Source organism: Taudactylus pleione, unplaced genomic scaffold, assembly GCF_031769625.1.
Source record: "Taudactylus pleione unplaced genomic scaffold, aTauple2 ptg000021l, whole genome shotgun sequence".
In the NCBI taxonomy this organism is placed as follows: domain Eukaryota; kingdom Metazoa; phylum Chordata; class Amphibia; order Anura; family Myobatrachidae; genus Taudactylus; species Taudactylus pleione.
This window is the reverse complement of record NW_028284423.1, coordinates 6,195,613-6,339,791: the sequence shown is the minus strand read 5'-3', so window position 1 is coordinate 6,339,791 and position 144,179 is coordinate 6,195,613. Positions and strand designations below refer to the sequence as shown.

Genomic DNA, 144,179 nt, shown 5'->3' with positions numbered 1-144,179 from the left:
CCCACCACCTTCACCATGTGAAGCGCCGGCTCACGGGGAAACAGGAAGTCGCACCTCAGCGACGTGACAAATTAAAGATTAGCGTTTCTTCAACAGGTGGGGAGTTTGACCGGGGCGGTACACCTGTCAAACCGTAACGCAGGTGTCCTAAGGCGAGCTCAGGGAGGACAGAAACCTCCCGTGGAGCAGAAGGGCTGCTTTTATTCGCCAGAGCCGCCTTAATCGCAGACCGATGTAAGGTCAATAAAAGCAGCGACCAACCAGTTGCTAGACATTTTCTGGCTGTTGGTCATGGTCTGGCAACTTTGAAATGTATTTTGATTGACCATGTCCCTGAAACTCTGCGTAGGGTTGATCGTGCAGCGAGATTATTACGGTGCGAAACCCACTGGATCCATAGATTAGGAACCTTGTCTCCTCGTGGCCTTAATGAAAGTATGGGTCTCCATTGTTTTACTTAGGCAGTCTCTGTGTGTTTTTATGTTTATTTTTTATGTGCTACAATAAGAATGTATTGCATTTATATTGGGGAGTCCGTCAGCAGTATTGGTCAGCTTAAGGAAGAGTTCTGGCTGCTACAATTATGTGGCATGCCAGTCAGTGTTTTTGTATAATTCTGTCTAGGGTTTGTGTCACTGACTATGTATTGTCCGATTGTGATGACCGTTTACTTTGATCATTTATCTATTGTACTGCATTGTGCTGTTAGTTATGTTTTGTACACACATTTTTTGTTATGCATACACAGAGCGGTTGCCAGGGCGACGGGTGATGACAAATGACGTCACTGAGGTGCGACTTCCTGTTTCCCCGTGAGCCGGCGCTGCACATGGTGAAGGTAGTGGGTATTTAAGGTGAGCCGTTTATATATATCTGTTTATCCTGATGACGAGGGAATAAAGTACCCTCGAAATGTTGAACATTACTGCCGTGTGGAGCCATTTTTCTTTTGCATATATACAGTCAACTGGCATGATTTATTTTATCCAAAAGATCATATATCCATAATGTGCATAATCACATAAAAGCACTCGAAAGCTAGCATAAGCATTGAGAGGAGATAAGCACCCCGTTTTTTATTGTAGCAGTACTGGTTAGAACTGGGTTTTTTGGTCGCAGTCACGTTATTGGTATTTGTATTGATTCAATCAAAGTTTGACAGCCTATCGGGGACCTGTGTAGGCGGGCTCTGTTTAGAGATACTAGGGCACTGGGAGGAGTCAGTTTCCTCTTTACCAGTTGTGATCGTCTGGATAAGTACCTCAGTGTCACACTGAAAACACCTATTTGTCTTCCTATTATATAGCTTCCTGCTTTCCTGCTTATTCAGAGTATATCCTTTTACTCTCTGTCTTTTTCACCCTTTACTCATATCTTTAGTAATTCTCCCCCTTCCTTTCTCCATTTACATTTCTTTGCTTCCCCCCCTGCTCTTTTATCCTCCCCCCTCCTCTCTTCCCACTGTTCCCTTTCTTGCTCAGCTCTGTTTTATTCACCCCCCCCCTCCATTTCAGTTCTCCCCACTGTGCGCTCTAAAAACAGCTGCCATGCCCCGTCCCCGCCAATATACTCCCCCTCCCCGTCGCTTGCTGGAGGCGGCCCCGCCACTATCCTTAGTGGCCGCCTTTCCTTACTGCACCCGCGCATGTGTCCTCCGGGCCGGCAGCACCCACCGCGCCCAGAGCATTTGTTTGTGCACCCGCTCCTTCACCATCCAGCCTACAGGCATGGCTGGCTCGAGCAGGTGCTACATCAGGCTCCCCCCGCCCATCAGCTGCTTCCATAAGGCCGGGCAGCGCGGTGTCCTCAGGCACTGCGCTAAGCCCCGCCCCCCAAGTAGCGGGCGCTATTTTAGGTGGCCTGAGCCCCCATAGCCCGCAATTATTGCCCTCCACTGCTCCAGGAGCAGGGAAGGCTTTGCTGCTGACCCCTGCTAATGTGCAGCCCCTTTCCAGGGGCCAGCTACTTGCCAGCCCGGCTGGGCTAAATTCTTCACCAATGCATTGTGGCTGCGGACAACCATCATAGTGCCCCAGCCCGTGACACCCCTTTCATTCAGCAGTTTTCATACCCAGGTTTAGCCCCATTACCACCTGTCACCAGCATTCCCATCAGCGGTTTGGCCCAACATAATTTTTCAATAGGTGCCACGCCGCCCGCTGCGCATTGGTCCCCATATTTTGGCCAGGGTTTTAGCCAGCAGACACTTCCGCCTGCACTTCCTGTCTTTTCCCAGCAATTTATTAACCCTCAGTTGCCCCAGGCTCTGGGCCATTATGTACCGCAGGCGTTGCACCCTTCTTTTGGTCAGCAGTTTCATTGCACCTCGGCCTTATATAACCCTTATCCGCAGTTTATCCAGCAGGTGCCCAGGGACAATTCACAGCCGAATCCCACACTACAACCCCCCTTGCCTCTGGTCCCACCACCTGCCAGACCTCCCACCCCGCCGCACCCCACACAAATTCAGCCCCAGGCCCCCTTGCCTGCTCGAACCACAACTCCTACCCCTGTTGCAGTTTCAGCTTCAGCATTGTCCATTAATAACATTGATGTCCCTAGTTCGCAGAACATCATGTCACAAGCGACTTTGGCTCCTGCTGCTGCTGTCACGGAGGACGTTCCGGCTTTGTCGATTCAAGACGTAGTGGGCGCATCTCACAGCACGGGACAGGAATCGGTTTCCACGGTCGGGGCAGCTATCCCATCGACGTCTGGAGCAGGTGAGATCATTTTGCCGCATAACAGTGCCACATCATCGCACTCTGAAGGCTCATCCGACTCATCTGGCTCAAGCGCAAAACCGTGCAAGCTCATGCGTTATTTTGTTCAGAAGTTAAAAGGGAAGCGTAAGAGCCCAAATAGATCCCGTAGTTCAGCGGGCAGCTTGGTTCCGGATGCAACGGGCGATGCGGTTCATTGCTCTAATACTGCTATTTTGCGGGGGGTTAGATCTAAAATTAAAGAGTGTATTAGAAAAGGCAAATATGGATATGTTTGCTATTACTCATGATGATAAAAAAGCCTTAGACCTGGCCAAATCGGGGGGAGTGGCTGCCAAGGAAGCTTGGCGCAGCTACCATAAAATGTCTTTCGGGTATGTACATATTTGCGGCATGTTATACAGAAACTAGGCATGCCAAATTTTTGAATATTCTTAAATATTTGCATCTTGTGCATAGCATGCAACTGTCTGCTGGGCATAACGTGTGGCGTCAGTACGATGAAGTCTTTCGTCAGAAGCGGGATGGCCATAAGATCTTCAGCTTCGGGTACGAAGATGTGGAAGTTTGGCTAGAGGTCACCCATCAGAATAAACCCACCACCGTTACTCCCATTGGGCGTAAACAGCCCTTTGTTGCCCTCCCAGGATTTAACACAGCAGGAAAGGGTAAATGCTTTGCTTTTACTAACGGGCAATGTAGCAGAGGAACAAGCTGCCGTTTTAAACACGTCTGCCTGTCGTGCGGGGGTGCTCATGCAGCCAAAGATTGTAAGCGTGCAAGTGGACAGTCGGCTGGACAAGGCGAGCAGCGTAGCACTGAGTAGAGCCTTTTCCCCAATTAAAATAGAAGTTCTAGAGTCTTGGCTGGGTCGCTATCCTCTTAAGGAGGAAGCGGCCTTTTTGTTATGAGGTTTTATTGAGGGTTTTCGTTTGCCCGTTGTTCGTCCAGTTATTGTTTTGGCCAAAAGGAACCTTAAATCAGCCAGGGATTACCCTATTATTGTGAGGGAGAAGAGAGCGGTGGAGGTGGATGCAGGCCGCATGGCTGGCCCTTTTCCATCTTAGTCGATATGTGCGTTTGCCCTTTGGCAGTTGTTCCTAAAAAGGAGGCTGGTAAATTCCGGTTGATCAAACACCTGTCATATCCGGAAGGGGGATCCGTGAACGACGCTCTAGATCCAGAGGATTGCAGCGTCGTATATCAATCTTTTGAGGATGCCCTCCGGTTGGTACAGGAATTCAGTTCGGGAGCCCTATTGGCGAAGATGGAAATAGAGTCCGCTTTTAGGCTTCTTCCTTTGCATCCTGATTCTTTCAAATACATGGGTTTCAAGTTTGATGCGTCATATTTTGTGGCTAAGTGTTTGCCAATGGGATGCTCCAATTCCTGTTCCTTTTTCGAATGTTTCAGCTCTTTCCTACAGTGGTGCTTTCAGGCAGGTTCAGGGCAGTCAGGTGTAGCCCATTATTTAGATTACTTCTGATTGGTTGGGCCTGCTGATAGTGCCATTTGTAGCAAACTACTTTTTTCGGTGCAGGCTCTTTTTCGCATTATGGGTGTGCTCATTGCTGCGATAAAGATGGAAGGGCCAACCACAGTGTCGTCCTTTTTGGGTATCGAAATCGATACCGGGATGGGGTTATGTCGGTTGCCCAGCGATAACGTTACTAAGATGCGTGAGCATCTAGGACTTTGCCTTTCCGCTAAAAAGATTTCATTAAAGCAGTTGCAATCATTACTCGGCCTACTTAATTTCTCTTGCCTAGTTATTCCCATGGGCATGGTGTTTTGTCGTAGGTTAGAGAGGACCACAGCAGGCGTAAAAAAGGCGCACCATTTGATTCGTTTGAATAGTGAACTCAAGGAGGACATGCGCTTATGGTACGTGTTTTTGCAAGATTTCAATGGGGTTCGGATTTGGTTACCCAAGCCAGTGGCCAACTCTGAACTCCAGCTTTATACAAATGCGTCTGGGGCTTTGGGTTTTGGGGCATTTTTCGAAGGTCAATGGTGCGCGGAAGCTTGGCCACAGGATTGGAGGGCTGCAGGTTTTACAGGCAATATGCTCCTCCTCGAATTGTTCCCAATTGTGGTAGTCATAGAGATTTGGGCTGCGCAGCCTAGTAATCATAGCATAAATTTCTGGTGCGACAACCTGGGGGTGGTTCAGGCAATTAACAACCAGAGGACCGTTTGTCCCCAGGCTCTCAGTTTGCTTAGGCATTTAACATTATTATGTCTGGTTAGGAACATTGATTTAAAGGCTAGGCACGTCCCGGGACTTGAAAACGAGATAGCGGATTCTTTATCTCGTTTCCAATGGTCCAGGTTTAGAGTATTGGCACCCACAGCCAACAATCATGGTTTACCTTGTCCTGCTCATGTCTGGCAGATCATCAGGCCGGCATCGGTGGACTCTCGCTGAAAGCATTGGCTCCGGGCATGCTAAGGTCCTATACAGCAGCGTGGAACTCCTGGCTGTCCTTCATTGCCAAACTAGATCAGGGTAAGAGTGTTGAAGATACCATGTTCCAGTTCGTTTGGCTTTGGCATGAACAGGGTCGGTCAAAGGCGGCAATGTCCGGTGCTTTGGCAGGCATTTCATATTTTTCGCGATTTCGTGGCTTGGTAGACCCAACTAAGTCGTTTATTCTCTCCAAAGCTCTGAGGGGTTGGGCGGAGGAGCAGGCGCGTTTAGGCGATTCTCGTATGTCGGTGGATACCAATTTGGTAAAGAATCTCGTCGTGGCAGTGGCAGGTGTTGTCCTCGGTGATTATCAGGCGGTGTTGTTCAAGTTGGCATTCGTTTTGGCATTTTTCGGGGCACTGCGAGTAGGTGAACTGACGGCTGCTAGCAAGAAGTCAGTGCAAACAGGGATTTTGATGGATAACGTTATTATAAAATCGGACTCGATTCTGCTGAAAATTCAGAGATCAAAGACCGACCAATTAGGTAGGGGACATTGGTTGTCAATTCCTGAGCATCCAGACCCGAGCATTTGCCCCGTAGCCATAGCTAAATATTACAATCAGCAGCGTCCGCGAGGGGGGTCGCAATGGCTAGTGCATGAGGACCTTTCACCGATCTCTTGCCTTTTCAGTTCACAGCGATTTTTAAGCGTTTTTGATAGCCCTTGATATGCCGGTGGAACACTATGGCACGCACTCATTCAGAATTGGTGCGGCCACTTGCGCAGCAGCAGCGGGTTCTTCCAGTGACGCAATCAAACGATTGGGCCAGTGGAAGTCTTCCTCATATAAAAGTTATATTAGAGGTGACAAGCTGCCTAAATAGATAGCGCTTCATGCAAGTTAGTTTTTTGGGAAACCCAGTGCCTTATGCTACCCACTGCTAGGATGGATTGGAGTTCTTTTCACTATTGCCCTCAAAGAGGTTTTGTGTTGTTCACCTCCATCTGGGTTACTCAAACAACTCAGTTTTCCTCTCCCTGGTTGTTGTTTAAATTACTATGGTGTATAAACACTAATGTTCCTTTATAAACTTTTTCCATACAGGTCGTGATGGGTTATTGGATAGGGTGTGGATTGTGAGGCATTAATATGTGTATTGGGCTGGCAGGCACCCCCTTGCTAGAGAGACCCCCTTTAATGTTCGCTGGATAGGGGTGCGTGGTTTCAGATGGAATGGCCTTTTGAATCTCCTCTGGCAGTCGGAGGAAAAATGGGGTGCCCCGAACTGCTTTGTCATCCATTTGGGAGGCAATGATTTGGGCACGTGGAAAGGTGTAGAGATCATCATTGCTATGAAGAGAGACTTACAAATAATTGCTCAGCATTGGCCACAGGTTCAGTTAGTTTGGTCTGAAGTCATTCCCCGTAGATTTTGGAGAGGGGAACAAGGAGGTGCAGCTTTAGAAAACTGAATGCTGCTGTGTTTCGTTACGTAGAGAGTGTTGGCAGGCTTGTTATCAAACACCCCCATCTCCGCTATGAAGAGGTTGACTTCTATAGATCAGATGGAGTGCATTTGGCTGGAGAAGGTTTGGTCTTGTTTGTCTCAGCAATTTTGTCTGGTATCGGAGGCAGTTAGCGGTCCTAGATAGCTGGTGGCGGTACGTCATCAGTGGATCCCGTATTTGGCGGAAAGCAGTGCTCCTCGGCGGCTCAATTTAGTGCAGCTGAACTTGGCTAGCATCTCCCCTTTGAGAGAGGCGAGTTGGTCGCTGCCTTAGGAGAGGACCAGGTCTCCATCTTATGGAGGGATCAGCACTTTGCTAGATTAAGGGGAGATTGTACTGCTCGAGATAGCTCGCACTTGGGGGTGGAATCTCCCCCCCCCCCAGTCTTAGTAATACATTCTGCTTATGGGCTGTAGCCGAGTTAGCACTGCTTTTTCCACGCTCGATGCAATTACAGATCAATTACAATCCAATTAAATAAATTTGGCTGCAACATCTTTCTTGCAAATCTATTCAGTTGTCAGTGTCGTTATTTTAGATGGTTAAGTTTAAGTTAAATATGGTGAAAATAATAAAACTATGGGTGACTTAAGTGCATATCAGCAGAAAGAAAGGGAGTCTTTGAACATCATAATGATAGGAGCAACATTCAATCGAATGTAGGAATTAGAAAACTCATCATGTCCATATCATACCACATGCCATCCCTGTAATAGCCAGCCCAATGGCCGTTTCGGTATTCAATAACCACCTTCGTCAGGAGCAAAGCTATCAATGGGACAAGGACACTTATATACCATCCACCCCAAACAATAATAAGGCTCACCTAAATGTAAATAATCAGCCCGAAGAGGAAAATAGACTCATGCACTCAATAAATATACAGAACTTTACTCAGCTTGATATTTTTATCACAATAAAATGCCCGAATAAATGTGTATCTATCAAACTTATATTGGATGTTTTCTTTTAAATTATTTTTCAATTTTGCACCAAAATGATTTGTGTATTATAAGTTCTGTGTTGTAGCCTACTTAAAAACCTTGCAGAGGACGAATCCCTCTAGTCATCCGTGTTAGAAGGAAGTGCACTCTTGTGCTGTCCCCTCTTCTCTGTAGCAGCGACCTTGGCAGAATCAGTGGCAAACACAGGATTTCCAGAGGGGAGTTTCCAAATGCTTAATTTTAGAGCGAGTGTGGCCTGTCAATGAAGAGGGCAGAATTAGTACTTAACCAGCTTTAATAAGCATCATACAAAGTATATTGTGCGTATTAATTCCAGCATATACAGGACCAGTGATCACAGTAAGCCATTAGATGCACCAATAGGCCATCCTGCCTGATCTGAACGTATTTATTTTAGATGTGGGCATCATTCCAGAGCATGGGAGCAAGTCCAGGAGCCTGGAGGAGCAGCAGAAGAACCTACCACTGCCCTGGACATATATGTATATATTGGGCTCTATAGCAGTGCATCTCTAACAGTGCATGTTTTCCAGATCTTCTAGTTGGTGCACAGGTTATTTATTACTAGCTGATACATGTTAAAAGATCCACAGGTGGTGCTAAGTATTTCATTTGTGATACTGAGAAGAACATGCAGCACTAGTAACAATCTATTATATTACTATTTCTATTGTGGTCATGGTGTGGGCTGGGGAGGAGGGTTTCCAGGCAGACGGAAACCCCCCCTGCATTTGCCTATGAGAATGATGTCACTGTTGCATGCATGACCTGGCGCACAGCACTGTGTTAGAGCTCCATTGTACTGCACACATGTGAAGTCGCTGTACTCCTGTATTACTGCTGTGTGTTACAACTGTTACCAATAAACCTGCAAGCCTGGTTAAGGACCTTCTGTGTGGACCAACCATCATTTTACACCCGCTGACACCTAGGTACCACCAGTAGGTCATATTACTAATCTGCATATACAGTAAAACTGCGGACGATGAGTGGGACTAGCCGTCTGCTCTGAGATGGGATATCGGGCCTGATTCAGAGCCGGTCGCTATTTGCGCTCGCTCGTCCAGAAAATAGGGGTGGCTATTCAAATGAACCATTCGCTGTTTGCGGTCTGTTCACGCCTCTAGGTCTGAACGAGCGAACAAAACTTGCGGTCGTTTTTTTGGAAACTACGCCCCCTGGCCGCTCGCATCCTACGTCATGTCCGCTATTTATTAGATTAATCGAGTACATCGAACAGGGTATGAGCTGCTCGCTATTCTTGTGGTTGGTTTTTGCTACCACATTTTTGCGAGCAGTTCTGGCTAAAAAATAACCCAGTGACGTGGTCAATGACGCTGCTGTATTAATTATGCACACCCTTAAAACGCCCGTTTTGACCTTTAAGCACGCCTGCGTTCGGATCTCCACTCCCCGTTTTCAAGCACCTTCCCCTGTTACCACCCACATACGCCTCATTCTGTCACTCAAAATAGCAGGATTTCGCTATTTTGCGAGCACACGATTTTCGGCAACACTGACTGGTTCGCGCATGCGTATTACGATCCGTACGCATGCGCAGTTGGGCAAACATCGCTCGGAGCGAACGAGCAGCCACTTGCGTCCGGCTCTGAATCAGGCCTATTATGTCTACACATAGGACCTCATTCAGAGCCGCTCGCTATTTGCGGTCGTTCGTTAAAAAAAAAGGGGTGGCTATTCAAATGAACCGTTCGCTCTTTGCGGTCTGTTCACGCCTCTATGTCTGAACGAGCGAGCAAAACTTGCGGTCGAAATTTAGAAAAATATGCCACCTTGCCGCTCGCACCATACGTCATGTCCGCTATTTATTTGATTAATCGGGTACATCGAACAGCGTAAGAACTGCTCGCTATTCTTGTGGTTGGTTTTTCCTACCACTATATTGCGAGCAGTTCTGACTATAAAACCACCAGGTGACGTGGTCGATGACGCTGCTGTATTAATTATGCACAGCCTTAAAACGCCCGTTTTGACCTTTAAGCATGCCTGCGTTCTGAATTCCACTCCCCATTTTTAAACACCTTCCCCTGTTACCACCCACATACGCCTTTTCCTGTCACTCAAAATAGCAGACATTCGCTATTTAGCGAACTAACGATTTTCGGCCGCACTGACTGGTTCGCGCATGCGTATTACAAACCGTACGCAAGCGCAGATGTGCGAACATCGCTCGGAACGAACGAGCGGCCGCTTACGAGCGGCTCTGAATCAGGCCCATAGTTAGCATAGTAAAATTATGATGGTGAAAATTTTCACAAAAACATTTCTAAATTTTTAGCAAAATTACACTTAAAAAGTTATGACAGCAATTTTAGTTAAATTTTATTAAAAATTTACAATGAACAAAATAGTAATAGTACTTTGGAAAATACAAAGTTTTCTGTATAAAAAAAAAACAGCGATATCGATGTTGAAATGTGCCGAGCACAAACGTCGGAATATGCCCTCAGCGCAGATGATAGAAAACTTGCAGCAGCGAATGGGTTAAATGCTTATTCATCACATTAAAAAAAAAAATCACCTTATAACTTATGTTTATTTCAGTGTTGTTTTTTCTGCAATGATTCATTCAGAATACAAATTTACATCACTTTAATAGTACTGAAAACAAGAGCTTTACATTCCTTTTTTCCATTCTTTTTAGAATTCCAAATGTTTTTCATTTAGACAATAAAGTACTGCAGTCTTTAAGGGTATAAAATGGGCCAGAAATTATATTTCCATTGACCTTCATTGTGTCTAGCATTATGTGTGCAGCTAATTAGTAAATTACATCCAGATGTTTTTGTGCTTAGAAACTGTATTTTCAATATTTGTGCAACCGGAGTTAGCCTACGGATATAAGAGGCCCAGTGTAGGCTTTTATAAAGGACCTACAAACCTCGATGGAAAGTTTACCTACAAAGTACTGGCTTATGCTGGGTACACACGGGATGATCTGTTCAGCGAACAATATCGATGAACAATCTCCCTTGAAATTCCCGAGGTGCTGGATGAATAATATCATTCATCCACACACCAAAGATATAACGAACGACCAACGATCATTCTTCCATATGGAAAATTAACTATATCGTCCAGGTTGGCCTGCATGTATCGGCGATGGACGATATCTTTATCGTCCAGCGGGAGCGCGCATCGTTGGTCGTTCATTGCATACACACAGAACGATATGAACGATATATATATATTTGAACGATATTATTAGCATTCATATAATTGAAATATATCATTCTGTGTGTACGCACCTTTAGTTGTGGTCTGAGAGGTCTCTTGGAATGACACCTGCCACATATGGCAATTTAGAGAGATTGTCTTCAAATTATTATTACTTCATAATTATACCTGTAATATAGTCCCAGAACCGAACTTATTTTGTCCCCTGGGAGTAAACTTTGCAAATGGACTTAGGGCCTGATTCAGACCCACTCGCAAGCGGCTGTCCGCTCGCAAGTGGGTCGATGGTGTGCACTGAGCATGCGCACGACGGAGGGAGCTCCGTCGTGCGCATGCGCCAGACGCGACGAGCGAAGGAAAGTCCTTCGCTCGTTGTGTCTGATCAAAGGGGGCGTGCTGTCGATGTTGATTGACAGCACGCCCCCTTTGGTAGGCGTGCCGGGGGCGTGCCTCCCTGACGGGGGCGTTCCCACGGGAACGCCTCCCGTCAGAAGCCGGCCCACTGACATCACTAGTGATGTCAGTGGGAGTGATTTTGGCTCTGATAGAGCCAAAATCACTCCGGAGCTTGCGGTTGAAAACCTCAACCGCAGGCTCCGGCTCGCAGTTTCGATGGTCGCGATGGTCAAGACCATCGCGGCCATCAAACTGCACGCTCGTATAGCCTGTGGGTGGTGACCCACAGCTATACGAGCGTCCAGGAGGACGCTCCATTTTCATGGAGGGCGGCCCTCATTCAGAGTGTGCGCTCTGCTCAGAGCGTACGGCTTTGAATGAGGACCTTAATGTAGATTCCACCATTTTGCATTCAATGAAATTCAGGAGGTAAATTATAGGAGTAGCTTAGCACCTCTTTCCCAAATGGTGGATGGTGCCAGGAGGTACAGTACCACAGCTTCTGTTCCAATTGCGTAATTCATGAAAATGGAATCACACTGCAGCTTCATCTTACATTTAAATAGTATTATTAATAGCATTTACACACTACTGCAAAGTGTAGGTACATACAGTAGAAGTACGAAATATTACTAATATTATAATGATAGACATAGCAAGGTTTTATGTCACAGAGGAAATGCTATATCTTTGCACCCCCTTTAGAAAAAGGAGAAAGCTAAGCTCTCCCATGCGGTATCCAAGCCTCTGAAGTGCCCTCTCTTACCCAATAAGACTTTTACCAGGCCTCCTAGCCTTCCAATGTGCCTTAAAGACTCATCTCTTTATTCAAACATAGCACCCTCTCGCTAACTCCCCAACTTCTGCATTCTGTACACATAACACAATGTGTGCACCCAGCACGATACGATGGACGACATGATATGTCCTTCACCAGCTGCATCCAAATGTATGGAATCATTCCTTACATTTACATATTGAGCAGCATGTAGGCTCGATCTGTCTATGCGATGAATAACCCCGCAGGAGTGCACATGGTCCGACATTTACAAGTGCATACACACTTACTGACATGGACGTATCGTCTAATGTGTACCCACCTTTTTCCTATTGTATGATCTACATAATTCTGTAACTTTCACATTGTGCAACATACTAGAGAAAGAGACTTTCAGGTTGTATTCATGTAATTATATATGTACATTTGTAAACTTTTAAGTAAATGTCTAATGTACTTATGTTAATTTCCTGTGTGCTATATAACTTTCTACAGTGCTAAGGAACCCTTGTGGCACCATACAAATAAAATAATAATAATAATAATAATAATAATAATAATAATAAAAAATATTAAAGTATACCTAAACTGCTTATTGCCCCAAGGGGCACCGAGAGAGCGGGAGCGCGGGTACTAATGGAGGGGCCCGGTGGGGTCCTGGGTCTGCCCCCTCCTCCTCACTTACCTGTCAGCAGCAGCAGCCTGTGTCTCCCCAGCACAGCACATGTTGCTGTGTGCTGGGCTGCGGTGGGACTAAGTAAGCTGCTGCCACTAGTCAGCAGCAGCAGTCTCCTCTGGCCTTGCCGGGGTGGCGCAGCCACAATGATCGCGTCCCCACCTGTATTTGTCCCTAGATGAGGAGCAATTGCTGTTTAAAAAATTAAAATTAAGGAGGCGTGGCCATGCCTACTTACATTAGGTCACACACCCCGAAATTACCAGGGCCCAGCAAGGCTCTCTACAGCTCTGACCGCCCCTATTGGATCCTCATGTAACTGCACACTGAACCAGTTTTTCACAAGCTCTTCTTAGATCTAGAGTAATGAGAGACAGCAATCCAAAATATCTCCAGAAATTATTATTACGGTAAGGACAGCACGAAGGCAGGGTGGTCCAGCGGTTAGCTTTGCAGCCCCACAGTGCTGAGGCCATGGACTCCATTCTAAGTACTTGTTATTATAAATATAAGTATTTGAAAGTCTTTAAATCGTGTTTGAGAATATTTAGAAACACTAATTTTAATGCGAGCAGCAAACATGAACCAAGGACAGCAAACCTTGAAAAGAATGAACTTAATGCATGAATAGAAAATACAATGTCGAACGTGAGCTTTATACAGCTAGCATGTTTGTGATAATCGAACTAACGAAAAACAACCACATTTCAAACCATTAGAAATTAGCAAACATCTCAGCCCTACATATTACCTCTTTAGAATAACCTCATTTATTAAATTGAACCTTTTGATCTGTGTTCTAAATAGAGTTCTTTGAAGTTTACTTTCTTCACTGATCATCCATGAGAGTAAGGTGTATTAATGATCATGTGTGACCTTTGTGTGTGGCAATATTTTAAGCGATCTCTAACAGATAGCAGAAGGGTCAGAGATGGGGAAGGGGTCAGAGAAGCACATGAGGATAGGTGGTCACAGGTACACCAGAAAGGGTGACAGAGGCACACATGAGGAGGAGGAGGGGTCAGAGGCACACATGAGGAGGAGGGGTCAGAGGCACACATGAGGAGGAGGAGGGGCCAGAGGCACACATGAGGAGGAGGGGCCAGAGGCACACATGAGGAGGAGGGGTCAGAGGCACACATGAGGAGGACGAGGGGTCAGAGGCACACATGAGGAGGAGGGGCCAGAGTCACACATGAGGAGGAGGGGTCAGAGGCACACATGAGGAGGAGGAGGGGCCAGAGGCACACATGAGGAGGAGGGGCCAGAGGCACACATGAGGAGGAGGGGTCAGAGGCACACATGAGGAGGAGGGGTCAGAGGCACACATGAGGAGGAGGGGTCAGAGGCACACATGAGGAGGAGGGGTCAGAGGCACACATGAGGAGGAGGGGCCAGAGGCACACATGAGGAGGAGGGGCCAGAGGCACACATGAGGAGGAGGGGTCAGAGGCACACATGAGGAGGACGAGGGGTCAGAGGCACACATGAGGAGGAGGGGCCAGAGTCACACATGAGGAGGAGGGGTCAGAGGCACACATGAGGAGGAGGAGGGGCCAGAGGCACACATGAGGAGGAGGGGCCAGAGGCACACATGAGGAGGAGGGGTCAGAGGCACACATGAGGAGGAGGGGCCAGAGGCACACATGAGGAGGAGGAGGGGTCAGAGGCACACATGAGGAGGAGGAGGGGCCAGAGGCACACATGATTAGGAGGGGTCAGAGGCACACATGAGGAGGAGGAGGGGCCAGAGGCACACATGAGGAGGAGGGGCAAGAGGCACACATGAGGGGGAGGAGGGGCCAGAGGCACACATGAGGAGGAGGGGCCAGAGGCACACATGATTAGGAGGGGTCAGAGGCACACTTGGGAAGGGGGATCAAGGCACACTTGGGAAGGGAAGGGACAGAGGCATATTTCAGGAAGGGGACAGAGGCGCACTTGGGCAAGGATTTGGGTGATAGGCACACTTAGGACTGGGGGGGTCAGGGTCACACTTGGGGAGTAATATGACAGAGGTACACATAGGAAACCACTGTGTGCCTCTATTTACTCTGGAAGCAATGAGCAGGGCCGTAACTAGAAAACCGGTCCCGGTTGGTGGGATTACCGTAAACGGTTAAAGGAGCAGCACTGGCACATTTTGTTAGGCAGACTTTGCTCTCCCTATTAGGCATTGAAGATGTTTGTCGTGACTTAGTCTTCATTGTCTAGGCCCTCAACCTGCCACATCCCCCTCTCGCTCACGTGTGACACTTTTTAAATGCCTTAGTTATTTGCATATGTCTGCCATTTGGTCCGCGTCTCGCAAGGTGCGGAATCTTATCTGGGCAGAACATAAAATATTCATTTTCCAGGAATTTACGCTGTCGAATTGTCAAGGGCACGCAAAGCCTTCTCCAATATATGTGCTCAATTGGTGAAGAGTAAACGCAAATATTCCATGATGTATCCGGCAACACTACAGCTCTATGTGGGATCATCCGCAATACTCCAGCTGACGTTGCAGGTTATCTTCATGAAGAATCTCAGTCACAGGTAACAGATATTACAGATCCGTGACCTGTTCCTTTTTCGTGATGTTTGTCTCTTATTCATCACTCATTTGGCAACTTTGATAAATATACAATTATCTCCTTCTCTCATGCTATGTACTTCCTGTATTATACTAGATGTCCCATACTTGGCCGATAATGTTGTGTTCTTTATTTGATATCCGTCAATTCACCCTATTATTAGCTCATTAATCTCTTTCCTCTTATGATTACTGACTATTGCATTAATGTTATCTGTTCTTATACACAATTGAATAGTATGATTACTGTATGCTAGGTCATGCACATCTATACTTACTTTTGTAAGAAATTATTGTTCATATACCAATTTGTACATGGTTGTATAGGCAGGATGTTACTATATGCAAATCAGGGCCAGATTAACAATGGGGAGGATGGAACTACAGCTCCAGGCCTTCACATAAAAATAGGCCCATCATCATGACAGCATGATGTTGACTGTCCATCTGCTGTCCACAAGGTCAGCTATAAATCATAAGTAGTAAAAAAAAATTCTAGTTCCCTCACAAAATGAAGCTTTTTTTTTTTTTTTTCTTTTACATATTTGGGGAAACATTGGGGCTGATAGTGTAGGGTGTGTACAGACCCACATGGCGCTGGCCACACCCACACAGTAATAGGCCCTTGATAATTTTAAGCTCCAGGCCCATGTGACCCTCAATCCGGCCCTGATGCAAATATGTACCTAAGTTTCATTATGCCTCATAATACTCTATTTAAATTGGACAGGGCAAAATAATGGTCTGAGCTCCTATTGTCTCCTAAGTAAGCCGAATATGCTACACGCTACAATTCTCAGGAAAAAGACACTGATTGTCTTTACTGAATATTCATTTCCATGGGGGTTATTTTATTACTACTGTATGGTTGCTTTTTCTGATCTAGGTTCATGCATTTATTTTCTTTGTTTTCTTTTTTTCTTTTATGTGGATGACTCTGTCACACAACTCACAAATTGCGGTAATTATGATTATTTTTTTTATCCCCAATTTTCCCTTGTCTGTCTTCCTAAGGCTTGTCGTTACCCTTCCGTACATACCCCCCTCCCCTTTTCCTCCATACTTCCTTTACTGAGTACATAATGCTGATAGTGGAGATTGCAGTCATAGTTCCTGTTTTAATAAGTACCTGTAATAAGGTAAGACAGATATTAAATTTGGCTTGCTTAATATTAAAAGATGTAAGGTTCTTCTCTACTTAAAGCAAAAATTAGACTTGGTGTTTTTACAAGAGACACATTTAATTGCAGCGGAAGTCCCCAAACTTCAGATGTTGAATTGGTCTGTGGTGGCAGCTTCTACATATAATTCTAAGTCGAGAGGAGTGGTAAATCTGGCACAGAAACAGTTAAGAGTTGATGTCCAATCGGTCTTGCCCGATCCAGAAGGGCGATATGTTATAGCAATGGTCTCTATCCAAGGTATTAAGGCCCTCATTCAGAGCCGTACGCTCTGAGCAGAGCGCACGCTCTGAATGAGGGCCGGGCTCCATTTTCATGGAGCGTCCTCCTGGACGCTCGTATAGCTGTGGGTCACCACCCACAGGCTATACGAGCGTGCTTTGTGATGGCCGCGATGGTCGAGACCATCGCGACCATCGAAATTGCGAGCCGGAGCCTGCGGTTGAGGTTTTCAACCGCAAGCTCCGGAGTGATTTTGGCTCTATCAGAGCCAAAGTCACTCCCACTGACATCACTAGTGATGTCAGTGGGCCGGCTTCTGACGGGAGGCGTTCCCGTGGGAACGCCCCCGTCAGGGAGGCATGCCCCCAGCACGCCCACCAAAGGGGGCGTGCTGTCAATCAACATTGACAGCACGCCCCCTTTGATCGGACACAACGAGCGAAGGACTTTCCTTCGCTCGTCGCGTCTGGCGCATGCGCACGACGGAGCTCCCTCCGTCGTGCGCATGCTCAGTGCATAACATCGACCCACTTGCGAGCGGACAGCCGCTCGCGAGTGGGTCTGAATCAGGCCCTAAGTTTGTATTATGTAATGAGTATGCTCCGAATATCTATTCTAAGTTCTTTTTCCAACATCTCATTGCTAAATTAAGCATGCATGGTAATGAATCGCTCATAGTGTGCAGAGATTTTAATTTGATTTCATCCCAAGTTATAGATAGATCCTCGTCCCCATCCTCCCCCTCACCTTTACCTAAGCTGGGTGTCCCCTACTTAAGCAAGAACTTTGCAAATGGTAGATGTTTGGCGAGCCTTGAACCCCATGGAGAGGGACTACACATGCCTTTCAGCAGCCCATTATCAAGGATTAATTACTGACTTACCTCAGCTAGTTTACTCCCTAATGTCTCTAAAGTTCATATCGAACCTATCTCAGTCTCGGATGATGCATTGATTTGGTTGTCCCTTCACTTACAGGTAGAGAGGAGTGGACCTAGGCAGAGATTTCCGTCACATCTCGCTCACTTTTTAAAATTTAGGAATAGGATGGAGTCTGCTTGGGAAGAATTCAAAAATGACAATATTACTCATGTAGAAAACGAACCAGCCGTATTTTGGCAAATAGCCAGGGCGGTACTGAGGGGAGTCATCCTGTCATATGTCTCTCAAAATAAAAAAATGTCCAATTCTTACATAGACATACAATCCTCTTTAACTGAAGCATTCCAAAAATACAAGGAATCCCCTAACCTCAGTAATAAACAGGATTATTTATTTAAAAAAAAACACATTTTGATGAATTTCTTCAAAGTATAGGAGACAGATATTTCTTTAATGTAAACTTCCGTTTCCACAAGTTTGGAAATAAGACAGGACGGTTGCTGACAAATCTGCTTAATGGCACTCGCAGTCCTATGTTTGTTCACCCTTTCACACAAGATGGCTCCCTTACTACCTCTAATACCCAAATTGCTGTGATTATGAGCAAGTTCTATAAGAAGCTTTACACTCAACCAGACTCCAATCCTTTCCCCACCATGCCTGGTATTTCCTCTCCTTCTGCTCCGTGCTCCCAGATCTCAGATGACCAGCATTCTTCTCCTACCTCTCATTATGTTGCCTGGGACTCTCTTCTCTTCCCAACCTTATCTTCTGACATGTTTTCTGTTTCACATGCCCCTATAACCTTGCAAGAAGTTTGACAGGTCATAAAACATCTAACAACTGGTAAAGCCCCTGGTCCAAATAGTCTGAGTGGAGTTTTCTACAAAATCCTTCAGAATTGATTAGGAGAAACAATATTATTGCCACTAATACCAACCCCCAAGGTCCTACCAAAACCGGGAAGAGATCTTTCTAACCCGGGGTCTTATCGACCTATCTCTGTCATGACCAGGGCTGTGAGGGGTAGGGGTCAGTGGCACTTACCTGTCCAGATGCTCTGGTGGGGTCCTTCTGGCGGGGGTGCAGGCACATGGAGGTCCGCGCTGCATGCTACAGAGGTCTGGAGGCATAGTGTCCTGGCTGCTTGTGTGAGTATTGCACACCTTGGCAGCACTGCAGCACGACATGGGCACCGCCATCTTGGATGTGGTCAGGTGATTCCTTTTGGCCAATCCAGTCAGAACATTCCTGGGAGTCCCTAGCAACCAATCCTGCACTTCCTCCGGGAATTTAAGGGCTGATCTGCAGTCCGTTCATTGCCAGTGCAACGTTGTTCCCAGCCTAGCTGGGTGTTAGTTCTCTGAGCTGCTTGCTATTCCTTGTTCCTGCTGAGTCTCACATATATATTGCTCCAGGTTCCAGCCTCCCAGACACTCTGCATACTAGCGCTGCTACTTCCTACTACCACTCCCAGAGGGAGCCCTGCTTTAGCTATCCTGACTGTCTGTGACCCACCCGGACGTCCCAGTTACCTGTTGTGTGTATCCACAGTCTGCTCTGGGTGTATCTCGTCACCAGTACCTTTTCCTCATCAGTGGGCCATCGATGAGCAACACACATCTCAGACCAGCGTCCTTTCAATATCAGAAGTCTGCTTCTATAAACTCTCCTGAATCCACCCCGGGTTCATCTCCAATCTCCACAAGAACTCAATCCTCATGTGACAGTTTGCACTGGCCAAATGGATTCGGCCGGTGGTCAGGACGCTAGGACAGACCTTCTCCAAGGCATTGACAACCGCCTGGAGGGATTGGAAGTGACGCAGCAACAACTGGCCCAGTTTATTCAGGAGATGTCTCAACGCCAGGATAACCTTCAGGCTTCTCTGGTCACGGTGAATTTACGAATGCTCCTAATCCACAGCCCGTACCAGTCGTCCCCGCTCCTACTGCTCCATCCAAGCTGCATCTGCCGACATCTAATAAGTTCGACGGGAACCCCAAGTCATGTCGGTGTTTTCTCAACCTGTGTGATGTACATTTCACACTTCAGGCAGCAAACTTTCCCTCTCCCAAAGCTAAAGTGGCTTACATCGTGTCCCTCCTTTCTGGATCCGCCCTGTACTGGGTGTCACCACTGTGGGAAAGATATGATCCTCTGCTGGATAATTATCCTGACTTTCTGGCCTCCTTTAGGAGAATCTTTGATGAGCCAGGAAGAACGACGTCAGCTGCCACTGAGATTCTGCGACTACGCCAAGGCAACTGCCTCATGAGTCAGTATGTAGTCCAGTTCCAGACGTTGGCTTCAGAGCTGAAGGGGAATGAGGAAGCCTTGATCACTGCTTTCTGGAGTGGCCTTTCTGACCAAGTAAAGGATGATCTTGCCACTTTGGATCTTCCTTCCTCACTGAATAAGGTAATCACACTTTGCAACAAAGTGGACCTTAGACACCGGGAACGCCAAGCTGAGAAGACTAAGGGAGACCGTTATCGGTTCCACCCGGCCACCCTTCCTAATACTCCAGTTCCTGAGCCATCCAATGAGGAGCCGATGCAGATCAATAGAGCTCGCTTATCCACTGAAGAATGGAAAAGATGCTGCCGAGACAATCTCTACCTTTACTGCGGAGGGTCTGGCCACCTGGTGGCATCCTGCCCTATTCGTCAGGGAAACTCCCGCTCCTAACTGGCATCGAGGACACCAGGTTAGGAGTTATGTGTCAGTCTCTGTCTAAAAAAGTGTCTACTGTACCTTGTCGCTCTCTCTGGAATTTGAGCAAAATTGATTCAGGAGCAGAAGAGAGCTTTATCACCACCGAACTTGTCCAGGAGCTCTCAATTCCCGTCACTACACTTGTACGCAACATCACCTTATCCACAGTGGATGGCAGCCGTATCCTTAACAGGACTGTGGCCTCATTGACTCAACCAGTATGAGTCCGGATAGGGGCTCTACATACTGAGCTTATTCATTTTCTGGTTCTTCCCAAGGCCTCTCACGGGGTTATCCTAGGCTATCCTTGGTTGAGTAAACACAATCCCAAGATCGACTGGAACATTATGAAAATTCTGTCCAGGGGGGAGGCGTGTCATAAGACCTATCTACCATGTATCAGACCTGTCAAAAAGATTCAATTGTCAGAATATTCACAACTTATCATTCTTTCTGTGACGTATTTAGTAAAGCTGGTGCAAATGCTTTATCGCCGTACCGACACTGGGACTGCCCATCGAGTTGTTACCAGGGAAAACCCCACCACATGGCCGCACATACCCTTTGTCCCTGCCAGAGACCAAGGCCATGTCTGAGTACATTCAGGAGAACCTGCAAAAGGGCTTCATCAGACCTTCTACCTCCCCAGCCGGTGCAGGCTTCTTCTTCGTATCCAAGCCTCCATCCTTGTATCGACTATCGCGAATTGAACGATATTACAGTGAAAAATCATTACCCTTTACCTCTCATCACTGAGTTATTTGATAGAGTCAAGGGATCTACAGTTTTTTCAAAATTAGACCTACGAGGAGCATACAACCTCATTCAAATATGACCTGGTGATGAGTGGAAAACCGCTTTTAATACTCGGGATGGACATTTAGAGTATTTAGCAATGCCTTTCGGTGTATGCAATGCTCCAACGGTTTTTCAAAGCTTCATAAATGAGATTTTCAGAGATTTGCTCTATTCCTCAGTGATAGTGTACCTCGATGACATCCTGGTTTTCTCTCCCTCATTAGAGGAGCATCGGAAACACATGAAAGAAGTCCTGTCCCATCTCAGAAGAAACCGTTTTGAAAAATTGAGAAATGTGTTTTTGAGGTTCTTTCCATTTCCTTTTTGGGATAGATAATATCCGGATCTGGGCCGGAAATGGATCCTAAGAAGGTGCAAGCCATTCTTGACTGGTCCCGTCCCACTTCCTTGAAAACAGTCCAGAGGTTTCTAGGATTCACCAATTATTACAAACATTTCATTAAGGGATTCTCTACCCTAGTGGCACCCATATCTGCTCTGACTCGGAAAGGAGCGATTCCCGCTCGATGGTCCCCCAAAACTGAATCAGCCATCCCGCTCGATGGCCCCCCCCAAAAGCTGAAACAAGCATTTATTTCCGCTCCCATCCTGAGACAACCTGATGTTGAGAGACCCTTCTTTTTGGAGGTGGATGCTTCCTCCTAGGCAGTTGGAGCAGTACTCTCCGAGAGTTTAGAGGACAACCGAATCCATCCTTGTGGATACTTCTACAAAAAATTCTTACCGGCAGAAAGAAATTACCCCATAGGAGAACAAGAACTGCTAGCAGTCAAACTTGCTTTTGAGGAGTGGTGATATTTACTCGAAGGGGCTAAACATCCAATCTCAGTTTTCACAGACCATCAAAACCTACTCTTCTTAAAGAACATCCACTGCATCAGTCCTCGTTTGGCTCAGTGGACAATCTTTTTCTCCCGGTTTAATTTCTCTCTGACATTCCGCCCAGGATCACAAAACCTGAAAGCCAATGCCCTATCACAATCCCTCTCCTTCGAGAACACTATAGAGGAATCTGCAGTGTCTCCAGTTCTGGAACCTAAAGTTTTTGTCACCATCAACATTCAACCTCCCCCGAGGAAAGTCTTCTTGGTTCCCGAACTCAGAAAGCAGCTGTTAACATGGACCCATAAATCTCACTTTTCCGGTCACACAAGGGTTTGCGAAACCTTAGAATTTCTCCAAAGGTCCTATTGGTGGCCTGCCATGAGGTCCGAGATATCAGAATTTATTTCCTCTTGCACCCAATGTGCACAGTACAAGACATCCCGTCAAGCTCCTGCCAGTGAACTTTAACTGCTACCCATACCGACCCGTCCCTGGACTCATCTATCCATGGATTTTGTAACCGAAGTCCCTGTCTCTAATGGGTACACTACCATCTGGGTGGTGATCGATCGCTTTTCCAAGATGGTGCACTATATACCACTCAAAAAACTACCCTCCACACCTGACCTGGCTCAACTCTTCATTTCTCACATATTCCGTCTGCATGGGTTACCAACCATAATTGGAATCCAGTTTGTGGCCAGATTCTGGAGAGCCTTGTGTTCAGCACTACAGGTCAAGCTAAAGTTCTCCACGGCCTATCACCCCCAAACCAACGGGTGCACAGAGAGACATTTTAAAGAATTTATATGTCCTCTTCCCAGGATAATTGGGCAGATTCTTTACCCTGGGCGTAATTCACGTACAACAGTTCATATCATTCCTCCACCGGACAAATACCATTTCTCGTGGTCTATGGACGTCATCCCAGAGTCCCTGGATTCCAAAGTCTTCCAGTTTTTGATGTCCCTGCAGTCGATTCCTTGTTACGACAATTTTCCCGAATCTGGTCCCAAGTCCACTCCTCTTTAATGAAGACATCTAGTCGCTACAAGTTAGGGGCAGACAAGAAATGAAGGTCTGTTCCCAGCATGAAAATAGGGTATCAAGTTTGGCTCTCTACTTGTAACTTACGATTTCGGGTACCCTCGATGAAGTTTTCTCCTCGCTTCATCGGGCCTTTTGCCATTACAGAGATAATCAACCCAGTGGCCTATAAATTGAAGCTACCCACTTACCTCAAGATCCCAAATTCCTTCCATATCTCCTAGCTCAAACCCTTGATCCTTTACCGATTCCTTCAAGTTCTGCCATCACCTCCGAAGGTCCATACCGAAAGAGGGGAGGAATGTGAGATAAAACAAATTCTGGATTCTCGAGTCTGTTATGGTCAACTCCAGTATCTCCTGGATTGGAAGGGTTACGGACCGGAAAAGAGATGTTGGGTGAAGAGTGAGGATGTCAATGCATCCCATCTAGTGGCTAAGTTTCATTCCAATAACCCAGAAAAACCCAAGAAGTGCCCAGAGGTCACTTGTAAGGAGGGGGTACTGTCACGACCAGGGCTGTGAGGGGTTAGGTTCAGCGGCACTTACCTGTCCAGATGCTCTGGCGAGGTCCTTCTGGCGGGGGTGCAGGCACATGAAGGTCCGCGCTGCATGCTACAGGGGTCTGGAGGCATATTGTCCTGGCTGCTAGTATGAGTATTGCACACCTTGGCAGCACTGCAGCACGACATGGGCACCGCCATCTTGGATGTGGTCAGGTGACTCCTTTCGGCTAATCCTTTCAGAGCATTCCTGGGAGTCCCTAGCAACCAATCCTGCACTTCCTCCAGGTATTTAAGGGCTGATTTGCAGTCCTTTCATTGCAACATTGTTCCCAGCCTAGCTGGGTGTTAGTTCTCTGAGCTCCTTGCTATTCCTTGTTCCTGCTGAGTCTCACATATATTTTGCTCCAGGTTCCAGCCTCCCAGATACTCTGCATACCAGCGCTGCTACTCCCTACTACCACCCCCAGAGGGAGCCCTGCTTTAGCTATCCTGACTGTCTGTGACCCTCCCGGACGTCCCAGTTACATGTTGTGTGTATCCGCAGTCCGCTCCGGGTGTATCTCGTCACCAGTACCGATTCCTCATCAGTGGGCCATCCATGAGCAACACACATCTCAGACCAACGTCCTTTCAATATAAGATGTCTGCTCCTATAAACTCTCCTGAATCCACCCCGGGTTCATCTCCACAAGAACTCAATCCTCGTGTGACAATCTCCCTTCTTAACCTTGATTACAAAATCTTCACCAAAATTCTTGCAGAGCGATTGAAAATTATCCTACCATATATTATCCACCGGACCAAACGAGCTTCATAAGAGGTAGGCACTGAGTTGTTAATGTCAGGATCTGCTGGCACCAATATGGTCATATCATTGGACGCAGATAAGGCATTTGACCTGATTCTATGGCAACACCTTTTTAAAACTTTGGGTCGCTTTGGAATCCCTGAGCTCTTCATTGACATCTTGAAGACACTTTACTATCAGTCAAACACTCAGGTATTATGTAATGGCCTTTTATCTGCTCCTTTCTCAATACAGAGAGGAACTAGACAGGGATGCCCACTATCCCCACTTCTCTTTGCAATTGCCCTAGAGCCGCTAACTGTGGCATTGCGCTCCTCTCACTTATTTACTGGGATTCACATTGGCAAGGTTGACCTAAAAGTCGCTCTCTTTGCAGATGATATGCTGCTATTTGTTTCTAATCCTCACTCTTCTCTATCTGAGATATTGTCCATTATTAATGATTTTGAACTGTTCTCTGGATATAGGGTCAACTTTGACAAATCCGAATTCTTACTTATAAATAATCATTCCTCTAATTTTATTACCGCTTCAATTCCCTTCCCTCTTACTTTAGCCTCATCTCACATTAAATATTTGGGGTATATATACCTTCTAATCTTATGCTACTCTATAATTTAAACTTTACCCCAGCCATCAATAAAATTATTTCATTATTAGACAGTTGGAAGCAGTTGCCTCTTTTATTATTAGGCAGAAATGCTGTGATTAAAGGTATAGTCTTCCCAAACATCTTGTACTTCATGCAGATGCTCCCTATTGTCTTATCCAATTCTGATATCCAATGCTTCACCAGGTTAGTATCTACATTTTTATGGCAAAATAAAAAACCCAAAATTGCTTTCTCCAAATTGCTTGCAACTCGTAAAGAGGGGGGTTTGGGGGTCCCAGATCTAACTTCTTACTCCCTATCTGTCTTCTTTCACTATTTAAAAGACTGGTTGCTTGAGATGAACCCCTATACTGATTGGAATCTTCATTGCTCTTCGTTCACTCCTTTCTCCCCAGGGGCTCTACTGCATGCTAAATCTTACAATATTCCGTCACATTTGTTAAACCATATTATGCTCAAAGACACGTATGCAACATGGATTACGCTCAATAAAAGATTTTCTAGATCTTTTACTACCACTTCTTATATTCTTCTATGGGGTAATCCATCTTTTCTTCCCTCACTAGACAATACCAAATTCCTCACATGGAGAGACAAGGGACTACATTTGGCATCTTTGATCCGGGTGGTTTAATGCTATCATTTGCTTCTTTACAACAACAATACCAACTTCCTCATAATAAGTTTTACATATATTTACAAAGTAGACATTTTATCAATTCAATTTCACCCCCATCTCGAGACACATCTTCTCCAGATCTTATAGGCTCATTATTGAAACTTTCACCCTCTAACCCGTACAAAACTAGATACATTTATGCAGACCTTGCAAAGATACTAGCTTCTACTGCTACGGATAAACTATTAGGGGTAAATTTACTAAGAATCGAGTCTGGTCAAGTTAGCAAACTCTGGAGAGTTTTGGGCATTTTTTCCACTCGCAAATTTACTAATGTTAAACTCGGGAGAGAGATCTTCTTTGCTATGGGAAAATACTGGAGAGTTAGCAAACTCTCTTCAATTCACCATTGGCTAAACTCGAGAACGTTTTCACTAGTGAAGATAGGATTCGGGAATTTATCAAGCAGAGAGTTCCTAAGAGATGGGACAACTCTCCTGTAAAAAATCAGTAAATAAATTCACCTGCCTGTGATCTGTGAGTTTGGCAGAAACATAAACAGATCACTGTGATCCATGTATGTTTCTGCCTGTAAATAGAAAAAAAATGTGTAATGTTAAAAAAAATTACGTAGGGTCCCCCCAATAGCCATAACCAACCCCAGACTTGTCAGCCAGTCCTGGTTCCAGAAATTACAGGGAACAAAATGAGTAGGGTTCCACGATAATTTAGGAAGCAGCACCAGGCTGCAGGGCCAGTCCAGGCTTTAAATATATGGGGGAAAAAATTGCGTAGGGTGCCTCCTATATTTAAACCAGTGCCGGACCAAAACCGACCGGGCTCTAATGCCACAGCCCAGAGATCCTTCACCGAGGCTCCATAGCCAAAGCATTATCATCCCAAGTCAGTCAGGCCAAGCCAGGGATCTCAGGGGAAGGGGTGGACCCCCCAAGAAAGGGTCCCCCCCAAAACCCCAGGCTTGGTCTGAAGCTCGGGGCTCTTCCCCACACCCCTGTGCTGTGGTTATGGGGGTAATAAAGTGATAAATATAAGTAAACTATTGTATTTTACAGTGGGACTACAGGTGCCAGTATGCCTGCCCTTTGGCACTTTTGGAACTACAAGTGCCAGCAGGTGGCCAGCACCCGTACCCCCACTGTAAAATAAATAGTTAAATAAAGACTTCTCCAAGTAGAAAACTGTGTTCATGGACCTGCAAAAAAGATCGTATACTCACCTAGATCCTGGCGCTGGTCTCCGTAGCATCCAGGGTCTTGTTAAAACAATAAAACGACTTACCCGAACCAGGGTGGGCATGTGTAAGTTTGTGCTGTTGCATATACTTACACGTCGTAAAATGACAGATGACCAAAGTCAGCTGTAATTTGTCACGGGCCGCAAGCCAATCAGTGGCCACTTTACATGTAGCAGCCGCTCATGGAACCAGCCAATGAGTTGCTGCTACATGTAAAGCGGCCACTGATTGGTTCGCGGCCCATGAGAAATTACATGTGACTTTGGTCATCTGTCATTTCACGACGTGTAAGTATATGCAACAGCATATACTTACACATGTCCGCCCTGGTTCTGGTAAGTTGTTTTATTGTTTTAACAAGACCCTGGATGCTATGGAGACCAGCGCAAGGATCTAGGTGAGTATAGACTTTTTTTTCAGCTCCTCCCATGGATTCTGCTTGGAGAAGGGAAAAGAAACATCTGGAAGCAGGTAAGTATGTGTGAATGGGTAGGTGTATGGAATAAAGTTTTACTAGACACCGTGTGTCTGTGGTGTCTTTATTTAACTATTTATTTTACAGTGGGGGTACGGTTGCCAGCCGCCTGCTGGAACTTATAGTTCCACAGTGCCAAATGGTAGGCATTCTGGGACCTGTAGGCTCACTGTAAATACAATAGTTTACTTATATTTATCATTTTATTACCCCCGTACCCACCGTTCCAGGGGTGCAGGGAAGAGCCCCGGGCTTCAGACCAAGCATGGGTTTAAGGGAGAGGGGGGGTCCCCTTTTTTGGGGGAGTCCCCACCTCCCCTGAGATCCCCAGCTTGGCCTGACCGGCTTGGGCTGATAATGCTATGGCCACAAAGCCCCGGTAAAAGGCTCTCAGGGCTGTGGCATTACAGCGCGGTCGGTTTGGGTCCGGTGCTGGTTTTAATTATAGGGGGACCCCTACGCAATTTTTCCCCTGTAATTAAAACCAGGACTGGCCCTGCAGCCAGGTGCTGTTTCCTAAATTACGGTGGAACCCTACTCATTTTGTTCCCTGTAATTTTGGGAACCAGGACTGGCTGGCAAGTCCGAGGTTGGTTAACCTTTAGGGGGGGAACCCTATGTCATTTTTCTTCAAATATTTAACCCGTTTTTTTTAACAGCCTAGAACACAAGCAGCCTTCACATATCTCACTGATATATGCAGGCTGCTTGCTTGGGAGAGTTTTGCAGTGAGAAGGGTGAGTAATCTCCTTCAAAACGTGCTACTCGGGGGAGATATCTCGTTCTGCTTCACCATCGGCCATCTCACTCTCAGCTAAACTCACTTCTTGGTAAATTTGAGAATTTCAGGAGCCTCAAATCACCTGAGTTTCGGCGAAGCTAATCAAGTTAAAAAAAAACTCGACAAGACTCGATTCTTAGTAAATTTACCCCTTAGTGTCATGTCAAAGTGATATTCCCACAATTCAAGATATCTCAGTTCTAATAAAACATTTTGACTCTACCTTAAAAATTTTCCAATCCACATATCTGCAGGAAGTACATATAACAACAATACATAGGGCTTACATATCTCCTGCACAAAGAAAACATAGTTGAAATGGAATTGGGTATCCCCTTTAGAATGTAAGCTCTCACGAGCAGGGCCCTCTTTCCTCATGTGCTTTTCCTTCCTTTACTTATATTGTTATTTACTCTATACACCTTATAACAGCACCTAACCCTTGAATTTTGCCATCCTGCTACTGTTGCAGCAATGTACTTGTCCTGCAATGTCTTATACTGTATGTCAGTGTTTTCTTGTTCTGTTCAACTGTTTGTGTACTGTTTCTGTACTTTGTTTTTGTACTTGTTAGGCGCTGCGGAACCCTTGTGGCGCCATATAAATAAAGGATAATAATAATAATAATAATAATAATAATAACTGCTGCAAATGCCACGTCTCTAACACAATTTTTTTCACTGTTTCTGGGATTGTTGGAAAATTCAAAGATTCTGGAATAAACTTGTTAACCTCATCAATTTAATTTTCTCTCTCCAGCTCAGCCCAGACCCGCTAGCCTGTCTATGTGCCAATTTTTCTAATTGGTTTTTAGGTAAAGAGAAAAAAATCTTCAATTCCTCTACTAACTACACTAGTCACAGTAGCAAAAAGGATAGTTCTTATTCACTGGACCTGAAAAAAACCTCTCCCTCGATAAGTGAAGTTAAGTTAAAACGATGCAACTTCTATACTTTGATAGGAGAGCCACTCTCCCTGACTTGGATAAAGGAGTTGAGAAATTCTATAAGAAGTGGGGTCTATATATAAATCTATTACCTTCTGAAGAACAAAACCAAACCTTTAAATTGTTTAGTAATACAGAATGGTACCTTCAGAGACAACTTATGCTCAATGCATGATAACATAATCCTAGTGGGCAGCACCTACACCTGTTCTACAATGTAATCTCTACTTGCATGTATTTGGCTATGCATCTTAAAATAAATAATAACAGAATAAAAGAGCTGGGGATGAGCAATAGGAGGAGCTGACATTCTGAGAACGGAGGCGGTCTCCAGAATGAAAAGGTGTAGGACTGGGGCATGCAGGGCATATATATAGTATATATGCAGACATATAAATATATATATATATGATGACAGCACCCCCATACTCCACCAATCACTGGGAGGCTTGCTCGCCTCCTTGGACTATATGTATCAGTCCCTCCTCCCACACATAACCTGGCAGCCTACCTGTTCCTTTCACTATGGCCGTGCCCAGGGGCGTGGCTTAATCATGGGAGGCGTGGCCATGCCACCTTATGGGGTAAAAGAACAAACCTTTTTGGCAACACGTTGTGGCATGTGGTGTCCCCGGGCTCCTGCTGTCAAAGAAAGACCTATCCCTTCTGTTGTTGTTGCCGGATCCCATATCCAGAGCTGCACTGCTGCAGCATCAGTTCTTTGTACACAGTGGCCCCCTTGGATCCGCCACTGCCTTGCTTAAGGCTGTCTCTAGTTACATGAATTCCAACATGAACATCTCACATTAAGACATCTCACCTGCATTTAAACTATAAGAGGGTGTTATGCAAACATGGCATAACAAAATGTATCAATAGTCAAATGTATTCAAGTCCGCGTTTCTGTAAGAATACATTCAATATATGTGACGTCAGACCTCTTGATACATGTCAGTGACATTGTCTTCACTGGTAACATGAAACACTCTGACCTAGGCTCTCTAATGAAATGTTGACTGATAGCAATATGTTTTGGTCTACTATAGTGCCTGGCACTGGAAGATAAGTCTATTGCACCTATATTGGGGTGTGATATGTAGTACCGCCGGCCACATGGCTGCCCGACAAAGGAGGAAATCCCGATCGTCCTAAAGGTAAGTATTTACTAACCTAATCTAACCCCCCTAACATTAACCCTCCTTAGGGGTGCCTAACCTTAACCTCCCCCCCTGTCCCTAACCCTAATCCCCCTCTAAGTGCCTAACCGTAACCCTCCCTCCCCCTAGCCTAGCCCTAACCTCCCGGGGGGGTGCCTAACCCTAAGTCTCCCCGGAAGCCCTAAACCCAACCCTCCCCCCTGTGCGGCTGTCCGCTGCGGTGCCTGGCATCCGCTCAATCGGGATGCCGGGCGCAGGTCTCCCGGCGTCGGGCAAATAACAGGCGTCTAGATTTAGATGCCTGTCATTCCTCCCTAGTCGGGATAAAGCAGTCGGCATTTAGACCGCCGGCTTCCAGACTACATCCCCTATACTGTAGCATGCAATGCTGATGGTCTCTCCTAAACTAAAAATATCTAGCGCACGCATAAGGCTTCTTTAGCTGTTTCTCTAAGAGCAGTGGCGTCACAAGGGGGTGTGAACCGCACCTGGCTGTCACCCATCGAGGGGTGACACAAAGGTGCAGACTCCCCCTCAGTGACAGGAGCCTTGTGCTGCACTGTATAATTACCGGCTCCTGACACTGTAAGGAAGCCGGCTGGCACTGCACAATCCGACCTCAGGCACCCCTCCTTACCTCAAAGTGATAAGCAGCATGGTGATGGGAGTCGGAGCACGGGGGTTTGGCTGCGAGGCCATGCCCCCTTCCCATGTGGCCATGCCCCCTTCCATGTGCCTTATCCAGTGCCCCCTGTAGTTTTACCCCTTATCCAGTCCCACCCTGTATTTGTGCCCCGTATGAAGTGCCCCCTGTATTTGTGCCCCTTATGCAGTGCCCCCTGTAGTTTTGCCCCATATGCAGCCCACCTCACCCCAGTACTTACCTCACCATTCTGGCTCCCATTCCCGCTGGCTCGCACTCCCACAGCGCCACTGCCTCTGCTCTGAATGGATCTGTCCAGATCCAGCAGGCACGCAGGGCAGGCTCCTCACATTGCGGGTGATGTCATGACATCACCTGCGCAGTGCATCACTGGGAAGGTTGACCTCTGAAGAGATCGGAGGCTTCTTTAGCCTCCGATCGCTTCAGAGGCCAGCGTTCACAGCTCCAAGGAGCAGCATTAGTAAGCAGGGGTTGGAGATGGAGCTCTGTCTCCGTCTCTGAAAAAAAATAATTTGGTTCGTCAGTGGGGGATTTCTGAGTACTCAGAAACCCCCCCTGCGTGCGCTACAGTGCACAGTACGGGACATCCCTACACCAAGTTTGTACTGTATATAATATATTTTGAATACTTATATGAATAATGATACTCTATTGTACGTCTGTATTTTGGAAGATGCACTTTCAGTTGGAATAGCACTGGCACTTTATAAACTCATCATCTTGCCTATTTGCACAGTGCTTCTGTATTCTACTGACATAATAGTGTTAATTAAATGTGATATGCTATAATTACAGAAGAGAATACATTTGCATTTGGATATATACACTCTCATTTCTATAACAGCATTTTCACTTTACGATTAGCACGATTATGCACGATTTGCACAGCCTCTAGTCACTTTACTGATATTATCTCGCCTATTTGCACCATGCTTATGTATGCTACTGACACAGCAGTGTTGGCTAAATGTGATATGCTATAACTATAACTACAGTACAGTACAGTACAGTAGGGAGTACTTTTGCATTTGGAGAGATACCTATTCATTTTTATTACAGCATTTGCACTTTATAATCAGCACTATTATGCATGATTCGCATTGCCTTGAGTCGCTTTACTGATACAGCAAAATTATTTTTTGTCAAACTAACTATATTATGCTTAAGTGTGGCACTATCTTGTCACTGTGTTAGAGTGTCACAGTGGAACATGGACATGTAACACTTAGCTCCAGAGAGACCCTGTTATTACAGCATGTTTCACCCTGCTACAACTGTTGATACTGCTTGCAACCTGCACCACTACCCACATACAGTCACCGGCTGGTGACCTGTACACTTCAATCAAGCTTCTATCCATGCTGAGAGTCTGTATGTGCAGAACTGTGAGTACGACTCTACTAATCACGTTACTGCTGAATAAATTAGTTAAGTACTGTTCACTCACTCAGGGCATCCGCTGGTGTGTACAAATAGGTTGTGATCTAAGAAAGGGAAAGGAGTGTTAAGGGAATCAGAAATCGAGCAAAGTCTAGTGAATACAAGATCAAGGCAGTGGCCAAGTGGCCATCCAGATGAGTAAAAGAGTCTACTGGCAGAGGTAGATAGAGGAGGTTTGGAGGCACAAGGAGAGTGTGCACTACAGTATCAATAGTGATGTTGAAATCAACTATAATCATGGTGATTTCAGAGGATAAGATATAAGAGAGATAAGTACAGTACAATGTTCAAGAAATGTTTGGTGTGTTTCAGGAGGACAAAAGATCACAGAAACACCCAGAGAAAAAGGGTTGAAATTCCTGATAGCATGTACTTACAAAGATGTGACATATGGTAGAACTGTGAATGTGCAGGCCTGGAGCTATGGGTGAAGTTGGTAAAGTAGCGTTCTGTATATATATCATACTTGCTGATACTTACCTTTTCCTCCCCGGGCTTCTCCTGGTCCGGATGGGTCACGTCATTAAGCCCCTGTTGCGGTAATTTGCAGCAACTGCAGCATATTTAAATAAGGGGCAGGGCCAAATTACATGAATCTTATAGAATCGCGTCATTAGGTCATGCCCCCTACTCACAGACCCACCGATCCGCAAGAAAATTCTCCCCATTCTGCCCACTTCACTAGGAAGAATGGGGGAGAAGTGCCTACCTTTCCGGGGGTACGGGGGGATACCCAAAAAATCGTGAGCCTCCCGCGACTTCCGGAAGGGTAGGTATGTGTGATATATATATATATATACTGTATCAGGGCTGTAACTAGGGCAGTGCAACCTGTGCCATGGCACAGGGCACCGCCGGGCAGTGGGAGCTTTTTGGGCCTGTCAATTTTCCTGTTTATTATCATTCTCACTTGTAGCTTCCTCTTCTTTCATCCCCAGCATCTCCTGGCCTCCCCTGTCTCTTCCCTGGCCCTTCCCTGTGAAGCTATGGCCCTTTTTTAGATGCAATTATGTCCCTATTTAAAAAATGGTGGGGGGGGGCGCCGATGCTCTCTCTGGCACAGGGCACCAAAAAGTCTAGTTACGGCTCTGCACTATATATATATATATATATATATATATATATATATACTATATACATTTTATATAAGGCAATTTGTATTCTACAGTATGATTAAGAAATATGCTCACAGAGGGGACTGTCATTTTAGATAATGCCTTAAAGAAAACACCTGGCTGGTGCATATTTTCCGGCATAGATCTGGTAATAGTCTCTTACACTGTTTATTTTTAGATTCTGTCTGACAGACTATATTTCATATACTTAACACCTACTGTACAATCATCTCATAGATTAAAGGATTCAGACTCATCTATTCCTTCACCTTTATCAGTCTAGTGCAGTAAGATAAGTGTTGTATTTGTGCTGTGCTACCGGCAAAGGTCTGGTGGTCAGAGTCAAAATGGTAATTTGGCTCTAGTTGAGGACTTGACAATATTAGTGATCGCTATGAACAAAAGGGTGTTGACAGATTAGCACTGACCTTTTACTGTATAGATTAAAGAGGTATAACTTGAAATTACATATAGTATAAAAAAAATATGCATGTAATACAATTATATACACTAACATAACTGAAACAATTCTAATATATGCTTTTAGTTCTACAATATTTGTTTTGAGTACCATTAAATATTGAAATTTTCATATATGAACCCTGGAAGCAAACACACTGTTCACTATCAACCTGACATTCCACTGCAGCTCTGCTTAAAAGCAATGTACAGGTTGAGTCTCCCATATCCAAAATGCTTGGGACCAGGGGTATTTTGGATATCGGAATATTCCGTATTTTGGAATAATTGCATACCATATTGAAATGTTTTAGGAATAGGGCCCAAATCTAAACACAGAATGCATTTATGAATCATATACATCTTATACACACAGCCTGAAGGTAATTTTATACAATATTTTCAATAATTTTGTGGCTCACACAAAGTTTGAGTACATGCATGAAATTCATTTATGTTTCATATGCACCTTATACACACAGCCTATAGGTAATTTTATACTTTATTTTTAACAATTGTGTGCCTTAATAAAGTTTGGGTACATAGAACCATCAAAAATCAAAAGTTTCACTATCTCAGTCATGCAAAAAAATATTCCGTATTTCGGAATATTCCGTATTTCGGAATATTTGGATATGGGAGACTCAACCTGTATAACTTCCTGGTGTGTATGTCTTTTTCCCCTACTACTTTGTGTTTGTGTGTCTCAGCATTGTGGGTGTCATTTTTATCTCACCCTTTGTGTATCTGTCTATCCCCCTACCCTCTTCTACTGTTGTCACCACCAACCGCTTTTTCCTTCTACCCATCACCACCCACTGAACCGTCTCTTGTATCCTTCTTCTTCTACCATGTCCCCCTTATTCACCCCTGGTGGCTACAGATCAGAAGATAAACCTGAGGAAGCAGGCCCGGCGACAGAGAGGGTCTAAGGGGACACCTGTACCAGGCCCCGAGGTCCAGAGGGGAACCGAGGTCCAGACGGGAACCATAGCCACTGCCTTCACCTTCCTCCATCACAGTACCTGGTGATGGAGGAAGGTGAAAGAGGCTGGACGCAGAGGAAGGTGATGGGGGCTGCGGCAGAAGGTGATAGGGGCTGGCAGCAGAGGAAGGTGAAGGGGGCAGGGGAAGATGAAGGAGGCTGGGGCAGAGGAAGGTGATGGGGCTAGGGGCAGAAGGTGACAGAAGCTGGAAGCAGAGGAAGATGAAGGAGGCTGTGGGCAGAGGAAGGTGATGGGGGCTGGTGGCAGCATGTGACGGGTTGGAAGCAGAGGAAGATGATGGTGCCTGGGTATGGAGGAAGTTGAAGGGGGCAGAGGAAGATAAAGAGGGATATGGGCAGAGGAAGGTGATGCCAGCTGGATGCAGACAAAGGTGTTGGTGCCTGGGGATGGAGGAAGATGAAGGAGGCTGGGGGCAGAGGAAGGTGCTGGGGGCTGGGGGCAGCATGTGACGGGTTGGAAGCAGAGGAAGGTGATGATTAAATCATGACAAAATCCCTTTGGTATTTGCTACACATATAGATTTGCAGTATATTATTGTTAGCGCCGAGAGCAAAAGTTTTTCTGTTTTGTATACATTTATGGCAATAATATTGCCACACTGCTGGTGCCATGTATGATATGGGTAAAACCGAGTGCGGGCATATTCCTTTTCTGACATATCTTTCAGTTAACATTATCATGCTTCACATATCACACATGCTGGTGAGGGATGTGCGGGATCGGTGGTGGTGGCGAGAAGGTGGGGTCCCAGAGACATCACTGTACCGGACCCCGAGATTTCTGTTGCTGGCCCTGTGAGGAAGGCAGGTAAGCACCATCTTCTGATTTTAATCATTTTTGCTCTATAGAGACATTATTCAGCCTTAACTCTCATTTGCAGTAAGATTCACCAGCTTTGTTCAGATTTCCACATGCAAATTGCACAAGTTTACATGCCAGTTTCAGTGACATGTATAAATCTTGGCTATGATTAGTGGCAAGAAAAATATGTTACATATCGCCACAAAATGGTTGTATACCTTTGAACTTAATCTCTTACTTTTCATAGAAATAAAATTCTTCATACTCCCTGGCCATCTTAATAAAGCTAGTTTACACAAGTGGTTTCAAAATTATGTTGCTATAAAAACACAATAATGAATAAATATTTTTTTTATGTAGTTCCTTTGTAGGCAAGATCATAAAATATCAGACTTGCAATCACATATTTACTTTGTATAGTGATGCAAACTTCCTATGAGGATGGAATTGAAGAGGTGAAAGACTGGTCAGAACACAAGCTGCACGGTAGGTGGACTTTCTGTCAATGACACTACAGTTTTATTAGTGCCTCTGTCTATGCAGTGTACACAGGGCCTGATTCAGTAAGGATTGCAACTGCGATTACGCACGCAATCAGCTGATTGTTGCGTACTGGGCATGCGTATGCATGGCAGCGCACATTCATGAACACTCCACTGCGATTGGGACTGTGATCAGGTCCTTGATAAAGACAATCTTTTTGTCGAAACGCGTTGGTTTAGGTGCTTCTGGAGGGGACTCTGCACTAATAAACACCTGGTGGTATGTGCTTTTTATATTTCATCTTTTTTGCACAATAGGAACCAGACCTATTGTACTTTTTGCACATACCCCATTCTGTGTAAGGCGCAGACCCCCAGTCCTGCCACAATGTTGCAGTATTTTAATCATTTTTATATGCATTTTTTGTGCTTCATATATACAATTATAATAAATGTATACTGTTGTATTAATATGGAGTGATCAATCAGGATGGATGCAAAGAAGCCTTGATAAGTGTGATAATGCCCAGCTTTGTGTGAGTACTGGTACACAGTTTGATCACTTATTTCCTGGTGGTATATATAGTGTAAGGTACCGAATCACTAATCCGAAAAGGAGGGAGTTCTCTTAAAAGAAACCATTATGATTACGAACCGCATACATGTATGTAAGGTGTGTTAGTGTGTTATTGTGTCCACAGATTGTGAGAAAGTGGCACTAACAAACCACATCTATAAGTTACCGCTATGTTCAATGATTCCCTGCTGGTATACAGTATATATTATGAAGGTTAACCAATTACCATTCCAATGAGGTGGGAGAGTTGTTTTAAAAATAAACCATTACGAGCCTGATGATGCACTGCATACATGTAAGTTAGGTAAAGAAAACATTATGAACCTGATGATCCACTGCATACGTGTAAGTTAGGTGCGTTATCATGTTAATGTGTCTATATATTGCTAAAAGGTGACACTAACAAAACCATTTTTTAGAATATAGCAACCCCCCATATAGCAACTTGGGTAGAGCTCACTAAAGATTAAATATACCACAATTAATAATTAGCCAGAAGAAACTACACATTTTGTATTATTACTTTATTTTCATGTCTGGACGAACAGCTCAAGTACAGTGAAAAACACTGCATATAATACCTGCAGATAAATATTTCCTTTTATTTTTATTCCTTCTATTGTGGTACTTAAGGCAGCGCCATTACTCCTCACATTCCACATTAATCACATGTACTACTATAGACCGTTAGGGAGAGGTCTCTTCTAGTGAGGGTGGGCTGAAGCCTTTACTGTGCAGCGCCAACTCATCTCTTCAAAAAACACTGACACAAGCTGCACAGTAGGTGGACTTTCTGTCAACACCACTATAGTTTTATTAGTGCCTCTGTCTATTCAGTGTTGTGGAACTACTGTACAAAGGTTCTTACTCATTCAGTAAGGATGCACGAACACTCTGCTGCGATCATAACTGCGATCGCAGTGACTACACAGACCCATCTCAGAGTGATTGGCAGAAAGTACCATTTGGGGCTGGTGACCAGGGGTGGTTGGCGAAACGCAGGCGTGCCAGTGCGTTTGAAAGCCGTTACAGGGGCGTGCGTAAATTAGCCACTGCAATGCCATACGCAGCTTGGGCTTTCACTGTGTGCGATGAGGTCAGCAATTCCTGAGTAAGGTCAGATCATGTGCAAGTGTGTGTGAGGCTGCGATTGTACTCAGAGCCAGTTCTAGACATTGTGGAACTCAGGGCGAAAGTTCCCAGTTGCGCCCCCCCCCCAAGTGTGCCACACACAGTAATTTCCTTTATAATACATTACCCCCAATTCAAATTACGCCACACAGCAGTCCCTTATTCATGTTATGACACAAAGTGGTGCCCCTTTTACACAATGCCCAAATTCGGCCCACAGTAGTAGTGCCCCTTATACAATGCCCACAGCAGTGGTGCCCCTTACACAATGGCCTGGTAGTGGTGCCCCCCATGCAGTGCCCTCATTAGTAGTGCCCACAGTGGTAATGTCCCCATTGGTAATGCCCACAGTGGTAATGCCCCCAGTAGTAGTTCCCCCATTTGTAATGTCCCCTATAGTAGTGCCCCCATTGGTAATGTACCCATATTAGTGCCCACAGTAGTAATGCCCCCATTAGTAGTGCCCCCTATAGTAGTGCCCACAGTAGTAATGCCCCCTATAGTAGTGCCCACAGTTGTAATACCCCCATTAGTAGTGCCCCCAGTAGTAATGTCTGCTATAGTAGTGCCTCCAGTAGTAATGCCCCCTGTAGTAGTGCCCCCATTAGTAATGCCCCCATTAGTAGTGCCCACAGTTGTAATGCCCCCAGTAGTAGTGCCCCCAGTAGTAATGCCCCCCTATAGTCGTGCACCCATTAGTAATGCCCCCATTAGTAATGACGTCCCTCCCATAGTGCTCTCTGCGGGAACCGGAGCTCAGGAGTGCGATCCGTCTTTCGGCTGCCGCTGCAGGGAGGGAGCCGGGTGCCCGCTGGTAGCAAATCTCAGCGAGCGCCCGGCAAATGGAGCCTCCCTGTGGCGGCTAGTGGGGGGGCGGGACCGACGGTGTTTTGTTTTTTTCTTCTCCTGGAATTTTTTTTTTCTTCTGTGGACTCAGTGGCGCCCTCTAGGGCCGGCGCTCCAGGCGACAGCCCTGTTAGCCCGCAACTAGAAACGCCAGTGATTGTACTCGATGTTACCAATGGTTTTGCAGCCTTGCTAAGTATTACGGATGTGTGCAAGGTAAAGTGGTTGTCCTTATATTAGGCTGCGTATGGCATTGCAATTGAAATCGTTAGCATATCTTCGCATTGAGAATGCATGCATAATCACTATTGCGATCGCAATTGCAATCCATACAGAATCAGGCCCAAAGCACCTGTCTTGTTAGACAGCAAGCCTTTACTTGTTAAGGTTGAGTCTCCCATATCCAAAATGCTTGGGACCAGGAGTATTTTGGATAACAGAATATTCCGTATTTTGGAATATTTGCATATCATAATGAAATATCTTGGGAATGGGACCCCAATATACACACAGAATGCATTTATATGTTATATACACCTTATACACACAGCCTGCAGGTAATTTTATACAATATTTTCAATAATTTTGTGGCTCAAGCAATGCTTATGTACATGCATGAAATTCATTTATGTTTCATATACAGCTTATACACACAGCTTGAAGGTAATTTTATACAATATTTTTAATAATTTGTGCCTTAGACAAAGTTTGTGTACATTGAACCATCAAAAATCAAAGGTTTCAATATCTCAGTCATGACAAAATTATTTAATATTTCAGAATATTCCGTATTTCGGAATATTTGGATATGGGAGACTCAACCTGTAGTTCCAAAATAGCTGGAGAGCAATAATAGCTGAAGAGCCTGTGTACAGCCAGCCACATAACACACTTATGGGCTTATGCTGAGTGGGTATTACATATTTTGTGTTTTTTTCGCACTGTGCATGCCCAAAATGTAAACAAATGCAAAAGTACAGTAAGTGCACCCATGACAACAAGCAGTTTGAGTATATACACATAAATAGAGCCAGGGCCGAAACTAGGATTTTTGTCACCAGGGGCAAGACAGTAATTTGACGCCCCCCATGTAATTCCCCCTGCAGTAGTGCCCATATTGTAATGCCCCCATAGTAATGCCCATATGTTAATACCCCCATAGTAATGCCCCTGTAGTGCCCACCATACAGTAATGCCCCTGTAGTGCCCATGCTCCCATATTAATGCCCCTGTAGTGCCCATGCTTTCATAGTAATGCCCCTGTAGTGCCCATGCTCTCATAGTAATGCCCCTGTATTGCCCATGCCCCATAGTAATATCCCTGTAGTGCCCTTACAGTAATGCCCCTGTAGTGCTCATGCCCCCACAGTAATGCCCCTGTGGTAATGCCCCTGTAGTGCCCATGCCCCAAGAGTAATGCCCCTGTAGTGCTCATGCCCCATTAGTAATGCCCCTTATTGCCTATGCCCCCATAGTAATGCCCCTGTGGTAATGCCCCTGCCCCCATAATAATGCCCCTGTAGTGCAGCTTATTAAAAAAAAAATACTTACCTTGAACCCCGCTCCTGCATCCAGCGTCGCGTCCGGTCCGCCGGCTGCTCCTTGGAACTATGGGGGAGATGTCATGACGTCTCCCCCATAGTGCTCGTGGGGAGAGCCGGAAGCTGGAGTTCGGGAGAGAACTCCAGCCTCCGGCTCCGGCTACACCGCGTCGCTGCAGAGAAGGAGCCGGGCGCCCGCTGGTAATAAATATTACCAGCGGACGTCCGGCTTGGAGCCTCTCTGCAGCGCCGGGCTGGAGGTCACTGGCACCAGGTACAGCGGCTCACCCGGTGCACGTGCACCTCCAGCCCCCCCCTAGTTGCGGCACTGATAGAGCCATACAACTTGCACCATTTAGGTGAAAAGTGTTTTCTTTCTCTATGAAAAAGGTGCCAGTACTATGAAAAAAGTTAGATACCCCCCCAAACTTAAGCTGCATACACACTATATAATTTTTTTGAATGTTATGGACGATAATGATATCGTTCAATAATATATCGTTCATAACATGTGTTTGCAGTGAACGATCAACAATGCGCCCTACCGTGGGTCGTTAACGATGTTTGCTGTCGTGCAAATATACAGACCAGTCTGACGATATTGTCAGAAAGTGCCTGTTCAGGGATGTGGCAGAATGACGTCACTGAACGATATCATTAACGATATCATTCAGGTTGGTCTCCTGCAGTCAGTGCTTCATATGCATCATGCTTGGTGCACACTAAACGATGTGGACCCAGCAGCAACGCAACGACGGTGGGGACCTAGCTGCATTCGACAGCATGGCCCCTGCTGACGATATCACCCATCAGATCTGCATGCAAGTCCAACGGGTCTTGACACTAATGACACGCGGGAGTGCGCATCGTCAGCGACATAGCGGGTGCATACTGGCCAATGTGGACGATATGACGTCCGATTCGCCGGATCGGATGACATATTGTCTAGTGTGTACCTGGCATTAGAGAAAAAAACATACAGGGATAAATGTACTAACCCTTTGAGAGAGATAAAGTACCAACCAATCAGTTCCTAACTGTCATATTTTTCAAACACAGCCGGTAAAGTGTCAGTTAGGAGCTGAATGGTTGGTACTTTGGTTGGGTAGTGGGAGATTGGGAGGGGGTTATGAACTAATGTTTATGAAATTTTACAGTGCTTGTATTTGGTAACTCTATACTTTTTTTTTTTTGAGTGTGCTGATAATTACCTGAGTTAGGCTAGAGACAAGATTTAGGGGATGCTCTGTCATTCTCCAACTTTCCAGCATCCTCAACTTCCTGCTCATCAATACAGGTCAACGTGGTCTTCCCCAGAGGTGACAGCTCCAAAGAGGAGCAGGACCATTTAGTCTTTCAGGTGCCTCTTGACACTTGAGATACTAAAAGGAAAAAGTAACATCTATGTACAATTTAAAAAATTCCTTATTGCCATACATAATGAAAGATGGTTTTCTTTAATACTAAAAGATGGCGTTACATATCTCTTCTTGATCTATGATTCTATCTTGTTAATAAACATGGTTAAAAAGTAATCAAACCAATAACAGCAATATAAAAATATTCTCCAATCATTAGAACCAGCCAATGTGAGAACACACTCTGGGCCTGATTCAGACCCGGTCGATGTTGAGTGACAGCTCGCCCCCTATGGTGGGAGGGCCAGGGGAGTGGCTGCCCAAACGGAGGCGTTCCCATGTGAATGCCTCCGTTTGGGGGCGGCCCCACTGACATCACGAGTGATGTCAGTGGGAGAGATTTCGGCTCTGTTAGAGCCGAAATCTCTCTGGGGCTTGCGGCCACGAGACTCTACCACAAGGGTCTCGTCGCAAGCCCGATGGTCGCGATGGTCTTGACCATCATGACCATCAACCTGGCCGCTCGCTATAGCTGTGGGTGGTCACCCACAGCTAAGCGAGCGGCCAGGAGGCCATTCTAAAAAAAAAGAAGACCGGCCCTGATTCAGAGCGAGCGCTCTGTCAGAGCGTCCGGCTCTGAAACAGGGCCTCTGTTCTGATACATGCCTGTAGGCAGGTGTCTAGCTGGTATTTATGGGTTTATTAGAGATATTTCATCAATATCTGCACTGTATAATACCTATACCATGTGTGCCAAGAAATCTAGTGCTGATATATGAAAATACTACAAACTGCGGCAGATAGATTATACAGACATGATTGGACAGATATATTGAACTAAAATTCCTTCCGATAGATCTTATAAATTAGATTTAAAAAATGTTAAGTTCTTCCACTAAAACAAAATATTGGTGAAGAAACATGTTATAGTGGGTCACTGTAAGTCGTATGAGATTTTAAATATGTTTTATTGTCTTATGTTAAATTAATAAGGTTACAATATTGATCCCACATCTAGCTAATGTGTGTTAAGTGTGTGCTTGGACTACGGCTTCTCTAGGCCCCTTTTACCTTATGTAATTCATTATAAATGGTTTTCCAAATCTGATTACAAAACATTCCCTTTCAGGAACATACAGGCATGGCAATAAACTGTATAGATATTACTGCAATAAAGAGTGGAGCACTCATTCATATTAATATCTAATTCACTGTCACATTGGTTGTCTTTTAAATGCTCTTCTACTAATATTTCCAACATAACTGCCAGTACACTCAGGGCCTGATTCAGAGCCGCTCGCTATTTGCGAGCGCATGCTCTGAATCAGAGCGGGAAATTTTTTTGGTTTTTTGCCTGTCGGCTCGCTAAGCTGTCGGTGCCCACCTACAGCTAGTGCGAGCGGGCAGGAGATGGTCGCGATTATCGCGACCATCGGCATTGTGAGGAGACCCTAAGGTAGGGTATCAGCACTCGCAATGCCCAGTGGACTTCCAGATCTAATAGAGCAGGAAGTCCACTACTGACATCACGAGTGATGTCAGTAGGGACACCCACAAAGTGGCAGGTGTTCCTTCGGGAACGCCTCCGTTCGTTCTAAAGTCTACAAAGTCTCACTCGCTACGGGGCTCGCGCACGCGCGTTGCGCACTGTGCCACCATCGACCCACTTGCGAGCGCAATTCACTTGCGAGCGGGTCTGAATCAGGCCCTCAGACCCAACACTGGACACTCTTAGTTGCTCTAGAGGATGAACACATTTCTGATAAGGCTGTTGTTCACTGGATACCAAAGTTAGGTGAATCAGGGGTTTATTCATAAAGAACATGAAGTGGCTCACGATAAACATCACATTGATGCCATATATAGTGGTGTTTAGTAGCCATTCATGTGCACTTACCTGTCCGGTGTCTTTGGGCACTGTCCGGCCCCTCCGCGATCCCTGGATGCAATGAGAATACAGACATATTGGGAGCCCGATATGTCTGTATTCTTACTGCACATACACCGGCGTCCGAGAGCAGCTGGTCAGGTCAGACCTGCTGCAGTGGACCCTGGGAAAAGGGGACGAAGCCAGAGCCAGGTGCCGGGCAGTCAACAGAGAAGTATGTTGCTTCCCTGCTCTGTTTGGCTTGCGATACAGACTATGCCATCCTCAGATGGTGAATCTGTACTGCAGGAGAGGAACGGAAAGCTAAGCTTTCCGTTTCTTTATGAATTGTGCTCACCATACAAAAGTATGGTGATGTGATTCATACACGAAGCGAGGGTGCCGCTGTAGAAGGAATACCCTTCTCCACAGTAACCCCCTCTATGAATCGCTGAAAGGGGACGGGGGGGCTACCTCAAAAATTGTGAGCCTCCCACATATTCCAGGAAGGTAGGCAAGTGTGGATAAAGTACTAACCAATCAGCTCCTAACAGTTAGGAGATTATTAGTACTTTGGGCCTGATTCAGAGTCGGACGGAATTGCAGAGCCGCACACAAGCTCTGGGACCCTGCTGTGCCACCTCCCGTCTGTGTGTGACCATCTTACTGCCGCCTGCTCCCCGCTACCCTGACAGCCTGCCAGTGATAGGACAGCCCCTCATACTGTATGTGCAGCTGGCTGAGCCATAACTCAGTCTGACTCAGCTACGTTACAGAGTGGTACTGTGCTGCCGCCCACCTGTGTGTGACTGTGTGCCCGTCCTCCACCAGAAGGTCTCTGCGCTACCCTGACAGCATGTCAGTGACAGGACAGCCCCTCATACTGTCCATCGGGGTGACTGATTGAGAGGCCTCTTAATTGCTGGGCATCCCCACTCCCTAGTACCGCATTTGCTGCACTGGCTCCCGCACTGCTCCCTGTTCCCCTCCTTATCCCCACTCCTCATCACTCCTCCAGATGAATCCCTCTCCACTCCATGTTTACAGCCCTCAAAGTCAGACAGCCTCCTCCTCAGCTCTGTTACAGAAGCAACTGGTGACCAGTACCAGATTCCCCACCACGCCTCACTACCTCTGTGTGCCTCACCACCTCTGTGTGCATCACCACCTCTGTGTACCCCACCATCCCTGTGTACCCCACCACCCCTGTGTGCCTCACCACCCCTGTGTACCCTAACACCTGTCTACTCCATAACATTTTTGTATTGGTGCCATGTGTGCATGTGTTTTTTGTAATGCAAAGCGCGTGCTCATATTGACGTTAACACTTTTTTTCTACTTGCACCACTTGCCACTGCCGCCCCTCTAATTTTTCATACCCCACTTCAAAATTCAAACTTCAACCACAGTACATACTGAATACCGGCTCAAAACACTGTCTGCCTACAGAGGCTCAATATCTTCAGAGGTCCCCCATTGCAGAGAAACCATCTTATAGGTAAGAAAAGACTAAAGCACAGGGGATACATAGGTGTCGCAAAAAAAAAACACAGAGTATCCAAGTGACAAGTGCGATAAGGGCATGCCAGTAACGCCCATGATCACATTGCTAAAAGCGATCCTATCGTCCAGATGTATCATCCGGGACATGCAGGGTCACGGGTTCCGAAAGGAGACAGTCCTGTGATGTCTCCGGAGAGCTGCCGGCCAGTGCATGGGGTGCTGTACATGCGCAGTCCCGTGGACTGCACATGCACATCCACCTTAGCCGGGGAGGGTACCGGCGGATCCCTCCGCTGGCTAATAGTGCACGGTGTAGCCCATAGGTTACAGCTGCTAACTCCATGTTCAGATGGCGTTAGCAGCGGGGGCCAATATTGGGAATGCATCATATTCCGGATATTGGTAAATTTGACAGCATGGCATCCCCCATAGAAACCTATGGGGGATGCGGCTGCCAGCGGTAATGGAGGGATCACAGCAGTTATCGGAGATACCTTCTGCAGTTCCTCCTTAATACATACGGGGGATACTTAGTATTTGAGGTAAACCCTTGAAAATGGGTGTTTTGGGGGATTATACATCAAATACACTTTGATAAATGGTGTACATGTGCAGTAGCGCATTGGGGTCGGAGGTCGCGCAGTTATGTGAGACAGGAAACCATGCAGGGTATCCCCTCTAATAAAATCAGCCCCCACCCCCCTTGATGCGCTGCTCCACCACGCCTTCGTTTCTGCTCAGCCTCCTGCTCTGTTCCACCCTCTGCCATTCGGTGGCCGGACTGGTCCTCTCTAGGTCTGTCCCATCTCCCTAGCAGTGGGAGCTGGAGGGGTGGTGCACACTCTGACGGCCACTGCACATGCATGTTGAAGATGGGACAGACCTTAAAGAAGTATTATGTAAATGTGGTTTCCATGTGTTTATTATCCTGATAATACCAAGCAAAGCATATGTCATTCAGCCCCAGCCCCAATCCTGCAATAATGGAGGCTGCACAACATTGGGGTGCTGCCTAGTGACCTGTTGTGCAGTGTTTGTATTACATGCACACCTGGACTGGGGTTCTTCTGGTACCTGTCTTTTGCTGAACCCATTTATTTATTTATTTGAAAACTATTGTTAGAGAGGCTCTTAGCATTTTGAAAATACAATGTACACATTACAATGTTACAGAACATTAAAAAAAAATTGAAGAAAAAAAAAAAAAAAAGAGTCCAAAGAGTGAGAATATTAAACATACAATGCTGAAAGCATCTATTCTAGCTCATCTCTCTCCGCCTAAGTCAGCCGTACTTATTATTTTACATCTCTTGCCATAAATTATCCAAACACAAACCTCCTTCCGTCCATGGGAGACAGGAGGAGAGGCTGTCAGAGGTGAGGAGCAGGAACAAGGCTCAGTGAGATCCAGACAGGGGAGGGTTAAGGAGCACCGTCCTTACCATGCCCCCAAGGCAGCAGCAGAGGCTTTTTGATGTATGTGCTTGAGCCTTGAGGTTGGCAGAAGATCAGCCTTCTCTCTGGATTGTATTTTTCTCTGTTCTGCCTCTTTTGTCTTCAGCAGGAGGTGGAGATTATCCATCCCATTCCCACCCAGCCAGGGTCTGTGACAGGACAGAGACACAGATGCAGCAGCAGCAGCGGTGATTGAGGTGCCGGGAAGAGAGAGAGAGAGAAGTTTGGATCTTCTAGTTCCCAGGCTCACACTTCCCCATGACCGGCAGTCTCTGCTCTCACAGGGGATATCTCACCATTATCTCTACCTGGTAATGCTGCATTTTAATTTCTTACCTGGATAATGATGACTTTTTGTGCCTTAACTTTACCCTGAGTTACCAGCTGCTGTCTCATCAGTAGACGTTAAAAACTGTTATATCTAAATATTACTTGTGTGAAATAGTTCTCTGGGGTGTAAGCTGGGGAAGTCATTATAGCTGCATGATCTAACTTTCTGTTTTTGGCTATCTAAAAAAAACTCCAAGTAATCTTATAATTGCTGTAATGAAATAATCACAGTGTAACTATGTGTCTGTTGGGAAGATGCATGTTTAGAGGTGTGTGCACTGCAGGCAATGATAACTACATTCATTACCCTTCAGCTACACACTATTTACACCCTCTCTGTCTTCTGGTCTTTTTCAAAGTCAAATTCTTTAATATCAGTTTTATGAATGGGCTTTTTTTTCAGTGTTGTTAAATATTATATCGCATTGTCCAGATTGACACTGTAGATCATAGATGGGATTAAAACAATAGTTTTCCTACTCTGGTGAAAGTTAGAAAACTGCAATATGCATTCATTAGGAGCTATGTACTGTAGTCTGTACTGCACTGTTATTGTCATCTCCTTTCTTTGTCTCATTTGACTTTACAGGCAACTCTATACTATTGAGTGATGCATTAGGCACAGAATAGATTTTCTGCAGCTAAAGGTACTGTCTGGGACTGTGGCATGTAAAATCATTACCTAAAACTCAAAGTTAATGTATACATCCAGTATATATAGTATGTGTAAAGGGATGTTTCCCCTAAATCACATGATGTCTGAAATGATAGTGAGCTCATGTTGACAGTTACCTCTGGTCCAGTTGATTCCGTGTCATTCAGTTGTATTACCAAATGCTCTTATGTCAGCACTTCATAAATAGATGATTTAAATATGAATCTCAAGATCATAAGTGGTTTCAAAATACAATATACTTATGATAAGCTATATGAAATTAATACTATTTACTTTATTTTAACAGAAATGCAGTATATGTTGTATAAGGTAGTAAAGTACATATAGTGTATAGTGGTGAAGTACCGCTTGTAGGACATTGTGCTCTGACATTCCTCATCTGGTATAGTAACATGTACAATGTTGCATAGTATTATTTATAATAATAATAATAGTAATAGAAATAATAATTACAGATGTGCACATACCCCGTGTTTTGGTATTGGTTTGGATTCGGTTTTGGTTTTGGAAAAATGACCCTCAAGTGTTTTGGTTTGGATTCGGTTTTGGAAAAATGACCCTCAAGTGTTTTGGTTTGGATTCAGTTTTGGTTTTGGTTTGCTTTAAAATTGATAAAAACAGCTACAACCATGTAATTTGGACCTGTTTACAAGCAATCCATATGTCGAAATTCAGTTTCTAAATCCGCGTTCCGAATTTACAGCAGACCCGAGCCAGGACTATGATCTACTCTAACCCCATGTGATCCTGACCTGAGCTCGATATGATTTGGAACCCAAAAGTTCGGGTGTGTTTGGTTTTCAGGAAAACTGTAATGCACATCTCTAATAATAATATGATAGCAATGTTTTGTGTTTACCCCAACCCAATACCGTTATATGCACCTTTGCCTGCTCTGTCTAGTGTGTATCCCATAGGGGCTGCTTTCTCGTACATGTTTGCTCTGGAGCTTATAAATAGCCTTGTGAATATGTTTTAGCCCCAAATGAACGTGTTTCCCAGAGTCACAATCCAAATATTTAGTTTGTGCTTTACAATGAGTCTTCAGGAGAGGGCAAAGAAGAGCAATAAAACAGCCTCTGCACGTTCCTTTTGGTTTTTAAGTAATAAATTATCATTTGTCCTTCCTGCTGTGTGATCTGCTGCAGCTATCATAAATCTATACCACAACACATGCAGTATGTTCATTTACAAGTGTACTCCAGACAGAATGTAAACAAATCATGTACATTCTTTTCCACAGATCTATGTTTAAACTTGAGCATATAGTGGTAACAGACACGTCAATATAAAACACAGAGTTGGGTACGGTTTATACATTTGGCATTTGTAAATATATTAGCCTATAGAAAGGCTGTATTCTTTTTTAAATTATAATAAATTCATCATACTCCCCTCAAGATAAATATATACTGTAGAGAACATGTTCTTAACTTTGTTTCAAGTCTGGAGGAACATAAACCACAAAATAGTTGATAGATATTTTAATACATATACTTCACATGATTATAGCAGAATGAAGTGAATATGGGCAGTCACATATTGTAAGCAGTCCGACATTTGCTTACACGGTTTAGCCTGCCCTATATGTACCACAGCTATTTGTGTGTGTGGTTGCTCTGGAATACTGCATGATTTTTTTCTTTTGCACTTTAGTAATTGCCCTTGCCCCAAGAAGAAAAAAATCACTTTATTGTAAGAGCCAGACTTATAATAAATAGTTAAATGGCATTTACACTTCAAATATGGATTTTAGCTTAATTCCCTCCCTCCAAAAGATAGACATTGTTACTGTGTTTAACTGTTCAATGTAGCCGCGCACATCCTCTGATCACCTTTGGTGCTGCTTAGTTCTCTCCATGGGGGAGATGTATCAAGCCTTGGAGAGAGATAAAGTGGAGAAAGTACCAACCAATCAGCCTCTGTCATTTTACAGGCTGTGCTTGGAGAATTAGTTAGAAACTGATCTCTCTCCAAGGCTTGATACCTTCCCCCCATAGCTGGGAGCTCCAACACATCAGAAATATAATTGACAGTACTACAGCAGATGTGTTGGAGCTCCTGCTATCTATTAGAGTCAAACAGTACTTAAGGTGATCATCAGAGACCAGGTAGGTATGTAAGGGCTGGAGACCTGTTAAATCATACTTGCTGACTTTTACTCTGGCCCCTCCCACCTCCCCTCCCACCTCCCCTTCCTGGTAAAAGCCATAAGGAGAGTGGTGTGTAGGGTGTGGTGCCACAAATCATATCATCACGCCCCGGACAGCCCATTTCTCTGTGAATGTGTGCAAGTTTGGGAGGCTGGCCTACTCTCTTTGGAGTTCAGAATAGCTTTGCATGTGGAGCGTCCCAGAAGAGAAACACTCACCGAAGTATTATCATTGGAATTGGAGGGGTCTAAGTAAGATTCATATTAATCTTTCCGCCTATGATTCATTTGTTTATTGAAGAAGTTATGTGCACAGTGGTGTCTGCACATACATAGGTATAGATGTACAATTATCCTGTAAAATTACTAATGCTCTTATTACATATGGTTATATTAAGCACAGAGCATGTGTCCATCTGCTCTACAAGTGATCCTTTCTTTAGTGTGTAATAATCAAGAAACACTACTACAATGGTTCAGTCCATTATCATGGCACAAATTCCCTTTCCAACTGATATTATTAATTGTACTGTATAGCCAGGTTCTATACACAATCATCTGTAGCATGGTAACGAGTCACATGACACTAAGACAATACCTTATATTTATTATCATCACCGACATCTAAGTAATTACATCTGTGCTACATCTTCTGCTCTTTCCTAAATGTACATATTTTAAATCATCAAGATAATATATATGGAATTGAGTTATAATGTAATCTATTATTTGAGGTGTAGAAATTGCATTGGAGAACTATTTGTAGACATATAGCTCTGACACAAGCCAAGGATAACGGTACTAAAGGCTAAAGGTTTTCACACGACAGGGTAATAATCAATATGTTCAACATTCCCGTTTCCCACCATGTTTCCAATGTCAGTTTACAGCTTGAACACTCTATAAAAATCCTGAGCTAAGGCGTTAGTAGACAAAATGTAAGGTAGATGGGTTTTTAAATCATTATTTATCACCTAAACTTGTTCAATGTCTAAATATTGTGTATGATATAGAAATGATGTTATTGCAATACACTATAAGCATATATAAATAAAATGACATTTGTTGATACTGTAGGAATTTATCCAGTAGTAACACATGCCTATAACATAAATAAGAAAACATAAATGACAAAAGGTTTATTAATACATAAAAAGATTGAGGGAGTAATTTGTTCTAGTTTAAAAAATTATGACCATTTTTGTTATTGTTATTATACAGCACTTAAATTGTGGTAACGTCTTAGGAAGTGATATAGTAAACATACAATATTTGTCATTAGTCTTTTTATTATTTGTTCATAAAAAGCTAAGGTTAGTAAATAGGTTGAAGGTAATGTTTCATTACATATATTACATATATTAATTATACATAACATATGTGGACATAATATAAATGGGGGACCTGTAATGACACCTGTAACTCTCTGTTTCAGGTGACCAGTGAGTGATTCTCCAGACCTCTGTATCTGCTGCCGAATGATAAGAAACATGGGCTCTACCACCCTGAGAGTCGCTGTGCTTCTGGCATTAACTGGACTGGCTATCAGTAATAATGCTGGGGGTTACTTTCAAAATCTTACTGATACCAGTACAGAATTCACAATGATGAATAGGAGCTTCCCTGTGCCCCCGATGAGGCCAAACAGAACCAACGTCATGTGCAATGCCAAGACTAAAATCAGTTATGTCTTCAAGTACATAAACACCGCAATATCTTGTGCTATTTTCATCATTGGAATGGTTGGGAATGCAACTCTACTCAGAATTATCTACCAGAACAAGTGCATGCGGAATGGGCCAAATGCTCTGATAGCCAGTCTGGCGCTGGGAGACCTTATCTACATTGTCATTGACATTCCTGTTCTTGTGTTTAAGGTAAGATACTTCTTTCCTCTCCTGCGTATCTTGTTTAAGTAGGAGCCACATTGTCTAGTGATGCTCTGTGTTACTCACAGCTATATTTTGCTGGGAACCTTTTAAACAAGTTGACCCTAAGATGATTTAAAATATGGAGCCTTCAATAGAAATTTCCCAGTGAGAATTCCTACAGTGATGTCACGCTCAGAAAATTCTTTCTTTCTTTATCTGGTGTTCGAATTACTGTCATGTCTCCATATCTATAAGTATTATGACCGTCTTATAAAATATTAACTAGAAAGATTATTCTGCAGATATTAGCAAAATAGTAGTCTGTGAATAATAAAAGTATTTTGTTATTTGCATGAGGGGATTACAGTTGCAGAACAATCTGGTTCTCCCAAACACGGTTCTCCAGGCTCCCTAACAGTTCAGACAACAGAGAAGAAGATAAAGAGACAGAAGAGAAAAGGAAGAACTTAAAGCAGAGGAGCAGAATCACTAAATATATTAAATTAGGGGAGGGGAATTGTGTAGTGTCAGAAAACAAATGAGCACATAACTGTTTTTTTTATGGCATGCTATTTGCTTCTGGAAGTGATTAGGCAGCCATAGCAATACCAAGTATGTGTGTTCCGGGGCCCCATTGCTGAAATAATTAGGGGTCCTACCTTACTTTTTCTGGGCATAATCTCATAATTAATTGAATATATGTTAATATTATAGGAAAGGGGCGGGGGCGGTTGTGCCAACTCTCTCTCTGCCCCAACGGCACCAAAATGTCTAGTTTCAGCTCTGCAGTTGACCATGGTTATTGGCAGGTAATTCTGGCAGTAACCACACTGGGGCTATCCTGCAATAACTAGCTATCACATATTTAATAAGGAACACCACTAGCTGTCCTCCTATGCTATATCCATCTCAGGATGTCATAGCAGACATGATCCGTAAGAAAAAATGCTTTACCCTTAAAATGAAGCTATGGATCTGTCTTCTACCTCTTTACTCACTCTCTCAGAACCCTACCTGTACATTTCTATGCCCTGTGCAGACAGGGCACTGCCCTTCCCCACCCTGGTTCTCTCTACCAACTCTAGAACAGCCACCACCAACATCATGCTAATACTCACTGCCATAGGTGCAGAGCCGTTGAGACATACACAGGGCATGGGTACTGAAAGGATGTGTCCCATGGGCAATTATAACCTGCTCCCTCCCCCTCTCTTGGCACCGCTGCATGGGTGGGCTGCAGACACCAGGGGCAGGAGAAGTCGCTGGACCAATCCTATCACTGGCAAGAGTCTGGGGAAAGAAGATGCTTCAGTGTCAGGGCAGACAGCAACTCCTGGAGCAATTAAGATAAAAAAGCCAGCACCCATTGTCAGAACTATCAGGGCTACACAGCCTGCTGGATGAGAATCTGTGCAGACAATGATGAGCATTCACACAAGAGGATCAGGACAGACGTGCCACCCTATCTGCCTTGCATTCTGGGTGGTGACACTGGTCACACCACCCTCGCTACAGCCGGGAGTTCATATTCCTTTCCAGGCACGACTATGTCCCCAAAGACACCATACCCAGCCTTCAATTACACAATGAATATTCCTTACCATTAGGCCATTTTATTGTATATCACAGCTTAGACTGTCAAAAGATCTGTAGGAAGAAGTTATTGAATTCTTTGGAAGCAAGAGCAAACAATGGAACTGTACTAAATAGTGAGTTCTGCAATAAAATGTGTTAGCACCATGATATATACTGGGTACAGCAAATTACAAGAATATTTTATAAGATTAATATGTGTATTAGACACCTACAAAGAGGAAATAAACAAAATGTAGTGTTAAATTCCCTTTAAAGTTCGGTGCACACACATTGAAGACACACTACGGTAGATAATGTGGTAGTGGAAGACACATAAATCATGTGAAACCAGTTTTAAAATAATACTCTAATTATTATAACTGACATTCATATAAACTGCACTGTAAACTACACTCTACTGCCAGCTCTTTAGATTTATGTAAAGAACTATAGGTTCATAGTAATTAGTTTATATGGAAATTTATATTTTCACCTTTTATTTGTACTGTCTTGTGAGTAGGTTGGAGAAATTGAAGTGGAGTAGCAACAAGTGTGACGTCTTTCAGGGTAGAGAGTGGTGCAGATACAATCTGATATGTTTATTAAAAGGAAAAGATCACACAGAAATAAAAGTGCTATATTTGTTTAGTCTCACCACATGGCGTGTTCCCTGACAATAGATAGAAAGCAGTGGGGGAGGCAACATTATAATGACAATTAACTTACACAAACTAAAATATTTGGAGCAAAGTTTCTGCTTACTGCTGCCGGCAGAGTCGTCCCTAAGCAATTTGGTGCCCTAGGCAAGATTTTGGCTGGTGCCCCCTAGCAGATAATCCCACTACCGAGTTTAGTGTTTATATGTGGATGCCAAAAATAGCACATTGGTTTATGACTTATTTTTTATTGTTAAAGGAACACGTGCTAAATGTACAAAACCTCAGGGAGATCACCCCCTTCTCCCTGATATTCAGGGAGAGTAGGTAAATATGGTTAAACCACACTTTGATAAACCAGTTTTGAGGGGATGTCGTTATATTGCTTGCTGACGGGATGCCGGGCGTCAATATACCGCCACCTGGCAAAATGCAGACACCGCAACCCCCTTAGGGATCAGAATACTACGGGGGGGAGGGGGAGGTTTAGCCACTCCTGGGGGGACTTATGATTAGGCATCACCGGAGGGGTGGGTTAGGGTTAGGCACCACTAAGGGAGGGTTAAAGTTAGGGGGGGAGAGAGGTAGGTTAAAGAATACTTACAACCGCCATCGGGATTCTAACTGTTAGGGCTGCAACTGTCGGGATTTGAAAAGAGCCGCCGATATTTCATACCCATCCCATTTCTAGCATGTACTGCGTAAGTCCCCACTGTATTGCCAGATATTCCTTCCCTAAGGTTGTATAGGCCCACAGGAGTGTCCTTATACCCCCAAAATAGTGCCTCACAAGTGTCTCTAAAAACACTCTCCTCCACCTCTTAACACATGATGCTCATTTTTCACTTACCTCATAGGGGTTCCTCCCTTTTCTTTCTTCCTTCAGAAGTCTGGCAGAGGACACAAAACTGTGATTAATTTGCCCCCATTTTTATATATCTAGAGCACACACACTGACCCAGTTACTGCCCACCTCACAGCACTCACTGACCCTCCTCACAGCACCACTTACTGCCCCCTCACAGAACCACATATTGCTCCCTTCACTGCCAGTCTCACAGCCCAACACCCCTCTTAGCACAACACCCCTCTCCCCTTACAGCACCCATCATAGTACAGCACCCCTCTCCCCTCACAGCACCATTCACAGTATAGCACCCCTCTCAGCACAGCACCCCTCACACAGCACAGCACCCCTCACACAGCACAGTACCCCTCACAGCACAGCACCCCTTACACAGCACAGCACCCCTCTCAGCACAGCACCCCTCTTCCTTCACAACACCCCTTTCAGTACAGCACCCCTCACACAGCACAGCACCCCTCACACAGCACAGCACCCCTCACAGCACAGCACCCCTCACACAGCACAGCACCCCTCTCAGCACAGCACCCCTCTTCCTTCACAACACCCCTTTCAGTACAGCACCCCTCACACAGCACAGCACCCCTGTCCGGCCCGGCAAGCAGTGTGAGCTGACCGGGCGGCCTTGCAGGGTGGGGCAATATCGGCCAGTATGATCAGGGAGCTGCACTCAGTTGCCCCGCTTATGTATTTTTTTTATAAATCAGTATGAAAAAAAGTTTTATAGCTGCTCAGAGACACTAAAATATTTTGCCTTTTCGGAACAACTAAAAAATGTTGCCTTTTCGGGAATTATATTTGTAGGTGCTTCAGTCTTTTTGACTCTTTGACTATAAAGGGGGAAAAATTCCTTTCCTCACTGCACTCTCATCATATTATTATTGTGTATTGAGCACAGATAAGTAGACCGAAAAAATAAAATAAGTTAAGACAAAATGGAGCAGGATGGTTCAATGGAATATAGACACTTCAACTGTAGATTCCACCTTCCAGGATATGTCTTTGAAAAACAAAAAGAACATTAGGGCCATTTCACATGTGTATGTCCCTTATCACTTTACTTACTTACCCACGGTGAGATGTATCAAGCCTTGAACAGAGATAAAGTGGAGAAGTTGTGCTAAGCAACCAATCAGCTTCTAACTGTCATTTATCTAGCACAGTCTGTGAAATAATTGGTTGCTTTGTGCAACTTCTCCACTTTATTGCTTTCCAAGGCTTGATACATCCCCCCTTACACACACTTTTAAAGAAGAACTCTGGTAGCTGGGGTTATCGGCTTGAAGGTGGCAGTGACATGGCACGTAGAAGAGTAATTAGTCATAGTGTCCTCTTATGTTGTCTCTGCTAACACCAGGAATTTTAATGGTGGTGAGGAGGGTACAGTATAATGAGCATACCCTCCTCACCTCCTTTGAATTTCCTTGTGTCAAGAAAATAGCTTTGTGGCCACTAAGCTATGTTCTAAGAGTATCTCTGTAGCAGTAACTGGACAGCTTCATATACAGCACATAGTTTATATATGGGGCAGTTACATGATAAATGCATAAAACGGGATTTAAAAAAAATAGTTGCAATAATCTATGGCAGTACACATTGTTGATTGTGTTTATCACATAGAACCTGGGGAAAGTACATTAAAAATCAATGTAAATGCATTTAATTACCACCTGTGTTTCAGTGTATTACAGTAAGTGTATCAGAACTCATAGACTTTTCGAAAAGATAATTTTTTAGTTTAAACTATATTACAGACTTTTTTAGTGAAATCATGTACTGTAAGTAGTAATAGTGTCGTTGGATACGCAGGTCTGTGTTAAAAGTTATGTTGCATTCTTTACAGGGTTCTTTAATTGCTACAAGAGAGTAATCAAAATGTTTATATCTAACATGGTTTTGGCCATAACAGTATCAGCTCACATCTGAGTATATGACAAAACACCATGTTAGAAGGAATGGTCACACAGGTCACATCTGCATTACTTTAACATTCACCTAACATATGGAGATCATTTTCACTGAGCATCAGCTGAAATGTCAGACTCAGATTTATTGCAGCCCCCTCTTGAGTAATGTTCTCTTTATTTTCATCTGTTATTTGATAGAGCGTATATTAACTTTATGTTTATTTGTTTTGTTTAAACAACTTTGTTGCCAACACCAGGTTCCAATGTGTTATATATTGCACACAAAAAATCTCATTGTTTCTGCATTACCTAACATGAAAATGTACTTAGGTACTTAAAAAAGTTTTTCAAAAGGAGTTTCATCTTCAGACATCTTTAGTTTATTGGTTACTTTATACAAAGCCCTATTTAACTTTTATTAGCAATGCTTCGCTTTATGGGTTTTTTGGCTTCCATCTATGTTGTCCAGCAAAACTTTTATATCATCCAGGTGCGATGTCTACTATCACAATAAAACTGTATCCAATGCACAGAGCAGATGTAATTTATATCACATCCAAAAGCAGCAACAATTTTCCTGCATGCCATCGCAGGTTTGTCATGTACAGTAATGCATAACATTCACAGAACGGAAAGTACAAGACACAAAATGTTACTCTTAACTAGACAACTAGTTTTATTTTGCTATATTTTTAATTTCTTTAAATTCATCCCCCTTTTGTTTTGACTCTGATACCATTCAGACTAGAAGGTAACTCAGTTTAACTAGTCCAGACAAGTTAAACATGCAAACAATATTGGTTGCATGTTTATACATCATATACAATATTATTATATTTGCTAGGTAATCATATATTTGCACCAGGCATCTATTATAGAAAAACCAATGCTGTTTGGAATTCTCATTTGCTAGGTATACTGTCTTTAATTAATATCTGTAAAATCCAGAGTAACTTTAAATGTAATTATCTAGTCAGATCTTATCTCCTAGCTTCATGGGATGCTGTTTTGGCTCTACTTGTTTGTATTAGAATTTTATGACTTGTATCTGGTGTGGGTGAGGGTATTGAGGGTGGGTGTAATCAGTGACTACACATGTTATGCTTAACTATATAATCAGTAGGTTACAAGGCTTTAGGCTTGTACAAGGCTTCTAAGTTTTACTTCAAAGTGGGTTTTTTTCTAAGTGGGACTACATGTACAGCATAACTTAAAGAGTTAGTCAGGAGTTAAGCAGGAGGAAGACAGGAGGACAACATTTTAAAAGAACTCTCTATAACTTGGAAAAAAAGCAAAGGATCTTCTGAGCTTCTGGAAACCCTGTTACTCAGCAACCAGCTTCCACTATAACCTGGACACACCTTTAGCTAACACCCTGCTTCATCATTGTAAGCAACTACCTGCTTACTGAACATTTAATACTTGTATGTTTGCGTTTCTTCTCTACATTGTTTAAATCATTCCAAAACCACTGTCAATTTATCTTTATACCACTGTAGTACCTACCATTGTTTCACACATATACCTTTTTCTTTATATATATATATATATATATATATTCATACTTTAGACTATTTCTCAAGTCTTGCTACTTTAACAGCTCTATACTCTTTTTTTTTGGTTATAATATACTATTGTAGTTCTGCCTTTACATCTTCCAGCACTGTTCTTCCTTTTATCTGATTTTGACCTTTGACCTGTACTGCTCCCTCATCTCACACTCATTACTACTACTGACTTCCCCCCAACTGCCTCATCTACATGATGTCTCTTTTCTTCTACTCCGCCCTCACTCAGCTGCTACATTATTTTCTCCTCTACCACCAGTTTTCACCTCTTTTCTCCATCCATAGTCCCCTCTACGTTCTCCCCCTCCTTCCCCTCCCCTGTCTCTCTTCATCACATATTAGTCTCTCAACTGCATCTCCTACAACTCCAGTATTATTCACTACTCTTCCACCATGGTCCTGCTGCACCACCACTAAACCCTGCAGCCTCTCTTTTCTCCAAGATACTTATCCACACCACACTAAACCTCCACCTGACCCACCACCTGCTGTCACCCTTCCTCATTCAGAAGCCAGCCACATAACCCCACACTCCTTATCCCCCTTCTCTAGATCAATATCACCTCCACACTGCATCAACCCTAATAATCTCATTCTCCTCTCGCCTCTTAACTTTGTCCCTCTCTACTGTTCCCTCTGGAAAGTCAGTTTTGTCTATAATAAACTGGTCTCCGTTCATGAGCACTTTATCTGCAATGCCTTGATTCTCCTTGCCATCACCAAACCCTGGATTTACCCCTCTGACGCCACTGCTCCTGCAAAATTCCTCCATCACTTGGCTTCCTGGCTTTTAATCTTCAACTGGGCCCTCAAGACCCATTTCTTCCTCAATGCTTTCCAGCGCTCATCCTAACCCACTACTCTATGCTCCTTCCTCACTATCTAGCCCATGTGTGTCACCCCTGTTTGTCTGACCCTCCCCTCAGAATGTAAGCTCTCGCGAGCAGGGCCCTCTTTCCTCACGTGCTTCTTCTTGCCTTACTTTTACTTTCATTTACAATGGTGCCTAAAACTGATTACTGACACCCTGCTGCTTATTTAGGTGTTATGCAGCATTGTTTATAAATCATGTACTTGTCCTGCATTGTCTGTACTGTTAACAACTGTTGTCTTGTGTGCTCATTTGTTTTTGTACTTTGTAAGGCGCTGCGGAACCCTTGTGGCGCCATATAAATAAAGGATAATAATAATAATAATATGTATGATACAATACAACATTAATGTCATATTTACATACAGATAATACAAACATGCATACATGGTCGGACTGGCCCACAGGGGTACTGGGGAAATCCCCTGCTGACCCCACCTATACCTATTCCTCTAGGGGTCAGGTTCTACACCATGCACTTAAGTTATACTTTGTTATCTTCTACTAGAGGGTCAGTAACTCGGTGGAGCAGGATCATGGATGAACTTTGGTGCTTGGTTTGTTTCTGTGGAAATTACACTAATATTTACCCTCCTGTCAATCAAATTGGGAGGTCCTGACACAGTCCTGTCCCTTCCTTTATAAAGGAGCCTTGTCCTTTGCATGTCCTCTCTAATGATTGGCAAAGTCCCTCTCTGGTGGCTGGCTACACCCCTTCAGTTTGGGCCCCTTCCACTGCATTCTTTTGTGGGCCCTTTATGCCCCAGTCTGACATTGCATGTATTATACAGTAACACAATATAAATAACGATATACATCAAACAGCATACATCATTTCCATTGCAAAACACTAGGCTAAACAGTAAGAATTTATACAGTAATCAATTGCTCACACTCTGCTGCACATTTATCAGCAAAGGAAGTAGTTAAATAACAACATTTTTCAATTTCCATGCCCATCCGAAATAAAGAACATTATAAGTAAGCAGTAAAGCTAGGGGATGCTGGCAACTTTAGCACACAATTAACTGGCCCAAAACTATTCTACGCGTACACTGCAATGGGTAAATGTGTATGGCAATCAGTGCAGGTATAGTTTGTCTAAAGTGGAAGTGGTTATAAAGCTAATTAAATGCAACACCTGCCAGCACAAAGCATATACTATTCTAGTGACCACTATACAATACAGAGAGCTTTGCGGTGACCAATTTACAATACAGGGAGCATTCTAGTAACTGATCTATAATACACTGTTCATTCTAGTAACCAACGTAAAGTACATTGAGCTTTCTTGTAATCAATATAAAATATAGAGATCATTTTAGTCACCTATATATAAATACACAGCATTACAGTAACCACAACAGAGAACGTTCTAGTTACATCTGTACAGGAACATTATAGTTGGCCGATTTACAACCCAATAGCATTCTAATGACTTCAGTATAATACACAGAGCATTATTGTTACTTCTCCCGATACATAGGGAATTCTACTGTAATCTATACTAAACAGATAGCATTCTAGTGACCGGTTTGCAATGATCAGAGTATTTTATTGTGACATACTATTTATCACCCTATGTAGCAGTCCTCATGTTACTTCATTAAGGAAACATTTATATTAAATAGAACCAATGATTTAAGTATGATCTAGACAAAACCAAACGGCCCATACGGTATTTTACATTAATCCTGCTAATAAAACGAATTCCTGATGGGAGACATACTTTCTGGAGCTGCTGAAGCTGCTAGGGTGCGTATTGGTATGATAATTCGATGTATAACTGTCTCGCTTTAGTGTGCACACACAGAAACAAAAAATAAGGTATGGATGACAACACTATTGGAATCAATATGAACAACCTCAAAGTACAGAAACATAGTTTATGGTAGAAAACAGACCCCTGGTCTCTTTTTTCTTTATAATGCATTCCTTTCTCCTACCCTTATCTCAAATGGAGGTAAATAATCAAAACTCAGCTCTCTGATGGGTTTTTAATGCAGACCTCCCTCCCACCCTAATCTCTGTTGCCAAGTAAGACACAGAGCAGAAGAGACATCTAGCTCAGAAGCTGGCATGCTGGTGGACCTACAGATTTACCCAAGGTCCTGTACATGTACATAACTAATAAAAATTAGAGATTGAATCACTTACTAAGTGGTATATGGATATATTGAAGACCTATATATTCTGACATTTTACAAAAATTTATTGGTTTTGATATATTACAATCTCGTCTATGCATTTATTTGAAATTAACCAGAGAAGTATGAACTGTTGATACCTACTGTAGATATTGCATTGCTAATCTGCTTTTGAAGTGGTTTTAAAATTATTTTGTGTGAATGCAACATTTTAAAAGCTCATATATTGTAGATACATAATAATTTTTATTTACTATAATCAGTCACAAAGAAATGTTATGGTTATAGGTGTAATTAATCCAGATTTTAGATTTCCGCATAGAAAAAGACTTTAGATTCGTACCTGCTGTGACTATTGGCTTACAGCGTCCTGCAATCTGATATGAGGATAGGTTCCAGCCATCCATCAACCAGTGTTTGGAGACCTCCCACTGTCCTGATTGATGAATGGCCAGCATCATCCACCAATCAGCAGGCCAGCAGGGATTTACTGAGTATGATGGCTGCAGAGAAATAGGCCTGGCTACTTTGTATAAAATACAAAGTATCTGGGGAGCGTCCTTACTACCTCTCAACCATAAGGCATTGCCATGCAATGTGTGACCACAAGCAGCAAAGCCAGGCACTAAAATGGGAAAATGTACTGACATGGGGTGCACCCCAGCCCAGGTTGCCCACTACTAGCCCCCATCACTGTAACTGTCAAACATGAACGATGCAGGCAGAATACAGTGTCCAATATTAATCTAACATTCCTCATCAGTTCTGTTAAAATGTAATCTATTATCTCCACACATTTATAGATTGCTGAAATAGATCACGTCTTTAGGACACTGTACTAATGGGATTTAATACAAGTCAAAAAAGCAAATTATGCTGGCATTTCAGTTGCTGTTACATAACTGGCCCCTCAGTATATATACCTTCCAATCCACATAGAGCAAGTCTGAAAGTCTGTCAATAAATCTGTGCCTACTCTATTAGAAGAGTACTTCTCACCAAACATGGCAGCTTGCTGCGGAGGATTAAAATAGCATAGTGTATTTATTTTATTATGTAAAACCTGTTAAATTACTTTATTTCCTGTATATTATCCAGCAAATCATAAAATCTTATATAGGTCAGAGTCAAATAGTTGTTTTTTAATTGCTCTTTAGAACTAATATTATTTATAACAAAATGTTATACCATATAAGGTGCATACACACACAACGATTTTTTGAATGATTATCGTTAAACGATATCGTTTAACGATAATCATTTGAAAAAATCGTTCACTTTCTGAGTCAAACGATGAACGATCATTGTTCATGCGCGTTCACGTTTGTAGTTTGTAGTTTGTAGTTCAGTCAGACTTGTCAACTCAACGATTTTCATTAAGTTAATATGCAAAAATCGTTTGTAGTTCATAAAAATCGTTCATTACATTTAGTAAATGAACAACTTTAGTAAACGATTTTAGTTAATTTTTTCAAGGGAAAAAATCGTTTACTAAAATCGTTCATTAACTAAATCGTTGTGTGTGTATGCAGCTTTAGAAATAAATAATAACCTCTTTTTTGCAATTACAGGAGCAACTGCCCTTTTTAAGTAAATCATGTGCTTGAAATAAATGTTTAAAAGTCACTACTCAGTCTCTTGGGGAACAAAACCTTTATGTTGCAAAGCCTTATTTCATCATTATTTTTAAGGAAATATACATGTGGGAGTTGCTATGTCTGTTTGTTTGTTAAGTGAGTGCAATCCTACATAGGTGCTTAGTGCTACATTGTAGCTCCAAGCCTTCACTATTTTCCAAGCCACTCTATTAATTCATTTACAGAGGGACTGTTTGATTGAGGAAGTGCTCTTGAACTCTTTGTCAAGTGGTAGGTCACATATTTGTTACTAACAGGCTTGACGGACAATTCCTATTAAATCACACTGTCATACAAAAGGGGCCTGTTTAATTCCCTGAGGACCATACAAATGCTATGCAATGTAGGCTGGTAAAAAGTTGTTCTGCCTTCATTTGTTTAAGACACAGAAAAGTATGGCAGAAAATAGCAACTGGATAATCTTGTCTGACAATTGTAATTCTTGGTGTTTTTGAAAGTTTCTTTTATTAGTCTGTAGTCATATGGTTTGTGCTATGTATATATTTTATTTACTTTTTCAGTCTTTGTCGCATAAATTTCAAAGCATATGAAGGTTGAGCCAACAGAATTAAAGTATTATATGTAAATAAGGCTTCCTGTTTCCAATCTACATTTAGTAAATGCATTTTTTAGAGTTCATTTCTCTGCCCCGTGCAGTGTTTTGTTTGTCTGGTAGAGAAGAACTGTTTATGGCAACTAACTACTGGCAGCGTTGAACTGGAACAGAATTTTTAGACGCAGACCGGCTGTGAGAATGTTACATGAGTCTTTTTAGTTCTTCCAGTGCCAAATTATATTGTCATTTAGTTGGAACAATACTGTCCAATGACTTACTGGGCTGTATATGTTGAATGTCAGTACAACAGTTTAGAATTTGAATTTGTCATTTTCTTTCCATGGGTGTATTTACTAAATGCTGGCTTTTCAAAGCTAACGATTGTCAGTGGTTTTGCTTGTAAAATGTAAAACGGTAATACTCTTTAATGCAAAACTAGGTGTGTTTTGCATTTATTATTATTGTAATTTTAATTCTGTGCAGAAAAGCTAACATTTAATAAATATACCCCCATTATTTTTAGCGTTATTGTTTTACATGTAGATAATACGGTAATTACAAGCGGTATGAGTGGACAAACCATAAATACCGGACGGCTACACTATGAATGTAAGTTGATATATGAAGTGGAGGGAGAGTGGCTCAAGATAGATAAGTTGATTAGAATTTTTCCAAGTTTCAGCTCTACATATGCCTTCTCTTATTATTTATCATTATATAGGGTATAGAAACATGTCATTTCAAGTCAAACACATTGCTAGTGTGCGTGTCATGCAATTATTATGTAATACAGCAACTATGGCCAGCCACACACTTGCTGATCCTGTCACTTTGTTGTCCAAATTCAGCTATTTGGAACTCAAGTCAAATGACTGAATAATAAAGGAGACTGCAGGTCTTTATGCAATGTAAAATACAATGATACATATGCAGAGCTGGCCATAAATGCAATCAGTTGTGCATAGGTAGCTAAATACATGTTTTTTTTAAACTTAATATTTAATGCTTGTGAGGAGTCACAGCTTGTCCCAATGTTGCACAGATACCCCAGATAATTAGAAAGACCAATGTGGATATTTGGATATGAAGCACAGTAAAGGGATAGTACATGATCATATTTTTCAGATATTTTTATTTATATTTTGTCAACAGATAAACAATTACAAAGCTTAAATAACATTTATGTAAACGTACATTGTGTAATACATGCAAGCAGAACACAGAGCCCGTAAGCACCTCAGAGTCAGCTGACCCCTGCTTCTTCACCTATGGGATAATCACAACAGTAGTGGGTACACCCATTTATTACTATACAGTGGTCCTCAAATTACACCTCCGAGATCTCTCACCAAATCCAAACAAAAAGATAAATAGAAAAACAACAGATTCGCAAATTCCAATTAGCATACCAAGAAGGCCACTGTATCATCTTTCCTACCTCAATGGAATGTTCACCCTTCATCCCTGCATCATTATTTGCCCATCATCTTTAAGACTTTACCTTCTGAAGAAAGCAGAAGCATCACACTCCACGTGTTTATGTTTATGCTTTAGACCAGGGGCGGCCAACCAGTCAGAGGTAAAGAGCCCAAAAATATCTGTAGGTATGTCAAAGAGCCGAGATTATGCACACGCTGAAGGTGCACATGCAAAAAGGTGGCGTGGTCAGCCAGGCCACGCCCTTGGTATGATGTTTGTAGCAGCATGTAAAACCACATGCACACAATCACCGTGGAGATAACTATTAAAGGAAAAGAAAAAGCCAGAACAATACAAAAAACATTGAAAAAAACAGATAACATAACATACACGAAAACAAGCCATAGCCACATAAACTTTACTGAAAAAGCCACATACACAAATAATACACTGAAAAAGCCACATCCACATAAAATACACTGAAAAAGTCACATACACATAAAATACACTGAAAAAGTCACATACACAAAAAATACATTAAAAAAATTGATTCACATAATACAATCCAACCCCCCTGGTGTCACTCCAGCCCCTCTACAGTATGTGTCACTCCAGCCCTCCATGTATCACCCCAGTCCCCCTCATGTGTCACTTCAGAAGCCTCTCATGTGTCACTTCTGCCCCCCATTTTTCACTCCAGCAGCCCATTATGTGTCGCAACAGCAGCCCCAGCATGTGTTACTCATACCAAGGGCATGGCCTTGCTGACCACGTCCCTGCATGTCACCTAAGTAACCCCCTCATGTGTCACTCCAGGAACCTCCCATGTGTCACTCCAGCCCCACATATGACACTCCAGCAGACACCTGTGTCACAACAGCAGACCCTCATGTGCGACTCCAGCCCCCCCTCTCTCCCCGGGCCACTCCAGTCCCCCCACACATTACAAATAAAATGAAAAGAACAAATAAATAAAACCCCCACAGCTCTTATCCTGTTGCGACTGTCTGTGCCACATAGGTAGGCTCCTGCGTCTGTGACTGCATCCTCCTTGTGGCTGCAGGTTCAGTCACAAGTTGAGCTCCGCCTCCTGTTTGTGGCATGACATAACCACATCGCCCATACATGCCTCCAGAGCGGAGCAGACTGCTGCAACAAAGGATGAGCCTCCTCTGAACAGCTGCACGCCTATCAGAGAAGGGAGTCAGTGTCAGACAGGGGAGACGCATCAGAACAACAGAAGAGCCGCATGTGGCTCAGGAGCCACAGGTTGGCCAGCACTGCTTTAGACTAAAGAAGGTCCATATCATAATTCCTTCAGGCTGAACCCCATAAACCACTTTCACATCCTACATAGTCTCAAGATATAATTATGCCACCGTCACACCAATCAGAAAAATACCTCAGCTCTTTATGCAGCAGATGTTGCTCAAACTCCTCCTTTTCCTCCTTCTTTCCAGTTTGTATCTATGTATCAGTATGTAGGCTTGGAAGCCCCTTTTGTATGGCAAACCATAAAAAGTCAAATAATAACCCTTCCAAATTTTCTAAATTATACCATTGGATAACTTATGAGAACTGATGCGAGCCCCTGACACAGCTTTATTGAAGTACTGGATGAGGCACTAGTAACTATACCTGCAGCTGTAAACCAACTGTCCCCACTACATCCTAAAACTTCACCATGGCCAGTCTTTGACATTCCCTCCTGCTCACTCTTTAAGCCTGCTCACCAGTCTCCAGAAGAATGTACCGCACTAGTCTCACAACTTGTCACCACATCAATTCATCTAGACTTTTGCACTAAAATCACCTGGTGAATGAGAACACTACTACAGGCCTTACTCCCTGCCCAAAACCACCAATTTCTCAGTCAAGATGGATTACTTATTTGAGCTACATCTTTTTTTAGAGCAAAACTGCATAACTCTAGTCTAGGCAAAGCAACCTGGTCTGCATCACTATCTATTATTGGTAAAGATGACAGCCTAAGACTTGGGTTGACAATATGCAGAGGAGATAATGCTGCCACACCTAAAGAGGAGAGAGGCTTAAACAGAGGCCCAATCAAAACTCTCCTATCCTAACTCTAGACCTGGTTCTAATGTCCCAAACAGTGTAATCCTGTCAAAACCCCTTCCGCCACTACCATCAGCTACAGTACTACTGAACACTCTCCTGTTTCAAACTTTCTGCCAACACCACCACTGCCAGCTGTGACCATTATTAGGATTAGTTCAGCCTCCTAGGAGGCATATACTGGTACTGTCATCTTGCATTGGCTATGACCAGCAGATTATCCTGAATCCTACTGGATGCAATATGGACTGCAGATAAACTAGCACCCAACACTGCTGAGATCATACCCTAAATTTGATGGCATGGAACCTCTCAACATCAAACTAGTGGGACTACATCAACAGCATCATTTTTCCAGACTCTTGCCATTCTTCACTGCCACAGATGTCACATTTATCACTTCCATGCTCTTCAACAAATCTTGATTTATACCTCCTCCACCTGTACATATTTATACATCCCCTTATTTAACACACATTCAAGAGGAAATCTGCTTCTAGGCAAACTTTGCAAGCATCGAGGCTGCAGACAAACTTGATCTTACGTCCTGTCTAATATTGAATAAAATGACAATGTTTCTCTTGCAATGTATAATGCCCTAAATACTAAAGTGCATGTTGCTGTGTATGACTTTGAATGATCATGGTCACAAGATAGCGAACTGGAAATTTAAAGCAAAAGGATCCTGTTAATCAATTTTTGACATGTTTATTCTGTGAAGTGATGACCAGTGCCCATCTATAATGTCTAGTGTCTCAAATTCTATAGACGTTAGAGATGCCTGCTGCTAATCTCCCATGGTTCTACTTACATTTTTTACTATTACGCTTGTAAATGGAGAACCATACCAATGACAAGAAATATTTCTTAGTGAAAGGAAGCATTGTCTTGTGTGAGTGGTCCAGTACTCACGATTAAAAGGTTTATCACTACTGGAGGCGATCAATAATGTGTTTCTTGTATTCTGTACACATTTGACATGTCCAGCTATGGCTTATCTTCATGACCTACTCCTATATCTCCTTGTGTTTGATCTGTGAAAGCATGTATTGTATGACATGGTGAATCATAGTATAATAGGACTTATATACTATGGGCCTGTGCGCAAACGTAATCTGATTACAGTCTCATCAAATAACGTAAACCTTGTTAACCCTACACTAAGTACATGAGCAAAATAAGAGTTAATAATATAACATATACATAAATAAGTTGTGTTTTAAGTCACAACACTTTTAAGTTTTTAATCTTTAAAGCTTGATTAAAAATATGACTCTATTAACTTATCTGTATGAACAAATGTCAAAGATACAGATTATGAGGTTTATTGGCTCTAAAGATGCCCATACACAGTGCAATAGGTACCTTGTGCTGCGGCGGCCGATCCGACGGTTGACATATAGGGAGGTGCCCACACATGGAGCGATCTGCTGCCCGACCGCCCGATATGCCGGCACCCCCTCCCCCCGTCTAGCGCTGCATGGGATTGTACATTGCATTCCCAGATCAACTGAACATGCAGAAAGACCTGGAGGTGCGATGTACGATCCCACGGGAGCGCACACTGGCCGATATCATGCCCACACACGGTACAATATAGCAGCGATATCATACCAATCCGTCGGATCAGCTGCTATATCGAACCGTGTATGGGCAGCTTTAGAGTCCTATTCACTAAGCATTGCCAATGACTCAAATAAAAAAATTAAATTGTAAAGTCACAAGTAACAACTACATCTCTATACTGAAATATTCTCTCCACTACAATTAAAGTTTTCTGTGTCCAGTGCCACATTCTGCATATTTCTCCGAACTACTTCTCTTACTTTGCTCCTTTTCCAAATTAACCATCCAGTCAGCCACTCAATTAATCATCTTCCCAATTGCAGATGGTATTTAATGCACAACCCCCAGTAGTGTGCAGTACCATATACACATGCTATTGCACATGTGCTATGTAGTGATACATTGTCAGCTTACAGATGTGTATGTACTTCTAAGTTAGAAGTTCATTAACATCTGTAAACGGTATGCAGTCGTGAAGCCAGCGGACCTAATCCCGTCAGCTGGCTTCCCGACTGTCATATCTCGGCAAGGGTCTAAAGACAGACGTCGATATGCCGACCACTGTCATTAGACATACGCCCGGCATCCTGATCGAAGGGAAGCCGGGCGCCGAGCGCGGATAGCCTCGGGATGGGGAGGGTTAGGTTTAGGGTTCCGGGGGGGACTTAGAGTTAGGCACCCCCCCCCCCGGGGAGGTTAGGTTTAGGCTAGGGGAAGGGGGGGTTAGCGTTAGGCACCCCCGGGGTGGACTTAGGGTTAGGCTAGGGGAAGGGGGGGTTAGGTTTAGGCACTTAGAGGGGGGATTAGGGTTAGGCACTGGGGGGGAAGGTTAGGGTTAGGCACCCCTAAGGGAGGGTGTGGGGGTACAAATAGGTTAGTATTTACTTACCTTAGGACGATCAGGATTTCCTCCTCTACCGGGATGCCGCTGTCGGGATTCCAACCACCGGGCATGGGTCCAGCGGTAAATCATACCGATTCCCTGTAAACTGTTCTAAGTACACATTGGCATAAAAGTTCAGTATGTTAGATGGAAAATAAATATTTGCATTTTTATATGCATTTAATTCACATAGCGTTGGAGAGCATTTATTTAACTCTTATTTCATTTGTCAGACGCTGCACATGTTGAACATTTACATTGATGACAAAGGGACAGCATTATAAAATGTAATTGATTTTTAATTACAAATCAATTACATATCAGTTATAAGCAAATTTGTAATCACAATATATTAAATGGTTTATATATGTATAGACAGACATACAGAAGCAGATCAAGGTTGCTTGTAGAGTTCAGATATATTCTGGACTCTAATGGTGTTCGATATTGAGTGGTCCGACTGGAAATCGAATCTGCACATGTCTGGTCACGCATGCGCTATACGAAAGTTGCAGCGGCCATTACAATCACTCCGGGCCCACCGGCGGGGGATCGAAGACCGCAGGCAAGTTCCGAAAAGAAAAGCTTTCCAGAGCTTATTAAATAGAATCATATGGAGATGGCTGTGTCCGTATGTATTTTAATTAGAGATGTACGCGGACCCCCGTGTTTTGTCAAAACCACCCTCAAGTGTTTTGGTTTGGATTCTGTTTTGGATTTGTTTAACACTGATAAAAAAGCAAAAACAGCTAAAATCATGTAATTATTTTAGACCTGTTTACATGCAATTCAAAACGTGAGTTTCAGTTTTTAACTTACTTTTAGCTTCTTAACTTACAGCTGACCCGACCTGGGATTCAGTTCTACTCGGACCCCCAAAAGTGATCCAAACCGGAATTCTATTCAACTCAGGATCTCAAAGTTCGGGAGCGGGATGCATGACCCATCGCATTTTGAATGCGATACATCCCGCCATTCATCTCAAACGTAACGGCATTTACTAACGCCGCATGCTTGAATAAAATCACAAAAGACAGCTCTCCCAGTAAGAGCTGTCCTTTGCGATAGAAGGATTTTTGGGTTTAGGACCCGGGAGTCGTTCTGCACATGCATCTAGTGACGCCCATACCGCAGGGGATGCTGAGAGGGATCTGATTGGATCCCTCTCAGATGCAAGCGCAAATAGAAGCCCACCGCATCCAAGCTCCGGAATGTATCGTATTCTGAGGCATGGTGCATATGTGGTAAGTGGCAAATCTCAGAAAAAGTAATTTTCAGAGGTTTGACCACAAAATATGCATTAATGCATCCCGTTCCAGGTGTGTTCTGTGTTCAGGAAAACTGAACCGCACATCTCTAGTTTTAAGGTCAGAATTAGTTTGATAAATAGACGCTTAATTAACTTTATTGTTATTGAAAAAGTGACAATGAGCAGATGCACTCTACACACTTTTACAAGCTGTTTGATTACACTCTTCATTAATACTGAGGTATTCCCAAGCCTAGTGGATTGAATAAAGAGAGAAAAAAGCATTATACTCGAGCATTTAACCTGACTTTGCATTACTTTGTTCAGCGTAAAAATAACAACTAGTTCAAATAGAAAATGCTTCCTTCTGCTTTTATCGTAAGATGGCTCCGTTATGGTAAACTTATTGTACAGGGCTGTTTTTCATCATGGCTGAGACTTCATGTACACAATTAATGTCTGCTGTTCCTTCATCTTTCTTTCATCAGCTTAGTGATTCAGGATATTATGACTTCAGACTTCCCTTTGAAATCTAGTTACAATTATGGGACTTTTGCTGGAAAACTACACTATTTCAGATTTTTAGTATGCTTCCAGTAAGAACCTCTGCAAATAAAAATAATTTTGTTTTTGTTGTTGGTAGAGAAAGCCATGATAGGTTCTGTAAAACCCTGTCTGGTATTGTATAGAGACTTATGAGGCACATTACAGTGAGGGTCTATGCACACATAGTAGGTGGAATCTCTGCAGCAAATGAATCAGGTACATTATACCGCACACTGGGCCTGATGCAGAGCCGGACGCTCTGACAGAGCGCTCGCTCTGAATCAGGGCCGGCCTTCTGTTTTTTTAGAGCGGCCTCCTGGCTGCTCGCATAGCTGTGGGTGACCACCCACAGCTATAGCGAGCGGCCAGGAAATTGGTCGAGATGGTCAAGACCATCGCGACCATCGGGCTTGCGACGAGACCCTTGTGGTAGGGTCTCATTGCCGCAAGCCCAAGAGTGCTTTCAGCTCTAACAGAGCCGAAAGCTCTCCCACTGACATCACTTGTGATGTCAGTGGGGTCGGCCCCAGATGGTAGGCGTTCCCATGTGAAGGCCTCCGTCTGGGCAGCCATGCCCCCAGCCCGGCCACCAAAGGGGGTGTGCTGTCACTCAACATCGACAGCACGCCCCCTTTGGTACGAGACCCGTAGCGACGGTTTGCCCGCCGCTATCCGGGTCTCGCGCATGCGCACGACGGAGCCGGCTCCATCATGCGCATGCGCACTGGGCCACCATCGACCCACTTGCGAGCGCATAGCGCTCACGAGCGGGTCTGAATCAGGCCCACTGTTATTTAGGACAGGGGGGTCAGTTTACCACCAAATTTGGTATCAGGCTTCTTACTCCATGCCCTACAGAAGAAATGATAGAATATTATATGTTTCTGACCTTCCCTATCATAAATATATTCTGTATTTATTATATAACAAATGTGTTTTGTAATATATGTTTTTCTCCAACAATGTGACTTTTTAGTTGGACTTTCAGCATACCCCTGAAAAGCTACATGAATGAGGATGAAAATGATAAAGCAATATGCTATACTTGCCATTCTTTTTCATCTCCTCTCCAATAGCGGAGGCCCAGGCAGGAGGTGCGGAGGGAGTGGAACAGTGATTAGCATCATCTTGGCCCAGAGCCGCATATCGCATACTTGCCTACCCTTACTGGGAAGTACAGGAGGCCTTCCCGAAGTACGGGGGTGTATGTGACATATCAGGAGAGTAGGCAAGTATTCAGAATATACAAAGTGCCAAGAAAATAAAAGGAAGCTCCCTGTTTACATGTTATAGGGTGTATAAATATATGTAAGTGTGTATGTATATGGATTGATGTTCGGCCATTTCTGCCTTGCTGTTTTTGACTAAACATAGATTTCACTATTTACTTAGTAGGACGTTAACCCCAGACATCAGCTCAGGATACTCTGCATTTCTGTGTTGAAATAACACAATCTTTGAAGTCCCTTTGCAACACAGATAAATCTTAATGCGTGTTATCTGTAGTCAGCTAGTGATATTGTAATTAGCTTTTGGGCTAAAGACACATTTGGCAGCATAGATTACCTCATGTCTATTGCATGGAAATACTTGACAAATAGCTGTGATATGCAGACGTGTGTTATTGTCATTAATGCCTACCTGGCTTACTTTCAGGAATTGAACGTTGATGAATCCCAGCCACTGTCTTTCAACAGCAGCTTTCTTTGTAATCATATTCCTATGGTAACTTGATACCCTCAGAAAGACAGCATTGCATTACTCTGTGCTTTATACTATTGGGAATTCTGACCATACATTTACTGCCTCGTATACACTGGGAGAGATGTACTAAGCCTTGGATAGAGATAACGCGGAGAGTGATAAAGTACCAACCAATCAGCTCCTGTCACTTTACAGGCGTGTTTGAAAAATGGCAGTTAGGAGCTGATTGATTTGTACTTTAGCACTCTCCAAGGCTTAGGACATCTCCCCCCACACCTGTCCTTATTGTAAAGCACATAAAGATGGCATGATCCTGACAGTGATACAAAGTAATGTATCCCGGACGGACCTGTACACACAATTTCCGACAAGCAGTTGCTTAACTTTAATTTAATTTTTTTTATATAATTTTATGTAACAGGGCTCTATTCATGTACATTATTAAATGGCTAATGGAAAATATCACTATATATCGCATCATGTCAATGCTATATATAGTAATATATTGTAGTCAATCAGTAATACTTATCTGTCCGGTGAACTCCTTTGGTAAACGGTTAGGCACCCCCCGGGGGACTTAGGTTTAGGTAGCGGTGAAGGGGGTGGTTAGGGTTAGGCACTTAGAGGGGGGATTAGGGTTAGACACTTGGGGGGGAAGTTAGGGTTAGGCTCCCCTAAGGAGGGTTAGGGTTAGGGGGGTTAGGTTAGGTTAGTGGATACTTACCTATCCACGATCGGGATTTCCAGCGCTGTCGGGCTTCCGCTGCGTCGCACTCTGCTCCTGTCGGGCTGCCGCTGACGGGAATCGATGGCCGGCGGTATTTCATACCCATTCCTATGTGTGCATATGCAGTCCTCTTTGTATCTAGGATTGCACATATTGCTCTGGTACAGACACAGAATTATGCTGTGAATTGTTGAAATCAGCAAATTCACCCAGTGCTGTTAAATTAGATGACAAAAACAAGCTGCAAAAACATCTAAAGCCACTGCCAGAGCAAATTTATAAATATAAGATATAGGGGTCTTTGTCCTAAGCCTTGTAGAGAGATAAAGTGGACGGAGATAAAGTACCAACTAATCAACTCCTGTCATTTGTCAAACACATTGTAAAGTGACAGTCAGCAGCTGATTGAATGGTACTTTCTCTGTCAACTTTATCTCTCTCCAAGGCTTTGTAAATTGACCCCTTTATCTCCGTCTACTTTCTCTCTCTCCAAGGCTTAGTACATCTTCCCCTATGCTAGATAAATGACAGTTTGAAGTGAATTGGTTACTATGGGTAACTTCACTTTATCTCTCAAAGGTTAGATACATCTCCCCTATAGTCTATAAATGCGGTACTGTCTAGGTGGACCTTGATGTACTGCAATTCCCAGCATATAATTTCTGAACTGGATTAGATTTGATTGTCCCTTAAAGAGCTGTTGCATACACCTTATGTTATATATTATGCAGTGCGCGGATGAGCCTACAGTGTGGCTGCTACCAGCATCCCATAATATTCTGTTACTGTGGCCCTAGCACCTGCCCAGCTGCAGCCATGGCAACAGTTACCTACAATATGGCTATATCCCATGTGTAGCTCCTGGAAATATGGAGAGGTTCAGCTCTCGCCATTAATTAGAGGACATGATGGAGTTACCTCCTCCCAGCCCAACCCTAATGTCACATCATAGGATCTCCAAGATATTTCTTTACATGGGCTTTCATAACAAGCATACTCAATTAAAATATTCAATTAATTAGCAATATTTGAAATGCAAGTTAAACATCTAAATTCGCTGACTGAATAGAGGCATAATGTCAACACCATAGTCAAATGGTTCATCCAGTGTTGTGGCAACTTTTATGAAAATATGTCATTAAATGAGTCCGTTTGTGCAGTGTGGATGGATGACATCTCATTATTCTGTTAAACTGGCATATAAATCCATTAGCAACAGTGGAATTTGCAAAGTAGTATTTGTGTAATTTATAAGAGAGCAGCAGGATTTGTTGATGAATTGAATGCTTCAGGGCATAGGTGAAGACCTTCAGTTAAGAAGGTTATAAGGTTGATGAGAGAAAACTCTTTCTGTATCCTGGACCCAGTGAGAAATTCCCAAGTTATAGAGAATTTATGGAAGTGAAATGTTTGACTAGTTTAAAGCCATAAAATAGTAGAAAGGAGGTTATGTAGGGGTGCAAGAAGTACATTGCTGCAATTCGTACAAGAATAAATATTAATATTGTATGTTTTACGTATTTTGAAAGTCTTTTCCCAAGAATAATCATTTTAAGCAGTTGTAAACCTTCCCTGAAGTGTTTACTGAAGAAGCAGTTTGTGTATGTGTCTCTCATCATGTTTCAAATGTCACGTAACTAACATAGTGGTTTTTCTGCAATATGGTTTCCGCTTTGTTGATTTCTACAAACAAGTTGTATTTATACTTGAAAAATAATTCTGAGGATTCACGTCTCCCCTGCTGTGTTTTTGCCCTGTATAATAGATGTGTTTGTACCTCAGTGCATTCCACTGGGGATGAGAGCTGTTAAACAGATGTCTATAGTTTATCTACACACAACAACCAAGGTTGTCTTATTTGTGATGAAGTGTATAGTTTAATAGAAAATGTTGCTATGTAAGAAAACACAATAAGTAATTTTTACAGGAAAATAAATAAGCGCTATAGAATGTTCAGTGTATGAAAGTATTAGAGGTAAGTGGTTATCTAAGTATACCATACTGTATTTAGGTACAATGAAAATAAATCTCTGTATGCAAATAAATATTTATACTGAATGGTAATTACAACCTACTACCCTTAGGATATTGTTGTCATGTATTTAGAATGGCTTCATGTCTCCTGCCTTTTTGATATGTTTATTTTATTTTTATATTATTGTCTAATTTGTAAAGCACCAATGCATTCACAATAGTTCCGATTCTAGGAATAAAGCCAGTCTTACACAAACTTGCGTACTCTACTGGAATGCCCGGGAGACTCCCAAATTTTCGTTGATTTCCTCCAAACTTCCTGGAGAGTGTGCCCACCCTCCTGGCTCCTGCCCACTAACCCATTGAAGAGGACAAGAAAAGAGGCCGTAACTACGCAATTTTTGCCAAATTATGCAACTCTGTCATTGTCACCCGCGTGATGCTGAACATTGCGTCACGTTGCAGCGGGAGACAGTGTGAAGCAACCAACATGGCTCTAGGGGAGCAGCAAAATGTAGGTAAGTATGGTTGTAAGGTAGATTTTGGGGACATGGTTTGGCAGATCTTAGGGGTGTATTATTTTGTCCTGATTTTACCTTTTCATACAGTATGTTGTGAGATATGACATTCTGTGGGGGATGCGGTGAAAATACAGATGGAGGGGATTCTGGTGGTCAGAATGCCGGCACTGGAATCCTGACACTTGTCAGAATCCCGGCGATTGCATCCCGACCGCCGGAATCCTGAAGGTAAGTACCAGGGTTAGGGGGAGGGTTATCTTTAGGAGTTAGGGTTAGGCACTAGGGAGAGGGTTAGCGTTAGGCACTAGTGGTGGGAGGGTTAGGTTTAGGGTGCAGGAAGGGGAAGGTTAGGTTTAGGCACTAGAAGGGAGGTTAGGTTCAGGCACCGGGGAGGGAGGGTTAGGGTAGGGAGAGGGGGAGGATTAGGATACCAACCGACTGACATAATGTTGGTATTCTAACACTGTTGGGATGCGGGCGTCTGGATTCTTACTGACAGCATCCCGTACTCATCCCTTCTGTGGTGCTTAAGTGTCATTACATTTTTGTAACATGTAATAATCACTAATAATAATCACAATGAAGGAGCATAAATTAGAGATAAATTCAGTGATGACCATGCTTGCAAATAGTGATGCGTAGATTATTTGAATTGCCGGCCTCAAAAGTTTGTGATTTTTGTGCTGGTAAGATTTCGGTTAATAGTTCGAATTTACAATTTGAAGTTCAAGTTCAAATTTCAAGTTCAAGTTAAAAAAAAGAAGACATTTTTGTGTTGTAGATTGTTACTACATTTAATAATATTTTTTAAAAATGTATTAATTTGAACAGTAAAAATTACTGTATGTGTATGTGAAGTTCAAGTGGAAAACCATTATCTCTGGCTTCCCTGCTCTCCCGGGAGTCAGGGAAACATCCCTGATATTCAGGAGTCTCCTGGACATTCTGAGAGAGTAGCACACATTCTTAATCATTTGCCCCAGCTCAGATGTGCCAGCCTCATTTTGTGTGGTATTCTAGACCATGAGAATAATGCTAAAAAGCTTTTTTTGGAATGAGGCAAACTACACAAATCATACTTCTTTGGGTTAAGATAATAATTATATAATTATACCTACTACATAGACAATCAAGGCCTGATTTAGAGTTGCCCATAAATAGCAAAACTTGTCTGCTTCCCGTATTTGGAAATAGATGAGAAATTCTACCTGTAATGAGAGTTGGTTGCATCTAATAGCCATCATCATCACCACCACATGTTTGCTCCAGCCCTATACGTGATACAAGATTGATTAATCACTGCAAACTCTCTTCTCCCTTTTGCCTCCAAACTACTTGAGTGGCTTGTCTACAGCCGCATCACCAGCTAACAACTCCATCCTTGATCCTCTTCAATCTGGCTTTCACCCACTTCCCTCCACTGAAACTGCCCTGGCCAAAGTCACCAATGTCAAGTAATATAGGTGGAATGGCGCTAGTATCACTAATTACACATGCAAATGTATGAATTGCATAAAACGTTTATTAGCAAAAAATATGGTAGTTGCTCAATCAGCTTAATGATATACTACAGGTGCTTGTAAAGGGCGGGGTTTACACTGAACACAGAAAAAAGGAATTTGCCCCCCAGCACACTGCAGCTAAATCAAAAATACTTGAATCCTACATGATAATAGAAATTCAGAGGTATTGGTTACATACTAGGGATGTGCAGGCTCGGATAGGTTCGAGTTTGCACGTGGAGTTCGGATTTTTCCCTCCAAAAAAACGGAACTCAGAACGAGGCAAAACGTCATCTTACATGGACGAACATCATCATTCCTGGACAAAAGACCAGGAATGATGATGTTCGTCCATGTAAGATGACGTTTTGCCTCGTTCTGAGTTCCGTTTTTTTGGAGGGAAAAATCCGAACTCCACGTGCAAACTCGAACCTATCCGAGCCTGCACATCCCTATTACATACATTTGCAAATATATGAATAAGCACTGGGCCGACGTCAAGGCTCCTCTATACCAGCGTCCCTAACATTAAGGGGTTCACGTCCGAGAAGCAAGGCACCCCAAAAAATACCAGCCAAGGACCATCCCCAGGGCATCACACGAAAAGGGGAAAAAAGGTGATAGTGAAGTGTAAAGTATAGATGTGTATATTATTTATGTAATTTTAATTCTTTTACATTTCATTAACACTCACTGATTTATCTTTACACATCTATCATTTTACACTATCACCTTTTTTCCCCTTTTCGTGTGATGCTGGGGGGCAAATTCCTTTTTTCTGTGTTCAGATAAAACGTTTATTAGCAATAAAAATATATACTCTAATGTGATAGTTGATACAATGACTTATGCAAAACTTGTATCCATGTATTATTGATGCATTATTACATGCTTTTATCTGTATTTTCAATTTCATAAGAGTATATATTTTTATTGCTAATAAACGTTTTATGCAATTCATACATTTGCATGTGTAATTAGTGATACTAGCGCCATTCCACCTATATTACTTGACTGTTTAGCTCTTTTTGTGTGCTTGTTGGGAGTGGTGGCATACTCCTAGGTGGTGGGCAGCTGTAAACACTGATATCACAGCTATTTATTAGCTGGTCCGCACTTCCTCTTGGCGCCTGGTATTTTTCTTTATCAAAGTCACCAATGACCTGCTTGCAGGAAAATCCAGGGGCCACTTCTCTCTGCTCATCCTCCTGGACCTCTCTGCAGCCTTCGACACCGTGGATCATACTCTCCTCCTCCGCACCCTTCAGACCTTTGGCATCTCTAACACCATCCATACCTGGTTCACCTCTTACCTCACCAACTGCTCCTTCTCTGTCTGCCTCTGGCTCCACCTCCTCCCCTTCCACCCTTCCCATTGGTGTCCCGCGGGGTTCTGTCCTGGGCCCGCTGCTCTTCTCCCTGTACACCTCTACACTTGGAGAACTCATCAGCTCCTTCGGCCTCCAATACCACCTCTATGCCGATGACACGCAACTATACCTCTCCTCTCCTGAGCTCTCCCCTTCTGTCCTCTCTCAGGTATCCAGCTGCCTCTCTGCCATCTCTTCCTGGATGTCCGAGCGCTCTCTGAAGCTCAACATGGACAAAACCGAACTCATCATCTTTCCCCCTAATAGAGTCTCAACTCCAACCAATCTCGCTATCACTGTTGACAACACCATCATCTCCCCTGTCCCCCAACTTCGCTGTTTGGGTGTCACCCTTGACTCCACACTCTCCTTCATCCCCCACATTCAATCTCTGGCACAATCCTGTCGGTTCCAGCTACGCAACATCGCTCGCATTAGGCCTTTCCTCTCCCAGAATGCTACCAAACTCATTATTCATTCATTAATCATTTCTCGGCTTGAATACTGCAACCTTCTCCTTACTGGCCTCCCACATTGCCATCTTGCCCCCCTCCAGTCTGTTCTCAATGCTGCAGCTAGACTTATCTTCCTCTCCCGCCGTTCCACTTGTGCTGCTCCCCTCTGCTAAAACGTTCACTGACTCCCATTCCTCTACAGAATCCTCTTCAAACTCCTCACCTTCACATAAAAGGCCCTCTCTAACTCTACTGCTCCCTACATCTCCAACCTCATTTCCTTACACACTCCCTCCCGCTCACTCCGGTCTGCCAATGACTGTTACCTCTCCTCCATCATGCTCGTGTCCAAGATTTTGCCCGTGCAGCCCCCCTCCACTGGAATGAGCTTCCTCGCTCGATCAGGCTCTCCCCGACCTTGCAGAACTTCAAACGTGCACTGAAAACCCACCTGTTCACCAAAGCATACTCTTCCACCACATAACCATGTTACCAGGTCTCTTTCCCTCCTGCCTCAGTCATCTCTACCTTGCTTACTTCCTGCACTCAGGTCCCCCTCTACACACTCATGCCTCATGTCATCTGTCCATCTCTCCTCTCCCCTAGATTGTAAGCTCCTAGGAGCAAGGTCCTCCTCCCCACTGTCTCACAGCCTTCTTCTCTAGCTCTTCTATGACAGCCTTCACCTTCAGAGCTGTATTGTGTATGGAGAATTGTGTTGCTAATTGTTACTTGTGTTCTGTTTATATGTTGGTTACTGTATTGTAATGTAATGTTCTGTGTACCCTTTACTGTATGTACGGCGCTGCGGACCACTTGTGGTGCCCTATAAAAAAAAAAATGTAATAATAATAACAATAACTCTCACCTCTGAATAGCCAGCAAATCCATGACACCCCCACTACAAACTCATTCCACACACGAACACACAGTTCCCGCCCAGTAACACCCACCCATCCGCAAGTGAAAATACGACCAAGATCCGTACAACACAAAATCACCCATAATTGCTTTAAGTTATGTACTGTATGAAAGCTCCGAAGCATGCACAGTTTGCTAAAATAGTGAGATCCATAGGAAGGCGTAATCACTTGCAGTTCTGAATCATGCCACAAGTGTGTTTAACGTAGAGGAACTGTACAACTGTGCGTAATATAATAAAATGAAAATATTTTTTAGTTTATTTTGAATGCATCGTTATTATGGGTCAAATGATAAAGAACACATGAATTAAAAGAAAGAAGCATAAACTAATGTTTATTCTTTATATATTACGCTACTAACAATTAAAAATATCTACTCTATGACATGGTGAATACTACTATTATCATATATTTTTATATATATATATATATATATATATATATATATATATACAGTCAGGTCCATAAATATTGGGACATTGACAGAATTTTCAGATTTTGGCCTCTATTCACCACCACAATGGCTTTGAAATGAAACAAACAAGATGTGATTTAACTGCAGACTTTCAGATTTAATTTGAGGGTAATTACATCCAAATCAGGTGAACGGTGTACGAATTACAACGGTTTCTATATGTGCCTCCCACTTTTTAAGGGGCCAAAAGTAATGGGACAAACTAAACAATCCTAAATCTAACATTCACTTTTTAATACTTGTTGCAAATCCTTTGCAGGCAATTACAGCCTGAAGTCTGGAACGCATAGACATCACCAGACGCTGGGTTTCATCCCTGGTGATGCTCTGCCAGGCCTCTACTGCAAATGTCTTCAGTTCCTGCTTGTTCTTGGGGCATTTTCCCTTCAGTTTTGTCTTCATCAAGTGAAATGCATGCTCAATCGGATTCAGGTCAGGGGATTGACTTGGCCATTGCATAACATTCCACTTAAAAAACTCTTTGGTTGCTTTTGCAGTATGCTTCGGGTCATTGTCCATCTGCACTGTGAAGCGCCGTCCAATGAGTTCTGAAGCATTTGACTGAATATGAGCATATAATATTGCCCGAAACACTTCAGAATTCATTCTATATACAAAAGAAATTGAAATGTGCCCCTGGTGAAACAGGAATGTTCCCTGAGAGAAGATGTCAGGTGACTGTTATTTTAACTCACTGTGAACTATCCGGGAGAATGCATCCAGGACTACAACATATACTGGTCTAACTAAGATCACGCACTGGATCCCTATGAGCCATCGTACTAGAGAACTGTGATACTTGCCACTGAGTCAGCTTGATATCTTTTTAAATTCATCTGCGTACAGTATTCTAAGGAATTATTCAACATCATTGGTAATGTGAATTATCTATACTCGAGTCACATAGTTATATTATGTGAGAGTAGCCTATCATATAACAGGCATCTCTTATCATTGGCTCTCTGTTCATCAGTCATTATCCATGCTACAGGACATTATTCTAAACTATTCTAACTAGAGATATGCGGTTCGGTTTTACTCGGATATGTTCGGATCTCAAAAACGGCATCATATTGGCTATCGGGCTGTCACGTGTTTTGGATAGCCAATAAGAGAAATCAAAACTAATCCGAAACTTGCTATAATTTGGTGATAAGAACCGAATAAAACCAAACCCGCACATCTCTAATTCTAACACACTGCTGTACAGTCACAATTTATGTCACATTGCATTGCACTTGCACTGAGATACCACTGGAAGTTACATCAGTTTATTGCTGTTTTTGTAATGATGGTTTTATTATTTTGTATAGGATTTACAATTTAGTGGCATTTAATCAATTGTGCATTATTGTAAGGCACATTAGCGCTCCTTTATTTTATTCTAATTTTCATATACAGTATAACCGCTTTGAGGTTCCTGCTTCATATAAAACATAAGATAAATGCTCATAACAGCACATGTTCTGTACATTAAGTCAAACGGGTATCTCAGGCCTAGGGGGGAGAAACGTTGAAGGGACTGGCTGTTCAGCATGCTGAATGGACTATTAACAATAACAGTATGTGCATATACATAATAAATGACAGGAGTACCTTGAGGAAACATTAGATACATTTTGTGCCATTTGCATTTCCATTATAAAGATTCTTTACTTCCTGAGACATTAGCTATTCTGACTACCTGCTTTAACGATATAGACTTCAGAAAAACATGCTTTGTGTAATTATTAACCTTGTACTATTCAGTATGAATTTATGTAACATGCTCCAAGGATTCTTATTATGGATTTATGCTTAGGTCATGTGTAAAATAAAATGGGGCAATAAGTATATGTACCCCATGCGTTTGCTTGACTACATAAGGTTAAATAGAATGTATACTGCCATGTATACTATATATTGTATCTTATTATATAAAATGCATGATTATCTGGGTGGATAAGGTAAGATAGTACATAAAATTTGTCCTTTAATAATATATTTACACTATGATTAGCTGACTGTTAGATAGCACATTATACTGTATGTAGTCCATGAATAATGTATCAAATGTATGCTAAGCTGGCTAGATAGCACATTATACGTAGTCCATTAATAATATATAAAATGTATGTTTAGCTGACTGTTTAAAATAAAAAAACACAGTATATGTAGTTAATGATTATTGTACTAGGTGGCCGTATAAAGCAAAACAGCACTGTATGTGTGCTCCATGTTGAATGTACAAATATAGATGATACGGAATTCATACACGTTTAATAAAAATAACCAAAACTGTGTTCTACTCTCCAGCTTCATGCCGAGCGATGGCCCTTTGATCAGTCACCGATCGGAGAATGTCTTTGCAAACTGGTTCCATTCATACAGAAGGCTTCAGTTGGAATCACAGTGCTCAACCTGTGCGCTCTGAGTGTAGACAGGTACGTTCTCACTTCACATTTCTGTAACCCAGGGCATCCTCAGATAATCAGTGTTACTCACAAACGTCATGCAAACCTATTTTTCTTCTCACGGTAGGGGATCTGATGGGAAATATAAAGCACATTTTTTACTCCGCAGAGCTGCATTACCAGTAATTCTGCAATTGCTCTATTCATTGTTATATTTCAACAAAAGTTATAGAGTCTGTCTACCCCTATTCTAGAAGCTTCTTTCAGTTCTAGATATACGTGGCAGTTTTCTTTCATCATGTCTTCAAAGCATGCAGTTACTCTCTTGCATTGCATTGGCAGAATTTTAACATGGATCCCTAAACCCCAATTTATTGGTGTGTGGAATTCTGGGTAATTACCCATAAATTCAGTCAGATTATCTCTAGATGCATCAATATAAAAACATGGTGTTTTACTTTACCAGAAATGTGTTATTCTTTAGTTCTTCTTCAGAGGAGGATTCATGAGGGTTTTTTTTATAGAGGGTTCAAGAGAACAAGTTTTAACCAGAACATTTCCGACCATCTGTTAGCACTCAGACAACAGCTTCTAAAATGACTTTCAAAAGCGGATAAAACATGAGTAGAAATGATTTGGCAGTGAGACATGCATAATGGCATTGAACTGGATTAACTAGTGCCAATTTTTACTTTTTGAATATTATTGTTTTTAATTTAATTTAAATTAATTAAATTATGTTCAATTATGTTAGCCCTAATCAAACTTTAAATATATTCTATATTTAAAAAGATAATTTATAATTATAAATTGTTTTGTTCTGTTAAGCAATATATACCATGTCAAGAATTCAGAAGTTTGGGCAATTTACAATGTAATTTTTCTATATTTGTGTACCGCATCTGTATTTGTGTGCATCTTTTGATGTTCAAGTTAATTACAGTAAGAACTTTAGGGTAAGGCATAACTTCCACTGGCCCAAATATTGTACTCCATTAGGAAGTGAGTTATGCAGGGCAATTAGTTTTGTAGATACATTTCTGGGAGGAATATACATATATATATATATATATATATATATATATATATGTATATATATACACATATATATATATATATACACATAATACATATATAGTCACTATATATATTATACATATATATATATATATAAATATATATACTGTATACAGTCACTATATATATGTATATAGTGAAAGGATGGCACTCAGCGTCTCAAAATCACATCTAATAAATAACAGGCACAGCCAGGATATATAGTCAACGTTTCAGAGTGTTGGCTCTTTTATCTGTCTTTTGTATATATATATATATATATATATATATATATATACATATATATATATATATATATATATATATGCAACGGAAGACGACACTCAGGACTTTGAATCAAGCACAGGCAGCAGGTAATGTCATCTTGTCACATTTCAAATGTAATTCGTCATCAGGATACAAACAATACAGCAACAACTGACCTTATAGCAGTAACTACTGCTGTAAGGTCATTTGTTGCTGTATTGTTTGAATCCTGACTACAAATTACATTTTGAAACGTTGATGACATTACCTGCTGCCTGTGCTTGATGTAAAATCCTGAGTGCCGCCTTCCGTTGCATGTGCGATGAACTCCGCCCGGTTACGTAAGGAAGGCACCAGGCCGTGATATTTTTCTACTTATAAAAGAATTGACAGGCCGGCACTCCATATATTGTAATAGTTACTTGCCCAGGTGCCCTCCAGGGATCTTGTTCCAAGCCCCAAAATACAACTCCAGCAAATATCAGCGTTTCCACAGATAACCAAATGCCAATGATGATGATAAATGTAAAGTGTATTGTGCAATGTAATTCCCTGTAAAGATGGGTGCTCTAGGGCTATGGTGCAGTAGTCTTGCACCGCACTAAAATGTCCCATTGTTGTCCGTATGTGAGCTGTAACAGTGGATCAAACCTTCTAAAGGGGATAAATGGAGAAGTTGCCCATAGCATCCAATCAGCTTCTATCTATCATTTTATTCTAGAGCATTCTATAAAATTATATCTAGAAGTTGATTGGTTGCTATGACCAAATACTCCAGCTTTCCTCTTTAGAAGGCTTGAAACATCTTCCTCTAATCAGGTGATTCTGGTGACCTGAGTTGGGTTGATTAGTTAACATTACACCATGCGTTAAATTCAGATGAAAAAATAGGGCAAGCAATATCACCAAAGGAGACCTAATTGTTGCCAAGAAAAAAAAACAATGAAAAGCATTTAGGTTCCACCTAGCATTTGGCAGACAAAGTGTTTCTGAAAGTGATCAATGGATTACTACTTCCACAGGAGTATAGACAAGTATCCTTCCCTTCATAGTAATCAATAGATCTCAATTTCAAGGTTTGCATTCAATGTCCAGTAAACACAGCATCAGTTGCTGTATGTATGTGATAAATTTGCTTTGTACCATAAGTTATAGGACATTACTTAAACAAGAAACAAAATGTCTTCTAAACACTATGAGGGGTATTCAATATGAAACGTTAACTTCACTGTCGAAGTTAACGTTTCATATCGGAGTTTTTACCTGCGTTAAAGTATCGGGCGCACGCCCGCTTATCCCCGTATTCAATATAAAATTGATGAAAACGGGAGCCTCTGAAGTTGGATTTGCTAATTTTTGGAGTTACTAATTTTTCCTTAAAAAAATTGTAAGACCTCCCTAAAGTTGTAAAAGCATGGGGGATCACTATGGGTACCCCCGTTTTAGCCTTTAAATGAAAGTCGGGGATTTAAATAGCCGTAGCAGGTGTTTTTTCCCGACATTGGAGAAGTGATGCAGAAGAGCACTTAGGTTTTTTTTTCGTTTTTTTTAAGTGGTCCCATCAAATTTGGGGTACATGAAAATGGGTACTAGCATATTTTGATGTCCCTAAAGTAAGTTTTTAAAAATTCTGCAATTGTGCACCTGCCTCTATAAATCTATTCTAGAAAACACCTGCCGCATACTTGCAGAATAGCCCTGAATCTATTTCCCTATTGTTATACAATTTTTTCCCTTTTTTTTTTTTTCACCCCAATTTTTAAATACATTTTTTGGGGTGTCCCTATTTTTAAAAAAAAAAAATTTTGACACAGTTCTTTTTTAAATGTCAATCCCAGGGGTGCAGGCTATTTTTTTTTAAGCCTGCATCCCTAAACCCCAATTCTGCACTTTTTTTCGACACCTATTCAATGGTGAAAAGTTATCCCCGTTTTTTAGCAAAGACTTTTCGAACCTGCGATAAGTCTTTGAAATTGAATATGGTGTAAAAGTCAAACCTGCGATAATGACGTCAAAAGTGCGATATTAACGCAAAAACGATGTTTTCGCTCCCATATTGAATACCCCTGTATGTCACCCCCACCCTCTCTCCAACTATTAGAACAAAGCAGATCCTATACACAGTGGGCCTGATTCAGAGCCGCTCGTAAGCGGCCGCTCGTTCGCTCCGAGCGATGTTCGCACAACTGCGCATGCGTATGGGTCGTAATGCGCATGCGCCAACCAGTCATTGCGGTCGGAAATCGAGCGCTTGCAAAATAGCAAGTGGCTGCTAATTTGAGTGACAGGATCAGGCGTTTGTGGTTGGTAACAGGGGAAGGTGCTTGAAAACGGGGAGTGGAGATCCGAACGCAGGCGTGCCAAACGGTCAAAACGGGCGTTTTAAGGGTGTGCATAATTAACAAAGCAGCGTCATCGACCACGTCACTTGGTTGTTTCTTAGCCTGAACTGTTCGCATGATTGCGGTAGGAAAATCCTACCACAAGCACTGCGAGCAGTTCAGACGCCTTTCGATGTACTCGATTAATCAAATAAATAGCGGAGATGACGTAGGATGCGAGCGGCCAGGGGGCGTCTTTACAAAGTAGCGAGCGCATGTTCCGTTCGCTCGCTCAGACATAGAGGCGTCAACAGACCGCAAAGAGCGAGCGCTCAATTTAAATAGCCGGAATCTTTTTCTGAACGAGCGAGCGCAAATAGCGTCCGGCTCTGAATCAGGCCCAGTGTTCAACTACCACTACCAAATCAGGAGTTACTCACTCATACTCAGCTCTCCCAACATACACACCCTCCCTCATCTGATCATCTGAAGATGATCAGCTCAGACTAAAGCCACCTATACACAATGCGATATGCTCCTTGCAACGCGATGGGGGATCCGACGGCCGACATATCGGGGGGTCCCCACACATGATGCGATTGGGTGGCCGACTGCCCGATATGCCAGCACCCCCTCCCCAACCCGTATAGCACTGCATAGGATCGTACATGGCATCCCCAGATCAAATGGACCTGCAGTAAGAACTGGAGGTGCGATGTATGACCCCACAGGAGCTCGCTCTGGGCCTGATTCAGAGGCGCTCGCTGTTTGCGAGCGCTCGCTCTGAATCAGGGCATTTTTTTTGTTTCGGCCTCCATGCCGCTCGCAAAGTTGTGGGTGACCACCCTCAGCTAGTGCAAGCGGCCTGGCGATGGTCGCGATTATCGCGACCATTGGGCTTGCGTCGAGACCCTGCGGGAGGGTCTCGGCTCCCGCAAGTCCGAGTGGACTTCCTGCTCTAATAGAGCAGGAAGTCCACTACTGACATCATGAGCTGTCAATCAACATCGACAGCAGCCCCGTCTTGTAGTGAGCCCCGTAGCGACCGAGCTGCCATCACTCGCTGGGGCTCGCGCATGCGCACGCCGGAGGCGAAGGTAAGGTAAAGTGGGTGTCCTTATATAGTGCTACGGCGTCATAACGATCACAATGGATTATCATACGATCACAGCGAGACTGCTTGCTTCATCACAGCCGTGATCGCAGTTGTGATCCATACTGAATCAGGCCCATAGTAATTTAGAACTCCACTTTTTAGAAGCATTAGCATTGCTGTTCCGTGATGCTCAGGCACCGTTGTTTTAACAAACACGTGAATAAAGCAAGTGCTACCATCTGACACATTTGTTAAGAATTTGGTAAAAGGTCATTAATGAAACCGGTAACCACAGTTTTCGGACACTGATTAAAAACAGACAGCAGGAGACATGAATCCAACAACACTTCTGTGATCTCTATCTGCTTACACTGCAGCACAGACGACATCTGCGTACAGAATGTGTATCACTGATTTTATAATAAAACAGCCAGATGTGGATCAGCACTAGACAGAACATCCTACACAGCTACCAGTGACCTCACTTCTCAGAAGAAACAAATACTAAATTTCCATCAAAGCCATTGGTATAAGCTTCAGTAATTCAAAGCAGCAGGTACACAAATACAAACTGTGATTCTCACAGGAAATTGAAGATAAATAAAAAGGCTCCTAAATGATCACCTTGTAACTCAATATGTGGGAAAGCTGCAATACAGAGTTATCAATTTCTTATATACAGTATATGTTATATGTTTCACTTGGTCCATTTTACCTATTTCAATTCAGATAATAATTAGACTGTATGAATTAGAGTAGCTGTAGAGTACAATGACAAAATAAAAGATATACATTATTATTATTTATTACCAGTTATTTATATAGCACACACATATTCCACAGCGCTTTACAGAGGATATTTGGCCATTCACATTCATCCCTGCCCCAGTGGAGCTTACAATCTATATTCCCTACCACATGCTCACACACATACACACTAGGGTAATTTTGTTGGGACCCAATTAACCTACCAGTATATTTTTGGAGTGTGGGAGGAAACCGGAGTACCCAGAGGAAACCCACACAAGCACAGTTAGGGCTGTGAGACAGCAATGCTAACCATTACACCATCTGTACATTATGAACAATTGGCCTGATTCAGCTTCAGACGGAATTGCAAAGCTGCTCGCAAGCAGCTTTGCAATTTCTTCTGTGCAGATATGATAGTGTACAGGAGGCATCACGTCTCCTGCTGCATTACATATCCGAGCTGCGTTGTCCAGGTAGCATCGGATACTCTGCGAAACATCGGCCGGCTAAGATGACACATGGGGTCACACAGCCGGCCCCCACAGAAGCGAGGAAAAAGCCAGGAAATCTCCAGCAGCCAACAGAGCCTGGCTTCTTCCCTCCCCCCAACGGCGGCGACACACCTACGTTTCAGGAAACGAAGGGCATCGCCGCCCCCTCCTCCCCACAAACGGCAGCAGACTATCAATCACTGACAGTCTGCTGCAAGTCTCCGTGCGGGATCGCAGACCCTTTCTGCACATGCGCAGAATGGGTAAAGTACCTGTGCAGATTCCCGATCATCGGGAATATGCGTTCAGCAGTGCACTAGCTTGCACTGCTGAATAAGGCCCAATATTCCTAAGTGGTACATCTCCACCATAATAGACCATGCTGAATACTGTAACAATGATCTACAGGTAATGTTATCAATTTAAAGATATAGATTTAAGCAGGGATTAATATATATATATATATATATATATATATATATATATTTATATATATATATATATATATATATATATATATAACCAAAACATGGGGTCTGCGCACCTCTCTTAATGGGAATACTCATTAAGGGGTCTATTAAGATTTTCACCTATTTTTGTAGAAATGAAGTGCCAGGGTAACTCATCATTCATGTAATGCAGGAGATATCACTGACATCTCCTGGGTACAATTGTCCCCCGATAATTTCCACATCCTCATACTATAGTATAAGGATGTGGAAATTATGAAATTCATCAAGTTCCGAAAAAACATTTTTTTCGGAACTTGACAGTGATACTGTATGCCACTCTGAGATGGCGTACAGCATCCGATACAGCAGAGGGATCTGAAAAGATCCCTCCCTGCTGTGTCCTCTTACCTTAATATAGCTCCCTACCTGGTCCCCGACCTCTTTTCCAGTGAGCCGGGAGCAAGGGAGCGGCGGCAGCGGAGGACTGAGGCTGCGGGGCTGCACTGTTTCAGCAGGAAACACAGATTCCCACAGCGGCTGCAGCTCTGCAGCGGCAAGGTCATAGGACAGGCGATGGGGTCAGCCGGGAACGAGCGACGAGACGAGCAGGTGAGCGCACAGGAGGGAAGAGGGGGATGGACTCCTTCTGCTGTCTCACTGTCTCTTCGCAGCCTGTCTTCAATCTGCCCATGCACAGCTACAAGACAGGCTGCAAAGAGACAGTGAAGCAGGAGAAATGTCCCCTTATTCCAAAAAGCTGTCTCCGCGAAAAGAGCAGATTTTAGGAAGTGATAATTAAATAAAGGAGGCATGATGACTGTCTCCAATACTAGGCTTGAACTTGCAGCAAGTTTAACCCTTAGTTATCACAGGGGATATTTTTCCCTTAATGAATAGACCCCTAAGTACGTAATATACTATACTGCAGGGAAGTTTGGAGACATGCTAATGAACAAGCTTTTGAAGGTTTTGCTAGACCTAAGACAAAGGACCTCATTCAGAGCCGGACGCTATTTGCGCTCGCTCGTTCAGAAAAAAGGGGTGGCTATTCAAATGAACCGTTCGCTCTTTGCGGTCTGTTCACGCCTCTAGGTCTGAACGAGCGAACAAAACTTGCGGTCGTTTTTTGAAAAAATACGCCCCCTGGCCGCTCGCATCCTACGTCATGTCCGCTATTTATTAGATTAATCGAGTACATCGACCAGGGTATGAACTGCTCGCTATTCTTGTGGTTGGTTTTTGCTACCACAATTTTGCGAGCAGTTCTGGCTATAAAATAACCCAGTGACGTGGTCAATGATGCTGCTGTATTAATTATGCACATCCTTAAAACGCCCGTTTTGACCTTTAAGCACGCCTGCGTTCGGATCTCCACTCCCCGTTTTCAAGCACCTTCCCCTGTTACCACCCACATACGCCTCCTCCTGTCACTCAAATTATCAGGCATTCGCTATTTTGCGAGCACATGAATTTCGACCGCACTGACTGGTTCGCGCATGCGTATAACGATCCGTACGCATGCGCAGTTGGGCAAACATCGCTCGGAGTGAACGAGCGGCCGCTTACGAGCGGCTCTGAATCAGCCCCAAAGTGCAAGGCTTTGTCTACACTTTTAAATAGCATTATTTTCCAACCCGTGTGTTTGAGCTCTTTAATTTGCATTTTAGTGAGTAGTTAGCACACAATAATGTTTGCAGCTTTCTAATAAACACTGAAATTATGATTTCCTTTCCAGGTAATGCGTTATAGAATTTTACTAGAGAATGCTTTCCTTTAGTAAGGGTTATTATTATCAACTGCAGTCAGCTAAATAAAAGCACAGTACAGTGGTCAGTTCACTTATGTATTTTTTTTTACATTTTTGATCAGGTATGTTTAGATAAAAAATTAGGTAATGTCTGTTTTTAATGTAAATATATTTATGTACTGGGCGTAGTTATTTGAAACTTAGGGGGAGATGTATCAAAGCTTGGAGAGAAATAAAATGAAGAGAGATAAAATACCAACCAGTCATCTTACAGGCTGTATTTGAAAATGACAGGAACCTATTTGTTGGTCCTTTATCTATACCATCTTTATATATCTCTCCAAACTTTGATAAGTCTCCCCCTTAAACTGAATAAACTTACTTACTTGCAGTTAAAAAACCTGAGTCAGGTGACAAATGTACTTGAAATTGTCGCTCAAATATGAAATGGTACAAATAGAATTGTGAATACAATAAACACAGACTTTGCTTGTTAAACATTTCAGACTATATGGGCATTTTCTTAATTTCAGGTACAGAGCAGTTGCATCATGGAGCCGAGTTCAAGGCAATGGAATCCCTCTGATCACAGCCATTGAAATAATCTCTATCTGGGTTCTTTCATTTGTCCTTGCAATCCCTGAAGCAATTGGATTTGTCATGATAAAATTTGACTACCGTGGTGTACAATACCGAACTTGCATGTTCCATGCTACATCTCCGTTTATGGAGGTATGTATTCCGTGTATATGAAGTGCATGCAATCAGGGATAGCTACACTTTTATTGCTCTTAAATCATGTAAATAATTTCAGAACTATTACAGAGAAATTCCTTTACTAACCAAGTCTAAATGGTTGTTACATACAGGAATGTCTCCAGTTTACACAGTTCTCTGTCACATCCTGAGAAGAGTACTGTCTGAATATCTATGGGAAAAGTACAATAATTCAGTTATCTTACAAGGTTGTGGATGGATTAGATCAATGTTTATCAATAGGTAATAAATTAAGGCTTTACTGCCTGATTCAGACACTTTGGCACATATTCAATTGCCGGCAAAAAGTCAGAGGGCCTGATTCAGATCCGCGAGCGAGCGCTGTGCGCTCGCAAGCGGGTCGATGGTGGGCCAGTGCGCAAGCGCACAATGGAGCCGGCTCTGTTGTGCGCATGCGCGAGACCCGGATAGTGATGGGCAAACCGCCGCTCGGGGTCTCGTACCAAAGGGGGTATGCTGTCGATGTTGAGTGACAGCACGCCCCCTTTGGTGGGCGGGCCGGGGGCATGGCTGCCCAGACGGAGGCGTTCCCATGGGAACACCTACCGTCTGGGGCCAGCCCCACTGACATCACTTGTTCTGGTAGAGCCGAAAGCACTCTAGGGCTTGCGGCAACGAGACCCTACCACAAGGGTCTCGTCGCAAGCCCAATGGTCGCGATGGTTTTGACCATCGCGACCATCTTCATGGCCGCTCGCTATAGCTGTGGGTGGACACCCACAGCTATGCGAGCGGCCAGGAGGCCGCTCTGAAAAACAAGAAGGACGACCCTGATTGAGAGCGAGCGCTCTGTCAGAGCGTCCGGCTCTGAATCAGGCCCACAATCTGCAAAAAAGTATCACGGATGACGTAATTACACCAGGCGGAAAAGTATCGCCGTATTCAATTGCAAAGACTTTTCGCGTACGTGGAAAGTCAATACAATGTAATGAATACCCTGCAGAAAAAAGTGCAGAATTTCGATTTTGGGGTGCAAAGGTGCAGAAACCACTCTGCACCCTTTGGACAGCCCCCCAAAGGATAACTGCATAAAAAAAAAGAAGAGGAACACCCCAAAAAGCACTTTGAAAATTAGGGCAAAAAAGTACAAAGTGGGGGTACTAAAGCAAAAACTAGCTAAATAGACTTTTGGGGGGGTCTGCAAGTTTGGGGGAGGTGTTTTTTTAATTGCAGGTATTTGCTGAAGGTGCATTTTTAGCGCTTCTTAACACTTCACTTTAGCGATTTTTATCTACGCTTGCACCCATTTTCAAGTACCCCAAATTTGACAGGACTACTTATTTTCACCAAAAAAAACGCTTAATGCTATTTTTCATCACTTGTGCAAAGATACTATTTTGGAGCAATTGACAGCACTTAAGTACCCCAAATAGCTTCATTAGGGCTAATCGGGAATATCTAGATTGATCTCCAATGTTAGTGCATCTTTTGGAGGGGGTCAGGCTGATTTCCCCAATTCTGCCAACACTCTTTGCCTGTTACAGTTTCAGCGGGACGCGTTTTTGCGTCCTTTAGAATTGAATATGGCGAATATTGGGAGCGCGCACGAAAAGTTTAAGCAGCTAAAACATGCGAAGTCTGCGAAAAAGTATCGCGGGTTCGAAACTAATTGAATACGGGCCTAAAATTGTGCCCTTATACTGTAGTGCAGAATGAAAATCAACAAACATATTTATTTTAATGCAATATCACTGTATTCAGTATTATGAGGGGACACTATATATCAGACAGTGTTATGAACAAAATATGCATTGTTTTCTTACCATTTTAGACAAATAAATCAAGCAAACCAGTCCCTCAGTTAATTTGTCAAAAAACTACTCCTGATTACTAGTTACTATACTTTGACTGATATAATGTATGTCTCTATCTACACCCAATATGATGTGATCAGTGGACTTGGGCATAATACAGTGTGGTATATTTATACAAAACCCAGGAAAATATAAAATGTATATTGCGTACAGTGTAAGGGCTCATACTGAATATGTCAGTATTCTGCAGTGGATCAAATTATTCAAATTATTATTATTTTTTTAAATACTAGCAGAGCAAAAATTCTAGGGACCAATTATAGAAATAACAAAGTCGTGATGCGAGTTTATAGTCACCAATTAATATCATAATCCTTCTATGTATGATAAAAATTAGACATCTCTACTTCCCTTGGAGTTGTGCTTAAATAAATATGCGCCCACGCACGGCATATAGGCCAGGCCCAACTTCCCATTTGCCATAAGCCTGATTGATGGAACCATTTTTGAAAAGGGATTTACAAATGTGTACACAAACATCTGTACTCAGTGTGCTACAAGTCGCTCTACACATAAGGTGTGAGCACTGTCTGACTCAGTAGTGCCAAGTGTCTTTTGGTGCAACGTTTTACCTTCAAATGTGTCTTATTCGCACAGCGATATCTTTGTAGATGCTGCTCCATAAAGTTCTATCGACATCTATGGGTGGCTTTGCAGTACAGATGTATCCACACATCTAGCCCTTCTAGTTGTGCTATGACGATTTAAATGCGGCATGCCTATGTTCTGTGTGTGACTGCGGGTGTATCTGCATGCGAAATGGTACATTACAGTGTCAGCGCCTGTGACACTGTAAAGTAGCATTTTGCATGCAGATACACCCGCAGTTGTACACAGAATATAGGCATGCCACATTTAAGTCGCTAGAAGGGCTAAATGTATGTGGACACATCTGTACTGCAAAGCCGCTCATAGTTGTCGATAGAACTTTATGGAACAGCATCTACAAAGAAACACTGTAGAATTATACTGTAGACTTCAGTGCTCCAACTCTGAGAGCTGCAGTGTCATGTAATTTGCTGTTTGCAGGGTCATATCTACATAGTACCAGCTCCACTAAAGGTGGATTTGCCCTTTAAATTCCTTTGCTTTAGTGAGCAGTACATAAACATTCATCACGATCAGAGTTTGCTTATAGAACAGTGTTCATCACTGTATTGTATCTGGCTGACAGTTGTGAAAAATGTGATCTAAAATTTGTAACATGGGAACTTAACAAAAGGAAGATTCATAAAAATGTTGTGCTTGATTTTCTTATAGAATGACATATAATTAGGGTTCAGATTCATCTATGTATATTGTCAATGTGACCCAATTCTTTGAAAACATCCAATGATAGTCCACAACCTCACTTAAGTCTAGTAATGAATTTCAGTTTCCTGTTTAGTTTAGTGTAGTTTAATATTCTATTTAAATGGAGAGACTATAGAGCTAAACCTGTACAGCTCACTTCACACTTTATGGGTGACAGCAATGCTCATTTTTAATGCTTTATTAGTTTATTTGGAATACGAAAGGCAAATTATTTTTCTGTGTAATAATAATAGTACTGTATGAAAGGGTAGAGATAAAACTCAACAAAGTAAAGTTTACTTTGAAATTTAATAACCTACATAATTTTTTATTGTAGTCTATCACCCATTATTAAAATGAAAAGCAATACACTATTTTACATAATGTGAGGTGTAAGAAATATTTATTTATGACAAACCACGCCATAAGAGAGCCCATACATACATTAGGCTACATTTCTGGTTTGTCAGAATTCAAATTATTCAGAGCCATTTACAGTACCGAATTTACCTAAATGTAAATTGACTCATGATGTTCATATATTAGATAGACAGACAGCCTTTCCTGATGCCTTATCTTTTCAGCTTTTTATTCTTCCTGCTTCACTGACTTCTCTGTGATCTTCCTCTTATCTTGCATCCTCTGTAATGGTCAAACTCACCTTCTCCCGCCTGTGCTCTGTCGCCCACTTTCCGGACTCACCCTTCTCTTTCTCAGACCACAACCTCTTACTCCCCAGGCTCTCCCTGCCTCCCTCTCCCCCACTGCACAATACATGTGTACTAATCCCTCATACTCTTCATGCTGCAGTCATGTCTTCCTCTCTACAACCGCTTCTCTCCCAACAGTATATGTTTATCATGTCTACATTCATAATGCCCACAATACCGAATATCGACATAATAACTGTATTCTAAATGTCGACATACAGAATGTAGACAGCTGTTTTTAGTCAATTTTAGTGTTATGGTCAAGTTTAGGGTTAGGCTGTGGTTAAGTGTAGGCTGCGGTTAGGGTTAGGCTGTGGTTAGGGTTAGGTTGCGTTTAGGGTTATGCTGCAGTTAAGGTTAGGTTGCAGTTAGAGTTAGGCTGTGGTTAGGGTTAGGCTGTGGTTAGGGTTAGGCTGCGGTTAGTGTTAGGCTGTGGTTAGGGTTAGGTTGTGGTTAGGGTGAGGCTGCGGGTAGGGTTAGGTTCCGGTTAGGGTTAGGTCGCAGTTAGTGTTAGTTTGCAGTTAGGGTTAGGCTGCGGCTAGTGTTAGGCTGTGGTTAGGGTTAGGCTTCGGTTAGGGTTAGGCTGTGGTTAGGATGAGGCTGCAGTTAGGGTTAGGTTGCAGTTATGGTTAGGCTGCAGTTAGGGTTAGGTTGCGGTTAGGGTAAGCCTGCAGTTAGTTTGTGGTTAGGGTTATTAGATAATTCTATACTAAAGGCATTATGGACTTGCAGACTGTTGACATTCACAATGTTGACCCTCTGGTGTCAACAATCTGAATATTGTTTTTTTGTACCACACCCATCCCAACACCCCAATCAAAAACAGTATTGCTCATTGTATCTAAAATTTTAAAAATACTATAAAATGTAGTAATTTTAGTTTAAACAGCCAACATTTTATATTTTATTTTAAGAACCTCATACTTACAGTGGCGAACCACAAACTAAAACTGAGCACGCAAATGCAAGCCTTAACTAAGTCAGTGAAGTTTTCACAATTTTACCCCATTGTCCCCCACACAGCAGGATTTATTGTCCATCTTCATCCAAACCTTACCCATACACTATGCATTCTGCAAAATGCTAATTTACAAACACATTGCAAAACGGCATTCTGTGGAATCAGAACTCGGAACATTGTATGGCAAGAAATTTGTACCTATGTTTGCTTGTTCTGCTGCCAAACTATCTGTGTGAAATGTCACCACAATTGTGCTCATCTCTATATAGCAGAACATAATATATTGTTCCTTGGTATGTATATCTAGACTAAGCCCAAATCATTAAGGAGGTTTCAGCGATTCCGCCACATTGCCTCAAACATTTATAAATTCAGATTTTTACTTGATCATACTGACTGGAATACAGCTCTAACATGAACTGTTGTGGAACAGTGCTTATCTCTCTATGAAATCAGCTTGCTAGCCTTCTAGAAGTATTGTGGCACACTAGGAAGCTTACTTTAAATGCACACTTCCTGTTGAAAATTGTTAACATCTGGACCTGCGGGAAAAACAAAAGCACTTTTATTCTTTTCAGTCAAGCCTTGATGTAAGATGAGAGGGACGCCCTGTTCAGTACCCATATTTAATCAGTCACAGGCATTACATATAAACTTAATTCCTGCATTTATGGGGAAAAATAAGAAAATTCACTTGTATGCTTCCAACTGTATTTTCTTTCCTATCGTCATGTTTTATGTCTGTATAACATTTATTTGTTTTTTGTAACATCGCTATATGAAATAAATGTTATAGGTGAGTAACAATGCTGACTAAGAATGATGAGGGAAAGAACAATGGACCATTTGTGGCCTCCCAAGGCCATTATATCCTGTATTGTGGTGATGCCCTGAGACCAACACCACCACTGTGAGAAGCCACTCTGACTTAATTAGGCATGTAGTCATCTTTGACCTCTGTCACATGAAGTGGCACTTAAAGCACAAGCTTAGCCTTAATCCTGAAGTGTTGTGTAACATGAAGATTTTCTAATAATGTAAATGTCTCCACTTCTAAATGAGCCCCTGTATTGTCTGTCTTTGGGGTCATGTTTTACCAAATTTCTAGACGATGACCAATATAATCAACGTACATTCAGATTGGATCTTTCTTGCTGAATAATCCTGACAGTCAGATGTTTGGAAAGAAAATGTGTGGCCAAAATAAGCGCAAAACTTCACAAGTCACCGTGTGTGGCTATCTTTAGTGATCTTCGCTGGGGAGAAATGAAGTGAGCCAAAAGTCTTACACATTAAATCCAGTAACAAAATGTGAATTTTTAAACAGTTGCAGAAAAGTAATAGTTAGCTCGGTACAAAAGTAACATACGTATTTTATTTTTCCTTTTAGTTTTACAAACACGCAAAGGACTGGTGGCTGTTTGGCTTTTATTTCTGTGTACCCTTGGCATGCACTGCAGTGTTTTATACACTGATGTCCTGTGAGATGTTACATCAGAGGAAAGGAAGTCTCAGGATCGCTTTAAGCGAGCACCTGAAACAGGTAAATATACAGCAGCTGTACTGTGCCGAGTGACATTACGTGATTGAACTGTATACTTTTTTACCCAAGGATGTAACTTAAAAAAACATGCTCGTAGTGTATACATCACTAGCTAGCACAGAGCAAACATTCAAGTAAAACAGTGAGTCTGATGGTTAAATTATGTTTTCTCTTGTTCTGACATGACATTAACTCACATTTCCAATGAAAAGCTGCATTCAATTTGTCAATTTACTAAATTGTTACCCAGTGCACACAAGCGTTAACCTAAGCACCAACCAGTCATATAAAAGTGTATTTATTTTATTGATTCGTTCTTGTATATATCAACATGTTGTATGGAATTTGGCAAAAGAATAAATGTAAACATTGGGAACATTGACGCAGATTGGGCAGCCACGCAGCATATGTGACAAGTCTGACCTGTCTCAAACACAACGTCTCTCCTGACACACAGAGAGCTCTCATGCTGCAAAGGAGAACGCAATGGCTAATTTATGCACGCCCATGAAAAGGCGTTTACACAGCCAGATACGCCTGTGTTTGCCTAGTCACAAAACAATCGCTGCACGTGCACTGTGCGGTTTACACGCATGCGCAATGGCTTCAATCGCTCAGACTGCGTACATATATCGGCATGGTGTACATCTCTGATTCAGGTCCTAAGGGCCTGATTCAGAGCCGCTCGTAAGCGGCCGTTCGCTCGTTCGGAGCGATGTTTTCACATCTGTGCATGCATACGGATTTTAATACGCATGCGCGAACCAGTCAGTGCGGCCAGAAATCGTTTGTTCACTATATAGCAAATGCCTGCTATTTTGAGTGACAGATTGAGGCGTTTGTGGGTGGTAACAGGGGAAGGTGCTTGAAAACGGGGAGTGGAGATCCGAACGCAGGCGTGCTTAAAGGTCAAAACGGGCGTTTTATGGGTGTGCATAATTAAAACAGCAGCGTCATTGACCACGTCACCTGGTTGTTTTATAGTCAAAACTGCTCGCAATATAGTGGTAGGAAAAACCAGCCACAAGAATAGCGAGCAGTTCATACGCTGTTCGATGTACTCGATTAATCTATTAAATAGCGGACATGATGTATGATGCGAGCGGCCAGGGGGCGTTTTTTACAAAATAGCGGCCGCAGGTTTTGTTCACTCGTTTAGACATGGAGCGAACGGTTCATTTGAATAGCCACCCCCCTTTCCTGAAAGAACGTCCGCAAATTGCGAACGGCTCTGAATCAGGCCCTAAGACAGCACAGGTGCATATACATGGCCCAGGTCACATATACATGGTCAGGTTACATGTAGCTGTGTTATATTTTGTTTAAATAAAAATTCCTCCATATCATCTCTATTTCCCAGTTATGCACAACGTTATGCGGTCAGGAAGCCAACTTGCCAACTGTGAAATACCGGCATGGGACTAATTATAGGCGTCAAAATCCTGATGCCCCTGGGGGGAGATTAGGGTTAGGCACTAGGGGGGAGGTTAGGGTTAGGCACCCCTAACGGACGGTTAGGGTTAAGGGGGGGAGAGGGTTAGGGATAGTTAAAAATAAAAATATTTACCCTGTCGGGATCTTCAGTCTTCTGCCTTCCGGCGTCTGTATTATATCCGCCGGGTTTAGGTCTGGCGGTATGTCATACATACCAATTCCATGCACAACTCATAGTGAAAAATTATGACTATTAAATTGGAATATTAAAAATAAATAAATTAGACCAGTTTATATCAGCAGCATCTTGCACAATGTTTATAGTAAACATGTCAGAAAAAGACACTGCAGGTGACTCTGTGTAACTTCTGGAACAAACCATGTTGCAATGCAAGGGTTGCACTGCAGATACATGAATTTGTTTTTGCATGCAGGGTAAATACTGGCTGCTTTCGCATGTATGCCAAAAATGCTGGAAAGCTTTATTTTTACACTGCAATTTAGATATGTTTGGTCAAACCTCTTTCATATCCAAATATCTCTGCATATTTTAGATCTCTCCCCACCTGCAGTGCAGCATGGTTTTACCAAGGGGAGAAGCTATTTGCTCTTTTTGCCTTTCTTTCAACTCAGAATCAATGTTATCACTTTTCCCTTTTATGTAAGTTTCAGCTCATAATGCCCAACACTAATACTAATCTGTGATATTAAAGCTATCGCTGTTAAGATATAATTATGATGTGCTGTTTTATTATTTACTATCTCTACACAGCGGCGTGAAGTTGCAAAGACGGTGTTCTGCTTGGTAGTGATCTTTGCCCTTTGCTGGATCCCTGTGCATCTGAGTAGAATAATTAGAAAAACAGTATACAATGAAAATGATTCTAGCCGATGTGAGCTACTCAGGTAACATACATACATTGAATTACTGCATTGACTTCACCATACAGTAACAGTTCATGCTGTTAACGATATGTTGAGGAACAGAAGCCTCTTGTGTCAGTCACATACTCCTCAGCTGAATTGCGTCCCCGGCCTGGGGATAGTGTCAGCCAGAGACGTGGTACTATCTGCCGTTCCACCACACATCTCAAAGGTGCTCTGTTGAATTGAGTTTTGGTGACTTTGGAGGCCATTGGAATACACTGAACATATTATCATGCTCATGGAACCAGCTTGAGATGTTGTGCTTGGTGACATGGTGCATGATCCTGTTGGAAGTAGCCATTAGATGATGGTTAGACTGTGGCCATCAAGGGTTCACATGGTCAGCAACATGTTACTTAAACAATGCTCGGTTGGTATTAAGGGTATTAGTATGTGCTAAGCACACTTTCCTCACATCATTGCACCTACATCCAACCTTTACCATTGACACAAGACCAGATAGATACATGGATTCTGACCCTAATATATGCAAAATAATTATATTTGTCAAGCCAAGCAATATTTTCCAAGCTTTCTACTGTCCATTGTTAGGGCTTTATTTACTACAATCCGCATATTGAATGCAGATTGTAGTGTGATATTATCGACTGAATTCGCTTTGCGAATTCAGGCAATATCACAGGGATTTATTACAAATCCCTTGCAGGGACAGATAAAGCTATGTCCTGCGAATCCCCTCCGTACACTAGTCACGGTATTTTCGCGAAATATACCGTGACAAAGTGCCCGAGCATGCGCCGACCGGCCGCTGTTGCTGCCCCCCCCCTCCCGGTGCTAAGCTTCGCCCCCCGGCGCTAAGCCCCGCCTCCATGATCGCAGACCCCCCCACAACCCCCCTCCCTCCCCTGCGACCCCCCTCTCCCTTAATTACACTTACCCGCATGATCCGGGCCTCCGGTGATGTCCTCCATGCCTCTGATCAGGTGATCTCCCATACTGCACTGGGACCCGATCACCTGATGACCGGGCCGCAGTGCACTATGGGAGACTAGCTGACTGGAAGGAGGACATCACCCGGAGCCCCGATTACCGGTCCCTGGAGTCAGGTAAGTAAAATAAATTTTTGACAATTTTTTTTCTTTTTTTTACAGTAATCAGCTTGCGGTCTGTTTAGACCACACAGCTGATTACTGGGACCGACTCCCGGCTCAGCTCCCCCCGTTAGAGTAGGAGGCCGGTAACTGGAGGATACCCTGGATAACACCACCTCCAGGTGGCGTTATTATCACAGGGCTTTCCCCGATATTTTTTTACAATTTATTTTTAGTAACTTTGGTCGGATCACATTTCCCATTACAATTATGGGAAATGCGATCTGCTTACTAAAAATAAGTGATACTTAGGGGTTGGCGTAGAATTTTAAGAATTCTACTCCAATTGCCCTGTAATAACTATAGGTGATACTAAAATAATGTGAAAAGGGTGTGAAAACACCCTTTTTCACTTTATTTTTGTAAAAATAATGTTAATAAATAGAGCCCTTAGTGAGCACAAATTAGCCTCAGTTTCCAATACTTAGCTGACAAAAGTAGAAAGAGAATTGGTCTTCTGCTACTCCAAGCCATCCACTTCAGGGTTTGACGTGCTCCTGCATACTACTGATATAATGCATGGTTATTTCAGTTACTATTGCCTTAAACTGGTCTGGCCACTATCCTCCTATCTCTATCATTAACAAGGATTATCACCCACAGAACTACTGTATCATCCACTGGATGTTTTTGCTTTGCAAACCATTCATTATAGACTGACAAAACTTTTGTGAAAATCTCATGAAATCAGCAGTTTCTGAGATACTTTAACTAGCCCATTAGCCCCTTACAATCATTTAATGGTCAAAGTAACCACAACCAGTGGCATATCAATGGGGGTGGAGCAGGGTATGTGCCCTGGGCGCCGTCGGGGAGGCGCCGCCAGCCACGGTCCAGGACACTGCTTTCAAGTCAGTGTAGAGCGGACCGCACTGCACAATAAAACACACACCGCCGCCGGTGCCTGCATAATGCAGGTGGTGTGTGTGTTTCATTAGCCAATGACAGACTCTCATTGGCTGCTGCGCCCACTGCCGGAGCCGGGCTGGAGCTCACTCATGAGCTCCACCTTATGGCTCCCACAGTGGCTGATGGGAGAGATGTCATGACGTCTCTCCCATAGTGCAGTGCGGGCCAGGAAGACAGAGGGGAGGACAGCGGCGGACGCGGCAGGAGCAGGGATTCAGGTAAGTGTTTATGTAAGGGGCACTGGCACTGCATAGGGGGGGCCACTACTGGGGGCACTACACAGGAGAGACTACTACTGGGGGCACAGCTTAGGTAGGACTACTAGTGGGGGCACTATATAAGGGGCATTACTGGGGGCACTGTGTTGGGGGGGATAACTGCTGGGGCAATACATAGGGGGCACTACTGTGGGCACTACATAGGGGGGACTACTATTGGTAGCACTATATAAAGGGGAGCACTACTGGGGGCACTGCATAGGGGGGACTACTACTGGGGGCATTGTATAAGGGTCACTGCATAGGGGGACCACTACTGAGGGCACTGTATAAGGGGCATTACTGGGGGCACTGTATAAGTGGCACTGTAAGGAGCACTGCATAGGGGGGACCACTACTGGGGGCACTGTATAAAGGGCACTACGGGGGCACTGTATAGGGGGGACCACTACTGGGGGCACTGTATAAGGGGCACTAGTGGGGGCACTGCATTGGGGAACCACTACTAGCGGCACTGTATAAGGGTGCATTACTGCGCCACTGTAAAAAAGTGCACTCCTGGGGACACTGTATAAGGGGCACTACTACAGGGGGCACTGCATAATGGGCACTGCTACTGGGGACATTGCATAAGGGGCACTACTACAGTGGGCATTGCAAGAGGGGCACTTCTACTGGGGGCATTAAGGTGCATATGGAATGGAAAGGAATGTTCCCAGAGTGGCGAGAAACGATGGTGTGTCATGTTGACACTCCCCCATTTTCCAATGACCACGCCCCTTGTGTCATGTGACCACGCCCACTTTTTCTACGTGCGTCTTTGCGCACACACATACTGGGGGAAGGGGGTGGCACTCCATTTTTTTTTACTTGACTTGGGCTCCAAATACCCTAGTTACGCCACTGATGAACATCCTGCCCATGCCTGCATTCTTTTCTGCATCGAGATGTTGCCACATAATTGGCTGTTTAGATTTTTGTATTAATGAACTGATTAGATATTTGCAAATTGGCATTACCCTCTCATCAACATATATTGACGACTTATACTCAATACATCGCTTTATCTTTCTAGCATCCTTTTCACCATAGCACTTACTTTATCTAGGTTGAATTGCTCATTTACATTACTCTTTTATTAACGTTATTCTTTCAGCATTGCTGTTTTATATCAGTTCCAAGAGCAATGAAAATAAACAATGGTACCTAGATAGTATGAAAATGTTGGGAAAAAACACAGAAGGAAAACCGTAAAATATAGAAATCTGTTAAACAGAGAACTGTAAAATGTAGGTCCTGGAAGAACAAAAAAAACGGATGACCCCTTGTCTGCAAGTTCAAACAAATTCATCTGAAACATTAATTTCCCTGCACCCCCCTCAGCTTTGCACCCTAAGGGCTATATTTATTAACATTATTTTTACTAAAATAAAGTGAAAAAGGGTGTTTTCACACCCTTTTCACATTATTTTAGTATCACCTATAGTTATTACAGGGCAATTGGAGTAGAATTCGCAAAATTCTACTCCAACCCCTAAGTAGCACTTATTTTTAGTAAGCAGATCGCATTTCACATAACTGTAATGGGAAATGTTATCCGACCAAAGTTGCTAAAAATAATGTAAAAACACACCGGGGAAAGCCCTGTGATAATAACGCCACTTGGAAGTGGCGTTATCCATGGCCTCCCCCGGTTACCGGACTCCTACTCTGCTCTAAAAGGCAGAGCAGAGCCCGGAGACGGTCCCAGTGATCAGCTGTGTGGTCTAAACAGAACACAAGCTGATACACTGCAAAAAAAAAAAAATAGTAAAAAAAAAAATTCACTTACCTGACCCCAGGGACCGGTGGTCGGGGCTTCGGTGATTACTTCCCTCCGGTCAGCTGGTCTCCCATGCTGCACTGCGGCCCGGTCATCAGGTGATCGGGTCCCAGTGCAGTATGGGATGTCAGCTGACCGGAGGCATGGAATACATCACCAGAGCACCGATGACTGCAGGTAAGTGCTATTAAGGGAGGGGGGGTCACGGGGGGTCCGCGATCACTGGGAGTGGGGCTTAGCGCCGGGAGGGTAGCAGCGACTGTCGGCCGGCACATGCGCGGGACACTATTCACTGTATTTTTTTGCAAAAATATCGTGACTAGAGTGCGGATGGGATTCGCAGGGACAGAGCTTTCTCACAAGCTCTGTCCCTGCAAGGGATTTGTATTAAATCCCTGTGATATTGCCTGAATTTGCAATGCGAACTCAGTCGATAATATCACACTACAACCTGAGTTACAAATGCGGATTTTAGTAAATAGAGCCCTAAGTGGTTGCCCCTATCAAGGAGCCTTAGTTACTACTCTGCTGTTTATTAAAATCTGTTTAGTTCCAAAAGAAATAAACAAAAGGGTAAAGTTATCTGAAAGTATCTGAAAATAGATTCCTGTAGAATCCCCACCATTCACTCTATATAGCAGGGTCCTGGCTCTCTCACATATGGCTGTAACCTTTGCTGTACTCTGTCGTCTGGACTCCACTCTGTAGCAGGAGATCCAACACAGTTGCTTTCAGTTGAAGCTATCACTTTGCTAAGGATAGAACCAACCAGCACCAATGAGTCTCAGCTGAGATCCTGAATATATGTGAGTGCTGGCAACTTGCTAGACATGAAAAGGGGGGATGCTTGGACTTCACACCCTAATTGTAAACATAATGAAAGGTGCTATTATGCTGAGACTTGTAGTACCATGCAGGAAATAGAAAATGCAGGGGCACATTCTAAGCACTAAGAATACTGATAGTCAAAATAATTTTGATAAACTTTACAATTAACATAGAGTGTGAACGAGGTTCTTAGCTCATTTGGCCAAAAATGCATGCCCTCCTAGCACATCAAAAAGAAACCACATCAGATGAGTCTCTAACATCCCTACTTCTAACACATTATATACATTTATCAAGGACTTATTGTAATAGTGCCCATTTTATTATGTAGACATCAATGCAAGGACCTGTGCTAATTAAAATCACCTAAGGGCAGATGTGAGGGGTGCTATCCTCATTAAAGTACTATTAGTTTAAAATGGAGTAGACTTAGTAAAGTTTTTAAGCAAATTAAAAACCCAATTTAATAAATTTCCCTGTTTTTCATTGCTTTGTCTCCAGCTGGTCTTAAAGATAGGATGTGTTATAAGATATTGTAGTATGTTCCAATCTTCGAAAAAACATTTTAATACTGTTATTCATGTTTTCCATCAATGTCTGTCTCCAATCATAAGATACCGAGGTACAGATAATACTATTATATGGCTACACATCATGTTCAGACAGACAACTATATAATGTCATTTTTCTTTTGATGTCTAGCTTTCTCTTGGTGATGGACTATATCAGCATTAACTTGGCGGCACTAAACTCCTGTATAAATCCAATAGCACTCTACTTTGTAAGCAAGAAGTTTAAAAACTGTTTCCAGGTAAGAAAATTATTGAATCAATGAAAGTGTCTACACAAACTTCCTGTACACATTTCCCAATGTCTGTGGTTGTTCTGATAAATACATGTGCATGAAACTGAAAGAAAATATCACATATTTCATTTTATTATCTAATCATTAATGATATAGATAATTTGTTGTATCATACGGGTGAAAAGTAGAGATGTGTGGGCTCGGTTTTACTCGGTTATTTTCATCACTTTAGCACAAGTTCAGATTAGTTCATACTTATCTTATTGGCTAACCAAGTGAGCCGGATAGCCAATAAGATAAATCCGAACTAATCCGAACTTGTGCTAATGTGGCGAAAAGAACCGAGTAAAACCGAACCCGCACATTTCTAGTAAAGAAGCAGTCAGTGGTCATACAAACTTGTGAATATGGGGCCATACAAATTTGTTAATATGAAGTGTAAATTACTGACTTGTTATATATTGTATAATAATAAATCCTGCATTAGGAGTATGTCATAAATATGGTTCTGTAACAAGCAGAGAAAATACAGATAACAACCAATTGAAGTACACACACAGTTTAATATAGTGTTTGCCCACCTTGATATATATTCTATTAATGTCACCATTTCAATATGGAGCCTGTTTCCAATTTTTAAAACTATCAGTTGAAGTTATGTTAATGTTAAAGAAAAAGATTTCTCAAGTGAAGCTCCAGACGTTTTTCTCCACAGTCCCCAACGACTTATGATATCTGTAGCTCAGACTTTCCTGCCACCATCACCTTGGCCATTGATTTATGATATCTGTCCCTCACACTTTTCTGCCACCATCACCTTGACCACTGATTGATGATATCTGTCCCTCAGACTTTTCTGCCACCATCACCTTGGCCACTGATTGATGAAATCTGTCCCTCAGACTTTTCTGCCAACATCACCTTAGCCACTGATTGATGATATCTGTCCCTCAGACTTTTCTGCCACCATCACCTTGGCCACTGATTGATGAAATCTGTCCCTCAGACTTTCCTGCCACCATCACCTTGGCCACTGATTGATGATATCTGTCCCTCAGACTTTCCTGCCACCATCACCTTGGCCACTGATTGATGAAATCTGTCCCTCAGACTTTCCTGCCACCATCACCTTGGCCACTGATTGATTATATCTGTCCCTCAGACTTTCCTGCCACCATCACCTTGGCCACTGATTGATGATATCTGTCCTTCAGACTTTCCTGCCACCATCACCTTGGTCACTGATTGATATCTTCCCCTCAGACTTTCCTACTACCATCACCTTGGCCACTGTTTGTCATGAAACATCAACAATGGTAGACTTATTCGCCATAGCTCCATGTTTAGCAAAAACCAGTCCCCTGGGTAAATGTTTTCTAGTTCTCCTCACCGAATCACAAGTGAATATTTAATGAATACACCTGAGCTTCAGCAAGAAAACATGGAAATATACAGGTTGCCCTAAGGACTGGATTTGTGAAACACTACCATAGCTCCTGTTAATCGTGCCCCAAAACTAACCCTCAAGGTCACTGAGGTAACTTCTTCTAGTCATGGCAGGGGAACCATTGGGCATCAGGGCCTGCTCTTTGTTTTCCTTTTACTCGAACCTAAATATTGCAAGATGCCTAATATTCCCTCAGGTGCCGTACCTATGTGAAAGTACCTATTTTGAGTATAATTTGTATCCTCCAGTGTTTGCTTAATTTTGGTAGTTACCTATGAGTTGGACATATTAATCATTCAGCATACAACTTGCTATAGTGAAGATAAAATCCTGGCAGTGCATATCATTATTAATCTACAACACCAATTATACAATTACCTGCTAACTTTTAATTATTTTTATTCCAGTCATGCCTGTGCTGCTGCTGCCAGTCGAAGACCCTGACAAGCACATCCCCAATGAATGTTACCAGTATTCAATGGAAAAACCATGACCAAAATTACTATATAGCAGACAGGAGCAACCACAAGGACAGCATCAACTAGCCCCAAACTCAAACAACAGCACCATGAACCGCATAACAGAAACCAAAGTGGCTGCTTTCTCCAACAAATTCTCTAATGATGAGCCCACCATTCCATTTTAGATAAACTGAAGCACTGTCAACTCACAGTTACAAGCACATGTTTTTTTTATTGGCTGTAATACAGTCTTTATGTTTCATACTTGGCAATATGTGCAACCAGACAATTGACATTCTACAAGCGTTCCAGACAGCGAAGAGACGAATAAAGTTATTTTGAGACTGTCATCCAATAACTATGGCTAACAATGGTGGAATCTCTGGGGAAAACTTTGGGCCAGTAAATGCTGGGATCTTCCCCAAATGGAGATTCAGAACGTCATTGAGTGTACTGCAGGTCCCATTGTCTACAAAAGGTGGATAAACCAACAGTATTTCTATGGAGTTATTATATTAAACTATAATTACTTTGTATATATCAATTTTTATTTAACATTGTTTCTCTAAATATATATATATTTTTAATCTGAAATCATAGAGGATTGTGAGGTATTGAATATTAGCATGCGTTTACTAGCATTTTTCCTGGAAAGTAAAATGTTAGGCATAAGAGATGTATTTTGTAGCACTTCATTTAAAGCCTCACCTTATACTGTGTGCAGATAGTGGATGTTTGTTAATGCATGACAACATGACGATAAGTGTGTTCATGAACTGATTCATTTTAAAGAAGTAATATTCATACTGTAGTTTAACATCAAATGGACTATGGGGTCTATGTTCTAAACCTTGGGGAGAGATAAAGTGGATGGAGATAAAGTACCAACCAGTCAGCTTCTAACTGTCATTTTTCAAACACAGCCTGTTAAGCAGGGGTGGGGAACCTTTTTTCTCCTGAGGGCTATTTTGATATATATAAAATTATTCGCAGGCCTGGTGCAGGCCACTCCCCCTCTGTGTGATGTCACTCGGGGACGGAGCCACAATCACCAGTGATTACAGCAATGCCTGGAGCATCCTCAGGATGCTCCGGGAGCTGTAAGGGCAGCGGTGTGATCATCTGAAGCGTCCTAAGGACTCTCCAGGCGGCACTGCTGCATAGATTCTGGCTGCAGGGTGCCATTCTAGGCACCCTGCCATCCAGATGAGGCTAGCAGGAAAAAGCTCAGAGGGCCAGACCAACTAATTCCGGGGGCCTGAGGTTCCCCACCTCTGCTGTAAAGTGACAGTTATGATCTGATTGGTTGGTACCTTATCTCCGTTCACTTTATCTCTTTACAAGGTTTAGTATATAGAGCCCTATATTTCTTATGAAACATAATTAAAAAAATTCACTTGGAATGAAATTCCCCTCAAAATGGGTAGTTTACAAACTTAATACAGCACGTTTTAAGGATGCAGATATTCCATCAAACAGTGCATCAATGGAAAGTAGAAACATAGATGAAAACAACAGAAAATAATTTGCAGGAACACCTCACATGTTGTACATGCAGCACCGTAACTACTGGTTGACCAGGATGCCACACACCAGGGGCACTAACAGAGGAAGGAGAGGAGTGGGTGTCGCCCAGCTCAGGTACCCACAAATGTTATCTCCAGGGGGGCTGGCGGTACAGATACTAAGGGATGGGTCCCCACAAATTACACCAACCTTGCCTTTTGGACTGAGGCCCTGATTCAGAGCCGGACACTCTGAAAGAGCGCTCGCTCTGAATCAGGGCTGTCCTTCCAGATTTTAGAGCGGCCTCGTGGCCGCTCGCATAGCTGTGGGTGACCACCCACAGCTATAGCGAGCGGCCAGAAAGATGGTCGCGATGGCCAAGACCATCACGACCATCTAGGTCGTGAGCGGGTCTGAATCAGGCCCTGAGCTCCCATCTCTGGCCTCCACCATAGAGCCTCCATTGTGTTATGGCCCAGAAGTGCAGCTAGTGTGATTTTATGACATCATTATGGAGCAAAGTAGAAGTTTTAGCTAATCAGGTCTCTTTTGCCAAGGGTACTGTGTGCATGGTGCTGTCTGAGTTCATCCAGGTATATTACACTCTCCACCATTACACGTTTACACAACAATGCCAAATCTTTTTTTTTTCTTATTTTAACTTCATGCTTTAATAACTAATAATACATAAATGGGTTTCCGCCAACCTTAATATTTACTGCCCACCATGTTGTAGTAAATAGGGGGTTAACCATTGAAACTTCCCTTTCCTTAAGCCCAGATGCTTATGTCACCATGGCTCACAATAGTAGAAGGATCCATTGGTTCACTCTTATTTAAAAGAGCTCCATATATAGGATTTGGATGAGAAATTAGTTTTGTTTATTTATTATAATCTGGTAATAAACTTATAAGTGAAGAGAGCATTTCATAGCTATTGCCACTTATATACAGAAAATAAGCAAATGTAAGAGAATTGACCCATATAGAATTAGTAACATTTTTCTTAGGTACAATAAATTCCAAGGACAAATGTCAAACCTGGGATGTGTTGTCTGCTTCAGTGCCTGGAAACATACAATGGTACTAGTAGACATGGCTGTCACAGAATCTGCAGTACATCCATTTATTGTACCAACCAGTGAGAGTGAGGACAAGAATATATACAGATGAAACATGTAGAAGGGGTTTCTTTCCCATGTCCCAATGCAAATTTCACTTTTGTTTATTATTTCTGTGCGTTTCAGTCATGATTCATACAATGAGAGGTGTTTATTCATGTTGCCCCGGTATATGACACAAAACTGCTCTCTAGATACCATTGTATCCAATACAGAAAGTAGAGCAGTGTCTTATCCCAGATAAACAAAAATTACTTTGGTTAACAGAATACATTTCTGAAAAGCACAGCAAAACAACATATTTAAAACAAAGTAGTGAAAGTTTGCAACAGGCCATGCACAATGAAGTAATAATAGCCATTTGAAAGAGGACAACATCTTTAATAGAGAGAGAGGGAGAGAGGGAGAGAGAGAGAGAGAGAGAGAAAGAGAGAGGAGAAAGGTGTTATGTAACTAGCAGCAGCCTTGTGTCGTGTCATAGAGGCGGTATTGTGGTTAGTAAATGGCCTCCCATGTGTTTCCTATTAAATCTAATATATATCTACAGCTATATGAGAATATTAACCTATGCTTTGTGGATGAAATTGTGCAGCTGTGTAATCAAGGGGGAACATCCTTCAACAGTACTACACATGTCTCACTTCAAAGCGAAAATCAGAATAACAGCTCCATCCTTTGGGTAATTGGTTGGCAGATCTATAACTTTCATATGAAATATGTAAACATGCTCTCTGTATTGAATTATAACTGTTTACAACATTGGTAGATTTATGCATGCAACATACTCTTTATAAAATTAGTGAGATTGGTTCCATGCCCGCCCACTGCAGCTGAGATGTTAGTAGTATAAGGTAGCCTCCTTAGAGCTGTTTTCAATACATAATGTATATATATATATATATATATATATATATATATATATAAAATGTAATTTCTAAGTATATACATATATATATATATATATATATACTTAGAAATTAAATTTTGTGGTTTCTAAGCTAGCTGTGCTGTCAGAGACTAAGGGGTATATTTACTAAAGTGAGAGTTTTCAGAAATGGAGATGTTGCCCATAGCAACGAATCAGATTCTAGGTATTATCTTCTAGAAGGTGCGAGTTAAATGTTAAGTAGAATCTGATTGGTTGTTATGGGGAACATTTCCATTTCTAAAAACTCTCACTTTAGTAAATAAATCCCCTAACTTTATATAAAATATATTTTGTAATTTACTCTCTTGGTATTTTAAACATACAGTATGTAATTATGTATATACTTATTGGACTCATTGTATTAGTGTTAATATTTAACATAATTCCAAATAATTATCTTAGAGAGTGCTCTGTAGTAATACACAGGGGTATGTATGTGTAGTAACCCAATCTATTTATTAGAGTATTTCTGAGCCATTTCTACTAAGTATGTAAATATATCTGAAGTCCTAGATTTTCTGGAACATTACAGTACATGTATTTACTAAGATATTCTTTATAATTTAATAACATAAATATTAAATTTCCGCAGTCATCCAATCAGCTCCAGCTGCAGCTGTCCAGTTAATGCAGTTTACTTTCAAACTTCTGTTGATTATCACTGAGTCAGGAAAATGTTACAATTATTGTTGCCATCAAGGGGGAGTCATGCAGGGTACACACTAGGCGATATATCGTGCTTACAACTGATGAGCAATATATCGTTTAGTGCATCTGCTTGAATGTAAACTCGCTATATCTGTGAATGATGTCTTTCACAGATTTATTGCAACTGGTTCTTCTGGCCAAACATGTCGTGAGGGCGATTGGAAAGTGTGTTTGCTTATCAAAATCGGTCGGTCGGTCTGTGGATGCGTCACCTAAGTGTGTACCCCACATAACTCCAGAACAATGTCTGAGCTGCGAAAGGGATCCAAGTCATTGTCTTAGCATGCAGGTTCTTAAACTCGGTCCTCAGGACCCCACACAGTGCATGTTTTCCAGGTCTCTTCACAGAATCCAAAGTGAAATAATTATAACCACTTGTGGACCTGCTGAGTGAGTAATGAATAGACCTGTGCACCTGCTGAGTGACCTGAAAACGTGACCTGTGTGGGGTCCTGAGGACCGAGTTTGAGGACCACTGTCTTAGCAGAAGGGTAGCTTTGGCATGGGTAAAATTAGATTTAATGCATTTTAGTTTTGGTTGATATATCTGACATAAATATTTCACTATGACCTAGTGATTTCTATTACAACGCCACATATGTAATAAATGCTTAGATATATAATCTCACAAAAAGTTATGTTAATTTTCCAGAGTACTAGGTTAAGGTATGCAAGATCTAGGGTCGGACAACTAAATACAGTGAGCTTTTATTCTTATCATGTCTTGTTTAGTAAATGATTGTGTATGTTTCCATGGACTTTTCATCTTTCAGAGAGTATTTTACTCCAATAAAAATGAAAATATAGCCTGTGTTATATTATTTTCCAGCTCCATGCCTTTTAATAATACTGAATGGGTGTTTTTTAAATAGAATTCTAAGGTCTGTTTTGTATAGAACAGTTATGATTTGTTTGCTTAACAATGCCTGAGCTGTATAAAATATTCCAGCTTTATGTTATAATTCACACTATGCAGGGAAGTGCAGATACAATTTTAATTGTTAGACAGTTGACTAATATCTACCAATATGCTATAAAGTATGAGTAGTTTGGATGGGATGGGTACAGGATGCCGATGCCGGCATCCCGACAGGGTTAGGGTACCCTAACCCTCTCCCTACCCTAACCCTCCCCCCTCGGGGCCTGACCCTAACCTCCCCCTCCCCGCACCCTAAACCTAACCCTCCCCCTTCCCCTAATACTGTTGTCCAGGATTCTGGAGCCAGGATTCTGACTGCTGTTGGGATTCCAGCGCCAGTATTCTGATGACTACATCCCAATGCCACACCAATCTCTTGCATTGATGATGCCAATAAATGTTGTTGTTGCTATTGCTCAGCTTTACCTTGACAGATCGAGATGAAAAAAGTGCAGATTATTTCTAGGAGTTTCCACTATAAAATGATGCTATTTTCATGAAAATCGGTTTACTAGTTTTTGCGCCAACTTGGAAGAAACCGACAGACACAACGTTCTCTTAATATTGGTATAGGTGATAACTTGTACCTGGAAATATTTCTTTCATCAGTTATGATCATTATGAAATCTGTTAGGTATAAGGTTCTTTGTCTATACTGTATATTATACTAGCGTGTGCAATGCTTATGTCATATTGAGTAAGAGTTGTGTCCTGTGTCTGAATGCAGTGAATTAGGAATGTATGAAGATCTTTTCTGGTCATGGTGGGTAGGCATAGTGTCATATGTCTGTAGAGAGTGTAATACAATTATATTATGATGCTGTCCAACAGTCATGTTATGTTGGTTAGGTGTATTGCCCTGTGTCTGTATAGAGTGTAACTTAATTGCTTTATGATGAGGATATTTACATACTTGTAGTGCCTATGTCAGTATAAATGGTAATAGAACTGTTGTAAGGCCATGTTTGGTAGATGCAGTGTCCTTTGTCTCTAGAAAGTGTAACAGAATTGTAGAGTACCATGTCCAGTGGCCATCCTGATTTTGTTAGTTTCAGGGCCCTAGGTCTGTATGGAATGGAACTGAAATGCCAGCGGCTGTTTAGCCGGCGGTTGAAATCCCAACAGTGGATGCCCGACAGGATCAAGATCCCGACAGGGGCAGGTAAGTACCCTAACTTCCCCTGTCCTCCCCCCCTAACCCTCCCTTAGTGGTACCTAACCCTAACCTCCCCCCTTAGTACCTAACCCTAACCTACCCCTGGGGGTGCCTAACTCTATCCCCCCCTTACCGCTCCCTAAACCTAACCCTCCCGTGGGGATGCCTAACCCTAACCTCTCACTGGGGGTGCCTAACCCTCCCCCCCATAGGGGTGCCTAACCCTAATCTCCCCCCAAAAAAACCTAACCCTTACCCTGCTAGACTCCCTAATCCTAACCCTTCCCCCCTGCGCGGCTAACGCTAAGGGCGCTCCAGACTCACCTTCGTTCTGGATGCCGTCCTCGGTGTTCCAGTGTCTAGATTATGATAGGCATCAGTATTTTGATGCCTATCATAAATCCTTAGCATTCCACGGTTGGGATTGTGACCGGCGGCTTTGCGGCCGCCGGTCACATGACTACATCCCGTCTGTATATAGAGTAATGCAATTGTATATGGATTATGTCCAGTGATCATGTTGTGTTGGGTGGTTGTGCCCTTTTTCAGTATAAAGTATAATATAATTGTGTATTCAATAATGAGGTTAAGTTGGTACACTAGTTATATTGTCCTATAATATACATAGTCTTCCACACACATGTTGAGGTTTATCTGACTCATAGCAAAGCATCCCTGGAAATTGTTATCAAATGCTACATTTCTCCTCAGTTGAATCTTATCTTATAATTATGGAAGGAACACATCGGGCCCAGGACAAAAATGTGTGACATTGCAGCTACTGTATTTAAGAGCTATGGAAGAATGAGATCACACAACACAAGCAAATGAGAAATTAGTCACATTCCACCTTTGGATTGGTGCTACGTACATTGAAAAGACAATTTTATAATGGAAAAACAAGTAGTACAAAAATGGTTGGCATATAAAATAGACACTTTTTAGTATGAACAAATCAGTAACATGCATAATACTCAAGAACCATTAGATTTTACTTTTTACACAAATGGGATTAGAACTGATGATTGAACAGATGATCATTTTGGTTGGAGAAATTGTTTAATATACACTGGGTGGGGGTAATGGACAGGACTGCTGGGAAAAATGTACTAAAGGCTTGTTCCATGAATGTGCTCTTGCTTCGATTCTCCACCAGACTCAATCATTTCACAGCATACAAAACAATTTATAAAGTGGAAAATAATGTATATGAGAATCATTGTTACCAATGGCTAATACAGCACAATGGAAACTGCACCCCAAGCCACCACTTTTGTTTGTTTGCTTGTCTTCGAACCTATGTTCTTTAATGATGGAGCTAACCACTCCATCTGTCCAACACACACTGTCTTTACTGTCAACAACAACCTTACATCCTCCACAAGATCAACAAATGTTCAACCAAGCTGTTTTGCATAGATGGTAATAGCGGGAAGGTGGTTAACCAGAAAACCTTTTGTAACCGCCTTCTGTCTGTCCCAATCCTCTCCTTACACGACATCAGGGATAAAAATCAGTTGCGGTTGGGAGAGAGCATTCAGTACAGCTGCTGATATTTACATGGGAATGCATTCAAAATTCCCTGGCCCCTAAAATGCTATCTAAATAATATCTACAGTAATCACTGTTATTCTAGCTGTCTCTTTCTGTTTGTTATTATCTGTAATCTTCGGTTAATGTCTCTGTCCTCCCTTCCTCAAGGTAGTCAGAGGAGTAAAATTCCCTAACAGATTTATGATTTGAAAAGTCTATAGCTGGCAATGATAGAAACTTGTTATTAAACCTTAATCCCAAGTCTTGGTCTCTAGCTAGACTGATTCAAAGTTGTCAAGTTAGGGTTGGTTCAGGTAGTTTTGAGACACAGAACACCCAGTGTACACCAGGAACAGTTGCATGGTGTTATGGTCTTATCTTCCAGAGCACCTGTAAGTTGTCCCTAAAGTGACCCAAGAAGGCAATAGATACTGTATGTTTGATGAACAAGTAGGGTGGCAGAAGGAAACTTGACAGCTGGAGCAAAAAGTGCTGTCTTAGTAGATCAGTCTACAACAACTAAAATTGTTGTGAGTCCTTTGGATGGAGATAAATCAAGTATAGAGAGATATCTCGCCAAGGACCCTTATGAACAGGTAGGTTTGGAAATAAACAAGATAAAGGTGAGTGGGATGATTTATTTCTGATGTATGTTGAGCAATTTGAATGATATTGTCGGACAGTTTTGTTAAATTGCGTCCACCAATAAGTACAAGAAATGAGGTCTATGGTTTTATGGATTCCAGCATTACCTGTCGTAATGGCATCATGGAATTTCTGAAGGACTATCTATCTGAATGAGAAGGTAGGAACAAAGATACAATGGGGTATATTTACTAAGGTGTGGGATTTTAGAAGTGGTTTTGTTGCCCATAGCAACCAATTAGATTCTAGCTATTACTTTCTAGAAGGTGCTAGATAAATGTTAAGTAGAATCTGATTGGTTGCTATGGGCAACAAAACCACTTCTAAAAACCTGCACCTTAGTAAATATACCCCATTATCTGTGAGTAGAGCAATTTATCTTTGGTGACTGCAGCTATTTTTCCTGTTAAGAGTAGTTGACTAATGACAGATATTATCTTGTTTGGGGGTATACAAGTTGATTGAAAGGTCCAAGTTGTCTGTATAAGGCATGTTTCTTGACATTGTGAGATCCTGGTTTGTACATTACTAAGGGCTCTATTTATTAACATTATTTTTACAAAAATAAAGTGAAAAAGGGTGTTTTCACACCCTTTTCACATTATTTTAGTATCACCTATAGTTATTACAGGGCAGTTGGAGTAGAATTCGTAAAATTCTACTCCAACCCCTAAGTATCACTTATTTTTAGTAAGCAGATTGCATTTCCCATAACTGTAATGGGAAATGTGATTCGACCAAAGTTACTAAAAATAATTTGCAAAAAAATATCGGGGAAAGCCCTGTGATAATGACGCCACTTGGAGGTGGCGTTATCCAGGGTCTCCCCCGGTTACCGGGCTCCTATTCTGCTCTAAAAGGCAGAGCCCGGAGCCGGTCCCAGTGATCAGCTGTGTGCTCTAAACAGACCGCAAGCTGATCTCTGCTAAAAAAAACAAAAAAAACTAAAAAAAAAATTTTACTTACCTGAGTCCATGGATCGGTGGTCGGGGCTCCGGGGATGACTCCCCTCCAGTCAGCTGGTCTCCCATGGTGCACTGCGGCCCGGTCATCAGGTGATCGGATCCCGTTGCAGTATGGGATATCAGCTGACCGGAGGCATGGAAGACATCACCAGAGCACCGATGACAGGTAAGTGTTATTAAGGGAGGGGGGTTTGCGGGGGGGTCCGCGATTGCGTGTCGGGGTTTAATGACAGGGCGGGGCTTAGCGCCAGAGGGGAGTAGCAGCGGCGGCCGGTCGGCGCATGCGCGGGCACTTAGTCACGGTATTTATACAATCTGCATTCAATATGCGGATTGTAGTAAATAGAACCCTAAATGATGGAATCTAGAGAAAATAAGTATCATGCATCTTGATGGGCGTTCAACCTATTTGCAGACTTTAGTTATCCTGAGTTGTGGTGATCAGTGAAAATTGTAAATGGAGCATTAGCTCCCTACAACCAATATTATAGAGCTAAATGGATGGCAACTAATTTATGATCTCTGGCTCAATAACTTTACACTGGAGTAGTTACTTCCCTAGAATATTAAGCACACAGATGGAAAAGAGACTTTGGGATATATTCACTAAAGGTCGATTTAAGTTGATTTTGATAGATTAAAAATCGATCAACATCGATGTTGTGTTTCTGCGGCTAAATCAAACATTTACTAACACTTAAAAACCAAATAAAAAATTGTCTGTTAGCAAATGTGTGATTTAGCCCCAGAAACACCTCGATGTTGATTGATTTTTATCAATTTTAAATCGACCTTTGTAAATATACCCCTTTGCCTCCTTTTTTCAGAAAATACATACTGTTATCTCAGAGGGGTCAACTTCTAGAGTAACAGCTGAGAATGATCAGTCTGTTTTAAGATCGGAGCTATTTAGAAAGCTCCTTTTATATGAATGAAGGCTTTGTAAGTGGCAGATGTTCCATGAAATGGAGCCCCTGTTTGAGTTAGGAGTCCCTGTATGAGTTAGGTGTCCCTGCATGAGTTAGGAGTCCCTGTATGAGTTAGATTGTCCCTGTATGAGTTAGGAGTCCCTCTATGAGTTAGATTGTCCCTGTATGAGTTAGATTGTCCATGTATGAGTTAGGAGTCCCTCTATGAGTTAGATTGTCCCTGTATGAGTTAGGAGTCCCTCTATGAGTTAGATTGTCCCTGTATGAGTTAGGAGTCCCTGTATGAGTTAGATTGTCCCTGTATGAGTTAGGAGTCCCTCTATGAGTTAGATTGTCCCTCTATGAGTTAGATTGTCCAGTATGAGTTAGGAGTCCCTGTATGAGTTAGATTGTCCCTGTATGAGTTAGATCGGTGATTGTTTGGGCTATCCTGGAGAAATCTATTATGAAAGACAGGGCCACATTAAAGGACATATGGGCCTGGGGCTAAAAATGCAAGTCCAATGTGGGTGTGTACACCCCTACACTATCAGCCCCAATGTCTCCACAAAGCCATAACACTAGGCAAATTGCATTATTTTGTGGGAAATATCCAAATACAATTGTAATATTTATTATTTATGGTGGTCATCATCATGCTTTCTTTATAATGGGCCTAATTTTTGTGGAGGCTTGGGAGCTGTAGTTCCATCTACCCCATTGTTAACCTGTACTTAATGAAACATCTATAATAGTTTGTCAAAGCCCAATAATTTTTGCACTGCTTTTAAATCTTGAGGTACAGGCCACTGTTCAATAGCTTTGGTTTTATTAGGATCCGTTAGCAATCCTTGTGCAGACACAATGTGACCTATGAATTCTATACTTTGTACATCATGGGCCTGATTCTGAGTTAGACGCAACCGTGTCCTTGGCTGGTCGCATGTCTGTGGCTTTATGCAAATGCTGCTACACAGCCCTTCCCTGGTGCACACCTGTGCGTCCGAATGTGCCAGGACTGAGACGCCCACTCGCAGCATCTATAGACAATGAATTGCCGTCTGGCAGGTGCAGATATCTCATCTGAGTATGGCTTCCCATGTGATCGATTAAGTGTCTGTGTACGCAAACACTTCAGTGACATGCCTGCAACACTCCCATAAGACAACCATAAGACGGACCATCGCTGTGCATCTGAACAGCCATCTCCCAATCACCACCCAGGAACGCTCAATATATTTCCAATGTACTACTCCATGCGAGTATCTGAAATCGCAAATGAGACTCTGTATGAACACAATTTGGAATATGCGCATAATAAAAAAACGAAATTGCGGAACTCTGTGAACATCGGCATTAACGTGCTACTTAGAATCAGGCCCCCAATGTGCACTTTTCAAAATAGAATAGAGGTTGTGCATCATCATTTGCTGTATTTTATTAAGATTTGCAAATACATCAGACAAACAGATGACTTTCACAGTTAACTATATTACTTTGCAATCTTTTTTAACATATGACCCCAATGGTCTAGCATAAATATGGCAGGGCATGGGAAGCAATCACAATGATATATGCCTGTAAATGTTGCTCACCAGTTTTGTAGGGTCAGGCCACCAGTTACATGTGCTGTAGACAGAGTGCAGAAGTGATAATCCAGAAACAATGGACAATAGATGGTAGGCGCTCTTAGGATGCTATCTGACCTACTGAACCACTAGCAGCTTGCTCTATGAGGTGTTCCAACCTCTTAATATTATGATAGTAGATGTGGGGGAAGGGCAAGCGCGCGGTGATCTAGTATTGACTGTATTGTAAAATGTGAAATTATGTGTGTTGGCTGTGCCCCATACTATAAATTGTGCAAACAGTTGTGGCTCTAGACTTCTCAATCCAACTGGTCGGCAATATCTGTAGGCAAAATTTTCAGTATGTGAATGTTGTTTGGGTATAGAGTCAATAATAGCATCAGTTTATAGAAAGTCTCTTTATGATGGTATGGTGTGTCAGCTCTGCAACAACTGTAGGCAGTGTGTTCAATGATACTGGAGTTGTGGTATAATCCCACTTTTAAAGCTTGCTCCCGTTAGTTCTCATCTGTTGTATGCATATAAAACACCTCTTCTTCCCTCTACTTCACCTTGGGTACCTCAAAATAATGAGTGCAGTATCAGGATTGTGCGGACACTGGTGGTGCAGATAAAGCTAAGTTGGATGGTAATTACCAAACAGCTTCTGCTGGTCCTCCTGGTACCTGGTTCCTGTCCCAGTGGGTGTGGGTATGAGGCTATGCGGTGTTGCACGATGCTAATAATAATGTTATACTGATGGGAGTATATAAAATAATACAATTTATTTATCAGATGGTGGTACAGACATCCAGATATGGACGCTATAATAACCTGTTAAAAGTCAATAAAGAGTCAATGATAAGTTCTGGGTAGTGGGTAATGGTCCCAACGCGTTTCGTCCTCAAATAGGACTTTTTCAAGGGCAAATGGGGTTGTCTGTGTCCTCTTCTGTTTTATACTTACTCAGCTGTCCGTTCGCGGTATTTTTACACTTACTTCCGGGTGCGCATGCGTTACACTGCTGCTGCGGCCACTGTTTCTTCAACTTCTGTATAGCGGTATTTCCTCTAGTGGCCGGAGTTCCCTTTGACTCCTATGAGTGTCAGTTCCATCATAACCGGGCTTCGGTCTCTATTACTGGAGGCGGCCATTTTGTGATGGTCTCTTAGTATTAAGTTCATATGGCCGGTCATTCCATTGTTTTTATACGTCCTTCTGCTAGGGTTGCATTATGTACATGCTGATAATCTATGAGGTACATATGGTGGATACAGCCAAAATAACTTCTACCCGTGATCTACATGGGAATTTTACATGTCTTGTGTGCATGTGATTATGATGTATTGATTTATGCTAATTACGGAAAGATTCATCATTTAACATCTATTTGTCAATCCCAATATGATAATAGTAGATGTGTTTTTTCAGTGCAAATAGTTGATGCAGCTTATGTTTTCTGCACTTAATTTCAAACTACTATGAACATTCTAAGGTCAGTTATTTAGGGGAGCTTCTTGGGATGTGGCTCTTAATATTATTTAATACCCAAATTGAAGAATGGTGGATGGTGCGCCCACTCTAGACATGTAAAATTCCCATGTAGATCACGGGTAGAGGTTATTTTGGCTGTATCCACCATATGTACCTCATAGATTATCAGCATGTACATAATACAACCCCAGCAGAAGGACGTATAGAAACAATGGAATGACCGGCCATATGAATTTAGGGGGTCATTCAGACCCGCTCGCGAGCAGCAGTACACTCGCAAGCGGGTCGATGTTCCCCACTGCACATGCGCACGACGGAGGGAGCTCCATCGTGCGCATGCGCGAGACCCGGGGAGTGACGGGCTTTCCATCGCTCCGGGTCTCGCACCAAAGGAGGCGTGCTTGACAGCACGCCCCCTTTGGTGGGCGTGCCGGGGGCGTGCCTGCCAGACGGAGGCGTTCCCATGGGAACGCCTACCGTCTGAAGCCGGCCCCACTGACATCACTAGTGATGTCAGTGGGAGTGATTTTGGCTCTGATAAAGCCAAAATCACTCCAGGGCTTGTGGCTGGGAGACCCTACCGCAGGGTCTCCGTCGCAAGTCCGATGGTCGTGACGGTCAAGACCATCGCGACCATCATCATGGCTGCTCGCATATGCTGTGGGTGGTCACCCACAGCTCTGCGAGCGGCCAGGAGTCCGCTCCATTTTCATGGAGGAGGGCCCTGATTCAGAGTGAGCATACTGAAAATTTTGCCTACAGCTATTGCCGACCAGTTGGATTGAGAAATGATAATCAGTCCAGAAGTGATCGGCAGACAATGATATAACAAGTGAGGTCCAAATAATATGCAATGGTTGAAATGAATGGGAAGGCAATAGTAGCAAGCAGCAGGGCTGTAGCTAGGGTAGTGCGGCCGGTGCCATTGCACAGGGCACCACAGGTCAGGGGGAGCTGTTTGGGCCTGTCAAAATTTTGTTTATTATCATTCTTGCTTGTGGCTTACTCTTATTTCATCCCCAGCATCCCCTGGCCTCTCCTATCTCTTCCCTGGCCCTTCCCAATGAAGCCATGGCCCTTTTTTGGGTGTATTATGTCCCTTTGAAAAATAAGGGGGGCGCCAATGCTCAGGAGAATAATCAAAAAGAAAGCCAGAGATCAGACGTCATTGTCTCATTCAAATGTTCGCAGGGTGTGCACAAGAACTGCATCACAAACAACTAAAAGTGCCCACAATACACTCATCACATACAATATATATAGAAAGAGAGAGAGAGCACTTCTGTGGGATAGGACCAGACAGGCTAGTTTTCACTCCCCATGCACAACAATGAGCCTTGGGCGTCCATGACCCTGTCGATGTTTCACCGGTTATCCTTCCTCTTTTTTGGTCCACTTTTAGTAGGTACTAATCACCAGAGCCTTAACAAGACATTTTGGTGCCCTGTGTCAGAAAGCGCTTTGGTGCCCCCCCATCGTAAAAAGGGGCAGTGCGTGCCGCAGGCGCACGGGCCAAAAAATGGGCGTGGTCTCGTCGGGAAAGGGCATAGCCACAATATAGTACCTCCAATTCACATTACGCCACAAGTAGTGCCCCTTATTCACTTTAGCACCCTCATATTACCCCCCAGTACACACAGCACTGTCATATTACCCCCAGTACACACAATAGCCCCATATTACCCACAGTACCCCCATATTACCCCCCAGTACACACAATCCCCACATATTGCCCCAGTACACACAGCACCACTATTTTACCCCCAGTACACACAGTGCCTCCATATTACCCCCCCATATTACCCCACAATACACACAGTACCCCATGGTACCTGTTGTTTTTTTTTGTTAAAACAGCAGTGAGTCTGTCGAGGAGCAGGTCATCAGGAAATGGAGGACTGATATGCGCAGCCCACTTTGATATGCCCTGATTTGTGTAGTGTAGTGCCTTGTGCCCTGTACTGGCTGGGTCATTTGTTTTCATATGTAAGCAGGTCATTTGTTTTCATATGTAAGCAGCACAGTCTTTTACACCTGCGCCGCATGGCCGCCATGGAGGAGGAGGAGCGTGTCCTGCAGCACAGCATTTTGGCAGAGCTACATTTATTGTGAGACTGAAGCCACCAGTTAGAAAGGTATGGGGGCGGGGCATGGGCGATGGCCATAGAGATGAGCTGCGCTGCGCTGCACCACGGCGATGCCGTCAGTCACCGTGAACAGACTGGCATCTCTGGCCCTCGCCTCCACTGCTGCTGACAGGGAGCAGTGCCCTAAGCGAGGCTGTAAATGTGTGACAGCCGCTGCTAAGAAGAGAGGAGGCTGGACGAGCGGGAAATGACCTGGTGTTGGCCCAATCTGACCTCTCCCAGCCCCAGAAGACCCTACAACAGACAGGGAGGACCACACTGGCCAGGCAGCTGTAGCACTGCCCGCTGTAATGTGGCTTAGTAGCGGTGCACCCAGCAGAGAAGGAGCGGACAACGGCAGATATGGAGATATCTGCTGCGGTCCATCCATGGTACAATGGGGTGATACCTAACATTTGTGGGTATCCCCCAAAAATGGGTGTTTTCAGGGGATCTGCCACAAATTTTGAATGATAATAGGCCCCATATTGTCCTGTAATTGGTGCGAGGACATTCCTGCAACCGTCGTCAATCTTAATATTAGCATTTGTGTTGTTTACTATGTCTATTTTCCTGCATGTTTGGGGTTAATGGTTCCCCTCTTTGCAAGTATTTCTTGCCATATTCTCTGTCTGAACCCCCCGTCTTAACTGTATCAATAACAAGTTTTCTATGTATCTGTTATATTTGTATTCACATGAAAGCAGGGGTACTTCACCACAAACTATTTGAGAAATAAATTCAAAAGATTTCTCTAGAGCAGTGTGTTTGTAGTGTGTATATACGCTGTGTGTAGGTAATCTATTCTGAAGGGATGCACTACACACAGCATTTCTAAACACATATCACATCACAATGCAAATCCTGAAATGATTTGCTTTAGAACATGGTAAACCCATGACAAAAGCAGAGGGGGTTAGATTCCGCTCAAGATAAAGTTGTTACATAGTCAAAATAGTTTTTCCTATTAGACAGAATATACGAAAGATGAACCAACTAGATCAATAGTTCTCAAACTCGGTCCTCAGGACCCCACACGTTTTTCAGGTCACTAAGCAGGTGCACAGGTGTAGTCATTACTCACTGATGCACTTTAAAAGATCGACAGGTTGAGCTAATTATTTCACTTATGATTCTGTGAGGAGACCTGGAAAACATACACTGTTTGGGGTCCTGAGGACCGAGTTTGAGAACCTGTGAACTAGATGAAAGATGAAAATGGGGAAGAAAATGTCTTCAGGGAGTAAAGTGTGGATGGTGCTCCAAAGGGTCTAAGTAGGTGATAAAATATTATCAGAAGAAGAAAGAAGACTCCTTTGCGGAACTCTTGTAAACTGTTAGTGAAATTAAAGCGTAACTTTTAATTTGATTTAGTTATAATAAATAAAGAGATAGTTAGGTGAATATAACAGCTGTATATAGAAAATCGAGAAAAAAAATTGTTGAAGGACTCATTAATCTGAGTACTACAATATATCATACTCATCATTGTGGGTTTTATAATCTGTCAATAAGTATACACATATAGGCGAATATCGATCTCAATACAAAATTACCACAGGAAAAAACATACATTTGTTGTGCTCCAATTCACTGAATTCAATAAACACACATCACCAGGATCTAATAAATCTTAGATAAGCACCTTATATAGTATTTTGTTTAGCAATTTGTGCACAAAGTTCCCTGTGTATAATAAACTGAATGCTTGTGGCAATAATATAATTTATTATATTGATATAGAACTATTCAAAAATTGTCAAGTAGATATTGCAATTAATCTGTGTAAATAGTCACTGTATTTAGAGAATGAAAGCCAATGCATGGCTTTAAGTTACACTGGTAGAGGTTCCCAAATATAATTAGCACCTCAGTCAATTTGATTTAACCATCTGGACTCAAGCCTGGATATTCTTAAAAGCGGGACTGTAATGGCGGGTTTGTGAAACTCTGGATTACAGCATACCTCTCTCATAAATGTTCCCAAACTGTACATACACATCCAATCAGTGCGTTACATCATACCAAATTGCACTTTCACTAATTCTCATTAGCCGGTCAAATACAACTGTAGATATTAGAAGCACAGAACACTCTGGGGTAAATTTACTGAAGGTCAATTTTGATTGATTTTAAATGGATCTAAATCGATGTTGAGTTTCAGGGGCTAAATCGCACATTACTATTGCATAGCGTCACTGATGCTCTGTATCATATGGCTATCATATAGTTGGAGGGTGAATACTATATTCTAGGGAGCGGGAGAGGTGTGCGCCAAGCTGAATCTTTGACCTGGGTGACAATAAGCCTTGTGTTGGTAGTGAATGCGAAGGGAGGGGGGCCACCAACAACTATCTTGCTTTTGGGCTCTTAGCATGAACTTACGCCCCTGCTGTTGTTGGTTCTTAGATTCTTCCTTGGTTGGTACAGTACCAGTCACTGCATACGAGGAACACCCCACAATACCTGCTGTTTTGGAGATGCTCTGACCCTGTCGTCTAGCAATCACAATTTGGCCCTTGTCAAAGTCGCCTAGATCCTTTCGCTTGTCTATTTTTCCTGCTTTCAAAACTGAGTGGTCAAACAGTTCTTGAACTTCAAAAACTGAGGGCCTGATTCAGTAAGTAACGCAGTTGCTAATACATACGCGATCGGTCGATTGTTGCATACTGCGTATGCATCACAGTCGACCCGACTGCTACAGATATGTCCTCATACACTGTGGCTTCATTTGCGCCAAACACTGAAAATGTGCATTTTATTCTCGTAAACTGGAAGCGACAAAACTACTTTGCTAGATTACACTGATCAATTTGTATTAAAAGTGCTACGATACAGTGACCGCGGCTTTTGCTCACGAGTTCTGTTGTGCTTCATCTGCAACTTTGTATGCATTTAAAACTAAGGTCGAGATTTAATAAAGCTTGGAGAGAGATAAAATTGGAGATAAATAGCACCAACCAATCAGATGTTAACTGTCATTTTACAGGCTGTGTTTGAAAAATAACAGTTAGGAGCTGATTGGTTGGTGCTATTTATCTCCAATTTTATCTCTCTCCGCTTTATTAAATCTCCCCTAAGTCCTGTGCTGGTATAGTCACAGCCTAGCGTTTCTAGTACACTTTGGGGTAAATTTACTAAAGTGAGAGTTTTTAGAAGTGAGTTTTAGAAGAGATGTTGCCCACAGCAACCAATTAGATTATACTTAACATTTCACTAGCACCTTCTAGAAGATAATAGCTAGAATCTGTTTGGTTGCTATGGGCAACATCTCTTCTAAAACTCACTTCTAAAAACTCTAATTTTAGCAAATTTACCCCTTTGAGTGGTGTAACACTGCATCTACGATGTGAATAAGATGCAAAATTACGCCAGGAGTCTTGTATGACATATAGACGTTAGGTGCAGAGCTATGGGAGACAATGGAGGCACCTGCCGCCAGGTTCCAGCACTTAAGGGGCACCACCAGGGCCGTATTAAGGACAGTGGGGGCCCCTGGGCAACAAAATTGTGGGGGCCCCTATCAATAAATATATATATGCTCACTATATATATATATATATATATATATATATTATTATTTTGGTTCAGTGTACTTGCTTAAATATATGTGTGTGTGTATATACAGTCAGGTCCATAAATATTGGGACATTGACAGAATTTTCATATTTTGGCCTCTATTCACCACCACAATGGCTTTGAAATGAAACAAACAAGATGCGATTTAACTGCAGACTTTCAGATTTAATTTGAGGGTAATTACATCCAAATCAGGTGAACGGTGTAGGAATTACAACGGTTTCTATATGTGCCTCCCACTTTTTAAGGGGCCAAAAGTAATGGGACAAACTAATCAATCCTAAATCTAACTTTCACTTTTTAATACTTTGTTGCAAATCCTTTGAAGGCAATTACAGCCTGAAGTCTGGGACGCACAGACATCACCAGACGCTGGGTTTCATCCCTGGTGATGCTCTGCAAGGCCTCTACTGCAAATGTCTTCAGTTCCTCCTTGTTCTTGGGGCATTTTCCCTTCAGTTTTGTCTTCATCAAGTGAAATGCATGCTCAATCGGTTTCAGGTCAGGGGATTGACTTGGCCATTGCATAACATTCCACTTTTTAGCCTTAAAAAACTCTTTGGTTGCTTTTGCAGTATGCTTCGGGTCATTGTCCATCTGCACTGTGAAGCGCCATCCAATGAGTTCTGAAGCATTTGACTGAATATGAGCATATAATATTGCCCGAAACACTTCAGAATTCATTCTGCTGCTTTTGTCAGCAGTCACATCATCAATAAATACAAGGGAACCAGTTCCATTGGCAGCCATACATGCCCACGCCATGACACTACCACCACCATGCTTCACTGATGAGGTGGTATGTTTTGGATCATGAGCAGTTCCTTTCCTTCTCCATACTCTTCTCTTCCCATCACTCTGGTACAAGTTGATCTTTGTCTCATCTGTCCATAGGATGTTGTTCCAGAACTGTAATGGCTTTTTTAGATGTTGTTTTGCAAACTCTAATCTGGTTTTCCTGTTTTTGTGGCTCACCAATGGTTTGCATCTTGTGGTGAACCCTCTATATTCACTCTTGTGAAGTCTTCTCTTGATTGTTGACTTTGACACATATACACCTACCTCCTGGAGAGTGTTCTTGATTTGGCCAACTGTTGTGAAGGGGTTTTTCTTCACCAGGGAAATAATTCTTTTGTCATCCACCACAGTTGTTTTCTGTGGTCTTCCGGGTCTTTTTGTGTTGCTGAGCTCTCCGGTGCGTTCTTTCTTTTTAAGAATGTTCCAAACAGTTGATTTGGCCACACCTAATGTTTTTGCTATCTCTCTGATGGGTTTGTTTTGATTTTTCAGCCTAATGATGGCTTGCTTCACTGATAGTGACAGCTCTTTGGATCTCATGTTGAGCAACTGATTTCAAATGCAAATGTAACACCTAGAATCAACTCCAGACCTTTTACCTGCTTAATTGATATTGAAATAACGAGGGAATAGCTCACACCTGTCCATGAAATAACTTTTGAGTTGATAGTCCCATTACTTTTGGCCCCTTAAAAAGTGGGAGGCACATATTTAAACTGTTGTAATTCCTACACCGTTCACCCGATTTGGATGTAATTACCCTCAAATTAAATCTGAAAGTCTGCAGTTAAAGCACATCTTGTTTGTTTCATTTCAAAACCATTGTGGTGGTGAATAGAGGCCAAAATCTGAAAATTCTGTCAATGTCCCAATATTTATGGACCTGACTGTATATATATATATATATATATATATATATATATATACACACGCACATATATATATATATATATATATATATATATATATACACACATATATATATATATACAGCACCTGGTCGCCCAGCCCAGAGATGTTACTACTGGTCCTCCCACCACCACTCACTCCATACGAGCCAGTCACTTCCTCCAAAGGATGACTTTGGGCGATGATGTGGAGGCCTACCTCACCGCATTTGAAAGAACGGCCGAAAGGGAGAGTTGGCCCAAGGAGCAGTGGGCAAGTCTGGTGGCACCTTTTCTGTCGGGGGAGCCACAAAAGGCCTATTTCGACTTATGCCTGGCTGATGCCAAGGACTACAAAAAATGAAAACAGGAGATCCTAACTCGCTTGGGAGTCACCACCTTTGTTCGTGCCCAACGGGTTCACCGCTGGGAGTTCCATATGGATAAGCCTCCACGTTCACAGGTGCATGACCTCGTCCATCTGTCCTCAAAATGGCTACAGCCCGTGACGCTGACGGGACCACAGATCGTGGAAAGGGTCGTGATGGACCGGTACCTGCGATCATTACCTGTGACTCTGCGCAAGTGGGTGAGCCATGCAGACCCTAAGTCCGCGGACCAGTTGGTCGAGCTGGTGGAGAGGTACATGGCGGCTGAGGAGCTGATGAGTATGCCCCACCGAGCCCCGATGGCGCACCGACGAACTCCCACAGACACTGGTAAGACTGTTCCAGGAGAGAAGGGTGCTGGGCGGTGGAATGTACCTAAGACTAAGGGTGTAGAACCTGGAGACAGGCCTGCCAGGCCGGGAAGGTTCTTGCCCCGTAAACGACTAGACATTAATATGACTCAGTGTTTCCGATGTGGTGGATTCGGCCATATTGCCGCTAATTACTCACTTACAACTGAACCTATGCAATGTGATACTGCTCATGTCTACCGCAGGGGGTCTTTCTTTGCACAGATAGCCTGTACGGCTGACCGGCAGGCTGAGACTGATAAGCACATGTGTGTACTCACTGTAGATGGCAACCGAGTAGAGGCACTGTTAGACTCTGGTAGCTTGGTGACACTTATAAAAGCTGAGCTGGTGAACCCCTTGTGGCGTGAGGGGAAAACTGTTGGTGTGACCTGCATACATGGGGATACTCGATATTATGTTACTGCCGAGGTGAACATCGAGACACCATGTGGTTCTGCTATAGTTTCTGTGGGTTTGGTGCATGGTCTGATGTACGATGCAATATTGGGGAGAGACTTTGCTCACTTCTGGAAGTTGTGGGAAAGCCGTTTTGTTCCAGAGGTGAACAACCCCGATCCATTTGAGAAGGTTGTCAATGTAGTGGAGGAGGGAGTTTCTTCTGAGTCAGAGTTATTCCCTTTTTCTACTATGATTGGTGAACTAGAGAATGCGGAGCGTGACGGTGGCCCGCCAACTGATGTGCCTCCCATTGAGGTGGGAAGTGTTGTTGGGCCAGGTGATCGTCTGCCTGACTTAGAGGTCAGAAGAGAGGTCTTTGCCGTGGAGCAGTTGAATGACCCTACTTTGGTAAAAGCCAGGGAGAATGTAACAGTAGTTGATGGTAAACCTGTAGACCCTGATAGTCCTTTATCCTATCCCCACATGGCAATTTGTTATATCAGGTGATTAAAGAAGGGGGAAGATGTTGTGGAACAACTAATAGTTCCCAAAGCCTACAGAAGAACAGTGTTGGATCTGGCCCATGGTCATATAACGGCAGGCCATCTAGGGGTAGAGAAGACCACTGAGCGAATAATGCAGAGGTTTTTCTGGCCCGGGCTGCATAAAGAGGTATCTGACTTTTGCGCATTCTGCCCTGAGTGTCAGTATCATGCTCCCAGGCCACATTTTAAGGGTCCACTAGTTCCATTGCCTATTATAGAGGTGCCGTTTGAAAGAATAGCGATGGATTTGGTTGGACCCTTGATGAAGTCTGCCAGGGGACACCAGTATATTCTGGTCATAATGGATTACGCTACCAGGTACCCGGAAGCGATCCCGTTGCGCAATACGTCAACCAAGACCATTGCCAGAGAGCTAGTTCATGTCTTTAGCAGGCTGGGTATACCTAAGGAGATACTAACTGACCAGGGTACACCGTTTATGTCAAAAGTCATGAAAGAATTATGTTGCCTGTTCAAAATTGAACAGTTAAGAACTTCGGTTTATCACCCCCAAACCGATGGGCTGGTCGAGAGGTTTAACAAGACGTTAAAACACATGCTTAGGAAAGTGGTTGACAAGGATGGTAGGGATTGGGATTACTTATTGCCGTATTTATTGTTGGCCATAAGAGAAGTTCCCCAGTCCTCCACCGGGTTTTCACCCTTCGACTTGTTGTATAGGAGACACCCAAGGGGGTTACTAGACATTGCCAAAGAGACATGGGAGGGGCAGTCTAGTCCTTACAAAACGGTGATTGAGTATGCAGGAGAGAATTGCTGCGGTAGTGCCGATAGTGAGAGAGCACCTGGAACAGTCTCAACAGGCACAGCAGAGGGTATACAACCGCAATGCTCGGTTACGCAGCTTTGCTCCTGGGGACAGAGTGTTAGTATTGGTTCCCACTGTGGAAAATAAACTTTTGGCTAAATGGCAAGGGCCCTTTGAAATCTTAGAAAGAGTGGGGCAGGTCAATTACAAAGTTTACCAGCCGGGGAAAAGAAAGCCGGAACAGATATACCATATAAATCTGTTAAAGCCCTGGAAAGATAGAACAGTACTGTCGGCCGACCGAGCCCCTCCAGTAAATGCAGGGCCCTTAGTTCCCGAAGTGACCGTGGCAAAAACCCTGTCGGCAATTCAACAACAAGAGGTCAAGGAGTTTCTGATTAGAAATAGGGTGCTGTTCTCTGACGTACCTGGGAAAACCTCGGTCATTAAACATGACATCATCACTGACCCAGGGGTTAAAGTTAATCTAAAGCCCTATAGGTTACCAGAAGGACAAAGAGAATCGGTGTCGAAAGAAATTAAAAATATGCTAGAGTTAGGGGTTATTGAAGAATCACATAGTGAATGGTCAAGTCCCATTGTGTTGATTCCAAAGCCCGACGGGAGTGTGCGTTTCTGCAATGACTTCCGAAAGTTGAACAGCATTTCAAAATTCGATGCCTACCCGATGCCAAGAGTGGATGAACTGGTTGAGAGACTAGGGACGGCAAGGTATTTAACCACTCTTGACCTAACCAAAGGGTATTGGCAAGTACCGTTAACCGAGAGCGCCAAACAAAAGACAGCTTTTTCAGCGCCAGAGGGCTTGTTTCAGTACAAGATGTTGCCCTTCGGGCTACATGGGGCACCTGCTACCTTCCAAAGAATGATGGACAGGATTCTAAGGCCCCATAGACGGTATGCGGCTGCTTATCTGGATGACGTGGTCATTCATAGTCCTGATTGGCAGTCTCACTTACCCAGGGTACAAGCAGTATTGGACTCCATCTATAAGGCAGGTTTGACAGCCAACCCAAAAATGTGTTGTCTAGGCATGGAGGAAGTAAAATATCTGGGATACACCATTGGCAGAGGCCTGATAAAGCCTCAGCTCAATAAGGTTGATGACATACAAAACTGGCCACGGCCTCTGAATAAGAAGCAGGTGAGAGCCTTCTTGGGAATTACGGGGTACTACAGGAGGTTTATACCCAACTTTGCCACCATGGCAGTCCCACTGACTGACCTGACCAAAGGCAAACAAAAAGTCATGGTAGAATGGAGTCCTGAGGCAGAGAAAGCTTTTCAGGAGTTGAAAGTAGCGTTGTGTTTCCAACCAGTCCTGATGACTCCTAATTTTGAAAGGGAATTCATAGTACAAACCGATGCATCAGAAGTAGGTATAGGAGCGGTCCTGTCCCAGAACAAGGAGTGTGAGGAACACCCTATTTTCTATCTTAGCAGAAAGTTGAATGTACATGAGAGAAACTATGCCACAGTGGAGAAGGAGGCGTTGGCCATAAAGTGGGCGTTAGAGGCTCTCAGGTACTACTTGGTCAGAAGAAAGTTCAAATTGATCACTGACCATGCCCCTCTGAAGTGGATGTCTGAAAATAAGGACAGTAATGCGAGAATTACAAGATGGTTCTTGGCGTTACAAACTTTAAAATTTTCAGTGGAACACAGGCCAGGAAGCCAGCTGGCCAATGCTGACGCGTTGTCACGCGTTCATTGTTTGGGGGCTTCTGTTGTTCCGCCCCACAGGTCGAAACAAAGGGGGGGATATGTGATAGGATCACTGGTAAAGTGGTCTGTGGCAGGTACATTTGTCCCAGATTCCTGTCTTTTGTGTTTTAAACCCCCAGGAGAAAGTCTGCAGTGTAGCAGGCTTGAGTTTCGGCTTTTTGAAAAGCCGGTTTGGGACCTGGGGGTTGTGGGTGAGAGGAGAGGGAGAGCTCCACCCACGGCCACTCCAGGTTTTGGTTCTCGCAGCCTGGTAACAGACTTGTTAGTTTTCCACCTGAGAGTGGCCAATATAAGCCTAGTGTGTTTAGGGCTGATTGTCTCACCTGGGAGAGCAGATAGGGAGTTTGCTCAGAGACACTTGAAAACCTAACTGTGAATGTTGTGCTGTGCCTTTTGTTGCTGGTGAGGGCATTAGGCCCTGCCAGGTTCTGGTAGTGAGGGAACCACCTGTGAAGTTAGTGCCCCGACAGGGCTAGGATTTATGTTTATGTTTTCTTTATGTTATTTCTGACATTTGTACAATAAAGACTGGCGCCGTCCAGCTTGTACTCGCATCCAGACTGGTGTGCTGCTTCCCTGCTGCTGTGTGTGTGTGTAAGGAAGGAGTCCCCTACCCAGGAGAGGGACCTCCTAATCTGACTGTGTCACAATAAGGTAGAGAATGCGGGCACCCACACACACTAAAGTTGCAGCGAAAGGAAAACTTTCCGTTTAAAAATTAAAGGGACAGACACCCAATTGATGAGTGTGGAAATAACACTGTGTCCTTGGAGTCCCATAGAGGAGGCGTCAGCCAATGCTCAGAGAGGCAAGGTTCAGCTTCCAACCTACACCCCAGGTCAAAATGGAGGACATTATTAAGGCCTTGTTTCAAGCTACAGCAGCTCAGCAGGAGACAAACAAACTTCAGCAGGAATCTACCAGAGCTCAGCAGGAATCTACCAGAGCTCAGCAGGAATCTACCAGAGCTCAGCAGGAGACTAACAGACTTCAACAGGTCGCCATTGAGGAAACCCGCCAGGCCTTAGCGGAAAACAGCCAGGCCATAAGAGAGGTGGTACAGCACCTGGTCGCCCAGCCCAGAGATGTTACTACTGGTCTTCCCACCACCACTCACTCCATACGAGCCAGTCACTTCCTCCAAAAGATGACTTCGGGCGATGATGTGGAGGCCTACCTCACCGCATTTGAAAGAACGGCCGAAAGGGAGAGTTGGCCCAAGGAGCAGTGGGCAAGTCTCGTGGCACCTTTTCTGTCGGGGGAGCCACAAAAGGCCTATTTCGACTTATGCCTGGCTGATGCCAAGGACTATAAAAAACTAAAACAGGAGATCCTAACTCGCTTGGGAGTCACCACCTTTGTTCGTGCCCAACGGGTTCACCGCTGGGAGTTCCATATGGATAAGCCTCCACGTTCACAGATGCATGACCTCGTCCATCTGTCCTCAAAATGGCTACAGCCCGTGACGCTGATGGGACGACAGATCGTGGAAAGGGTCGTGATGGACCGGTACCTGCGATCATTACCTGTGACTCTGTGCAAGTGGGTGAGCCATGCAAACCCTAAGTCCGCGGACCAGTTGGTCGAGCTGGTGGAGAGGTACATGGCGGCTGAGGAGCTGATGAGTATGCCCCACCGATCCCCGATGGCGCACCGGCGAACTCCCACAGACACTGGTAAGACTGTTCCAGGGGAGAAGGGTGCTGGGCGGTGGAATGTACCTAAGACTAAGGGTGTAGAACCAGGAGACAGGCCTGCCAGGCCGGGAAGGTTCTTGCCCCGTAAACGACTAGACATTAATATGACTCAGTGTTTCCGATGTGGTGGCTTCGGCCATATTGCCGCTAATTGCTCACTTACAACTGAACGTATGCAATGTGATACTGCTCATGTCTACCGCAGGGGTTCTTTCTTTGCACAGATAGCCTGTACGGCTGACTAGCAGGCTGAGACTGATAAGCACATGTGTGTACTCACTGTAGATGGCAACCGAGTAGAGGCACTGTTAGACTCTGGTAGCTTGGTGACACTTATAAAAGCTGAGCTGGTGAACCCCTTGTGGCGTGAGGGGAAAACTGTTGGTGTGACCTGCATACACGGGGATACTCGATATTATGTTACTGCCGAGGTGAACATCGAGACACCATGTGGTTCTGCTATAGTTTCTGTGGGTTTGGTGCATGGTCCGATGTACGATGCAATATTGGGGAGAGACTTTGCTCACTTCTGGAAGTTGTGGGAAAGCCGTTTTGTTCCAGAGGTGAACAACCCCGATCCATTTGAGAAGGTTGTCAATGTAGTGGAGGAGGGAGTTTCTTCTGAGTCAGAGTTATTCCCTTTTTCTACTATGATTGGCGAACTAGAGAATGCGGAGCGTGACGGTGGCCCGCCAACTGATGTGCCTCCCATTGAGGTGGGAAGTGTTGTTGGGCCAGGTGATCGTCTGCCTGACTTAGAGGTCAGAAGAGAGGTCTTTGCCGTGGAGCAGTTGAATGACCCTACTTTGGTAAAAGCCAGGGAGAATGTAAAAGTAGTTGATGGTAAACCTGTAGACCCTGATAGTCCTTTGTCCTATCCCCACATGGCAATTTGTTATATCAGGTGACTAAGAAGGGGGAAGATGTTGTGGAACAACTAATAGTTCCCAAAGCCTACAGAAGAACAGTGTTGGATCTGGCCCATGGTCATATAACGGCAGGCCATCTAGGGGTAGAGAAGACCACTGAGCGAATAATGCAGAGGTTTTTCTGGCCCGGGCTGCATAAAGAGGTATCTGACTTTTGCGCATCCTGCCCTGAGTGTCAGTATCATGCTCCCAGGCCACATTTTAAGGGTCCACTAGTTCCATTGCCTATTATAGAGGTGCCGTTTGAAAGAATAGCGATGGATTTGGTTGGACCCTTGATGAAGTCTGCCAGGGACACCAGTATATTCTGGTCATAATGGATTACGCTACCAGGTACCCGGAAGCGATCCCGTTGCACAATACGTCAACCAAGACCATTGCCAGAGAGCTAGTCATGTCTTTAGCAGGCTGGGTATACCTAAGGAGATACTAACTGACCAGGGTAACACTATTTATGTCAAAAGTCATGAAAGAATTATGTCGCCTGTTCAAAATTGAACAGTTAAGAACTTCGGTTTATCACCCTCAAACCGATGGGCTGGTCGAGAGGTTTAACAAGACGTTAAAACACATGCTTAGGAAAGTGGTTGACAAGGATGGTAGGGATTGGGATTACTTATTGCCGTATTTATTGTTGGCCATAAGAGAAGTTCCCCAGTCCTCCACCGGGTTTTAACCCTTCGACTTGTTGTATGGGAGACACCCAAGGGGGCTACTAGACATTGCCAAAGAGATATGGGAGGGGCAGTCTAGTCCTTACAAAACGGTGATTGAGTATGTTTCTCAAATGCAGGAGAGAATTGCTGCGGTAGTGCCGATAGTGAGAGAGCACCTGGAACAGGCTCAACAGGCACAGCAGAGGGTATACAACCGCAATGCTCGGTTACGCAGCTTTGCTCCTGGGGACAGAGTGTTAGTATTGGTTCCCACTGTGGAAAATAAACTTTTGGCTAAATGGCAAGGGCCCTTTGAAATCTTAGAAAGAGTGGGGCAGGTCAATTACAAAGTTTACCAGCCGGGGAAAAGAAAGCCGGAACAGATATACCATATAAATCTGTTAAAGCCCTGGAAAGATAAAACGGTACTGTCGGCCGACCGAGCCCCTCCAGTAAATCCAGGGCCCTTAGTTCCCGAAGTGACCGTGGCAAAAACCCTGTCGGCAATTCAACAACAAGAGGTCAAGGAGTTTCTGATTAGAAATAGGGTGCTGTTCTCTGACGTACCTGGGAAAACCTCGGTCATTAAACATGACATCATCACTGACCCAGGGGTTAAAGTTAATGTAAAGCCCTATAGGTTACCAGAAGCACAAAGAGAATCGGTGTCGAAAGAAATTAAAAATATGCTAGAGTTAGGGGTTATTGAAGAATCACATAGTGAATGGTCAAGTCCCATTGTGTTGATTCCAAAGCCCGATGGGAGTGTGCGTTTCTGCAATGACTTCCGAAAGTTGAACAGCATTTCAAAATTCGATGCCTACCCGATGCCAAGAGTGGATGAACTGGTTGAGAGACTAGGGACGGCAAGGTATTTAACCACTCTTGACCTAACCAAAGGGTATTGGCAAGTACCGTTAACCGAGAGCGCCAAACAAAAGACAGCTTTTTCAGCGCCAGAGGGCTTGTTTCAGTACAAGATGTTGCCCTTCGGGCTACATGGGGCACCTGCTACCTTCCAAAGATGGACAGGATTCTAAGGCCCCATAGACGGTATGCGGCTGCTTATCTGGATGCCGTAGTCATTCATAGTCCTGATTAGCAGTCTCACTTACCCAGGGTACAAGCAGTATTGGACTCCATCTATAAGGCAGGTTTGACAGCCAACCCAAAAAAGTGTTGTCTAGGCATGGAGGATGTAAAATATCTGGGATACACCATTGGCAGAGGCCTGATAAAGCTTCAGCTCAATAAGGTTGATGACATACAAAACTGGCCACGGCCTCTGAATAAGAAGCAGGTGAGAGCCTTCTTGGGAATTACGGGGTACTACAGGAGGTTTATACCCAACTTTGCCACCATGGCAGTCCCACTGACTGACCTGACCAAAGGCAAACAAAAAGTCATGGTAGAATGGAGTCCTGAGGCAGAGAAAGCTTTTCAGGAGTTGAAAGTAGCGTTGTGTTCCCAACCAGTCCTGATGACTCCTAATTTTGAAAGGGAATTCATAGTACAAACCGATGCATCAGAAGTAGGTATAGGAGCGGTCCTGTCCCAGAACAAGGAGTGTGAGGAACACCCTATTTTCTATCTTAGCAGAAAGTTGAATGTACATGAGAGAAACTATGCCACAGTGGAGAAGGAGGCGATGGCCATAGAGTGGGCGTTAGAGGCTCTCAGGTACTACTTGGTCGGAAGAAAGTTCAAATTGATCGCTGACCATGCCCCTCTGAAGTGGATGTCTGAAAATAAGGACAGTAATGCGAGAATTACAAGATGGTTCTTGGCGTTACAAACTTTTAAATTTTCAGTGGAACACAGGCCAGGAAGCCAGCTGGCCAATGCTGACGCGTTGTCACGCGTTCATTGTTTGGGGGCTTCAGTTGTTCCGCCCCACAGGTCGAAACAAAGGGGGGGATATGTGATAGGATCACTGGTAAAGTGGTCTGTGGCAGGTACATTTGTCCCAGATTCCTGTCTTTTGTGTTTTAAACCCCCAGGAGAAAGTCTGCAGTGTAGCAGGCTTGAGTTTCGGCTTTTTGAAAAGCCGGTTTGGGACCTGGGGGTTGTGGGTGAGAGGAGAGGGAGGGCTCCACCCATGGCCACTCCAGGTTTTGGTTCTCGCAGCCTGGTAACAGGCTTGTTAGTTTTCCACCTGAGAGTGGCCAATATAAGCCTAGTGTGTTTAGGGCTGATTGTCTCACCTGGGAGAGCAGACAGGGAGTTTGCTCAGAGACACTTGAAAACCTAACTGTGAGTGTTGTGCTGTGCCTTTTGTTGCTGGTGAGGGCATTAGGCCCTGCCAGGTTCTGGTAGTGAGGGAACCACCTGTGAAGTTAGTGCCCCGACAGGGCTAGGATTTATGTTTATGTTTCTTTATGTTATTTCTGACATTTGTACAATAAAGACTGGCGCCGTCCAGCTTGTACTCGCATCCATACTGGTGTGCTGCTTCCCTGCTGCTGTGTGTGTGTGTAAGGAAGGAGTCCCCTACCCAGGAGAGGGACCTCCTAATCTGACTGTGTCACAATATATATATACCTCAACGTCGGCACTCCGTTACAAATGGATAAGATAGCAGGATTGAGCATCAATCTATATACTATATATATAGATAGATAGATATATATATATATAGTGTGTGTATATATATATATATATATATATATATATACACTGTAGATCTATATAGATATATCTATATAGATCTACAGTGTGTTTATATAGATATATATCTATATATATATAATCTACATAGATCTATATAAATAAATTTATGTGACATGACTACCTGCCTCTCTAGCTCTTTCTCACAGGCAGGGATGCAGGGAACAAACAGTGAGAACTCACAGTCACTTGCAGCAGGCTGGCAGCGCCGCTGAGGAATGGATAACAATGAGTGAAAGAGCGCCTTGGGTGTCTCACTCAAGTCCTCGCAGCAGCATCACAGACACACAGTCCTGGTCTCGCGGGATTATGACATAATCAGTCGAGACCCCGACTGTGGAGAAGTTCCTTGGCGGCCGCTGTAAAAAACAGCTGAGCCGCCAAATGCAGTACACGCGTCAGCAGTCATTTCATTGTAAATGTAGTGGGGAAAGTGTGCCAATGTGTGGGGGCCCTCTATGTGTGGGGGCCCCAGGACGACCGGCCCCTTCGCCCCACCTATAATCCGGCCCTGGGCACCACCTCCATTGCCCACAATATATTCACTCTACTTAGGGCTGTAAATATGTACCCAGAGTGTACCGTCGCAGCCACCCAATACATGGCACCTCTTCCTGGCACCTGAGAAGCTACCATTACCATATAGGTGTCTATTTACTAAGCAGTGTTAGGAGAAGTGAAAAGTGAAGCGTGAAAAGTGATAAGGTGCCAGCCAATCAGCACCCAACTGCCATCTCACAGGCTGTGTATGAAAAATGACAGTTGGGAGCTGATTGGCTGGCACCTTATCACTTTCTTATCACTTTTCACTCTGTCTCCTAACACTGCTTAGTAAATAGACCCCATAGTAGTGGAGGGCTCCGTGGCAGACAATCAGCTGCCACTTTCGTCTATCTATAACCTGTCCCTGCTCATTGGTTTCACTGCTCCTTAGCAGCTTCTTTTGCCAGTGTAACTCTGGCGCCCCCTTCACCCACCATCACATCCCAATCCTCCCTGGTGGCAGCTCTAGCCACAGACCTGTACGGCGGGCCTGAGCAGAAGCGTAGCTGCAGATCTTCCAGGAGCTGGATGTCAACAAGGATGCACCAGACGGAGCTGCGGGTAAGGCATTGGAGGCGGGAACCTGGGGCACCAGCAACTGAGTCTGGGGGCAGATCTTTGGTGGAGCAACTTCCTGGCATGTGAAGCAGTCGGAAGTAGACTGGGCATTTTGTGATTTGCAGTTCCACCACAGTAACAGCCTTACAGTATCTTGACTAAAACTATAACTTGCCTCTCGGCATCTGGGATGAACTTACACCACTGCCTAAGTCTATGAGGACACATCTGTAGGTCCCAGTCTGTATTAGAAAGCTGAATTAAGGCCCTGATTCAGAGCCGCTCATTAACAGCAGTACGCTCGTTGCGTTCCGATGTTATCCTAACAGCGCATGCGTCGGTGTTACACTGCGCATGTGCGTACGGCAGATTGCGAGCTTTTTTTGTCTCGTTCATCAAATAGCGTACAGGAAGTGACATGTCAAATGTGATTGACAGAACAGGGCGTTTTTGGGTGTTGACGGGGGAGGAGATGGAAAAACGCAGGCGTGGCGAGGCATTTTTGGGGCGTACATACATTAACAAATGCGAACATCATATGTGTTCGTACCAACTCATACGTCACTGGATGATCCTCTTTCCCTTCAAAATGCTCGCACAGCTTAGGGGCTGGATAACTCGACCACAGTGGCGATGGCCTTCTCCTCCGTCCCGGCACTCCACGATGTTGCATCGATTAATCACGGCTTGTCAGAAAATCAATTAGTGTTGGATTGAAAACCGGCTTGGTATGTGTTTGGAAAGCAGTTTTTTTGGATAGCACAAAACCGAACGCAGGTGGAAATCATAGCTGCTAATGTCTGGATTACACAATCAATTAGCGTACATTTGTGAGGGTGTATTTTGGCCGCAATGTGTTGTTTTTGGACTATTGTAACAATAATGTCATCATGTTTAGGTTTGGTGCCTCATTTTGTGTTTGCAAGGTGATTTTTCCTCCTTAGGTAATGTTTTAAACGTTCCTTAACGAGCCCTTTTTTTCCAATGTGTAATTTTTTTAGGTTGAACGTTGTTGGCTTGTGGGCCCGGATTAAATGTAACCCATTTTTACAATAATGTCAGAATACAAAGTCGTACATTTGATGTAAATTTATTGGTATCCCCCAAAAAATAAATGCACATATTTAACCAAAACAATTTTGGCAGTGTTCATTCCACAATATTTATTAATTGTGCAAACAATAAATTTTTGGTAAACGTAAATGCAAAAATTAAAAACAATTCACAAGAAAGGAGAGGGAAGTTTTGGCCAGAAAGGAATATGAGGCAAGCACAGAAGGAGTGTGGGAAAAGTAGCCAATGCTGTCACCGTTTTTTCGGCCGTTTGGCTGGGGGAGGGAGGGCGCCAGACCGGGTCCGGGATGTCATCGGGCTGGCCTGTCCAGAGGCAGATGTTGTGGCCTCTGGACTAGGCACAGGGCTAGGCACATTTGGAGGATTGGCTGATGTTGGTGGAGGTGGAGGATCCTGATGTTCCGGCAGGAAGGGAGGTCGGCTCCACCATGTGCTGGCGAATGAGCTGCTCCAGGGCAGTGGCGATGCGGATGTTGGCCCTGGTATTTTCCGCCAGGGCCTGACCAATGGTCACGTTGGCCGCAGCATTTTGCTCCAGGGCCTCAGCCACCCATACCAGACTGGCGTCCATCCTCTGCAGAATCTCCGTATGGAAATCCGATTTAAAATTGAGTTCTGTGAGGAGGGACACTGCCTGCGAGGGGGATTGCCCTGGACTGGCTTCTGCAGGGTCCTCAGCCGGATGTACTGGTTCATCCCCTGCAGAGCCTGCCGAAATTCTGCAGCCAAGGCTCCCCTCTGGAGCAGACTCATCCGCCTGTGTCTCTGTTGGAAAAATGAGAAAAGACTCACATTAGAATCTACATATTGGCACAATAACATTTCAGAGTTGGTGACATCACGATATTTACCTGGGACAACATGAGGAGCCGCAAAGTCTGGCATGTCCGTATCCATGTTGGACACGCCAAACACCTCCATAGCCTGCACACACCCCTGTGCCAGCTCTTCTAAATCAGTCAACTCCAATGACACAGGGGTGGGACCCCCACCTGTCCCCCTTGCATGCCTAGCCCTGTCCGCCATTTTTTGTTTCAGGCGATATTTGAAGTCTTGCCATCTGTGGGTGAAAAAGAACCATTATTTTTTATTTGATTTTGTTTCTGGTTTTAGGGTGGTCAAGTGTTTACTTACCGCCGGGCTAGACGGACATAATCACCCACCCTATTGACCTCAACGGCTACCTCTTCCCACATTCTCCACTTCTGGCTTGAACTCATATTCCTGTCTGCCTGTGGCAGGATGTCCACACACTTCTGAATCAAAACCTCCATCTCCTTTCTTGTGAATTGTGGCTGCCTTTTCTTTTTGGCAGCTTTGCCCGGAATACTGGGCCCAGCAGCCTCTTCCATGTCATCCTCCTCACCTATTTGTGTAAATTTGGAGAATTCTCAACTTCACAACTTGCACAATATTATGTTTCTACTTAATCATTGAGTCAAAATGCATGAAATACTTACCGCCAGACTGTTGTCCATTGTTTCCCTGGTCTGTAGCCATGTCTGAGCTCCAAACAAGAAATACACCAGAATTTTGTTTTTGTCTCGTGACGTATTTATACATGCGTCCTTATTTTGCGGCCGCATCATTGATTGTGCGTTCCTATGATCCCTCCTTAATTTGTGCGGGAAACGAAACACTATTTATGGCTTGGGGCGTCTCGATTCGAGGTGGCATTTTTTGAATGTTGGAGGTTACGTTGGTTGGAGTTGATTGTTGGCTGGTCTAGGAGTTTGCGTTTTTGGAAGTAGTTTTTTTGGATATATTCGTTTTTTGATTTCCGTTCGTTTTTTTTCGGTTTTAATTTTTTTGGTCGTTTCCAGTTTTGGTAAGTTTGGGGAAGTCTAACTTTGGGTCAATTTGTCTCTCATTCTGGTTAAGATTTTTCTAATATTTTTTTTCCGTCATTTCATCTCTCATAGGTTTTATTTTGGCTCTGCCCCAAAGACCTTTTGATCCGGATTCTTATATATTATCTCTTGGTAAGTTCGTTTGTTAAACTGTTTTGGAAATGTTCTTGTTTGTCTTTACGCAACTTTGGTTGGCCTTACACATGTAACCTTTGTTTTTCCAAATCCGAAATCTGTGTTTTGTTTTTTTTTATTTACGCTGCGTTTTTGTAACTTGTATTTGCGAACTAATTAGCGCATTTTTACTACTTACTATTGTGACTTGTATTTGCAAACTAATTAGCACATTTTTACTACTTACTATTGTGACTTGTATTTGCGAACTAATTAGCGCATTTTTAATACTTACTATTGTGACTTGTATTTGCGAACTAATTAGCGCATTTTTACTACTTACTATTGTGACTTGTATTTGCGACCTAATTAGCGCATTTTTACTACTTACTATTGTGACTTGTATTTGCGAACTAATTAGCGCATTTTTAATACTTACTATTGTGACTTGTATTTGCGAACTAATTAGCGCTTTGTGAAATGCTTATTCATCCCTTAAAATTGTTTGTGTTTTCTCGGTAGCATTTGTTGCTTACATTTGGCCTCAATTTGACGTAGTGTGCGCAACGTTGTTTTACTCTTTGCCCAAATGTGTGTGTCTCCCCTTTTATGTTTTGTCTTGCTTAAATTTTTGAAACAGAAATGGCCAGCATAAAATGATGTATATTTATGTTGTGATTATTTCCAGTTTCCACATATCATGACAATACCCCGGCATGTAAGCATCAATGGATGGTATCTTCAAGCTAAGTAAAAATTTAAATTTTTGGGGGGGTTAAAAAGCCTGACATTCAAATCTTGCCATTTCAGGTTGATATGGGTCAGATTGTTCTGGCCCTGCTCCCGGAAGCCGACCAACCTCAATCTCGTCCCAGGCGT

The 144,179-nt window shown here is 43.2% G+C and overlaps 1 protein-coding gene across 1 annotated transcript; it reads left to right on the top strand.

The window, feature by feature from the left end:
• Positions 1 to 46,263: 46,263 nt before the first annotated feature.
• On the top strand, positions 46,264 to 113,239 carry EDNRA (endothelin receptor type A). The gene is made up of 8 exons (XM_088448423.1): positions 46,264 to 46,643; positions 50,926 to 51,367; positions 82,832 to 82,959; positions 91,643 to 91,841; positions 98,055 to 98,207; positions 100,414 to 100,547; positions 106,160 to 106,268; positions 108,117 to 113,239. Exons 2-8 carry the CDS (start codon positions 50,969 to 50,971, stop codon positions 108,252 to 108,254), a joined length of 1,260 nt encoding a protein of 419 aa, XP_088304549.1. The 5' UTR covers positions 46,264 to 46,643; positions 50,926 to 50,968; the 3' UTR covers positions 108,255 to 113,239.
• The last annotated feature ends 30,940 nt before the right edge of the window (positions 113,240 to 144,179 follow it).

What these genes read in the sequence shown, in the direction of transcription:
- EDNRA (XM_088448423.1), top strand. Translation starts at nt 50,969, where the DNA reads ATGATAAGAAACATGGGCTCTACCACCCTGAGAGTCGCTGTGCTTCTG. An exon ending in CTACATCTCCGTTTATGGAG is followed by an intron (nt 91,842 to 98,054) that starts GTATGTATTCCG and finishes TTTTCCTTTTAG; the next exon opens with TTTTACAAACACGCAAAGGA. An exon ending in TAAGCGAGCACCTGAAACAG is followed by an intron (nt 98,208 to 100,413) that starts GTAAATATACAG and finishes ATCTCTACACAG; the next exon opens with CGGCGTGAAGTTGCAAAGAC.